Source organism: Periplaneta americana, chromosome 13 (assembly GCF_040183065.1).
Source record: "Periplaneta americana isolate PAMFEO1 chromosome 13, P.americana_PAMFEO1_priV1, whole genome shotgun sequence".
In the NCBI taxonomy this organism is placed as follows: Eukaryota; Metazoa; Arthropoda; class Insecta; order Blattodea; family Blattidae; genus Periplaneta; species Periplaneta americana.
In genome coordinates this window covers 16432507-16576685 of record NC_091129.1, presented here as the reverse complement: position 1 = coordinate 16576685, position 144179 = coordinate 16432507, and positions in this window count along the sequence as shown.

The following is a 144179-nucleotide window of genomic DNA, read 5'->3' as shown; positions in this document are numbered from 1 at the left end:
CTGGTTCAAGTGATTGACGCTTAGGCCAATCTTTCTTTTTATAATGAAGTGCTTTGGCGCGGCTATCCCAGAGGGACAGGAAGCAACAGAATTCGGTGTAGCCGTGTTGTAGCCCAAGTAATATGGCTATGACTTTCAGATCCCCGGAAATCTGCCATTTAAACTTGTCATAGTTCAATCGCAATAACAATTGTTTCATGTTATCATATGTTTCTTTCATGTAAGGTGCATACCCAATCGGAATTGATGGTAACACTTTGCCATAATGCAGCAGCACACACTTGAGATTTACTTTGGAGGAGTCGATGAACAACCTCCACTCATCACTTTTATAGTCAATGGCCATAGCTGCCATTAGTCCCTGTACATCACTACAAATTACAAAGTTCTTTTCACGTTGGAAAAATGGAAGGAATGGCATATGGAGGTTACGGAACGCAGTCAAATTTACTGTCTTATCAAGACAATTCCACTGTTGTAGTCTTGATGCCAACAGTTCAGCTTTACCTTTCGGCAATTCACGATCTCGCACTAGACCACTAAGTTCACACTGTGTTATTTTGTGAATCTCTGTACACTCATCGTTACAGACAAAATCAGCATCTTTCGAAGAACTGGCTTTTGAAGGTGATGGTGCAGCACTAGTTTCACTGCCGCCTCAACTCTATCACTATCACAATCAGGTGGGACAGGAACAGGCAGTCCGTCTCCGTGAGGCACCTCTCGCATGGCCGACGTTATGTTATATGCCAAGGAAGACTTTTTCTTCTTGGAGATGCCATGTGTTAATGGAGTTGTCATACAAAAGTAACAATCAGTCACATGGTTTGATGGTTCACGCCAGATCATGGATATAGCAAAACCCATGGAAGATCTTTTACGATTAAACCACGAATGAAGACTCGAGACAAAAGATATGCAACATACATGAGGAGCCCAGGGCTTGTCCTGGTCCCCAATTTCACAGCCAAAGTACAGTCTGTACGTCTCCTAATATATGGATTTTAAGGAAAAAGATGATAAACCGCACAGACTGAGTCAAGCGGAATTGAGTGATTTCTTTAGAGACCTGGACCTGTCAAAGGAGAAGGCAGAAATTGTAGGGTCTAAACTACAGCAATGGAATCTTCTCGAACGTGATGTCAGGGTCTCACAGTACAGACAACCTCACAGGGATCTGCTTCCCTTTTTTTTTTGAGAAGAAAAACAATCTCATTGTTTGCTGAGACATTAATGGCTTGATAAAATGTTTGAATTTGAACCATGATCCAACTGAATGGAGGCTATTCATAGACTGCTCCAAGCTTAGTTTGAAAGCTGTATTACTTCACAATGGCAACCGTCTTCCTTTATTCCTGTTGGTCATGCAGTTCACATGAAGGACACTTATGCAAATATGACAGCCCTCTTCGACTCAATCAATTATCATGAACACAAGTGGAAAATCTGTGGTGACCTAAAAGTCATTGTTGTACTCTTAGGAATACAACTGGGGTACACAAAATATTGCTGCTTTTTATGTATGTGGGACAGCAGGGATAGGAAATCACATTATATTCAAGCAGACTGGCCTGCAAGAAATCTTAACCCTAGCGAGAAAAATGTTGCCGAGCCTCTCGTGGACTCAAAAGATGTTCTTCTCCCACCCCTGCATATTAAGCTAGGTTTGATAAAAAAATTTTGTCACAGGTATAAACCAAGAAGGACAGGCCTTGAAGTATACCTTATTTTATTTCAAGGAGTGCAGTTCGATGTTCAAAGGAGCCACCGAACTGCACTCCTTGAAATAAAATAAGGTATACGTAAGAGAGAAATTTCCGAAATTAAGTGATGCCAAAGTTAAGGAAGGTATTTTTGTCGGGCGACAAATTCGAGAACTTGTAAAGGATCCTGCATTTGACCAAGTTTTGGAGGAGAAAGAAAAGGAAGCTTGGGAAGCATTCAAGGGAGTTATTCTTGGATTTTTGGGTAACAAAAGAAATGATAACTACACTCCGTTGGTGACAGTGCTCCTGCAAAAAACCATCAACTCGGATGCAACATGTTCCTTAAAATCCATTCCCACCTAGACTTTTTCCCGCCTAGTTGTGGAGCTGTCAGTGATGAACACGGAGAAAGATTCCATCAGAATATTTCTGTTATGGAACAAAGATATCAGGGCCATTGGAATGAAACAATGCTTGCGGATTACTGCTGGTCTTTGTGTAGGGATGCTCCGGAACTCACTCACAAGAGGCAAGCTAAAAGACGACGATCTCATGAAGCCACCACATGATTCTCTTCAGACCCAACCATCTGCCAGGTATTCTTCCATCAATTTAGAACTCTTAGAATGTAAGTGCCATTTTAAAACATTCAAATGCACTCTCAATGTTGTTGGTATATGTAATTAAAATGTATCGTTTTATCTTAATTCGTTAACTGAAATACTTCCACCTATCACAGAAACTAGAACTAAGAAAAATTTTTCATTCTCATATTCGTTTTTCTCAACCCAAAATTAGTACGAAGTGCAGTAAACATTAAAAAAAAAAATTTTGTTGGCCAGTGTTATAATTAAATATAATTAAATGCACCCCCCTTTAACTTGGAAACGAGAGCTAATTGGAGTTTTTGATTGTCGTTTTCGTTATCAGCGTGGTCAGTTTAGTTCACAAACATTTATTTCAACGCAGTTACATTTTCACTGTTGGCATTATACTTGTAAAATGTAGAATACCCTTCTTACCTTAATTTCACTGTTTTCACGATGATTAAGTTGCTTCTTTTCACCGCCTGTAACACTTTGAAGCACATCAAACATCGAATGTGGTCTTTCTCTTAAAAAAAATCGGTTTTTCCTTTCTCTGTGAAAATTAAATCATTTTGTCTTTCCGCTTGCGAAAGCTCCATAGAAAGAGACATTGCTACACTTTCACTTTTCTTCAGTCTTTGTATCACTAGGAACTTAGTTTTCGTCAAGTACGATTTCCTTTTCTTTTAATCGTGGTTGCGCTCAATATGAAACAGCCGACTACTACCAAGAGAGAACTGCACACGAATACCTCACCTTCGTTCACTCACTCCCCATTCCCTTCTGCCTTATAAGGAAAAGATAAACAAGACGTTTTCCCTGCCTATAATTGAGGCTCCAGTGTGTTATATATAAAAATAATTTTTCTCTTTTCTCTTATTTTATGATATACTACTTGTTTATTTAGCTTCTTCTACATTTTGATTTGAATATTTTGCAGTAAAAATTAAATACATTATAAAGATTGTACAATGTTGTACTATTACAAAATATATAACAAATAAATTTAAATCTGTATACAATAATTTTAAAATGCTAAAAGCGATTTCAAGACGAAAATAAGAATTCAAAATATAAAAAGAAACTCCTGAACATTGGATGTTAAGTAATCTGCATCCATTATTCATTTTCTGACCCTGTCATCTCCATTTTCTCTCGTAATTTCTTCAATTTCTGATCTTCTCTTTTATATTACCCCCTTGTTCTTTATTTCCTGTAGGTCGGTTATTTTCCGTCACTCCATTCTTCATTCTTGCCCCTCAGAGGATTATTTCTTGCCCCTTTGTTCTTAAAACTCTGCTGTTGGGTTCATTATATTCAGCCTTTCATTCCTCATTTTCTGAGCTTCTATTTATATTGCCCCTTTGTTCTTTATTTCCTGCCGGTCGGTTATTTTCCGTCACTCCATTCTTCACTCTTTGCCCCTCAGAGGTTTATTTCATGCCCCTTTGTTCTTCAATCTCTACTGTTGGGTTCATTATATTCAGCCTTTCATTCCTCATTTTCTGATCTTCTCTTTTATATTACCCCTCTGTTCTTTATTTCCTGTCGGTCGGTTATTTTCCGTCACTCCATTCTTCATTCTTTGCCCCTCAGAGGTTTATTTCATGCAACTTTGTTCTTCAATCTCTTCTGTTGGATTCATTATATTCAGCCTTCTATTCCTCATTTTCTTATCTTCTCTTTTATATTGCCCCTTTGTTCTTTATTTCCTGCCGGTTGGTTATTTTCCGTCACTCTATTCTTCACTCTTTGCCCCTCAGAGGTTTATTTCATGCCCCTTTGTTCTTCAATCTCTACTGTTGGGTTCATTATATTCAGCCTTTCATTCCTCATTTTCTGATCTTCTCTTTTATATTACCCCCTTTGTTTTTATTTCCTGTCGGTCGGTTATTTTCCGTCACTCCATTCTTCATTCTTTGCCCCTCAGAGGTTTATTTCATGCCCCTTTCTTCTTCTATCTCTTCTGTCGGGTTCATTATATTCAGCCTTCTATTCCTCATTTTCTGATCTTCTCTTTTATATTGCCCCTCTGTTCTTTATTTCCTGCCGGTTGGTTATTTTCCGTCACTCCATTCTTCACTCTTTGCCCCTCAGAGGTTTATTTCATGCCCCTTTGTTCTTCAATCTCTACTGTTGGGTTCATTATATTCAGCCTTCTATTCCTCATTTTCTGATCTTCTCTTTTATATTGCCCCTCTGTTCTTTATTTCCTGTCGGTCGGTTATTTTCCGTCACTTCATTCTTCATTCTTTACCCCTCAGAGGTTTATTTCTTGCCCCTTTGTTCTTCAATCTCTGCTGTTGGGTTCATTATATTCAGCATTCTATTCCATATTTTCTGATCTTCTCCTTTATATTACCCCTTTGTTCTTTATTTCCTGTAGGTCGGTTATTTTCCGTCACTTCATTCTTCATTCTTTGCCCCTCAGAGGTTTATTTCTTGCCCCTTTGTTCTTAAATCTCTGCTGTTGGGTTCATTATATTCAGCCTTTTATTCCTCATTTTCTGATCTTCTCCTTTATTTTGCCCCCTTGTTCTTTATTTCCTGTCGGTCGGTTATTTTCCGTCACTTCATTCTTCATTCTTTGCCCCTCAGCTGTTTATTTCCTGCCCCTTTGTTCTTAAATCTCTGCTGTTGGGTTCATTATATTCAGCCTTTTATTCCTCATTTTCTGATCTTCTCCTTTATATTGCCCCTCTGTTCTTTATTTCCTGCCGGTCGGTTATTTTCCGTCACTCCATTCTTCATTCTTTGTCCCTCAGAGGTTTATTTCTTGCCCCTTTGTTCTTAAATCTCTGCTTTTGGGTTCATTATATTCAGCCTTTTATTCCTCATTTTCTGATCTTCTCCTTTATATTGCCCCTCTGTTCTTTATTTCCTGCCGGTCGGTTATTTTCCGTCACTCCATTCTTCATTCTTTGTCCCTGAGAGATTTATTTCATGCCCCTTTGTTCTTAAATCTCTGCTGTTGGGTTCATTATATTCAGCCTTTTATTCCTCATTTTCTGATCTTCTCCTTTATATTGCCCCTCTGTTCTTTATTTCCTGCCGGTCGGTTATTTTCCGTCACTCCATTCTTCATTCTTTGTCCCTCAGAGGTTTATTTCATGCCCCTTTGTTCTTAAATCTCTGCTGTTGGGTTCATTATATTCAGCCTTCTATTCCTCATTTTCTGATCTTCTCCTTTATATTGCCCCTCTGTTCTTTATTTCCTGCCGGTCGGTTATTTTCCGTCACTCCATTCTTCATTCTTTGTCCCTCAGAGGTTTATTTCATGCCCCTTTGTTCTTAAATCTCTGCTGTTGGGTTCATTATATTCAGCCTTCTATTCCTCATTTTCTGATCTTCTCCTTTATATTGCCCCTCTGTTCTTTATTTCTTGTCGGTCGGTTATTTTCCGTCACTTCATTCTTCATTTTTTCCCCTCAGCTGTTCATTTCCTGCCCCTTTGTTCTTCAATCTCTGCTGTTGGGTTCATTACATTCAGCCGTTCATTCCTCATTTTCTGATCTTCTCCTTTATATTGCCCCTCTGTTCTTTATTTCCTGCCGGTTGGTTATTTTCCGTCACTTTATTCTTCATTTTTTGCTCCTCAGCTGTTTATTTTTTGCCCCTTATGTTCTTCAATCTCTGGTGCTGTATTCATTATATTCTGCCCTTTATTCTCCATTTTTTGATCTTTTGTCTGATATAGCTCTTATGTTCTCTATTTCCTGCCAGTCTGTTATTATCTGTCACTTCAGTATTTATTTTTGCCCCTCACTTGTTTATGTCCTACCCATATTTATTTCAATGTCAGCTGCTGGGTACATTGTATTGTGCCTTTTATTCTTTATTGTCTGAAGCTCGATACTTCATATTCCATTTCTCTCTCTATTGTTTGCCTCTCACTCCTTTACTTTCCATTCCTCCCTTTCTACTCTCAGCCCCTCCCTCCACCTTTTTCCTTACGTCACTTGTTAATTTTGTGGACTCTTCTTTATTTTCATTCGAATATTATTATTCCCTACCTCTCAATTAATTTCCATTCTTCTCTGTCTACTCTCTACCCCTCTCGTCTTCTTTTTCCTTACGTCACTTTTCAATTTTGTGGACTTTCTGTCCTTAATTTCATTCCAATCTTTTTATTCTCCACCTCTCCATTGTTTACTTTCCTTTCCTCTCTTTCTATTCTCTGCCCATCTCGTCCTCTTTTTGTGTACGTCACTTGTCAATTTTGAGGACTTTTCCTTTATTTCCATTCAACAATTTTTATTCTCCTCCTCTACATTGTTTACTTGCCATTCCTCTCTTTCTATTCTCTGCCCATCTCGTCCTCTTTTTGTGTACCTCACTTGTCAATTTTGAGGACTTTTCCTTCATTCTCAGTCAACAATTTTTATTCTTCTCCTCTATATTGTTTACTTGCCATTCCACTCTTTCTATTCTCTGTCCATCTCGTCCTCTTTTTGTGTACCTCAATTGTCAATTTTGAGGACTTTTCCTTTATTCTCAGTCAAAAATTTTTATTCTTCTCCTCTATATTGTTTACTTGCCATTCCACTCTTTCTATTCTCTGTCCATCTCGTCCTCTTTTTGTGTACCTCACTTGTCAATTTTGAGGACATTTCCTTTATTCTCAGTCAACAATTTTTATTCTTCTCCTCTATATTGTTTACTTGCCATTCCACTCTTTCTATTCTCTGTCCATCTCGTCCTCTTTTTGTGTACCTCACTTGTCAATTTCGAGGACGTTTCCTTTATTCCCATTCAACAATTTTTATTCTCCTCCTCTATATTGTTTACTTGCCATTCCACTCTTTCTATTCTCTGCCCCTCTATTTCTTATTTTCTGTACGTCACTTGTCGATTTTATGGGAATCGCTTCTTTATTTCCATTCGCATGCTTTAATTGGAATTCGCTTCTTTATTTGTATTCGCCTCTTTTAATTCTCTGTCCATCTTGTTTAGTTTCCATTCGTCTCTTTTTATCCTCTGCCCCTCTATTTTTTATTTTTCGTACGTCGTTTGTCGATTTTGTCCTCCAGTCTTCTTTATTTTCTACAGGTTACTTCTCGTGCACATGAGATTTCACCTGGAACTGATTTGAGTATCTTTTAATTTTTTCTAATGATAATTGCTCACAGAACATTATAAATCATTAATGTATTCATTTTGTTATATTTTATTAAACACTGAAATATAAAACAATAATTACTGAATGACTGTCAGAATACCTCGCTTAACTAATAATAATGTATGTGTCTAAAATTGGAGTCATAAAAATAACAAATAAAATTACGACTAGTTTTTTCTGCAAAATTAAAATCTTAAAAATGCCACTGCCGTTACCCCATATATGATATGATACATACATATCCCATTTTCTTGTTGGACACCAATAGGTAAAGTAAGATATTCACAAAATGCCGAATTTGTGGTTATAAGCAAGTTTCAACATGTACTAAACTCCAAGTTATCAATTGAATAGAAAGATGCAGAAGGGCACATCCAACAAAAGGTTATAGTTTCGTTTTTTCCCCGTTACATAATAGATCTTTAGGTCTATCAAACTGTGTAAAAAGAAACACAGATAACTGCACTAGAATCTGTCGAAGACGAATGTGAATATTCTTATAAGATGCAGAATGGCGAAATTTACTGTAGATCAGCGGTGACCAAAACTCGAGCTGCAGTGATTACATCGGATAGACCGCCTATGAAGTAAGGAGACGGAGGAAAGGTACTTGGCATGAAAACTACAGCCACGGGTGGTTCCTGTACTAACATCTTGATCAATCCCGCGGATAAAAATCTCAAACTTTGCTGTATCAGTAATATCACTGCTATCATCAAGAGCCAGTGAATAATATACGAATTTTCTTGCTTCTCTTTTTAAACTTCGTATTGAATATAATCAGGAATTTTCTAAATTTTTCTCTCGATAGTTGGTCGAGAAATTCGTAGTTTTTCAAAATTAAAAACTACTTATGAACAAGTTATTTAAGCTATTTTAATCATTACTCTTTTGAAAACTTCTGCTTTATTAAAAGGCTTTAGAGCACGAGATATTTCAAACCCCATTAGGTAGCTGACTTCCTTACATTTATTTATGTCATCTTTCTCTTCCTGGCTATGATTTAAGACATGCCAATTCCTGGCGTTTAACAGTTCGTTGGCACATAATATTGAATCAGTTTTTCTACAATATTATTATTAAATGTATAACTAATAAATAGTTACTCTCATCTAAAAATTAAGGAAATTAAAATTGACATAAAACCTAATAATTTTATCCTTTTAGGGAGAAGATCTAAAATCATGAATATTCATGCACGTACAGAAGAATTATATAAACACATACTTAGCGGTCACTAATAATAATAATGATAATAATAATACATTATTCAGCGTGGCAATTAATGTTTCTATATACTCCTAATTGAATCGTTGAGCAAAGTAAACATATTACATTTTCTACGACAGAACAATAAAAAAGTTCTTCTTCTCATTCTTTACGAAACCATCTCTTACTGCTTGTAGAGACAGAATTTGTAGAACGGCATGATACCGCCACTGCTTACCTTCAGTACGTTAATGAAACACATAGTAATGTACAGGAAACTCCTCGTGCCCTCTTGAATGTCTGTGATAACACTATATAATCACGACACCCGCTTTGGTCACCGCTGCTGTAGATATACACTTTGTGTAAAGTAGGGACGATTTCATAATGAAATCGTATCGTGATCATCATCGTCTTTTGAAGAACCACTTTCATTTCCGACGCTAATCAGCAACCTATCTGTTATTCTGTCCATTAACTTGTTCCTATCCCAATAAAAATCTTATCTCTTTCGTGCTTTATGTGAATTGGATGTGGGCGCCTCCTCAAGTTCAGTGATAATTAGAGTTATGCATAACAATGATCGAATTCTCAGAATTATTGGGAACCAGCTGTTCCCGGATCCATTTCGTAAACCTCGTCCTGTCCAGCTCCTCGTGCTAATCCTTAGTCGAATTCAGTGGCGGCTGGTGGTTTGAAAATATGGTGATGCACAATGGATATCGAAGAGGAGTTTAACATACTTTACTTTAAAGTTTAAAACCGTGTATACCTGAGGGCGTATACATATAAAGCTAATTTATATGCAATTAATAAGTAAAATGACTAAATACAAGCATACCTATTTATACAGAAAGTCCAAAAGTGGAAGGGGACTTGGGCGGAGCTCTCTATATTGCGATTTACCCTCATGAAAAACATTTGAGCACGGAATCGTCATCTGAATGCTACCAAGTACCAAGTGCAACGTTTTCGTTCATAAAATTCAAATGCAGCTTTTGTAGGCTGTCGGGAGATAGCAGCACTTATTGTCAGAACGACAACTCTTAGAACTTTAAAGCAAAATACAAGCTCCTTTATGTATTGTGCCGTTTGTGTGCATGCAGATTGAGAAAGTAATGTGCGAAATATGCGACTGTTCGTTGCACAAGCCGAATGAATACATTTTCCATGCTTATTACTTCGGACAAATGTCTAGTTGAAACAGATACTTTCCCAGTGAATTTATTTCCTTCTGCACTGACGTTGGTGTCCTCGTCAGGGAGTGCAACAAACCGTTCTCAATGAAGAAAGCAGTAGACCACGCCTCTAACCCCCCTGTCCCCGCACTAGCCGAACATTTCTATAAACTACCTTCCATAGGTTTTCAACATCTTTGCAAACCAAGAGCCTCGGAGGCTCCTGCAGACGTACAAAACAAGACGCCAGCTGCAGATAATCATGAATGAAAATTGTAAAATTAAATTATATTTTTATTAGTAAGAAAGCCGTGAGATTAGGAACATTACTGGGGGGTGTACAAACCTGCAACCCCCTTGAGAAGCCGCCACTGGTCGAATTTGATTTAAAAACAAAAACAAAAAAACAACAACAATAAAAAAACGCACGAGGTACAGATCATTTTTCGCTTCCTGCATGTGTCACAATCCTAGAACCTTTCCCGATTGGAAATTTAAAATATGTCTGAATAACGCATCCTTATCAAAATCGTTGATTTTCGTTTTTGGCCACTCTTGAAGTCGCCTTTTCTGCAGGACATTTCAACTCCCTGGATTCCATTTATTTAACTAGCTTAAATTACACGGCGTTTCCCGTGTTTTCAATTCTGCTACTATTTATAAATAAACTGTTTGTTAGAAAATGCTTGCCAAGGATTATTCATATTAAAAGTAGCTGAAGATAAGGCACTGAGAACAAGGCATTTCATAATGCGCCTTACGATCAACTGTCTTTGTTTGAATTATCTCTGCCTTCAAGAATCTCTCCAACTCTTCAATGTCGTAATTCCTCTCTCTCATGACTCCTGTGTAAACCAGGTCTGGGCCATTTCTATCTGGAGCTTGTACCCGGAGTTGAAGCTTTGTTTTACCTCTCATAGCCATGCACTTGTCTTCCAGAAGATTCAGGGCCTGGTTAAAGACGTCTGGTGGAAAGTTCAAATCCAGATTTGAGTGATCTCTACGGGCTTTCATAAGCACGTCTTCACTCATGATTTGCCTATATTTCTCACACAGACCATTCGGGTTTGAGGATTACATGTCGTAAGAATAATGGCAAAGCGACTTCTTATCTGATCTGGAAAACTCGTCACAGCTGCGTCTGAAAGATTAATATTCCAATGCTGATCGTTTTCAAGTAAACCCAGCTTTTGGCATGCTTCTCTGTAAGTCTGGCATATTTCTCCGTTCACAGTTTTCAAAGCCAAGAAAGATGTGGGTCCTCGAACAGTATGAAGTAACATTCTGAGAAAATAACACTCTACGTTGTTGGGATGAATCGTGTACATACGGCCCAACGCATCGCTTGTCACTGCATCGTATCCAGGAACCGGCACTCCTTGCTTTCTTTTGCAGAAGGCTTTTGTGAATGCATCCCAAGTATAAAACTTTGGAATCTGATGATAAAGCAATGTTTTCGCGAATGGATCTTGCTGATAAAGGAGGAAAAATGCCGTTAATGTTGTTTTTGGTGGTTCAGTAGCTACATTCTTGATGATGATGATTATGATGATGCTGATTTAGATAACGATGAGGTAACTGAAGCCGTGGCACAGAATAGCGATGAAATGTCCTCCCATACGTTCCAGACCGACTGATTAGATTATTTCGTTTCAGATTATATATTTGCTCACGATAGTAGTTTGTGATTCAATAGTTAACATAAAGTAATGAGGCAATGCAGAGAGTAACAGAAATTGAAAACACTCTTATTGAATTTAGGCAATATATAACCGCTATGGACAAGCTCCGTACTTTGCCGTAAGAAGTGATAGGCAATTTTATGCTCTCATGGAAGATAATGATGTATCTCAATGTAGAGGTGAATTAATGTACATGTTATGTCCTCCAGATGTTGTTATTTTTTCAGCCTCCTTGCAATCACATTGTTTAGCAGCTTTATTTTTGGAAAATCCCAGGAAGCGACGAAACTGGGTGACCAACGGCTAGTTGGACCACACAGGTCACCTGTATGGTACAGACCGTACCAGAAGAATTATTGGGTCTACAGCGTACTAGCTACCGTACGTATGACTAGAAGTTGTCGTAACCCGACCGTTTTATACATTTATTATCCAAGGAACAGGTATTATTAATGTATCTGGAAACTGCCATTTTTATTCTGATCAGTTTAAACGGTTTCTCCACGTTTTTGGAAATCTGCATCCAGTATATGAGCCTAACGATGTTATTGTTCCTGACATAACTTTTCAAATAGTTAATCCAAATCTAAATCTATCTGAACAACACGTCATTACTTTAAAGAAAATGCTTCCGAATATTAAAGATCTTAATAATCATTTATAATTCCTCCATGATTACAAGAGAAATCTAAAGTAGAAGAATCCCCCACACAAGAAAGTGCAAACCCCTGGCTAATTGTGTCTTGCTTGTATGCTACAGACGTACCGACAATGTCCATGTCTTCATGGTGTCTGGTTATATCAGCTCACCCGCAAATAACCAGAGACAGCAGAACCTTTACGAGAAGGCCAGAACGAGATGGAGCTTGGCCCAGTGTAAGAAACCAGAACTCCCATCGCTACTGCGAGGAAAGCAGATACTGTCCACACTTCACGAGATGATCTCTGCAATGGGGAATGGTCCTTGCGGGGTAAGAGACGAGGGTAAGGAAATGTACAATAACTCAGCGCGTCTGAAAGAGCAGGTAGATGAGGGTGGAGGCACTGACTGGCTGGGACAAACTCGACCTGAAAACGTTAGTTTTGCAAACTGTGCAAGCATTTTAGTTACTGATGAGATTTTATTGTATGATGTTGGTGTTGTGAATACTGTGGATAACAAGTGTAATTTATATTAAAACATTCTTAAGTCAGATTTTAATTTTTTTTAAGTTAACTTAAAGATCGTGCCATATTGGCTTTAATTAGGCAGTTATCTTAAATTAATAATGTAGTTAGACAATGAGTTACGAAGTTGTTTAGTCAGTGAAATATTTAGTTACGTAGTTTTAAAGCGAAGTAGAGTTCTGTTTGATTTCAATAGTGTCACATATCAGTTATCATAATGTTTACAAAGCGTAAAAATGGAAAAACTATACATAGTGAAGCACGACAAAGTATAGTGTAATAAAGATGTGTGATGAAGAAGCAAGGCAGAAGAGATTCTCGTGTCCTTTGATGAATGCTACAGAAAGGGCTGCTAAATACGCAGGTATTTATTTATTTTTTGTAACTTAATACTAATTTCATTTACACTGACTTAATGATATTCTCATAATGTCAACATTAAATTATTGATCTTACAATAACTTCAATTAACCACGGGCGTGACTTCGAGAGGGGAACAAATTTAAAATTTTAGTTAGCTCAGAGGTATATATGAAGCTTTAATATTCCATTTAAATAACATGCAGCATTATACTCGTAAAGATATTAATTCCTATATATTAAAAAAATCTTAATAAATTAAATAATTCAATTAATAAATTAAATTATTATTATTATTACTATTATTATTATTATTATTAGTATTATTATTAATTACTATATTGTAAACCAAAAATATAATATTTACATTGAGTGGTGTGGTATAACACTGTCACTGAATAATTGCTTTCCGTAATTAACTTAATTGTATATATTAAATGTATAACATGTAGCCTGTATGAATTAATAATCCGGATACAAAGTTAATGTTTTACTGAGGGACAATGTTTTCACTGTAGTTGATAGCGAAAGTTTAGAGCACACAAACCCGGTTCTGTCTCGATGTTTGGTTTGAGAGTGGGGGGAAAACCTTGTATTCCTTGCTCGGATCATCTCGTGAAATGTGGACAGTACACCAACCGATGTCTGCGCTGGCCCAGCTTCACCCAACACAGTCTTCTCCGGACCTAGATTTGAGAGGCTCACAACCAGAGTGGACCAAGTCCACCAGTGATCAGTTTGTGGATTAATACAATCTCGGATGAAAAAAAAAACTTAGATTTATTCATTGCCATAACAAACCAAGTCCATAATTCATTTGTTACTCCACAGAGGGTAGCATTTCCTATGGAAGGTGAAGGTTGCTAAGCGTGAGCCAGGAACTTTAAGACTCAATATCTCAGAACTATTCCAGATGAACTTGCTCCACTCTGGTTGTGAACCCCTCATTTGTCTCCAGGTCCTATGGTCTGTCCAAAACAACTTCCGACCTGACAAATGGCGCCTTTAGCATGTTACCATGGCAACCATTCAAATCAACCAATCACGAAAGACGCGTAACCATGGTAACGGGACTGTGTTGCCGTATCTATGTTTACAAGTTGCACGTGAATACCAGGGCCTAGTGGTGAAGACAGTGCCCGGAATGACTTTGAGTTGGCTGGTTAGCGCGTGCTTTGTGTGAATTAAAATATTATTTAGTTGTATTATTGTTTTAGTGTATCGATAATTATTGTGTTTAAATTATTTTACACGTTTTATCTTCGTTGTCATTGGTGGAGTGTGTGGCTAGTGTACATTTTCTAGTTTCTCCGAGAGTTTTTAACAGGTGACTTGTGCAATGTTGGAAGGAAGGAAAGGCAGGCGGAGAACAAAGAATATTGTACAAGGTGCCCCGTTAAAAAGTCAAGCGAGAGAGAGGGTGTGTGGTATGTAAGAGAGTATTTTGAGAGGGAGAAAGATAATGGCGGACCTCTTTTACGTTTGGCGCAAGTCGTAATGAGAACTGCTACTTGTGTTAAAATTAATAAGAGCATGTTATCGATATTGGAGAAGAAAAAAAGCCGTGCAGATCTTTAATCATAAATATTTTTATAGTTTACAATTTTTTCAACGTCTTTCTAAGAAGATTGCATTGAAGAATACTACTACTACTACTACTACTACTACTACTACTACTACTACTACTACTACTACTACTACTACTACTACTACTACTACTAATTATAATAAACCAATAAAAATAATAATATACACAAGTTTTAATGCCTAGTGTTCAACAAATCGGTTAGAAATGTATGTGTTCATGTCAGCCGTTCATTACTGCACTCTATCGGCAGCTCGCTCGCTTACACGAAAGATGGGCAACATGACAACACTGCTCCCCCTTCTCTGTAAACTGTCAAGTCGGAAGTAGTTTTGGTCAAGGTATAGATACTACTCTTCGTTATGCAACACGCACCTCTTCGCCTCAATGAACAAAATTTGTCTTGAAGAAGATTATTCTTTACTGATCATTTTTGTGAATGACATGAATATTCTTGTATGTAACATGCAAGTGCTAAGTCTCAGATGATGCTATACACATTCCATAACACGCTACTTCATAACGTTAAATCAGCATATCACTTAGCATGCAAAAATTCGTAAATGCTATCGAGTTAAATGACAGACACCCTGCTAAGTTATAGATAAAAAATATCCAAAAACTCATTTTATATTACATTATGCCTCGTTAGTAAATGGATTATTCATTTAATGCAGCGGTCGTCAGCACAGAGCATCCTAGGGCTAGCGTCCCTTACCCGCGGAGAACACAGTGCACCATAGTGCACTCGTAGCTGCTAGCGGGTATGCTCTCTACCTCTTCCTGCTGCACGACGGGGCACACGGGACGGCTCCGCTTACCCTTTGCACATTTCAGCGAGTCCTGATGACCACTGATTTAATGCATAGATATATCGGATTTATTAAAGAGCAGCAGCCCTACCGCCATTATGATATCAATGTCAGCAATTATATTAATTTCGATCTATTGCTTATGAAAGTCAAAATCTTTAGCACTTCGCCCCCCGTAAAGACTTTTCTTATAATTTGTAATGTGATTAGCTTACGAGACACAGACGATCCAAATCCTCAATAAGAATGAGTGATGGCCTCTGGAACGGATTAAAATCCTGCAAGCCTGAATGATTCTGAAGACCACTGGCGAGGGAACTATACCCCGTAAGCCTAACAGAAAAAGGTATACTAAGACTTGTGTGATAGTTACAGTGTTGCCAACTCAGAATTCCATGTACCGCTACACAAGCTTAAAAAACTCGCTAAACTGTAGTTTGAAAACTCCAGATTTTTCTTTATACATCACTTCCAAATTTGAAATAAAAACTATACAGTTTTAGGAACTAGAGAATTTTATATAAATATGGACTAAATTATGGAAAGTGTGTACCACTTTGTAGGCTCTATGTTCTATGCAAAATCGTCTTCATCCTCGTACAGAGATTTACGCGGCATATTTCTTCAAAATTGAATAAAGTATATATTAGAATATACTGGACACCAGTCGGTTCGAAATCTGATTTCACACTGAGCTGGAGACGTGCCTGCTAACAATGAGTCTGATTTTAAGTATGTCCGTGTTACATAAACTATAATGCGGAATGGTAAATTAAATAATAGGCCTATTGTAACATAAATGAAAATAATAATTCAGTTTATCTATTCTTTATGATTAAATACTATACATCAATTTAACTAAGTATATGATTATGTCTCGTGACCAGAATATTGTACGAAATGGAACTATAAAAATTGGAGATTTATCCTTCGAAGAGGTGGAAAATTAAAATATCTTGGATCAACAGTAACAAATATAAATTACACTCGGGAGGAAATTAAACACAGAATAAATATGGGAAATGCCTGTTATTATTCGGTTGAGAAGCTTTTGTCTTCTAGTCTGCTGTCAAAAAATCTGAAAGTTAGAATTTATAAAACAGTTATATTACCGGTTGTTCTTTATGGTTGTGAAACTTGGACTCTCAGTTTGGGAGAGGAACATAGGTTAAGGGTGTTTGAGAATAAGGTGCTTAGGAAAATATTTGGGGCTAAGAGGGAAGAAGTTACAGGAGAATGGAGAAAGTTACACAACGCAGAGCTGCACGCATTGTATACTTCACCTGACATAATTAGAAACATAAAATCCAGACGTTTGAGATGGGCAGGGCATGTAGCACGAATGGGCGAATCCAGAAATGCATATAGAGTGTTACTTGGGAGGCCGGAGGGAAAAAGACCTTTAGGGAGGCTGAGACGTAGATGGGAAGATAATATTAAAATGGAATTGAGGGAGGTGGGATATGATGGTAGAGACTGGATTAATCTTGCTCAGGATAGGGATCAATGGCGGGCTTATGTGAGGGCGGCAATGAACCTCCGGGTTCCTTAAAAGCCAGTTAGTAAGTAAGTATATCAATTTACTTACAAAAACAATACATACATTATATTAAAAGTTTAATGAATGCTGCATACATTATTTGTACAACAATGAATGAGGCAGGAAATGGACGTGCTTGCACCAAATCAAGTTAACATAAAACGTTGATATTTTATACTTGCACAATAAAAAAGGTGTGATAATATCATACTAAACTCTGGTTTATGATTAACTAACATTGTTGTCCGCAAGTACACACAAAAGCAATTATTGTAACATCTTTACAGAAAAAAAACTTAAAAATATCATCTCCCTCTGTCGGAATCATCAAAAAACTCCAAATAAATAGCTAGCCGCTGACGGTAAAATTCTGTAGCTGACCGTAGTCCTGAAAACACCAGATTTAGCTACAAAACCGCTGACTTGGCAACACTGGATAGTTATACTTCACAGAATCCGACATGCCTTGCCATTCATTTGATTGGGAGTAAAAGCACGTGTCGATTACGGCATCGTCTTTTAAAAAGAAGAGGGCATTGTTGTGTCCAAGGATTATGATAAGCAATCATGACTTTGTTATGACCAGGGAACGGATTTATATGGACTAAAAATATATGAAATATGTAAATATATATGTAGTTATTTTTACCAAAATATGGAATTAAATATGGATTTTTACCAAAATATGGAATTAAATATGGACTTAAAATTATAAAAAAATGACTATGTACGTTAAATATTGGTACATTTTAATCAAACTAAACAAAAAATATAATGGACGTACCTTATCTTCCAATGTAGTTTCAACAAAACACAATTTTTATTGTCTGTTACCATAACAATAGGTTACAAACATTTCTTTCAAGTGCTGAAAAGTGAATCTTCTTCTATTGTCTCTGAGGATAGATTTATACTGACTAAAAGAGCGTTCGACGTCACAAGAAGTAACTGGTACATAATTCAATTTCACAATGTCTGCTGGGGATAAGTCCAAGTTAATCTTCACTGTTGATTCACCACTCATCACAGCAACAACCTTTTGTAGTTCTTCATATCCAGGGTTTTTTGAAAGTACAGTGTCCACCTTAGCTCTTACTGCATCTGCAACTTTACCTCTACCACGATTCAGTTGTTCCACAGTACTATTTATAATTTCAAAACTTTCAGATAGTGAAAGGTGCCTATTTTGGAGACTTTTGAGCGTTTTTATGATGCATGAAAATGTATGCTGAATGTGAGCTAAGTCATTCTTCACACTTATGTCACAGGTAACTGTTTTCGCAGTATCAATTGAGACTGCATCTTCAGAGTCCAATGCAAGGAGAACATTGTTAATAGAGTCTATATGTTCGGCATAATATTCAACTGCTTCTAGCCATGTACCCCATCTAGTTAAAATTGGCTTTGGTGGCAATGGAATTTCAGGGTACATTTCTTTCAACACGTTAACTCTACTGGGAGCTTTGAGAAATACTTTTTTCACTGATGAAATCAACAAATCTACTTTAGGGAAATTGTCTCTGACCACTTCTGCCACACGATGAAATGCATGCGCCACACAAGTAAAATGAGTCAATTTAGGATATACAACAGATAATGCTTGTCCAGCTTTGACCATATAAGGGGCAGCATCGCTAATAAAGAATAACACATTATCGTACATAATACCCTTTGGCCACAGGATACCCATAGCTTCGTTGAACAGTTTAACTATAGTTTTGTTATTGCACTTTTCTAGAACATCACGATGTAAAAGAATTCGTTCAGAATATTGTTCACTTAACAAACCGATAACTACATTACCAACAAGTCTACCTTCTTTCTCGGGAGTCTCATCAATGGAAACCCAAATTGAACTATCTTTAATTTCATCTCTTATCTTCTGTATTGTCTCATCGTAGATGGATGGAGCATACGTCTTCCTAAGTGTTGACTCATCCGGGATTGTATGTTGAGTATATTTTTCAAGGAATTCCCTGAAGACCTTATTCTTTAGTTTGTAGAGAGGAATATCAGCAGAGATGAGAGAACGGCACAGGTCGATGTTAAACTCAGATCTTACATTCGATGTTGTTGGTTGTGTTAAAAACAATTGTCTCTGCTTGGAATTTAGTTGTTTGTTGGCCTGATGTTTACTAGTTGTAATGTGTTGTTGCACCAGGAACTTTTGTGTAGATGATACTGCACACTGACACAAATTACAAAATAATATTTTATTGTCAGTTGATAAACCATCTTCTTTAAATTCTGAAATGTAACTTGTTAGTTTTGATTTTAAATTGACTGAATGACGTACTTTTGGCATATTTACCGTCTTTATAGTATGATTTACAAAACTGAACCTATGTGTACTCTGACTGGCATTTAACTGTTGAGCTGCACAACTGAAGTCTGTTAAAAATTTTAAATTAAATTAATACAGTTTTGTAACTTACTTTCCCATTGTTGATAGGACTGCTAATTTTCAAATAACTCTGATGTTAAAGGGATTACTGAACATGTGTTTAAATCTCTATTGTTGAAATGTATTTTTAAAAGTTAATGGAATTTTGTTTTGTTTTATTGTTAAACCTGATATAATATGGACTGTTTTATATGAAATATGGAAAATATATGGAAATTAACGAAAATATGTACTAAACTCTAAAATATGGAAAAATATGGAAAATAAAAGTAGGATTTTTCAACCCTACACATTGTGAAACATAAAGATAATGCAAAATATAAATTATATTAGCTTTATAAGTAAATATGTATTTACATATAAATCCTTTCCCTGGTTATGACCATAAGCAATACATTTTCACTTTATTTGAAAGTAATGAAGTCGTACTTATTAAAACATTCAGTTTAATCATTGAAGACATGCTTATAACGTTATGACACGCGACAGAGTTTGCTTCCTTTTTCAACAGATTACAGAGTACAGGTTAACGAAGTCACCAAGAAGCAACGTCCAGTCCTTGAACAAGACAAATAATGTGTACGCTTGCATTTTAGCGCAAAGCCATTCTTACGGAACAGCTGATATACAGTGTTGCCAACTCAGAATTCCATTTACCGCTGCACAAGCTTAAAAAACCCGCTGAACTGTAGTTAAAAACTCCAGATTTTTCTTAACACATCATTTCCAAATTTGAAATACAAACTATATAGTTTTAGGAACTGGAGAATTTTAGGTTTCAAATTTAAAAAAGATTCTAATATTTATAATACCCTGGAAATTGAAATAACACTCACCTCTGCCCAGAAGCTTGTTGTGAATGGCAACAGTATGTTGTCGAACAACAGAAAAACACTCGCTACTCTTTTTGTGTGTATAATTATCAGCAAGGGTAATTAAATCTGAATATTTAGCATTCAATATCACCTTACACCATTTACACCAAGCTTTCGAACTATTACCGGCAACTTCTTCCACCCAATCTTTCAACACATTATGCTTTTTTTTTCACACATCTCTGAACTTTTGTACGTACTGTATGTAGTTTTACCCGGCATATTCAAAATTGAATGAAGTAGATCAAGAATATACTGGACACTTCGGAAATAATCACATTCACTGTCACACCATTCAGTTCGAAATCTGTTTTCAACTGAGCTGGAAACTAGAGATGGGTAAAAAATAACACAACAGTTATTTTGGAACTGTTCCGGTCTCGGAACTGTTGCAAAAATGAACAGTAGGTCGGAACCTCCTGTTCCGAAATAACAGTGTTCCGACTCCGAGCTGCTCACTTGCCCAGCTGTTGCGAGCTCGCAGTACCGCGTTGCACAAGGTATGTTCCGACTCCCTCGGAACTGTTGCAAAAATGAACAGTAGGTCGGAACCTCCTGTTCCGAAATAACAGTGTTCCGACTCCGAGCTGCTCACTTGCCCAGCTGTTGCGAGCTCGCAGTACCGCGTTGCACAAGGTATGTTCCGACTCCCTCGGAACTGTTGCAAAAATGAACAGTAGGTCGGAACCTCCTGTTCCGAAATAACAGTGTTCCGACTCCGAGCTGCTCACTTGCCCAGCTGTTGCGAGCTCGCAGTACCGCGTTGCACAAGGTATGTTCCGACTCCCTCGGAACTGTTGCAAAAATGAACAGTAGGTCGGAACCTCCTGTTCCGAAATAACAGTGTTCCGACTCCGAGCTGCTCACTTGCCCAGCTGTTGCGGGCTTGCAGTACCGCGTTGCACAAGGTATGTTCCGACTCCGAGATAATAGTCGGAACGTCGGAGCTTGTTCCGATGAACCAACGACAGCAGCAGTTACACTGTTCTCGTTGTTCTTTATGTTGTACTTGGAACTTCGTTGGATGAAGTTGGTATTTGAAACTCTCACGTGGTTGGAGGGGGGCGCATGGAAATTGAAATCCTTGCGGTGGCGCGAACTTTAATATCAACATGTGTAAGACTGGCCAATCATCTGTAATGTTATAGTAAGTATTTAATAATCTGTAATATTCATTCCCGCTTTATGGTTTATTTCACCATTAGTTGACTAATTCTGTTTTATAAACATTCTACAAAGTCATAAAGTACGCATACTATTATTAATTCATTGATCAGCTGATTCTATACAAAGGTTAAAGTCGTAAATGGTAATGAGTGGTTTAGTTACAATGTCTGTATGTCGTTTGTTGAGGTTAAGTCTGACAAGCACAAGTTTTTGTGCTATCTTCTCTGTTATCAAAGAACGACAAAAATGTTGTAGCATTATTTGTTGGAAACTACCCATATAAGTACTGATTTGGAGAGCGATGTTTAATGCGAAGTTTAAATTACACTTTGGTAAAGATGCGATTCCAACATTTTACTAACCCACTGCGGGGTTTCCAGGTTTCAGTACTGCCAATATATATCTTTTTTATTTATGAAATTGTAATATTTATTATTATTATTATTATTATTATTATTATTATTATTATAACTGTGCATTAAGAAAAGTAAAAATAAAAATTAATGATTTGTTTTTTTATTATTATGTAAGAGATAGAACAGAAATTACATACCATATGTTTTAAATGTTATGTTATTTTTTTTTAGTTGGCTACCATGTCTTTATAACTTTATGTACGAAAACAAAGTGTTGTATTCTGTCCTTGTAGTCAACAGCTGTGTAATTACTAACATTAAGCTTTTGAGTTCTGTCCGCATGCACAGCAATTTTCCAAAATCGATTCGAATGTGCATTGCAGTGCCATCTATAGATAAGAATGTGTACTATGTCATGCCTATGAGTGCTCCAGTGTGAGCAGCATGGTGAAGAGGGAGGGTACTGTACCGTTCGTTTGAACGACTCAACGACTCCGACTCATCACCACTGGTGACTGTTATTTCGGAACTGTTATTTGGAACATAGTATTTTTTCGGAACCGGAACCGTCGGAACTGTTCCGGGAAAAGAACAACTTCGCCCATCACTACTGGAAACGCGCCTGCCAACAATGAGTCTGGTTTTAAGTTTTAAGTATGTCTGTGTTGCATAAACTTTAATGCGGAATGATAAATTAAATATTATATATCACAAATGAAAATAATAATTCAATTCATTATCTATTCTTTATGATTAAATACATTAATTAATTTACAAAAACAATGCCTACATTAGATTAAGAGTTTAATGAATGCGGAATACCTTATTTATACAACAACAATGGATAAAGCAGGAAATGGATGTGGTTGCACCAAATAAAGTTCACATAAAACGTTGTTATTGTATACTTGCACAATGAAAAAGTGTGTTAATACCACACTAAACTCTGCTTTATGATTAACTATCATTGTCCGCAAGTACATATAAAAAATTATAACATCTTTATAGAAAAATAAACTTAAAAATATCACCTCTCTCTGCCTGGAATCATAAAAAACGCCAAATAAATAGCTAGCCGCTGACGGTAAAATTCTGTAGCTGACGATAGTCCTAAAAACACCAGATTTAGCTACAAAACCGCTGACTTGGCAACACTGCTGATATACCTATAACGAAATACACAGACTTTGCAGTAATCATTAACAATTCGCGTCTCTCGCGAGACTTCTAATTGGTGATCATTTTGAATTCCGATTTTCTATTGGTTCAATCAAAAACAGAGATTCAATCGTGAGAGTTCCTTAAATTTGTATTGTTCCAAGTGACAACAGGAAATGCCGATCAGAAATAATGGTTAAGAATCGAAATCGTGATATTTGGTCAATGCAATACCGTCTTTTCAGAAGATTCGCTGGCAAAATAGCGTCACTTTGTTACGTCACAAGGGCGCGGTTCGAGAACTTATAAAATGGACATGAAACGTCCAAATCGCGATCATTGGTTCATTAGTCATTGATCAAGACAGCGGTCGTAACTTCCCGATGTCTAGAAAAAAGGCAGAAAATGGCATCATCTTTGAATATTACCAGGGTTTTCCTACAATCAACTGTAAGTAAAATCAACAGTTGAATTCTTGTACCTAGATTTAACTAGTTCATTCTGATACTTTAAAATTAGCAGCATTTTAATACTTCATAAATAATCTTTCAATTTCAGTACTCTATATTTATCTGTTATAATTTGATATTTCGTGAATAAACTTAGTAATGGTAAATATCTAAACTTGTGATTATTTCGAAAGCCTGAGATCACATTCTAAATAGGAATCCCTCCTATCCTTAAGCAAGTACAGTATATAAATGTCAGAGAGTTAGGAAGTACAACGCAGTGTCTAATTAGTTTGTGTAGTCTTGATAAATTTGTTGCTATGCCAAAAAGGGCACGACAAAATATTTTGTTATCCGTAAGTGGGATATAACTCGCGATTTTCTCAAAGATAAGCCATCCGACCTTGTCGTGGGATGGGGCACGACATTACCAGAAAAATTTCGGTTACAGATTTATTATTAGTATAGATAATAATAATAATAATAATAATAATAATAATAATAATAATAATAATATACAGCATTTTAAATACCGATAATGTAAATTGTAAACAATTTTAATACTGCCTCCCCCTTGACAAAATTCTTCGTACGCCACTGTTTTCGTGAGATTTAAGGTTTAGACGTGAATTAATTTCTTGAGACTCTGCTGTTTCTCTTTTGTTTGTCTGTTTGTTTGTTTTTTTTTTCTTTTTTTGGCTCTTTATAAATCAAGTGTTATAATATAAGGCCCGGGGGTCTAGCCAAAAATTCGTCAAGTTAGACGTACACAAGGCATAGAATGCTGTCTTAAATTATGGTCACACGTCTCTACTTTTGCAGCGCTGCAGTACAAAAAAACTGCGCAACTCTCGTACTGCGACGTGTGAACAACGGTGCAACCCGAAAAGTAGCGGCTGCCGAACCTGCTGCTCGCTACTTTTCATGCTGCGCGCAGCTTAAAAGTAGCGACGTGTGAACAGGGTTCTCAGGGTTGCAGCCGCAGCATTTTTGATATCGGTTTTGTTGAAACTTTTGCTGCGGTTGCAACCAGTGTTACCACCCAAATGTGCCAATGATACTTTTATTGTTTGCATATATTTTAATGTTAAATGTGATGAAAATAAATTATTTGTAACAGTTATTACATACACAACACAGTCTGAGCATAATTGCTGACGATATAATTCATTTTTTAAATTTTCCGTAGCGTAGTTCCAAACAGGAGGGTTGCCAACATTGATTACGTGAATATACTTTAAGTATATAGGCGTTTTTAAAAGCATTATAGTAAAATTAATGTCAATTTCTGAATACTAGATAGAACAGTAAAGCAAATAATAGATAAGTAAGCTTTCGCATGAGTTTCTTAGGCCCGATTGTATAAACCATTTAATCTTAGATCAGAGGTTAAATTGATCCTTGTTTCAGCTGAACTTGGAATTTTGTGTTGTATAAAGTCTAATCTGAGATTAATTTGTCTCAAACTAAAGTCAACTTTGACTGAAGAAATTTCTCCGATTAAGTTAGATGATCCAAGTTCAGTTATTTCTTTTCTATTTGAAATATACGAGTGACAGATTGTGCAAATAAAATATCCATTATTATTAATATTAATAGATATGATAGGTACATTTATATATATTTCTTTCAATTTCTTGCCTTAATACACAAACAATCTTATATTTTATAAGGCTCTATCGTGTTCAGCAGTATCAAATAACATAACCTATAATTATATTATGTTTATAACAACCATTAATTATTAACGGATAAATTTTCAATTAACTGTATTACTAAACGAAAATTGTCGTTTTATAAAGCTTTATTATGTTTAGCAGTATCAAACACCATAACATGATAACAACTCGGAGAACAGTAACCTTCTTCTTATTGTCCGCCATTATTTACATTGCACAAAAAACCAGTGTCTCCAACAGAGTTTACGGAAAGTCGTCAAAAAGTAGTTGTAAAGTCGCTAGATTTCTCATTATCGACAAAGAAAGATTAAATTTTGTCAGTATGGGGTGCTAAAAAGGTCGCTAAATTCCTATTTAAGCAATATAAAAGTTAAAAGAAATTGTTGTTGAAAAAGAGTTGAAGTCGCTAGATTGGCAACACTGAACAAACCTGTCCGCGCATCACGTTTTTCACCTGTTTATGCGATGTTGCCAAATCCTTTTCACGTGAACTTAGATTTCATTTGAACCAAGGTAATTTGATCGCAGGAAAGTTTTATACAATAGAAGAAGTGTCTGAACTCGGTTCACTTTTCGATCTTCGATCAAAGTTGATCTTTAGTCAGGGAGATTTATACAATTGGGCCTTAATAATGCGAACATAACCACAAAATGTATATTGAGAAGTCAACACGGAGATGGAAACCTGCAGCATGACTCGGCTGCAAAAGTAGCTCCTTGTGTGTGAACAGACTCGCAACTTTTGCAGCACTCGGGTTGCGCAGCACGAAAATTAGCGTGCAGCGCGCTACTTTTGGCTTACGTGTGAACACGACACGCAACTTTTGCAGCTGCAGTACAAAAGTTGCGCAGCAAAAGTAGCGACGTGTGGCCGTACTTTTACGCTGCTTGTAGGTCATGTGGCATTGGGACGGTAAGCATGCAGGGAATACGCTCTGAGTGAAACCAAATCATGCATAGCGAGGACGTCCGAAAACTGTTAACAGATGCAATTATGGCTGATTATGGCAGCGAGTGTTTTTCCTCTGATAGTCGGAATATTGTTTGTAAGATGTGTGGAACAAGAATTAGAAGTGGCTACCATAAATGTAGAATAACATATCGTAACTAAGAAGCATAAAACATGTTGCATTATATAAACAAAAAGAGGGAGGAAAATATGCCTTGAACGTTTAACTTTATAATCCATGTTGAAACTTGCGTATTTAACACTTGATATAATTAATTGATTATCTCTTTCGATATCACCAACTTAAACACTAGTACAGTGAAACCTCTCATTTACGGACATCGAAGGGACGTAATTATCTGTCCGCATCTGGGAGATGTCCTTTATTGGGAGGGAGACTCCCCAATCTAACAGTAAATTTATAATATGCATTATGTATCCCTTCACGCTTTAAATAAAATGTATCGCTATACTGGAGAATTAGCACGGTCGCTTTGAACCGTGCCGTTACGTTTATCACCAAATTTAAGTAAATACACAATGTCACCAACATAAGAACATGACATTGGTTTGTGGCGTAGTTGGCGGGAGAAATTTTTTTCTCTCGCTGTCTACCTCCTTCGTTCTGAACATTATTGAGAGATAGCACCACTGTTAGCGACAATGTGTATTTGCGTAAATATTGCGAGTAAATTATGACGAGTGCCTTAGAGGAGAGGCTCGGGACGTGATCCTTACTTGAATTTATTTTTTCGTGTACATTGCAGATTAAATGATTGAGATCCCTTCTTGCTCCGGTTACAGGCCTTGCATTTACGAAGGTTATGTTAGGTTAGATTAGCTTAGGTTAGCTTCGGTTAGGTTAGCTTAGCTTAGCTTAGCTTAGCTTAGGTTAGGTTAGGTTAGGTTAGATTAGCTTTGGTTAGGTTAGGCTAGCTTTGGTTAGGTTAGGTTAGCTTTGGTTAGGTTAGGTTAGGTTAGGTTAGCTTTGGTTAGGTTAGGTTAGCTTTGGTTAGGTTAGGTTAGCTTTGGTTAGGTTAGGTTAGCTTTGGTTAGGTTAGCTTGATTTCATTCGTCCATGTAGTAGTTAAAATTATATAATATGACAGTTTTTGATTCGTAATATTGATAAAAAAAATAATAGGTCTATAATGAAAGCGGTGAATAATTTCATGGTCCCTAAATTTTTTTTTCGTAAAAGGCTAGGTATTTTTCTTTAGGCCAGAAATAAAACAGCAACGCCGTCATAATTACGTACTTTACGCTTTGGCGAACATTAACCGGAAATTTACTTTCCGTCATTTTAATGGTATTCCGTGAAACACACCTTTTTTCCTGTTAATTTCCTTGTGATAACCTAGTTTATGATCTTATTACATCTTCATTTTCTTTTAATGCATTCAAAAAACCGCCGTTGTACTACATAAAACCTTGAACTTGACTAATGGAGTGAATTATTTAAGAATATAGTCGCGAATTTGACTACCACCATTTCGATTATATTTTGTTTGATACGGCTCGGTACGGCCCGGTGACTAGTGGCCAGCGAGTAGGGTCGACTATCGATATTGGTCTGCCGTGGGTATTATCCAGTTGTTCCAAATGTATTACTGTAGTTTAATTCTAAATACAGTTTACAGTAGGTACTAGGGTAAATTCTTTGCAACTTTGAACTACAATAGATAAGACCGAAAAAGGAAAATACAGTACTGTGCCATGCAGTTTTATTCTCTTAGTTATGCAGTACTGTAATTTTCAGTTTTCAACTTAACTTTCACGTTATGTCGCTCGAAACAGAACTGATTGAAGTGAAGAGAATAATCCTACTAACCCCATCATGTGTCGAATACAATTTCACGATCGCGGAAATCTCGGACCCATCAGACAGGTTACGTTTTATGACTTTGTTTATCCACCCGCTCCCAGCTAACAAGGGGTAGCCGGCTGGGCTAGTGGTAGCCTACGAGACCCTTATCTTCTTTCATGTTAAGGAATTTCTGTACAGTTCTCAAAACTAAATTTTCTATTTTTCTAACACATTAGGGCCCAATTGTATAAATCTCCCTGACTAAAGATCAACTTTGATCGAAGATCGAAAAGTGAACCGAGTTCAGACACTTCTTCTATTGTATAAAACTTTCCTGCGATCAAATTACCTTGGTTCAAATGAAATCTAAGTTCACGTGAAAAGGATTTGGCAACATCGCATAAACAGGTGAAAAACGTGATGCGCGGACAGGTTTGTTCAGTGTTGCCAATCTAGCGACTTCAACTCTTTTTCAACAACAATTTCTTTTAACTTTTATATTGCTTAAATAGGAATTTAGCGACCTTTTTAGCACCCCATACTGACAAAATTTAATCTTTCTTTGTCGATAATGAGAAATCTAGCGACTTTACAACTACTTTTTGACGACTTTCCGTAAACTCTGTTGGAGACACTGGTTTTTTGTGCAATGTAAATAATGGCGGACAATAAGAAGAAGGTTACTGTTCTCCGAGTTGTTATCATGTTATGGTGTTTGATACTGCTAAACATAATAAAGCTTTATAAAACGACAATTTTCGTTTAGTAATACAGTTAATTGAAAATTTATGAATGTACCTATCATATCCGTTAATAATTAATGGTTGTTATAAACATAATATAATTATAGGTTATGTTATTTGATACTGCTGAACACGATAGAGCCTTATAAAATATAAGATTGTTTGTGTATTAAGGCAAGAAATTGAAAGAAATATATATAAATGTACCTATCATATCTATTAATATTAATAATGATGGATATTTTATTTGCACAATCTGTCACTCGTATATTTCAAACAGAAAAGAAATAACTGAACTTGAATCATCTAACTTAATCGGAGAAATTTCTTCAGTCAAAGTTGACTTTAGTTTGAGACAAATTAATCTCAGATTAGACTTTATACAACACAAAATTCCAAGTTCAGCAGAAACAAGGATCAATTTAACCTCTGATCTAAGATTAAATGGTTTATACAATCGGGCCTAGGTCTTGAAATCCAAGTTCTGTCAGCAGTCAGGAGGTAAAGCAAGCTTTAGGACTGTGAAACAGCTGTCCGTGTCCGTGTCTGAGAGTGTCCGTAAACGAGAGTTAAATTTACCATTATTTCTATATTATTTCAGTTGGAACATAAAAATCTGTCCGTATATGAGGAGTGTCCGTATCTTGGAGGTGTTCGTAAGGAGACGTTTCACTGTATACCAATACAGGACACATTACAAATACTAAAACAAATGCTCATAGATAACAACACACCACAAGAACACATCGAAGAAATCATCGAAATCACAGATATTATAACAAAGCAAAACTATTTCACACACAACAACAAATACTACACCCAAACAGAAGGATTGCCAATGGGATCACCCATATCCAGCATACTAGCAGAGATATTTTTACACAACATAGAACAAACATACATACTCAACAATGAACACAACAAATATGTAGACAACATAATATACTGGCACAGATACGTAGACGACATGCTCATACTATACAAAGGAAACAAAAGACAAATACACAAACTACACCAATACATAAACAAAATACACCCAAAACTTCAATACACACTAGAACTCGAAAACAACTACTCCATAAATTTCCTAGATATCACTATAACAAAAATCGACAACAAACACACCTTCAAAATATACAGAAAACCAACCACCACCACCCCACACATACACAACACATCTAACCACCCCATACAACGCAAACAAGTAAGTAAAATCAGATTATCTGTCTCTCTGTGTACAATAAAAATAAGGATTACTTCTTAACATAACCTACCAAATGTCAGCTTCAAAATGAGCTGCCGTTCAATGTTCTGCAGTAAATGGTTCTGCAGTTCTGAGCGCTGAAAGAGGCTTGTTTTTATAAAATACGCTAAATTTGTCGCTCAATAATACGAAAACCGTTTAACTTCCGATAGTATATTTTTTAAATTGCACTCTCCTCAGCACCTCGTATAAATAGGGAAAAATTAGAGTATTAAAAAAATGCGATGTTTTTTACTGATTGATTTCATATGGAATAGCCTGTATGGTATTAGTAATATTAAAGCATTTATTCAGGTAGGGGAAGTTTCTTTCCCCTGTTAGCAAAAATATTCATAAAGAGGGAATTCTCCGGCTATCCCTCTTCATTCCGATCACTGCCCACAATAATGTCAATCTAGTTTATCAAAAGGTTTAAACTATTGAGGTAGCAAGATACTTTGACGTTAAATGCTCGTGTGTTCCTCTCATCAATCGTTATACAATTTTACATAATCTGTTTAAAGTCATTGTATAATATGCGTGTATAATGTAGGTACTGGGTGTACAATTTACTCATTGGTGAACTGGGACGCATTTTACATCGCGTGGAGACGAGAACGGGCACTGCTCTCTCTCCATGCTTGAAATTGATTGAGTGTGAAGACTGTTGTAATTGGGGGGGGGGGATTAAACTGATCCCCTCTTGTTATTGTAACAAGTACAATGAACGCCGGATGATAACATTCTGGAAGAGTCCAGAACATCCAGTGATGAGTGCTGCAGTGAGAGGAAGATTGGCTAGGGTTTCGTAGTCGGTAAACGTATAGCCTAGGTCTGTTAAACTGTTTTGTAACAAACTCTGGAAATATGTTGGGTAAAATACTTGAATTTAAAGTCTGTTTTCTGAAAAGAATGTTCCATTATTTAAAGACTGACGTCATATAACTGCAAAAAGCATTTAACATTAAACATTTTTAAATTGTAAATATTGGAAAAGAAAGAAAGAAAGAGGGAAAGAGAGGAAGAAAGAAAGAAAGAAAAAAAGAGAAAGAGGGAAAGAAAGAAAGGAGGAAAGAAAGAAAGAGAAAAAGAGAGAAAGAAGGGGAAACAAAGAAAGAGAAAAAGAAAGGAAGAAAGAAAAAAGAGAGAGAAAGAGGGAAAGAAAAAAGAGAGGAGGAAAGAAAAAAAGGGAAGAAAGAAAGAAAGGAAGAAAGAGAAAGAAAGAAAGGAAGAAAGAGAAAGAAAGAAACAAAGAAAGAAAGAAGGAAAGAGAGAAAGAAAGAGAAAAAGAGAGAAAGAAAGAGAAACAAAGAAAGAGAAAAAGAAAGGAAGAAAGAAAAAAGAGAGAAAGAGGGAAAGAAAGGAGGAAAGAAACAAAGAGAAGGAAGAAAGAAACAAAGAAAGAAAGAGAAAGAAAGAGAAAAAGAGAGAAAGAAAGAGAAAAAGAAAGAAAAGAGAAAGAGAGAGAGAAAGGAGCGAAAAAAGAAAGAGAGAGAGGAAGAGGGAAAAAGAGACAAAGAAGGAAATAATAGAGAGAGAGAAAGAAAGAGAGAGAAAGAAGAAAGAGAGAGAGAAAGAACGAAAGAAAGAAGGAAAGAGAGAAAGAGAAAGAAAGGAATAAAGAGAGAAAGAGAAAGAAAGGAATAAAGAGATAAAGAGAAAGAAAGGAATAAAGAAAGAAAGAGAGAGAGAAAAAGAAAGGAAGAAAGAAAGAAAGAAAGAGAGAAAGAGGGAAAAGAGAAAGAAAGAAGGAAAGAGAGAGAGAGCAAGAAAGAAAAGAGAGAAAGAAAAAAGAAAGAAGGAAAGATAAAGAAAGAAAGGGAGGAAAAAGAAAGAGAAAAATAAAGAAAGAAAGAAAAAATAAAGGAATAAAGAAAGAGAGAGAGAGAGAGGGAAAGAGAGAAAGAAAGAAGAAAAGAAAGAGAAAAAAGAAAGGAATAAAGAGAGAAAGAAAGAGAAAGAGAAAGAAATTAAGAGAAAAAGAAAGGAGGAAAGAAAGAAAGGGGGAAAAGAGAAAGAAAGAAGGAAAGAGAGAGAGAAAGAAAGAAAAAGAGAGAAAGTAAGAAAGAAGGAAAGAGAAAGAAAGAAAGAAAGAGAGAAAAAAGAAAGAGAAAGAAAGAAAGAAAAAAGGAATAAAGAAAGAGAGAAATAAAGAAAGAGAGAAGAAAGAGAAAAAGAAAGAAAGTAAAATAAAGCGAGAAAGAGAGAAAGAGAAAAAGAAGGAAAGGGAGAAAAAAGAAAGAGAGAAGAAAGAGAAAAAGAAAGAAAGTAAGAGAGAGAGAAAGAAAGAAAGAAAAGGTATAAAAGAGTGTAGCTGTCAATATAGACTGTAAGACAAAATAGTAGTTTCAATTTTCTTCTTCTCCTTCTCCATCTTCTTCTTCCTCAACTATCTTTCCTTGATTAGGAACTTCTACATGTTCCCGTCCCTCAATCTTATTCTCGATCTTTCAACACTTGTTATTTATCTCAAGTAGAGATGGTCTTACTGCCGCTCTCTCTCGCTGTGTTCGTTGCATTTGTCGTTCTCGTGCGCTTCGAGTCTCGCTCATCATTCTCGAAATAGTATCACATTTTGGTCGGCGTGGAAAGATTTCGTAACTTTGAATAACATACATCATTGAAATAAATAACATTATAAATGTTTAAATGAGACAAAAAAAACAAAACAGAACAGTATCTTAGTTCTGGTTCTATGATATGATATTACGTATGGTTATATAAATAGAAAAGAACAATTCTCAAACAAATTTGCATTCTAAGAAACATAAAACATAACGTTAATATCTTTTTACTTGAGATTGCACACTTGACCTCAAACATATGAAAAGAAAATTCCTAGCCTTTTAATAAGGGCCTAGTAATTAAATAAAGACTGGGGAACGGATTATTGTACACTGAACGGTAGAGATGATGTTTCAAATAGGCTATTTGATTGTTTATACATATATAACAATTGCCAAAGTAGATAAAAGTTCAGTCAGGTATAAACAACTGTGGCGATTCAAGGCTGCTTGACGTCCAAGACTTCGGGAGTGATCAATCTGTCTTAGATTTCGACAGCAGAGTTTGCGCCAAGAAAGGCTGACAGCATTAGCAATTCTTTCAATTGAGAGTAAAATGGTGCGTTTGATTTCTAACTTCAACCAGCGAGTTATCGAACTATGTGTCCGAACTAAGGATCGAAGAACGGACTTCATCTATAAGTAGAAAGGTTAGTGTATAATGCATTCTTTATATTTACATTTTTACTATTGAAATATTCAGCAATTATTCAGTAGGGCAAGCCTATGTACTTGTAGTGAGGAACCTACGGGTTCAATTAATCGAATATTAGTGTTTTAAGTTGTGCCCCGCCAAATAATTTAGTCACGAGCCGCCACTGTTAGAAACCTATTATATCATCATCAACATCACGGGTTGAGCCTATAGGCCCGTTCCGCCCCCATTAGAATTGTTCTCTCCAACGAAACCTAGGACGACCAACACTTCTCCTTCCTCTTGGAGCATACTGGAAAGCTTTCTTGGGAATTCGGTGATCCTCCATCTTTTCTAGATATTCCATCCACCTATTACGTTGATTTGTTAACTTTTGTGTTATTCCCTCTGTCCCTAATTATTTTCTGATATCTTCATTCCTCTTGTGTTGTAATAAAGAATATCCCGCCACTGATCTTAGGAATTTCATTTCTGAGGCTTCTAGTTGTCTTTTATCTCTTTCTGTTAAGGTCCATGTCTCTGCTCCGTAAAGTAGTACTGGAAGGGCTACTGTTTTGTAGAGTTTTAACTGTGTTTCTTTCGTTGTTCTTTTTCCCAAGCTCCGTCTAATTGTTCCACATATACCTTGAAATCTATGTATCTTTTCTTCCATCTCTCTTTTTTCCACATAAGAAATGTTGCATCCTAAATATTTAAAATTACTAACTTGTTCAATAATTTTGGAGTCTGTAACTATTTTCGACCTTTTATGCCGGGTCCCTATGAAAGCCATTGTTTTTATTTTAGTGTGTGATATTTTTAAATTATAGCTTTTGGTTATTTGACTCAGTTTATAAGCTGCAATTTGGAGGTTGTATTCTGTATCAGCAATCACCACTTGGTCGTCTATTATATGAATTAGTATAATGTACCAATTCCTTTTTTTGAAATCAGAAAATAGATTTTCTGGTCAAATATAAACCGGTTCTAAGCGCTGTTGTGCAGCTCTCTGGTGTCCACCCTAGTCGTGTTGAGCGTGATGCCTAAAACAATTTATGAACGGGTGAGTCAGATATCTTGTACTGTACATATCAGCCAAAACCACAATTAGAGGAATACATCAGTAATATCCAAGGAAAATAGGGACCCAAAGACAACACTTGAAAATATCAGCTCTGTATTTTTTCTTGTTAGCTAACCATTTATTGATGCATTCGTTCCCCTGTGTCAGAAACGTTCTGAGGCTTTAGATTATATTGCCGCCGTATCGTTGCACGTGTGATATCAATTCGAACTGCATTTTTTTCACCAAGAATAAAGAAAATGTTGATAGAGTAAAGACGAGTAATTTGAATAATGGGGAAGTATGGATAATGCTAAGGTTTTGGGCAGCATTAAGACAAAACGTGCGATGACTGTGACGCCATGTTGAAAAGTGATAGGTAGTGAAAAGAAAGTAGTCTTTGTGAACCGTCTCTATATGTCAGGTACTTCAGGCTGAACTGAAAATCTATAGATATTTTTTTCTGCTGGAAGGTGTGTAGCAAAATCCCTGTCTAATGGCAGCTTATAATGTTTTACTTCATTTACTTAAGCTTTTATAAAATCTGTGATAATGTAATACACTTGTTTTAACCATTTTAAGCATTTCATGGATGTCTTGGCAGTTGGTAACTCGAGTTAAGACGCGTTCTAGTATATGAGCTACGTACAACGATCAAATTATGTTTTTATCTACGAGCGGGGAAATTTGAATAGTCTCCCACGGGGCAATTTTAATAACATTTTTTATAACACTACCTATTAGTAATTTATAATTAGGGAGAGGATTTTTATGTGCTAAAAATTTAAATATATTTATTTTTATGTGCTAAAAAGTACGAAAATTTTTGCTAAAAATAAAAAATACATATTTTTTTAATATGACAAAAATACCTTACTTAGCTAGAAAAAAAAAATGTTACTAGGTACTCACCAACCACACTTGAGTGCTAGTAGTTGGCCGAGAATTGCAGTGAACAACAAAGGTCATCGCCAAATTCTCCATCACAAATGCATGCCCATTATCTCTGAACAACGACGTATACTGTGAAAACGATCTTTCCATATCACAGAACGTCAGACGTGCCTATTTAAAGAGACGAATGTCACAAACACATACACCGTCAATTTCACCTACAGGCACACTCTCCAATACTTAGGCAACTTTACACATTTTTTTATATCCTCTGTTTTTCCCAAACACATTCTGGAATTTGTCCCTTAGTAATTGTGCTTCTGAACCTGGTAGCGAGTCTAGTTTAATTTTCACGGCACGCACCTCCCTGTTTCAGACAACAGGTTTTTGGATGTTTCGAGTTTTTTTATGGAGTCACACCAAAAGCTTAGATTTGCTAATAGGAAAGCCAAATCGTTTTTTAAATAACCATCTTTCAGTATATCTTGAAGGATATCGATTGACGAAGCCCGATAACAGGGAATCACAACAAGACGGTATTGCCTTACTTGATGGACATGGGCGAGAGGCGAGAGATTTGTTTAAATTAAATAATGTTCATACCCGAGCTCTTATCTGTTGTGTTTCACAAACAAAGCGTGGAATGAAATCTTCTTCAGCAACAATAAACATTCCTAATTATGTGTTGCAAATCTCTCCTCCTTGTCCATGTTAATTTATTCTCTAATAATAACACTGATATGCTGCCTAGCAGTTCTCAGAACTTGAGGCGATACTATTACAAAAATGGATCACGGATACACCACACAGCGCTTAGAAACACGAAGCAACCAAGAATTCTTAAAAAGATAACGTACTTCTCAGAGACATAATTGATTTAGTTTTAAAATGTTTAAAAGTTCTTGTAAAAAATTATTTAAGTAAAAAAACTCCAAGATTTATGTGTTTATAATAGATTTCCTAAAAATATGTATTTACATAATTTTTTTTTGTGAAAATATGTGTTTTTATGTGATATAAAATTCGGGTTTTATACTTGAAACTTCATGTTCGGAATTTTTAACTTTGTTAATTGTGTTTTATCACACGCAAAAATAATATTTAATTACATAGGAATCCGCTCCTTATTTTAAATCGGCTACCTATTTGTTACTCAGTCTTTATTTTCAAGACAGAATGAAACAAGACAAACTATGAATGTATAAAGAAGTAACTAAATTAATCTTTTGAGCAGTGTTATCAACGGTGCACTTCCTGCTTCCTTCTCATCCAAAAGACTACATCCTGTTTCCTCGGTTACAATTCTGAAAACCAAGTATGTTATCATCGCCTATCAGGAACCGAGTTTTAGACTAATTTAGTTTGAGCGTGTATTATGCATGAACTTCAGATACTTAGCTTGGTTAGACGATTAACAAATCTATGGTGCAGTTTTTCGTAACAAAACAAACAACGCAGCACATTGTTCTTTCCAGGAATAGAACACAGATTACATTAGTTTGCAACCGAGACTCTAGTGACCGAATTAGGGCGCGGGAAGTTAAATTAAAAAAGGCATAGGCCCAGTTTCTTCAACCTCTGTTGTGCACCTAACATAGCGTTAATTAACTCTAAGTTAAAAGTATAAATTGCTGTTAAAAATATTGCGTTTTTTTAACTTTACATTTCACATTTTGTCGGAAAGGAGAGTTATTGCGTAACAACAGGCATCATAGAGTCAGTGGAGCTATCGCCTGTCTTTTTCGGAACAAGGGTTAGGAAGTTCATGAAGAGGTCCACTGCATTTCTGAAGACGACTCTCACAAAAGAGAGGATATAATAGCAATAAACAGGCAACAACAAAAGTATATTATCATAGATCCAACTATACGCATGGAGAAAGATCTAAACCAAGCTCATCAGGTTGATCAGGAAAAGAGGGCCATTTATGAACCTTGTATTCCCTACCTTAGTGCCAAGTATAACATCCCTCTCTTCAATTGGCCAGTGACAGGTTTATTTTTTGGTGCTCGGAGTTCTTTACCAAAATTTACATATAATTTTTTAAAACAATTATCAATCTCATTTTTTGAAATTCAAAAAATCATCTCGCAAATTCTTAAAGATTCCCTGCAGATTATACAATTTCATTTATACCACTCAGAAGGCCTTAAGGATATGCTAATTTTAAATAAAATCTTTTATTTATAAGTATAAATTTAAAGTCCTCTTCCAAGATGTTATTTTATAATTGATAATCAATGGTGCTTAATTATTACATTTTATTTTTATAACAGTACTCGTATTTAATTAATTATGTTTTTATTTGTTATTAATTTCAGGATCCTCGTGGTCATCCTTAATTAAGGCCGGACGATTTATTTCTCTCTCTCTCTATTAACTCTCCGTTAGGGCCAGAGATTCTAGAGTTTAACCATAACCTGTAACCAAGTATAGGCTCAGTTCTGTTTTCTGAACTCTGAAAATTGCGATTATCGCTTGTTTCCGTTTTCAGAGAGGATAGAAGTCACAGGCAAAATTTATGCTTTTTTTCCTCGTCTGTATCACAATAGCGTGGAACGGCGTATTGGTAGTGCTGTTGTGAAATGGAAAACACTGGAACAAAAAGAAATCGTGGGACTAATTTCTCTTCGTTCGAGAGAAGCCTTCTGCTGGAAATAATTTCGCTGTATTATTGAGAATAAACAAACAAACGGATCTAGATTAAATTACATAAGTTAGGTCAGATACAACAGTGTTCATGAGTAGGATAATTATATATACAATAGAAGTGATTTAATACAGTTATATGAACACTTTTTAATGATTGAATAAAATTAATAAAATCGGTTAAAAGTCATACATGTTTCGGAGGAATGCTCCTCCATCTTCACTGGTAGTACCACTACGCTAGTACAGATGTTCGACCGCGTAACTTAGCATAAGTCTTCCTTAGCCTATAGGGTTTCTGTTCTATCAAATCACAGAAATCATCCGCTCTGTTTTGTATTCATGGATATCATTTTCTAAATAATCAAGATATAGAAGTTCAACATCTAACACACCAGCCATATTGAATAGTTCTATGTTAACAGAGAGTTAAATGATTTACGTATATGAAATTGAGTAGTTAAATTAACATGGGTTTTAACAGCCTGTTAGTACTAACAGTAGTTGAATAAATGCTTCAACTGTTAAGTTTACATGTTAAAATACAGAGCTATTCAAAAAGAAGGAGCAGATTTCAAATATTTATTTCTTCCAAACTACAAAAGATAGAAACACAATTCCAACTGGTATTTTAGAAATTAAGAGATGTTATTTCCACAACTCATTACGTACTAGAATGGAAACTGATTATACAAATAGAATTTCGCAGCAACACATTTTCGGACATGAACAACAATATTGTAAATTTATTTCAACTCAACAATAGGATTTTATTCTTCCAACAATAATTCCTTTCTACAATTCACCTTAAACGCTCTCGTCAACAATAGAATTTTCACTCAACACAGTATTCGTTATAGCACTCCACTGACGGCAATGACAATTTACTTGAACTATTACGAACAACAATGAACTGTTAATCTTAACTAATATTTACAAAGCACTATTTACAAATCAGAACTATCAGTTCTCGGTTCACAGTTCTTCTAGCCCAGTCACTCGAGTTCACAGTATCTCGAACCACAGACCTTCAGAGACAGTTCACTGTACTCGAACTCAGATCCCTCCAACTGCGGTCCACTGCACTCGAACTCAGGTCCCTCCAACTGCGGTCCACTGGACTCGAAATCAGGCCTTCGGATGCTGACACAGTTGCGGACGCACACTCGAGTCGAACTCTGGTACACAAGACTGGCTTGCTTGCTCTGGCTTACTCACTGACTGGCTGACTAATCAACTGAAACTGAAACTGCTCAAGTTCGCCCGCGTTTCTTCTTTTATAGCAAAATCATAGTTGCTAGAAATTTCTACGGTGTCCTCTCGAATTATCTGGCTATTTCCACTTCGGACGGACTTCTCTAGAAGATTCGGGAGGGTCCGTCCCCCCTTCACTCCGCGCACAGCAGTTGCGCGCGCACTCTCCCTCGCCGCGTAGGCCCTTTCCCCTCTCTTCTCTCCGCCGCGCGCTGTCCCTCGTGGAGCCGTGTCGGCTCACGCGCGATCTGCTCTAATGCGGGACGCTGGTCGTGAGTTCGAATCTCACGTCGTTGTCACAATATTTTGAGAGACGTATATTTTACATTATACAATGTTATTTTCAGGGCTTACGTACATTCACACACTACATTAGCAACACGACAAAAGTATCATTGAAGTACTTTTTGACATATGTAAAATCTTTTTTCCTCCACTCATTTCTATAAAATATAGTTGAGAATGTGAAAAACACGCAGTTTTTAAGTTAATGTCTGCAACTTTGAGCGTCTGTCCTTGAGCTTCATTTTAATAAATGGCCATTACAAATGCTAGTCTCACTGAAATTGTAGTTGCTTAAAATCGAAAGGCATTGGTGGGTACCATAGGAATACGTGGGATGAAAACATCTTTCGTTTTGCCAATTATTATTGTAACTTCTATTAGATTCTGAATGAGTTTTTTACGCCAATTCTTGTTCCATTGCATAATTTGGTGGGTCAATATTTCGCAATAGTACAGTTATTGGTGATTCAATATTAAGTATTAAATTATTTGGTAGCAATCCTTGTGGTTCGAATGAATTCAAGAATCTATATATATATAATTTGAACTGGTAATGGAAATTACGGGAAAACGGCTGATCGAATTTTAAAGAGTGACCCCTCATTTTCATGCCTGGCATCCAAAGTTTTTCGGAAAAGTAGTAGTTTTCAGTGAAATGTCAATTTTCCTACATAATTTTCCTATTTTCCAAAATCCATCTGTTGTCAGTTTTGAGAACTAATTTTATTCAATCACGGCCGACTTGATTGAATTTCTTAACAAAACACACACTACAATAAACAATAGGCTATTACACGATGGCCATGACCTGCAGGATTGCCGACATATTTAGAGCTCAATTCAATTTGTTATTAAAAACTGATTCTGCAGTGTATAATTTTCTGAGTACAGCTGTGTAGTGGATATTCAAATCTACGAAATTTGAGGTGGTTTGATGACATTATTACCATTAGAAATTAAATATTATTATAGTTAATATCATGATGCATCTATTTTTTCATTAATTGTACATAATATTGATGCTATATTGATGACATGAAAGTGAAACGTTTTGTGGTTATGTAAGTAAATGTAGAGAATATCTTAATTTAGATCTTCATTTCTATAATTTACTGAGTGGCTGCTATATATAACTACAAAACTTAAGTAAGATAATAATATTGTTATTAAAAATCAAATATTTTTATACTTATTAACCCAGTGGGGTTGGGTCTTTTTTATATACTTAATGGCGGTGTAGTGTAGATATTGATATGTGTCATTGTCTTCAGTATTGGCTCGAGAGAGCGCAAAAATTACAGTTCCTAAGGAAAGATCAAAAGGTATTACTTACTGATAAAATAAGAGGCCTAGAAAATTTTGTAGTCTCCAGATCATATCAACAAGATCTCTTAGTACGATAAAATGATTTTACGATCTACATTTCAAGTTCTAAATGCAACAGCTATACGAAAATGCTATTGTTCGAAAGCTTAGCAAACCTGACATTTTTTTTTTTAACTTTTGCCTACAATCCACAATGACCTGAAATAGCTACTGCTATCGTCCTGACATTGATACTTGCGTTTTCGCGTTGAACCTCAAAAACTGAAGTTGGATAGGTTCAAGAAAAAGTATTTGGCCTAAAAAAATCCATTCAGAGGGAGTATGTTTCATTATTATGGAAGCAAATATCTATCAAAAAGACAAGTATTCTTAATTGAAAATAAATCTGAAAAATTTTTATTTGAATGTCTACCGTATTAGTTTGCAGCAGTATATGCTGCACAAGCCACTAGTTCAGGTATAAAACACAGCCTGCTTAGTATCTACATGTGCATCGAGAAATTCATAATACGGTCCTGGACTGCGTAAAGATATTTATTGCATGAATTATCTGGTTTTAGCCTTCATGCTGTATCAATAATGTTATTTAATTTCGTGTTATTATTTCCATGGCCTCATGAAAGTCGATGTTGAATGCAACAGACAATAATAAAAAACAATTGGCTATAGAAGATTGCATTTTAGTATTATACATGAATGTTTGATCGTATTTATTTTTATTTTTTACTATTTTAATTAATCTAACTTCGTATTTGCACAATTTTAATGTAGCCTATGTTTTTCTCCCGGTTATGAAGGTTAAATGTGCAAACTTTGGCACATATCGGTCAAAGCGTGTAGATTTTGTATAGAGAACATACATACATACATACATACATGCCCACATTCACGTTTATATATTAAGATAAGCGATTATTTGACACTGATATTCCTTGCTGCTCAGTAAAAGCAATCACTGATTTTAAGCAGAATAAATGTTTATTTTACTGATCATTCATTCATTCATTCATTCATTCATTGCCCTGCCCAAGAGTAGATCTTTCACTACAAACCCAGCATTATCCAATCTTTCCTATTTTCCGCCTTCCTCTTTGTTTCCTCATATGATCCATATATCTTAGTGTTGTGCACTTCAGATTTGCTGCAACTGCCATGAACTGGACAAACCTGACTTCTTCCGAAGAAGTTATAATATGCAACGAGTTAGAAGAGAGATTGATAATATGATTTAAAGATAAACTTTACTCTTTTAGATACTAGATGTCCCGTGATCCGACTCTGCAAAAGACTATATAACATGCCTTTCCATCACGGAGTGTTCGCTCTCACCGCTACGCGGCAGCACTTGTCGCAGACTCTATCTCTTTTTCGAGAACGCCTATTGTTCGACTTCACTGCATTGCTGCAAAGTCGAATGGGCTGCTGCGTGTTATACTCCGACATCGTTAAAATATTATCAGAAGATCGAAAAAGCATTGCGAGAAAACATAAGAAATCCCTAAAAAAATTAATAAATAATTAAATGTGGTACCAAAACGGTTTGAAATGTTTCATCCACATTACTAACATCACCACCACTACCGATACCATGACATTATTATTATTATTATTATTATTATTATTATTATTATTATTATTATTATTATTATTATTATTATTATTGGAATTGAACGGGTTACATCAGCTGCTTATATATGCGGATGACATGAATATATTAGGAGAAAATCCACAAATGATTAGGGAAAACACGGGAATTTTACTTGAAGCAAGTAAAGAGATAGGTTTGGAAGTAAATCCCGAAAAGACAAAGTATATGATTATGTCTCATGACGAAATATTGTACGAAATGGAAATATAAAAATTTGAAATTTATCCTTTGAAAAGGTGGAAAAATTCAAATACCTGGGAGCAACAGTAACAAATATAAATTATACTCGGGAGGAAATTAAACACAGAATAAATATGATATTATTCGGTTGAGAAGCTTTTGTCATCTAGTGTGCTGTCAAAAAGTCTGAGAGTTAGAATTTATAAAAAAAAAGTTATATTACCGGTTGTTCTTTATGGTTGTGAAATTTGGACTCTCACTTTGAGAGAGGTACATAGGTTAAGGGTGTTTGAGAATAAGGTGCTTAGGAAAATATTTGGGGCTAAGATGGATGAAGTTAGAAGTGAATGAAGAAAGTTACATAACACAGAACTGCACGCATTGTATTCTTCACCTGACATAATTAGGAACATTAAATCCAGACGTTTTGAGTTGAACAGGGCATGTAGCACGTATGGGCAAATCCAGAAATGCATATAGAGTGTTAGTTGGGAGGCAGGAGGGAAAAAGACCTTTGGAGAGGCCGAGACGTAGGTGGGAAGATAATCTTAAATAGATTTGAGGGAGGTGGGATATGATGATAGAGAATGGATTACTCTTGCTCAGGATAGGGACCAATGGCTGGCTTATGTGAGGGTGGCAATGAACCTCCGGGTTTCTTAAAAGCCAGTAAGTATTATTATTATTATTGTTATTGTTATTATTATTATTATTATTATCATCATTAAAGATTTATAAGTTTATACTTGCTATTTGGGAAAAGGAATTTGTACCAGAACAATGGAAGGAGTATAATTGTACCAATTCTCAAGAAGGGGGACAAGACTAACTGTAGTACCTTTCGAGGAATATCACTTTTGTTGACGTCGTTCAAAATTTTGTCGAATATTCTTTTGAGAAGATTAACACCATATGTAGATGAAATTATTGAGTATCATCAATGTGGTTTTAGGCATAATAAATTGACTATTGATAAGATTTTCTGTATTCGACAGATATTGCAGAGAAAATGGTAGTATAATGTCAGAGTACATCAGTTATTCATAGATTTCAAAAAGGCATATGACTCGGTTAAGAGAGAAGTTTACTTTATAATAACTTATTGAATTTGGTATTCCCAAGAAACTAGTTCGATTAATTAAAATATGTCTCAGTGAAACGTACAGCAGAGTTCGTATAGGCCAGTTTCTGTCTGATAGTTTTTTAATTTACTGCAAGACTAAAGCAAGGAGAAGCTCTATCACATTTACTTTTTAACTTTGCTAAAAAATATCCAATTGGGAAAGTCCAGCATAACAGAGGGGGTGTGAAGTTGAACGGCTTACATCAGCTGCTTTTTCATGCGGATGACGTGAATATGGTAAGAGAAAGTCCAGAAACTATTAGGGAAAACATGAGAATTTTACTTGAAGCAAGTAAAGCGATAAGTTTGGAAGTAAATCCCGAAAAATCAAGGTATATGATTATGTCTCGTGAACAGAACATATCCTAGTACAAAATGGAAATATAAAAATTGGAAATTTATCGTTTGAAAAGGTGAAAAAATTCTAACATCTTGTACCAACAGTAACAAGTATAAATAACACTCAAGAGGAAATTAAACGTAAAATAAATAAAGGAAATACTTCTTATTATTCGGTTGAGAAGATTTTTTCATCCAGTCTGCTCTCAAAAAACTGAAAGTTAGGATTTATAAAACAGTTATATAACTGGTTGTTTTGTATGGTTGGGAAACTTGGACTCTGACTTTGAGAGAGGAACAGAGGTCAAGGGGTGTTCGAGAATAAGGTGATAGGAAAATATGGGGCTAAGAGAGATGAAGTTGCAGGAGAATGGAGAAAGTTACACAATGGATAACTGTATGCATTGTATTCTTCACCTGACATAATTTGGAACATTTAATCCAAAGTTTTGAGATGGGCATTGCTTGTAACATGAATGGGCGAATCCAGAAATGCATATAGAATGTTAGTTGGGAGGCCGGAGGGAAAAAGACCTTAGGGAAGGCAGAGACGTAGATGAGAGTATAATATTAAAATGGATTTGAGGGAGGTGGGATATGATTGTAGAGACTGGATTACTCTTGCAGAGGATAGGGACAGATGGCGGGCTTATGTGAGGGCGGCAATAAAGTTACGGGTTCTCTAAAAGCCAGTAAGTAAGTATTATTATTAAAGATAATTTTTTCCATGTAGAATCTTTCGTACACTACTTTTAACACTTGAATATAAATAATTGATTAAATGGCGACCTTACTCGTGTTAATTGTGCAAGCACTACGCCCAAACACAAGGATTGCCAATGGGATCACCCATATCTAGCATACTAGCAGAGATATTTTTACACAACATAGAACAAACATACATACTCAACAATGACCACAATAATTATGCAGACAACATAATATATTGGCACAGATACGTAGACGACATACTCATACTATACAAGGGAAACAAAAGACAAATACACAAATTACACCAATAAATAAACAAAATACACCCAAAACTCCAATACACACTGGAACTCAAAAACAATAACTCCATAAATTTCCTAGACATCACATAACAAAAGTTGACAACACACACCTTCAAAATATACAGAAAACCAACCACCATCACCACACACATACAAAACATATCTAATCACCCCACACAACACAAACATGCTGCATTCAGGACAATGGTACACAGATTACTCAACATACCCATGAGCCAACAACACTACAATGAAGAAGTGAACACAATCAAATACATAGCACAAGAAAATGGTTACAATCCAAACATAATAGACAACATCATAAGGAAGACAAAACAAAACCTCAACAAACACAAAAACACACAGAACACAAGAACACAAGAAATACATCACACTAACATACGAAAACAAAAACACACACAAGATCGCATCCTCATTCAGAAAACAGAAATACAACATAGCATAGAGAACAGAAAACACACTACAAAGACATCTCAACTCACAAACAAATAAATACAACCACACAGGCGTATACAAACTCGCATGCAATAGTTGCGACAGTTTCGACATTGGACAGACAGGCAGATCATTCCAAACTCGATACAAAGAACACATTAAAGCAATAACCAGAGGACACAATACATCTGCATATGCCGAACACATAACTAATGCTAACCACACATACAATAACATAAATACAGACATGGAAATCCTACACATACAATCCAAAAACTCAACACACTAGAATAATATGAAATATACAGACACACTGAAACACACCCTGATCAGATTCTCAACACACAGATCAATTTCAGAACACACACACTATTTGACACCACGTTTCAACACTTTTCAACAATCGAACGCACCTACACAACAGGCAGCGAAGTTAGAGATGACGCCGAGATCTAGTAGGTTCTGAGGATGGTGTGAAGAAGCACCGAAACAGCTGTAAGCCGCACATGCTTCCACATTTAACACGAGTAAGGTCGCCATTTAATCAATTATTGATAAATGTTTGTTATCATCGAAAGGATATCAATATATTTTTAAAGTTACAATATTTGTGACATTAAGATTAACAGCTAAACAATCTGTAAATGTATTTATAGAACAAAACAAATTAGAAATTAGATATATTACAGGTTTGTTAAATTGAAGTGTATGTAATTTACAAAGAAATTAACTAGTAGAAAACTACACAAGTAGAAAGCGATTGGATCAATAGTTCCCACAGTCTGAATATCAGATATAGGGAGTTGACCTGAAAAGGAGCCTCACTCTGTACACTGGATCTGTTCCAAAATTCCGATAGGCTTTAGCAGGGTTTAGCAAGAATACGTCCCAACAAATCTGCAGTACAGCTCCCAGAAGCCGTTAATAATTTAAAATCACTGATGTGCTCCAGACGTCTGTCCCAGTGATACTTATCTTAGAACAAAGCATTGTCTTTCCAATGCTACACTATGACAACATGCATATGCGGTAGAGAATCTAGGGTGTCTAGGATGGGAAAAAGAATCAAGAAGAAATATAAATCAGTTTAGCAGCGAATAATAACTAATTACATAACATACATGCATTTATTTAATACATTAGGCCATCACTACATTAGCTATTACAGCTCGAAAGATAAGTTTAGTTTAATTGTACAGAATATTTTACAATATTAAAGAATCAGTCAACGGAAAAATATTAATGTAATGTAAAATAAATGTACCACGTGATAATTAATACAGGGACATCATTTTATTTTTACTAACATCTTTAATATTAAAATGGCTATACCTTTAGAGAACCGGAAATACAGTTTGCTACCCCCTTCCATGACTGTAGTTCGATGATACCGGCATAAAACACAAACAAATCGCTCTACTAGGTATAGGAAGGAAAAAAAGTAGTTCATCCATTTACGTAAACTAGGAAATATCGCGATTTTGAGTTCGATAATTTTCATTAGGTTTTTGTTTAATCAAAATACAGTACAGTATTAAGAATAAGTGTTTTTACTCACGAACTGAGCTATCCATGTGGAAATATACATTATGCAGTTTATATTATACTGTCTACAGTACATTAGCGTACAATTATAGAGAAAGAAGTTAAATTGAAAAATAATCTTAATATGAATATTTAAACACATTTTTGAAAATGGTGGCCGTTAATTTCGATACAGGCATATTATCGCACTATAGACTATTGCATCTAATTCCAATTACCAGTTTCGTCCTTCGTACTAGTAACTCATGTTGAAATAATTCTGTACCTACTCTATAAAAGAGTACCTTACGTACTGTAAATTCAATCTTCACTTCTGCCCGACCCGCACAGATAAACTTACTCAGACATGCTATCTATTGTCCGTCCAAGTGGTTATGCCGCAGGATCGTAGAAAGGGGGGAAATCACGTGACAGTTAATTACTTAACAAGGCCCTTTTATTTAAGTTATTTTGTACAGCCGTATAATATTACGTTAACGTCCAATTTCTAACAGAAATTAATATTTTCAGAAAAGAGCTAAGACAGCCCAGCTTTTACAGAGGGGCCAACAGAAGCAGGTGGCGGAAATCTGGATGCGACGTAGGCAAACGGTCAGTACCTGTGCGAAAATATGATTCAATATTGAAAGCTCTTTCGTCACTGGAAAACACGAACATATTTCTGGAACGTACTATACTCACTAACTCAGTACTGCTTACTACTGTATATGCGGCCTTTGTTCTGTGTGGAGGACAGTTGGAACTTCATTAGTAGAAGGGGTGGGAGTGAAGTACATTCAAAAACTCAGGTACAATAAAAATTGAAGTAAAAATAAAATGATGTCCCTGTACAAAATAATGGAAACTGTACGAGTTAACCAATATACTTACCAACTCTAAATCATATAATTATTTCATGTCCTTCTTGAATACAGTATTCGTGAAACTGTAGAATATTAAATTATTCTGGGGGAAAAATCGTATTAGTTCTAATCAACTATTATGAAACTGTAAGTTTTCAATTTCGCATACTATTGTATTATTGGTTTTTATGTTTTTATTTATTTTTAAATTAGGTATATTTTGATTTCTACTTTTGAGCCATTTCTTGTAATACCTCCCTATTGCCAATTGTTGTTAGTAAATAATGCATTTAATTCATAAATTCCAAGTCATCTCTTAAAATAGCTATTTATTGCTTTTAAAATGTGTTTAATAACTATTTTATTTTTAATTATATATTTTTTCCTATAACCATTACAGGTTGCCATTGACAAAGAGTACCATGATACAATAAGTATAGAGAAATGCCTTGAGGCTTTATGAAACATATTTTTGTTGTTACAGTGAAAAATAACAAATTGAAATAGATTGAAACACAAAATAATATACGAAGTAACGTCAAGAATTACAGTCATGGTCCCTTTGAATGATGCCTGAAAATATCTGTTAATCCTTTGCGTGTTTGTTTTTTAAAATAATGTGTTTAATCTGTAACTACAGTCAATGTATTGTTATTAGTATCTCTTTGTTGCTATCTATTGCTTTAAAAAGAATGTGTTTAACTTGTAATTTTAAGTAAAGTTTTCTACGAGTACTATTCCTTTACTGTTTACATTTGTTTTTAAATCTTTTGTATTGCTCCTACTATTATATATTGCCCTTTTAAGAATTTCGTAATTTGTTAGTTGTAAGTCATTACTTGTCTTATTATTTTAATTATTGTACTTGTTCCTGAATCACGTATGTAACTTGTAACCGTAAATCAATGCTTGTAATATCTCTTTATTACTCTTAACTGTTCCATTGTTCATGAATTAAATATTAATTTGAAAGTGAAAGTCAAATTTTGTTATATTAGTTTACTATTGATTATCTTTTTAGGTCGTGTATTTACTCTGAAACGGTTAGACATTCTTGTATGTATTTTCCATTGATTATTCCTCAAACATCTCATTAATCTTTAACAGGATCCGTTCTTTCATTAAGGTGCATTCTTCTACATAATTCATGTGAATTGTAACTGTGACCACAATTTTATGTTATAACTTTACTATTGTTTATTGGTTATAAAATATGTATTTTCATGCCAACTATAACCCTAATATACCTCTGGGTAAAATAAGGTTAAATTGGATAATAAAAAAAATTCTACACATTCCTACGTAAAATTTATTGGAGATTCGGAATATGTGAACTTTAATATAAGATGCCATTAAAAAAATCAAATTTACTAACTTTTTTGGACGAATGGTATGATATTGTATGGTTAATCTCCAACATCTTTTGTGTAAAACTTTTTTTTTTTTGTAAAATTAAAATTTAAGAAGTTATTAGCAATATTCCATACTTATTGTTCACTATGTATATTGACAAATGGTGACCTTCACAGATACTTCTGTAGGACCAAAAAATTAATCCAAGCAAGGTGATTATCGACGAATATGTTTTAAAAAATTATGATCACGTGATGAATTCTGTTGCATGAATTAAAATATAACATCATGCGGACCTCATGAAATGGGTATCCCACTACGTACTTACTTACTTACTTACTGGCTTTTAAGGAACCCGAAGGTTAATTGCCGCCCTCACATAAGCCCGCCATTGGTCCCTATCCTGAGCAATATTAATCCATTCTCTATCATCATATCCCACCTCCCTCAAATCCATTTTAATATTATCTTCCCATCTACGTCTCGGCCTCCCTAAAAGTCTTTTTCTCTCCGGCGTCCCAACTAACACTCTATATGCATTTCTGGATTCGCCCATACGTGCTACATGCCCTGAACATCTCTAACGTCTGGATTTAATGTTCCTAATTACGTCAGGTGAAGAATGCAATGCGTGCAGTTCTGTGTTGTGTAACTTTCTCCATTCTCCTGTAACTTCAATCCTCTTTCCCCAAATATTTTCCTAAGAACCTTATTCTCAAACACCCTTAATCTCTGTTCCTCTCTCAAAGTGAGAGTCCAAGTTTCATAACCATACAGAACAACCGGTAATATAACTGTTTTATAAATTCTAACTTTCAGATTTTTCGACAGCAGACTGGATGATAAAAGTTTCTCAACCGAATAATAACATGCATTTCCCATATTTATTCTGTGTTTAATTTCCTCCCGAGTACCATTTATATTTGTTACTGTTGCCCCAAGATATTTGGACTTCTCCACCTCTTCAAAAGATAAATTTCCAATTTTTATATTTCCATTTCGTACAATATTCTCGTCACGAGACATAATCATATACTTTTTCTTTTCGGGATTTACTTCCAAACCTATCTCTTTACTTGCTTCCAGTAAAATTTCCGTGTTTTCCCTAATCGTTTGTGGATTTTCTCCTAACATATTCACGTCATCCGCATAGACAAGCAGCTGATGTAACCCGTTCAATTCCAAACCCTCTCTGTTATCCTGGACTTTCCTAAGCAAAGTTTAAAAGTAAAGGTGATAGTGCATCTCCTTGCTTTAGCCCACAGTGAATTGGAAACGCATCTGACAGAAACTGATCTATTCGGACTCTGTTGTAAGTTTCACTGAGACATATTTTAATTAATCGAACTAGTTTCTTGGGAATACCAAATTCAATAAGAATATCATATAAAACTTCTCTCTTAACCGAGTCATATGCCTTTTTGAAATCTATGAATAACTGATGCACTGTACCCTCCCACTACCTACACACATCAAATACATATATGAGCATTCAATTCAAAACATAGAAACAAAGTTAATTAAAAACGAGTTTATTAGCGTTGAATGTTAAATACCGTGGGTTATAGTGGTTTCTATGTTCCGATATGTTACTATGGAAACAAGAAATAGGTTTCAGTAAATATTTCACAGCCATCTATGCGACCTTTTTATGACATTTGTCCAAATAAAACTCATTTTGTTGATGTTAAGCGAGTAGCGTCCATGGAGCCGTGTTACATTGATGCCCCATCATTGTGCACATTGACCTATAAAATTCAGCTGTCATCCGTTCCCCAGATAACATATTTTGACATAAAACAACTGAGCGTCATTCATCTCGCCTCGACCTCTAATGCGAAGCCCACTGATATACATGTTATACATTGATTTCATTATACAGCTATGTAATGCAGTTGGTAATACGGATACTCTATGTAGAGTAGGCCTGTATCTCTTGAAGAGTCCTGGTATTATTATATTTATCTGACACAATTTTATATGGAGAAATTACGTAACTCCAGTAAAGTGGTATCAGTAAGACAAGGGGTCTCCACTTGAAACAACACAGCATGTCATATTGATACCTGTTTTGTAAAGGACGTACGATCAAAGACCCGTGCCCTAAACTTAAAAGTAAATTCTGTTAGTCTAATACAGGCATGTCAATTGATGCCCACAGGAGCAAGCGCGCGCTTTAGAGCCCAGGAGAGCCTGAGCGCTTTACAGCGGAAAGGAAAGAGACAGAAGAAAGAGGTGGTATATGCCGCTTGGTCGAGCTATATTCAGGGATGGCCAGCACTGATTCAGTACTCGTAGATAAAGAGAAGAGAACTTATTAAAACTGTATCCATGTTAATTTTTAGATTTGCCTGAGAAGTATAAGTGCATTATAAGAATGTAAGTTTAATTTTAATGCTCATTTTTCACAAGTTTGATATTTTTATTCAAAAGAAATATTTTCTCAACTTTTCGTATAGAAAAGTGAAATTTTCAGGTATAGGCCTATTTATTTAGTAGCCTTACAGAACGTTTTCCTAAATCTAATATACCGTATATACGCATTACTGAAGATAGTGTATTGAACATTTTGAAAATATTCGCATGGAAATTGTAGAATTAACAAAGCAACTACTGTTACATCATAAGAAAAAGATACGTGCCCATGTGTTGTAAAAATGTCAGCTCTATAGCTTCAGCACAATTCGAGAAAATAATTTATTATTCTGATGATAGGAAGTTGCTCACAAATATCATCTTAAAAGCATAATGTGATAAGAGTTTTGTTATGTAATATTAGTTACACTTAAAACAGATACAGCACCTAGGTAACTTTGCTTTGTACGGCAATATTGTTTTGATTAGTTTATTGATTACTTTTGTAAGGCTAAAGATACCATCAATATAAATTCCAACTCACCATGTCATACTCAATCTCTATCTTTGGAATATCACTTTCTTTATGAATGATGTGTTTCATCCACATAATACAGTATAATATTATACTACTATGGAATTTAAGTGAATATTCCTTCTTAACTCTCTGTTATGTTATTAAGATTTAAAACACAAGTGCAATATTAAGAAATCAGTGTTAGTACTTTTGTTTTGCAGACAATATAGATAATATTAAACAGAAAGAAGCCATATACAAATAACGACATACAATTTCACGTTCCGTTTGAAGTTTGTGCACCACTGTTTTCTTAATCCAACAGGCTGCTTATTCATATACACAACCCTTCCTCTTTCCATACTTAGCGCTTGCTGCCCGCGCACGACGTCAAGGTCAGAAGAATGCGCTTGCTTTGACATGACTGGTCTAATACATTTATACTTACAACTGTTGAATAAAAATAGTAAAAATAAAAACATTAGAGATTTATATAACGGCATAAAGGAATTCAATAATGGATATCTGGCAAGGGTAAACGTGATCAAGGATGAGAATGGTGACTTGCTTGCAGACTCTCATTAAATCCTGAACAGATGGAAAAAATATTTTGGGCAACTACTAAATATACATACGCCAAATAGAAATGATCGGGACGAAATTGAAATACAAACAGCTGAGCCATTTATACCCGAACCTAAACTTTCTGGAGTCGAAATTGCGATAGAAAATCTGAAAAATTATAAGTCTCCAGGTATCGATCAAATTGCAGCAGAATTAATACAAGAGGGTGGAACCGCATTATCTAAAGAAATTTATAAGCTTGTACTTGCTATTTGGGAAAAGGAAATTGTACCAGAACAATGGAATGGAGTCCATAATCGTACCTATCTTTAAGAAGGGGGACAAGACTAACTGTAGTAACTTTCGAGGAATATCACTTTTGTTGACGTACAAAATTTTGTCCAGTATTATTTTGAGAAGATCAACTCCATATCAAGCTGAAATTATTGGGGATCATCAGTGGTTTTAGGCGTAATAGATCAACTATTGATTAGATATTTTGTATTCGACAGATAATGGAGAAAAATGGGAGTATAAGGGTACAGTGGATCAGTTATTCATAGATTTAAAAAAAACATATGAATTGGTTAAGAGAGAAGTTTTATATGATATTCTTATTGAATTTGGCATTCCCAAGAAACTAGTTCCATCAATTAAAATGTATCTGAGTGAAACTTACAGCAGTGTTCGTATAGGTCACTTCCGTCAGATGCGTTTCCAATTCACTGTGGGCTAAAGCAAGGAGGTGCACTATCACCATTACTTTTTGACTTTGCTCTAGAGTATCCCATTAGGAAAGTCCAGGATAACAGAGAGGGTTTGGAATTGAACGGGTTACATCAGCTGCTTGTCTATGCGGTTGACGTGAATATGTTAGGAGAAAATCCACAAACGATTAGGGAAAACACGGGAATTTTACTGGAAGCAAGTAAAGACATAAATTTCAAAGTAAATCCTAAAAAGACAAAAGTATATGATTATGTCTCGTGACCAGAATATTGTACGAAATGGAAATAAAAAATTGGAAATTTATCTTTTGAAGAGGTGGAAAAATTCAAATACCTGGGAGCAACAGTAACAAATATAAATGATACTCGGGAGGAAATTAAACACAGTATAAATATGGGAAATGCCTGTTATTATTCGGTTGAGAAGCTTTTATCATCCAGTCTGCTGTGAAAAAATCTGAAAGTTAGAATTTATAAAACAATTACATTACCGGTTGATCTTTATGGTTGTGAATCTTGGACTCTCACTCTGAGAGAGGAACAGGGGTTAAGGGTGTTTGAGAATAAGGTGCTTAGGAAAATATTTGGGGCTAAGAGGGATGAAGTTACAGGAGAATGGTGAAAATTACACAACACAGAACTGCACGCATTGTATTCTTCACCTGACATAATTAGGAACATTAAATCCAGACGTTTGCGATGGGCAGGGCATGTAGCACGTATGGGCGAATCCAGAAATGCATATAGAGTGTTAGTTGGGAGGCCGGAGGGAAAAAGACCTTCAGGGAGGCCGAGACGTAGATGGGAAGATAATATTAAAATGGATATGAGGGAGGTGGGATATGATGATAGAGACTGGATTAATCTTGCTCAGGATAGGGACCGATGGGGGGCTTATGTGAGGGCGGCAATTAACCTCCGGGTTCCTTAAGAGCCAGTAAGTAAGTATATTTATGCATTTCATATCTACAATATGATGCAAAATCACTTCTCTATCTTTGATAGATTGTCTGATAAAAAATAAATTCATTTTAAGAAATGGTCAAATATCAGTATTTTCTTCTAACACAAAAAATATTATTTATTAAGGAATGTAACTGAAAGAGCATGATATTGTAAACATTAGTTTCAGCAATAAAATAAAAGAGAGAGAACATAAAAAAGTTAACAAGTTTATGAGTTATGAGGGAAACGCTTCATCACTGCACAGTGAACTGCTACCGTTTTGAATTTTGAAAAAAAAAAAAAAAAAAAAAAAAAAACATAAAAAATAAATAAATAAATAAGTACCATATTTTTTTAAATCGTAAAAATATTTTTTTTCAAATATCAGGACTGTGTTTTACACATACCAATTTTCATTATTGTACAAGATACAGTAATGGAGGAAAAACAAATTTTGAATATTTCCAAAAACTTTACTGCTGTAACCCCTTAAGACGGCACTAATTCCGTCGGATCCCGGCCACTTAGTCACTCTTAATGAGTGCACTTCTGCATATAGTGTGTTGGACATTGTGCCACTGTCACACATCTGTAACACAGTGCATAGGGGTTGGCCACTAAAGACAAACTAAGAGGTGGAGTTTAAACTGAGAGGAGAAGGATCGGTGGAGAGGAGAAAAATTCTCTCCGGCACCGCGATTCGAACCCGGGTTTTCAGCTCTACGTGCTGACGCTCTATCCACTAAGCCACACCGGATTCCAATTCCGATGCCGGATTGAATCCTCTCAGTTTAAGTTCCACCTCTTAGTTTCCATTTAGTGGTCAACCCCCATGCACTGTGTCACAGATGTGTAACAGTGGCACATTGTCTAACACACTATGTGCAGAGGTGCACTCATTACGAGTGACTAAGTGGCCGGGATCCGACGGAATGAGCGCCGTCTTAAATCACTAAGTGATTATATACGCATTTCATATTATAGCGATGTACTGAAGTTCATATGATATTTCCATGGAGGAATTCTGGGTTATCATATTATGATGAAGGATCGGTGAAGCGGAATTCGGTGTGGTTTAGTGGATAGAGAATCAGCACGTAGAGCTGAAAACCCGAGTTCGAGTCCCGGTGACGGAAAGAATTTTTCTCCGCTTCACCCATCCATCATTCTACAGCTAACTCATCTGCAGTGGCGTAGCGTCAATGTAAGCTGAAAAGCTCAGCTTCCCCAGTTAATAATAATTTCATAATAAACCTGCAGTGTATGGACAAAATTATTTATTAATTTTAATAGAATTTATATTTACGCGTTAGATATTGTGATGCGGCAGCTAAGGATGATTTGTGATGCAGCAGTAAACAAGAAGCCTGCACACACTAGCTTCCAAGCAGACTGGTTTCTTACACTCATTCTTCTGTGTAACCCACACCGCAGATTTTCCATATCTTTCTAACTAAACTATCCTGTTCGCAAGACTAGCAAGAAGCTAGCTTTTACATTGAAAATAAGTAGTTTCCGAGTTATCCCTTTTCGCCAGTTGTGTTCAGTTGAAGTGTTAGTGTGCATTGTGGCTGATATAATAAATAATGAGTGAAATAACAGTTCCTGACACCGATTTACTTGAATTTTTAGGACAATTCTATTATCAAGACTGACTTACGAACAAAAGTGTGATCTAAAAAACAAATGACCGACTCCCTTGCTGTCAATGAAGGACACAACCAAAAGACAGATGCATACTTACGTAATAATACTAATACTGTATCTATTGACCGTTAATATTGTGATTACTCTAACTATGACAGGGAGTGAGCTAATGTTATACGTATACGTGTCTATTTGTTAGAGATATGTGTAAACCGTGAAATCATATTTTACTACTTACCATTTGAGGTCATGTCTTATTGGTGTTACTTACGAGGTTCCATCCAATCTTCGACTGCTGACTTGACATTGACTACTATTTATTTTAAGACTATATTTTTGTAATACCTTTTCTCATATTGCATGAAAAACAACTTGAATTAGCTTCCCCTGCTCAAAATTTCATGCTACGCCACTGCTCATCTGGACGATTCCCTATCTCATATGAAGCTACATATTTCGTCCATGTGTTTAGTATTCTTGATTTGTCTGTTATTTCGTTTCCGAATTCGTCGTTTACCAACCACATGGATTTCCTGTTGTTATTTGTGAAGTCCAAACATTTTACTTCGCGGTACATGAAATAATCTTCCTCTTCTCTCTAGATCCTCTACTTATTTTCATTTCTCTTTCATCCAGTCTTCCTTCGCTTATCAGTTTCTCTTTTTAGCTCGTTAACATGATTAAAACGAAAGGTATTGCAGCAACATGACGCCAGCCACTCCATCTGTTATCGCACACACGAAGCTCTTCAATTGAAGGATCTCGTGAGGTTCAAGTGAAGGAAAGCATCGTCCACACACTCATTGTGATCAGGTTGCTCTGGTAACATTCTCGTTCATCCCAACCTTTACGATGATGGTTATAAACTAGAGCCTTCTTTAGTTACAAGCCGGAGCCATACGTCGGCAACACTGTAATTAACTGTCACCCGGAGGCCGACCGTACAGGACACATGTTTGTGCTAATGCCGATTTTCAATGTAAATTAAGGTTATAATATAAGTGTATGTCGATGGAATTATGTTCGCGGTCGTACTAAACGTTCATTGTTGATGTATTATAAACTAAGTGCGTGTTGGTGATAAAAAAAAACAAGACAATAAATGAAAATAAAATGGTTGCAGTCTTTGGCAATTTTTATGGTTATTGATGACAAAGTAATTGACTATTCTACTAAATATTAAATATTGTATAACTACATTTTTAAAGTCTTATTTGTGGTTTGTGTGTATCAGAATTCTAGTCAAATTGTTGGGTCTCGCCTGCTATATCAATAAAGGTACGCCGTTGGTTTTTAAATTCATTGTAAACAGCTGTTTTGTGATCCCGTAAATGTTTCAGTTTTGTTGAAGATTCGGAATGCCTGCTATACGTCAGAACTACCTATAATTTGTAGATTCATATAATCACTTTGTTGGTTTTCAAGGTTTGTTTATTAATATAATTTATTTTGTAATAAATTAGGTATAAACATGTTTCTTTTCACTTCGTATTTACAGGATTTAAAGTTCACTGAGTTTACGCTAATTGACACATACATGTACTTAATAGATAATGTTGCGTTTTGTTACGTATTATGTTGAAGATATGTTTTTTCATAGATTATTTTACTTGGCTTAAAGGGATGCGCTACTGAATTTCCTAATTTCTACATTTTAAGAGATAATGTATTGAAATTTTAACAGCATATTATGATCATGATTATGAATTAATCAGGAAAATTTCAATGATCTAAGTCAAGAAATAACTTTTTTAAAAATAAAATTTGAAAATAACACGTTTATTTTTGGAAACCGTTTTTTGGAATCTAAAACAAGAGTTTTCTATGTTTTTATAGTGCATATTATAGCTGAAACACAGGTTGTGGTAATGGAGCATTGGAATTTAGTATATGAAGAGGAAAATAAAAAAAAAAAAGATGACATTTCTTCAAAAACTGTCATTTTTCAGTAGCGCATCCCCTTAACTGTATTTACATCCTCATACTTTTATTATAATAGGTATGTCAATAGTTTCTTCTGTTTACATTTTATTTTAGGCCTATTTGCATAATTCACATTCTTAGCTTGTTTTCTGTAGTTATATTTATTTAAAATTATATTTTAAAAAGTTTATAACAAGTAATTTAGGATAACAGTATTGTTATGGTGACTGGCCAGGTTCAAACTAAAACTGGCTTCCTGGACATCTGAAATATTTATAGAAAAGCAGGACATAATCACATGAAATTAAAATGCATATGATATGCTACACCTTTCACGTCAGAGGTGAAACAACATTAAGCGGCAAAACATTGTCAATTTACTAGCCACAAATTTGTTAACTGAATGGAACTTAAGAATACTGCGTAGGAACTTACGTCTTTATTGCATTATTGATTTTATTATTTTCGGTGCAAGGAATATCTTTTTTATTTATTTATTTATTTATTTACCTTCGTACTATCAATAAAAACATGTTTTTTTGTAATTATTTTAAGTGCCAGCCTACTTACGCCGTATTCTGAAGTATAGCTAATTGATTGCAATAAAACACTATTTTCGAACCCGTAATAATTTACATCACTACTCTGAATCTTGATCTTACCTTTGTGCATGAAGTAATATTTAAAAAATACGCGTTACGTATAACGAAAGCAATGAGCAAACACAATCTCACTTTAAAATCTCCCGCCTCCACTCTGCGTTGCCAAATCTACCCATGTTCCGGCTTGTAACTAAAGAAGGCTCAGTTATAAACAGAATAACATACGCCTTCTAAATTCATCATGTCTTTATTCGTTCTCATAAATCCAGCGCGCTGAAAATCGTTATTTTCTGTACTTTCTGTTGTTTAGCTACAGAAAGTATATCTTATAATCCAGTCACGAATCTTCTATGGACCAGAAGTTGGTTAGTGTAGATAATTTCAAGCAGCTACCGACAGGTCCCTTGAGAAATCTTCCTTTTCTTTAATAATTGAGCATCTAGTTTATCTAGTTTGATATTCTTTCCATTCTAGGCACGTGTGGTAATCAATTCTTACTGCACGTTGGCATTCTCTTTTCTATTGATTTAATTTTTAGTTCATCTAATATGCCATCGCTTTCTTTTTAGTATCAAAAAATACAGGTGTCCAATTTATCTTGTGCACCTATTATACATTTTTGTTTAAATAGGTATTGGAATTTTTGTTTTTGAGAGTTATGTTAGAACGAGGAGCTAACATGGTGTAGGGATTTGGTGCATGTAACTACATTATGGTACAAGATACACGTGACGTCATCATTCATTCATTCATTCATTTATTTATTTTATTCCATAGATCTTACATGAGCAATGAAGCTTTAAGATGTGGAACATGTCAACATTTTACAATATTACAATTACAATTTTTATAGTTTTACAATTTAGTAATTTTCTACAAATTTTACAATTTTGTACAATTTTTTTACATTTTTTTTACATTTTGGCGAGATGTAGTGAGATGAGATGAGGTCCGAGAATTCGCCAAAATATTACCCGGCATTTGCCTTTTCGGTGGGGGAAACCTCGGAAAAACCCAACCAGGTAATCAAATCAAAGGGGTTGATGCCAAGGACTCGCCATAGACCATCCGGCTTCAGTCCCACGGCTGGGGAAAACCTCCGAAGAAACCAAAGTCCAAAGGGGGATCCAACCCAAGCCCGAACGCAGCTCCGGATCAGCAGCCCAGCGAGTCTGTCGACTGAGCAACATCGATGGCTCTACTAAAAGTATACAATACATAGCCAATCAGATTATTAAATTTACAAACGCAAACGATCATTCATAAGTTGAGCTATATTATAATACAAAACAATTTAATTAAATTTAAGGCATAAACAATTCAACCAGTTGTGATATACAGAAATTGATAATACATATCATGCAAACTACTTCAAATTACAAACACAAACAATTTATCAGTAGAGATATATAGATTACTATTCAATTTAAAGCATATACAATTCATCGGCCAAATCTATACAAATATATACAATACAAAGTAGCATACTTTCATTAAGCTATACAAATTTGTGCAATTAATATCAAGTAGATTAATTCAATTTATAATCATAAACAATTAATCAGTTGAGCTATACATATTACCATTCAATTTACAGTAGGTCTATATACAATACATCAGTAGAGCTACACAGACTAGTAATCATTTTAAGAACATATACAATTCATCAGCCAAACTATACAAACATATACAATCAAATTAGTATTTTCGTTAAGCTATACAATTCATATGAAGTAGATTATTTCAATTTATAAGCTTAAACAATTCATCAGTAGACCTATACAGTATACTATTCAATTTACAGTACATACAATTCATCAGTTATGCTAAACAAAAAATACAATTTTTAAAATAGCACTACATACTTTAATCATATTACATTGGTTACTGTTACTGCAGAAAAAGGCAGTTCGTATTATAACAATGTCACCACCCAGACTATCATGTAGATCTCTTCAAAAATGAAAAGATTATGACAGTCTACAATCTATATATTTTTGAACTTTTAATGTATGTAAACAAGAATATTACTAATTATACAAGTATAGTAGATCTGCATCGCTATGAAACAAGAAATAATGATCAATTAAACGTACCACATGTCAGGTTGCAAAAAACACAATCAAGCTATGTAATTACTGCATTAAAAGTATATAATAAGATACCTACAAATATAAAGGCACTTAATGAAACACAATTTAAATTTCAGATTAAGAGATGGCTACAAAATAATCCCTTTCATAATATGAATGAATTTTTTGAAAACGATGTAGTATTTTAGTTAAATTTTATTATTTTTTACTCTTTTAATATTTTACATATTGACACATTGTTTTCTATATTAAGGGAACTGTGCCTATTATCGCACATGCGCCTAATATCGCACCCCATGGTTTATGAGTTCAGAACAGGCATAAGACCCTGAATGGAATAGCAGCTTATTCAATTCAATTAAAAGGAGTGTTAGCGCCCGCAGATGGATTGCTGCGAGCTTCAATACATACTACACGCCTTGAGAAAGGAATAGGCAATGGGAAAATATTTGTAGTGTGTGATATTAGTGGTGTTTATACAACCAACGGTAAGGAGCAAAACTTTTATACACTGTTAGTTTGATTTGGTTAGTCGTGTAATATTTTTATTCAGTTAAAGAAATATTGTAAACGTTTTATTTTTACTGAAACAAATTATTTTGTTTCGTGTATGTTATTTGCCCAATATCGCACACTTGTTGTTTTCCTATTATCGCACAGTGCGATATTAGGACGATGTTACTGCAAACTAATATAATCGTACAATTAATCTGATAATTCCAAAATTATTAAAAAATTGTCAGCTGTGGAAAGAGAAGGTTATGAAGGCTGCAATCATATCAGTTAGGAACAAAGCCATGGGATTGCAACGTGCTTCCTATTCTTTATTGTTCCCAAGTATACTTTAAAAGATAAAGTCAATAACAAAGAGGAGGGTGTACTTCCATTTGAACTGGAAGATTCTTTGGTTTCATATTGCTTAGAAATGGAGTAGCGATTTTATGGTTTATCTGCAAAGGACTTAAAAACTATGGCTTTTCAGTTAGCATTTATGAATGGTCTGAACCACCCATTTTCGAAGAACGATGAAGCCGCAGGACGGAAATGGCTGCACACTTTCTTGAGAAGACACCAGGAATTGAGTCTGCGGAAACCACAAAGCACGACTATGGCAAGGATCAGAGGTTTCAATCAGGAGAACGTAATTAAGTTTTTTGACATTTATGAACCATTGATGAGCATTGTCAAGAATTCACCAAACAGACTGTACAACTGTGACGAGACAGACTTGACAGTGATTCAACACAAAGGCAACAAACTAGTTAGTCTGAAAGGTAAGAGGCAGGTTGGATCTGTATCTTCAGCAGAGAGGGGATCTTTAGTGACTGAAGTGACATAAATGAGTGCAGCTGACCATTTCCTGCCAACGTTTTTGGTTTTTCTAGGGTCAACATGAAAGCCGAACTTCTGGATGCAGCACCAAATGGTAGCTTAGCGGTCTGTCACAAATCTGGCTGGATTCAGAATGAAAGATTTGTTCAATGGTGTCATCACATTCTCAGCAATGTGAAGCCTACGAAAGATGACCCAGTAATTCTAGTGTTAGATGGGCATTATTCCCACACTAGAAATGTTGAACTCCTCGAACTAGCACGTGTTAATGGTGCTCATATTGTGTGCTTACCTCCACATTACACACATAAAATGCAACTCTTGGGTGTGGCATTCATGCTACCTTTCAAAACTTACTATGCTCAAGTAATTGAACAGTGGCTCAAACAAAATGCAGGCAGAGTAGTGACTCACTGCCAGGTTGGTGTGCTATTGGGAGAAGCTTTCAATAAAGCAGCAACTGTTGCTGTAGCTACAAATGGCTTCAGAAATACCGGTCTGTATCCTTGCAACCGCCATATCTTCAGCGACTTTGAATTTCAAGAAGTTTCTCCTAATACCCATGAATCAAGTGATCATTCATCTGAAGCTTTACCAAATAGATTGGATGATGCCAACACTTCCCAACCTCGGCCAGGCTCTATCAGTATCAACGGGCCAAAAACTCCACAAAATTAGTCGAGAGGCAAACTCTATCTTTTGTTACACCTGCTGACATTTCACCAATTCCTAAAATAACTTACAACAAAAAAGTCCAACTGATAGAGGACGTAAAAGTGGTTCTGCTGCTCTACTAAAAAGTTCACAATATAAAAACGAATTGGCTGATGATTTTAAGAGGAAATTACTCACAGATAAGGAGACATATGAACGAAAAAGCGTTCAGAAGAAGCAGACTGATAAAGTACCTACTCAAAGGAAGAGACAGAAAAAACAAAGTCAGGTATCTTCACATTCAGAAGACGAAGAGTTGGATGAGCCAGTGTACATCTCCATTGATAATGGAGATAGCGAAAATTATGCAGAATGTCCATATTGCAACGTGAAGTTTTCTTTTGACAAAAGGGGAGAAAAATGGATCGTATGCACTAAATGTGGAATTTGGTGCCATGAAGAGTGTTCTGGGGATGATGATTACAAAAATTGCATTGTGTTATTGTTTGGAAGGTTAGATTTAGTTCTCTAAATATCTTAATTATGTTTAATTAACAAACATTCTATACCTTGCAAATCAAGCTTTCAGGTATAACTCCCTGTAAAATTATTTGAATAATTTCGAGGGAAAAATTGTTCCAGGGCCGGGTATCGAACCCGGGACCTTTGATACGTTAAATCAAAGGTCCCGGGTTCGATACCCGGCTTCGGAACAATTTTTGCCTCGAAATTATTCATTCTATACCTTGATAGCTGAATATGTAGTTATTTACTGTCAAACACATTGCATCAGAAAAACTTATAATTTCCGTGTTGTATTTGTATGTTATTAAAAAAACATGTTTTGTGCCTAAATACAACAGATATATAATAAAATTTGTTTCTATACAATAAACTTAACATTTGTCCTATGTATTTTTCACAAAATGAGGGGTGCGATATTAGGAGCAGTATTTCTCCTAATACCGTTTTTGCAATTTTTCTTTTGTACTTGAAAAACAAATGTAAAATAAAAGTAAGTTTTAAATTTGACCTCACTGATATAAGTATAATAAACCCGTATTAAGATTCCGTATTTATTTCAAATTTATGTGATATATTAGTACTTGAAAAACTACTTTTTCAAAATGGGTGCGATATTAGGCACAGATCACATTGACGAAGCCTCTTGTATTCCTGTACCTTCAGGCAAATAAAGAATATGAATATATGAATATGATTACACACATTAAGACGAGTTCAAAAATGTATCACAATGTCACCTTCCCAATCAATAACAACAAAATGCAAAATTAATACCATCAGAATGTGTCGTTTGTTGTGGAGCCCCATTCATCTTGTGCATTAACTTACACAAAACGAAAGACGACTGACGTCCGTACATGTCGTGTGTTGTGTGTTTGCTGTCTAACATGTAAACAAACCACAACAACTGTCGACGCCACAATCCACGTACAGTGGCCTGCACGTTCTCCGGACCTGTCGCCACTAGACTTCTTCCTGTGGGGAACTGTGAAGGACAGTGTGTACCAGGACATTCTGACAACACCAGACGATATGCAGCAACGCATTCGACAGGCTTGTGTGTCCATTCAGCCACCAACATGCAGGGCAGTCATACGGTCTTTCGGAGAACGCCTTCGAATGTGCATTAATGTGAATGGTCACCATTTGGAACATCTTCTGTGACTCTCAAAGCATAACATTATCACATTGGAAGTACGTTTTTGTTTCGTTTTGTTGTTATTGATTAGGAAGGTGACATTGTGATAAATTTTTGAAAGGTCAAATAATTGAATTAGCATGAACAATTGCTCCAGCAGTAATTCTAGTTTTTATTGCAGTGCCATCTCTCGTCTTAATGTGTGTAATCAATGTAACATGATTAAACTATGTAGTGCTATTTGAAAAATTGATGACGTCACGTACATCTTGTACCATAATGTAGTTACTTGCACCAAATCTCCACACTCATGTTAGCCCCTCGTTCTAACATGACGCTCAAAAACAAAAAGTCCAATACCTATCCAAACAAAAAAGTTATAACAGGTGCACAAGATAAATGGGACACTCTGTATATACCCGGCAGTTCCTTTTACAAATCGTACTTCTGTAGATATTAGTTCACATATTTTTCTTTTTCGGAGAATACAAACCCATTTTGATAATCCATGTTGAATCTTTCGTGCACTACTTTTAACACATGAATATAAATAATTGATTAAATGGCGATCTTACTCGTGTTAATTATATAAGCATGTGTGGCTTACAGCTGTTTCGGTGCTACTTGACACCATCCTCAGAGCCTACTAGATCTCGGCGCTATCTCAACTTCGCTGCCTGTTGTGTGGGTGCGTTCGTGTGATGAAGAGTTGTGTCAAATAGTGTGTGTGTTCTGAAATTGATCTGTGTGTTGAGAATTTGATTAGGGTGTGTCTTAGTGTGTCTGTATATTTCATATCGTTCTAGTGTGTTGAGTGTTTGGTTTTTGAGTTGTATGTGAAGGATTTCCATGTCTGTATATATGTTATTGTATGTGTGGTTAGCATTAGTTATGTGTTCGGCATATGTAGATGTATTGTGTCCTTTGGTTATTGCTTTAATGTGTTCTTTGTATCGAGTTTGGAATGATCTGCCTGTCTGTCCAATGTAGAAACTGTCGCAACTATTGCATGTGAGTTTGCATACGCCTATGTGGTTGTATTTATTTGTTTGTGTTGTTTGTGTGTTGAGATGTCTTTGTAGTGTCAGGACAATGGTACTCAGATTACTCAATATACCCATGAGCCAACAACACTACAATGAAGAAGTGAATACAATCAAATGCAAAGGACAAGAAAATGGTTACAACCCAAACATAATAGACAACATCATAAGGAAGACAAAACAAAAACTCTACAAACACAAAAACACACAAACACAAGAAATGCATCACACTAAGATACGAAAACAAAAACACACACAAGATCGCATCCTCATTCATACAACATAACATACAGAACAGAAAACACACTACAAAGAAACTATGCTGGTAATTTACCTTAGTTAATGTCTAGCTTCCGCTTCATTTTGTTAGAAATCTGAAGATGGCCAGAATGAAACCGAAACTAGTAAGTAAAAAAATTAATCCGCCGTGCAATAACCCATTAATACTCTAAAATTTACTTTGCGGTAGAGAACATTTTTCTTCTATTATGTAAAGATGACAACTTTAGATTTAAAAAGTTTCATGATAATTGTCCTTGGCAAGAAGGAAATGAAAGTGGAAGGATAGCAAGAAATGGGAAGGAGGAGGAATGTAAAGAAGACAGACAGACAGAGAAAATGAAAAGAAGAGAGAAACAAGGAAAAAACAACAGAGAACAAGGAAGGAAAAAGTGGGAAAAGAAAAAGTAAAGAGAAGGACAAGAAAAATGATGTTTTGTACCTTATCGCATATCTAGAAGTGTAACGTGAGTCCCCTTTATGTCTACAGATGTGCAATGTAATAATCCTACAATCGAGGGCAACTGCAACACGCTATGAAAGCAACGCGCTGCAGCAAATCTCTTTTTCTTTTTTTCTTGCTGCCTTTTTAATTTCCCGGACCTGTGTTAACAGTCTGATGTTTTCCTCCATCTTTCCACGCCCTCATTACTCTTCATTATTTATCCTATCACTCGAGAGCGCAGCACATTCGTCTATCATCTCTGGCTCAGTTATTATCGCTACAGCGCCGCGGTGAGCACTTACAGAACTCCAAGCTTACCTCTGCATAACAAGAAACACGAAGGCTGTCATTCCCACTCCGTAATCGGCTTGTTACGTATCTTGTAATTTTATCTTCTTGAAGTGAAATTACATCCATTAACTCCTTGGCTCTCTTTTGAGAAATGTAGACAAAATAAAGTGATTAAATAAAACATTTATTGGCCAGCTTCATGGTCTAGTGATCAGAGCTTTTGGTTATAGTTTATCAGGTCCTGTGTTCGATTCCTGGCTAGAATACAGGTCTTGAATTTAGGTTAAGTTTAGATTTAAGACCTCTCTTGGCATGTCACCACGTATCGTTGGGGTAATGTAACTCCGCCATCCTGGCGCCCCCAACCTCAGAAGTGGGTTAAAACTAAGTCACTGCCAGGAGAGAAGACCAGAAATGTCGAAATACAAGTTGGTGGTATTGGAAAAAAAGAATAAAAATGCTAGTTTTGTGGGATTTAATCGATTAATCTAATAGATTAATCGATCAATTTCTGTTGTAAGATTAGTCGATCAAAAATATTTAACCGAATAATCGAGTCTATTAAAATTAATCGGTTGTAGTTGATATTAATTGTTATTTTGTTAATACAAATTCATACTAGAAATTCCGACAATATTTCTCTCTCGGAAATTGCTAACTTAAAAGCACAATAGTACTGTTATTTTCTAACTGTAAACCAGGTATCGTAAGGAAAATCTTTGCACAAACACTTCAGAAAGAGATGGAGATATAAGGACAGTGATCTAGTCTACTCCTATTGAAAGTTGAAACAATGCGAAATCCTTGTTAAGTTTTATTATTTTGCAAGAAAACTTCCACCTTGTTGTCAGCTCATCTTCCTAGCGTACGAGTGTGAAATACATACTTTTCTGGGATTTGTCCCCTCATCCCTTATAAAATAGCCATGTCTACATGATGTGCAAGTGAGAGCGTAACTACCTTCTTCTCTTCCTAAAATCTGGTAATTCGATTACAATAGGGGCCAGTCTTCTGTTTCGACAGCTGTAATTTTGCAGTTTCTGTATTGAGTTTGTATATGAAGGTTCTGTGTTTAGTTTGATAAAGAAAAAAAAAAATCAATTTTCTATGGTTTGTGAAAAGTGTAAACTCCGTTAGGTAAACTCGGTGAAACGTTTGGATTTAAATTGAACGAACGTGGAGAAGTGCTTGACAGAAAAAAAAAAGTTTTTTTTTTTTTTCGTATTTAGTGATGCAGGAAACATTGTTACTAAACGTAGAGCGGCACTTAATTTGGAGCATGTGAATGCACTCACATGTTTAAAATCATGGATGAAACAGTATTAACTGGGTGTTACTTATATTTGCCTCAAAAATTCCCGGAGTAACTGACACAAAAAATTATAAGAATCACATTGAATATGTTACTAAGTAATTAAAATAGTTGTATTGTAATATAACGATACAATATATTATACAGATATACAACATTTAATACTCATGCTTATCACCGAACACAAGTTAAATTTAACAATAATGTGTTACAGTATATTGAAACATTCTTTCGACTCGATCAAAACTCGGTTAATCTACCGATTAACCGACTAAATTCAAATAGTTAATCGATTAAATATTTTGATCGATCAACAGCACTATAAAATACTTATTTGTTTAATGCAGTGACATTTTTGACGAATGATTAGTCATACAATGAAGAATAGAATAAAACAAGTAAAATATTTATTATTATTAGGTTTATTATTGCAAGCAAAAATTACATATATTAACAAAGATTTTACAATGCTGTTGTAATACTCGTATATGAATATTCTTGAATATTCGAAATTGATTACCAATCTCATATTCAAATACATATTACAAATTGTTGTATAAATACAATTGTAGCTGGGTCACACCCGAAAAAGCAAGATGCTTGAGGTCGGGTGTGACCAATAATGAAAACTGGATAGAAGAAAACAAAAATAATAATCACAACTGTGATTAAACTGTTAACTGTAATTATACATACAATTTAAAAAGAATAAAAAAACAAAAACAAACGTTACATATACAGAAACATACAAAGATAAGAATACGAGATTGTTAAAGTGACAATAAATAAAGGCTATAAATTTACATGATTATAATTTTAGAAACAGTTCAAGCACTTCCTTTTTTAATAATGCATTGTTTAATCGTTTTAGTTTAGGATTCCTCTTTATAAAGTCATTATTCAATCTTGGACCGTAATTAGAACCGTGTCTGCAAATAATAGGCAGCTAGATCGTATTGTTTCCCTTAAATCATCAATAAATAATAATTGGGTAGGCCCCAACGTAGATCCTTGGGGAACTCCACATAGACTATTATAAGGTACCGAGAGAGAATTACCTAGTCGAGCACAAGTTTGTCTATGTGTTAAATAATTTTCAAACCAATTTATGTAGTTAATGGAGAGACCAAAATTATTCAATTTGTTTAATAATTTCCATAGAAATAAAGACGAGAAAAAATTTCGGACTGAAAGAGATATCACTATGCTTGTATTAAATACAGAGTCCAGACTTAAGAGATACTTTCTGAAAAACAGGAATATTTGCCGCATGGATATATTTTTTTTCTTCTGTGTATAACTACTGAACTTTCTTTGTTATGTGAAATGTTGTTTACGTTTCTGGACACACAGTAAGTATGTGTTATAATCTATACCTTGTAATAGTTTATGTGGAGTTCCCCAAGGATCTACGTTGGGGCCTCTCCTATTTTTATTAATTATTGATGATTTAAGTAAAAGAATAAGTTATAGCTGCCTATTATTTGCAGATGATCTCAAAATCTTTCGAAAAATTAAGACTTTTTTGTTTTATTTTGTAAATCATCTCGCATCTCCCTCAGCTCTTTGCACGACCCCTACTTTGGAAACCACTGCACTACTGAATTGTTGTGATGGTTACAGTTAATCTCCTTTTGATAGCCCCTTTAATATGTTCTTATGATAATTTGTAGTTTGTTTTTATGTTGATTTTAGTTCCTTTCTTATTCTAGGAATGAAATAAATAAGATTTATCTACAACATCTTAAATTAGAACAATCTTCATGTTATTTCATTTAATCAGTTTTCTTTTACGTGCACATACAAAACATTATAATTTTCTATAATACTCTTCTTCGTTAGTTATAATGTTCAAGTAAGCAGACAATGCTTTCAGTTTACATATTTTATGAGGATTAAAATATACATCAAACAACGAGAAGCAAAATTGTGGTAAAAATTCCCCGTGGGACTTCATGGACGAAATCTCCCTCATTATCGCTGGACGGGTTCGCATATTTAACGAGGGATTCGAAAGCTGCATGTAGTACGATGAATTTCATACTTGGTATCCAGCAAAGGGATTTTGTGTTTTATTTCCATTAGTGTCTGTAGTAAGGACATTTAATAAATAGAAGAGTTTTAATCAGGTATCAATAGAAATTGAATAGAAATATGACAAAAACTTGTTTAATTTTATATAAAGTATATTTGCATGTTAAAGAGAGAATTTCTCAATATAGAAACATTTCGTGAATATTTACTTTCCTCCTGTCACTGAAAGCGAAAACATAGTTTCATATTATTTATATTATCTCACTTCTCCGTTAATAACGAATTATCTGCATCTCATATATGAGAAATATTAGATACGGCATGCCGAAATGGAGATTAGCTTAGTGAGCTACTTATTAAATTACGTTCTCATCGTGATAGTAATGAAAATTTATAGAAATCTTACCCCTGGAAAAAGTCGTGGCTGCCCAAGAAAGCTTTTCCATTACAGCAAGTATGAGGTCGAAACAAAGACAATCCAGAGAATTACAATCTGTATACAAAGAAGTTTACTACCTGTAACTACTGTACAAAGTTTTATAAAAATCTGTTAAATAGGAGAAAAGTTACTAATTTTGTCTAATTGTGCCCCCTATAAGGGGTAGTTCCCCTTATACCAACGTAACGAGAGCTTGTATACAAAACATATATGCTACTTGTAACTGCTTTGTAAAATTTCATAAAAATCTGTTAAAAAGGATAAAAGTTACTAATTTTGTCTAATTGCGTCCCCCTACAAGGGGTAGTTCCCCTTATACCAACGTAACGAGAGCTTGTATACAAAACATATACAGTATGTTATCTGTAACTACTGTGTAAAATTTCATAAAAATGTGTAAAATTTCATAAAAATCTGTTAAATAGGAGAAAAGTGACTTATTTTGTCTAATTTTGCACCCTACAAGGGGTAGTTCCCCTTATACCAACATAACGAGAGCTTGTATACAAAACATATACAGTATGTTATCTGTAACTACTGTGTATAATTTCATAAAAATCTGTTAAATAGGAGAAAAGTTACTTATTTTGTCTAATTTTGCCCCCTATAAGAGGTAGTTCCCCTTATACCAACGTAATGAGAGCTCGTATACAAAACATATACAGTATGCTATCTGTAACTACTGTGTAAAATTTCATAAAAATCTGTTAAATAGGAGAAAAGTTACTTATTTTGTCTAATTTTGCCCCCTATAAGAGGTAGTTCCCCTTATACCAACGTAACGAGAGCTTGTATACAAAACATATACAGTTTGTTATCTGTAACTACTGTGTAAAATTTCATAAAAATCTGTTAAATAGGAGAAAAGTTACTTATTTTGTCTAATTTTGCCCCCTATAAGAGGTAGTTCCCCTTATACCAACGTAACGAGAGCTTGTATACAAAACATACAGTTTGTTATCTGTAACTACTGTGTAAAATTTCATAAAAATCTGTTAAATAGGAGAAAAGTTACTTATTTTGTCTAATTTTGCCCCCTATAAGAGGTAGTTCCCCTTATACCAACGTAATGAGAGCTTGTATAGCTTGTATATAAAACATATACAGTATGTTATCTGTAACTACTGTGTAAAATTTCATAAAAATCTGTTAAAAAAGGATAAAAGTTACTAATTTTGTCTAATTGCGCCCCCCTATAAGGGGTAGTTCCCCTTATACTAACGTAATCAGAGCTTGTATACAAAACATATTTGCTACTTGTAACTGTTTTGTAAAATTTCAAACAAATCTATCAGATAGAGGAAAAGTTACTAATTTTGTCTAAATGCGCCCCCTATAAGGGACAGTTCCCCTTATACCAATGTAACCAGAGCTTGCATACATAACATATATGCTACCTGTAACTACTGTGTAAAATTTCATAAACATCTGTTAGGTAGTTGAAAAGTTATTAATATGTCCCGCTAAATTTACATTCTAGACCACTGTGCGGCAGTTAGCCTCTTACTAAACCCGGGTTCTACAGTGTGTCCGCAGAAACATTCCGGGGTTATAAACTGCTATATCGTCGCTGTCAGTTACCGGATTTAAACGAAATTGGTATCATTAGAAAGAGAAACTCAAAAAGTTTTGTACCTACCTCAAAGACACTCGATGTGTGCTCCTCGTGTCACGCTGCAGACATCAAGGCGATATTCCCTCTCCGCCATTAGTGTCAATAAATTTTCACAGAAAACACGTCGTTTGGCATGGTCATTAGATTTAAACTTGTGCACTAATTGCAGTTTGTACGGGTGAAATCGCAGACGAGAACATAGGACCTTGGAAACGGTGGATTTAGAAATATTTAACTGCAGGCTAGCTCTACGCACAGACTTTCGAGGACTATGTACAGTACAAACGCCTCCCGCACCTGTTCTACAGTTTCTGCACTGACAGGCCGTGTCCCTGAATGGGCTTTCCTTTTATCACAGACGCATCCATGCTCTACAAAATCTCTACACCACTTCAGAATCGTTTTGTCGGTAGGTGCCTCATGATGAAAATACCGCCTGAAAGCACGCTGTACTCTTACTACACTCCGAGTACTAAGGTATTCCAATACACACCAACAACGTTCATGTGGATTCGCCATAACCTATAGTCTCGACGCTGTTATTCCCGGCGTGACTCCTCCTCTTTCCTTACGTCTTAGGAAGTGAAGGCTCTATAAAGTCTAGGTAGGTAGTATCGTTCGCCCTTTTTTGTTCTTTCGTTGCCGAGCTACCATACGAGGAATCTGTTTGTCACACCGTTTAACATCATTATGTCGTAGCTCCTATGATAATAAATCAAACGCACTGTAGTTCAGCAAATAATTGAGCGGCAAATAACGTCTTCGTGTGTTTTCTGCGAACGCCAACGAAAGAGCTAAAATGGCGGACGATTATATTAAGTATTTATCGAGCCTTAAGAAATGAATAACGTCTTCCTCAGCGAATCACAAGACGCACACGTTTAAATGTAGCCGACCTGCAACTCGATTGGCTGCCGGAAATTAGAGCGACGGGACTATAAATAACCCTCTAAATGCTGCAGAATTCACACAGACTTGAATATTTAACTTTCAGATCATTTAACACAATTTGCTTATATCCAACAATGCTTAATGACAAGCGAAATAACGGAAACGGCGTTTTTTTTCTTCTTGTGCTGCCATCTGCTGTTGCGGTCAACAATAATTATTACTTACGCTTTTCCTGAAATTCTTTGAGCTGTTCTTTCTAATGACACCGGTCTGAATTTCGTAAAACATATAGTGATAGAATTATAGCAGTTTATAACCCCGGAATGCTTCTGCGGTCACGGACACATTATATTGTTGGGCCAATTCAGAGTCCGTGGAATATCCACGGACTCTGGGCCAATTTATATCCTGAGACCCCTAGCGAGTCTAAAACCATCCACATCTTGATACCAATTTCTTTCTCTTATCCTTTGTGTCGGTAGCTCCCACTGTCACATCCTCTTAGATAATAGCGTTATATCCGCCCATATATTAGTATGCGCAGATTTCTTTGAAGTACGGGGGAAGGAAGGGAGGACTCTGTACGAAAGCCCGAGAACACTTTAACTGCTGTACTTTACATAAATGACATCACCTTATTTTTCATATAATACGCATGGAAATTGCTTAACACAAATAGTTGAAAACTACGGACTTTATTCACTAAAATACTTTGTTCACCTTTCGTCGATCCTTGCAGCGATGCTGAACATGAGTTATATTCCGGATCAGCTTACTTCATGCCCAAAGTGTGAAACCTAACCATTTTCCCCCTATTACTACATATTATGCTAGTGGATTATAGTGATTTTCTAGCTCTCAGGTTGAATTTGTTTTACCAACTTTGTTTCGAATTTCCGGTCCTGACAAATACTACAACTGGCAGTTATTTTCAGTCTGTTATATTACCAGCAATAATTTCGGTTTACGGTAAAGGAAACTGATGAAAATGCAAGTACCCAAACTTGTGAATTAATAATTAAATTAGTAATACCGGTATTAATATTAATATCAACACATAATTCAGTTGTGTTGCGTTGTGATTCCAATTCAACTCTATATTCGGGTAAGTATCATTAAATAAGAAATATCTTATAAATCTACTAGGTATGAAACATGCACGTGGCTAATGGACAGATATATATATTTCACATTTTAATGAATTTCTTTCGTTTTTAGATTTTTATTAATATATCCTAGAGAGGAAATAGCATGGTAGCGACTTCTCCAAGAAAGAAAGTGCTTGTAAGTATTGTAAGTAGGCTATACATTTCAAAGTGACATTCTGTTTTCGGAATTCATAATCAAACAAAATACATTTTTAGGTTAGGTCTCGTGAATCGTAAACTGTTTAGGCAAAACAATGAATTTCATGTTGTCGGACAAAATATATTTTAAAATTAGATCATATTAATCTACTAATAAATTACCAACAATGTACGAGAGGTCGAAGACGATAATATACTCTTTGACAAATTATTGAATCATTTAGAAAACGCCTCCCAACATAAAGATGAGATGTGGTAAATTAGTAATAAGCATGACAATGTTATTGTTATTATTATTATTATTATTATTATTATTATTATTATTATTATTATTATTATAGTACATATTATTGTGATTCTCACTATAATAGTTTTACTGCCACTGCTACAACTCAATTTATAATAATTCTGTACCCGTTCATTGCACTCTTATTTTTCTCAGTTTTCTTTATTAAGAAATTTATCCATTATGTCAGTATATAAATCGCAGTCACTGACCACCCCATGACAACGATCATCACAAGGAAGGATAATTAAAACTGAATGTTGATAATGTTTACTTTTGAATTTCCTAACAGTGTAATTGTTTATAAAAATATTTACCATTAGTCATGATTCGTTAATTGATGCATACATACATACATACATACATACATACATACATACATACATACATACATACATACATACATACATACATACGTGTTCCGCCCAAGGGCAGGTCTTTCACTGCAACCCAACATTCTCCAATGTTTCCCATCTTCTGCCTTCCTCTTAGTCTCCGTATATGATCCACATGCTGTATCTTAATGTCGTCTATCATCTGATATCTTATTCTGCCACGAACTCTTCTCCCGTTCACCATCTCTTCCAATTCATCCTTCAGTTTCTTCTCAGCCAGTGACCCAGTCAATTCCTTTTCCTCTTCTTGATCAGTTTCGGCATCATTCTTTCTTCACCCACTCTCTTCAACACAGTTTCATTTCTTATTTGGTCTGTCCACCTCACACACGCTGCATTCTTCTCCATATTCACATTTAAAATGCTTCTATTCGCTTCTCTTTGCTTCGTCGTAATGTCTATGTTTCTGCCCCACACAATACCACACTCCACACAAAGCACTTCACTAGTCTCTTGCTTAGTTTTTTTTTTCAGAAGCCCGCAGAAGATGCTCCTGTTTCTATTAAAAGTTTCCTTTGGCATTACTTCCCTCCTCTTGACTTCCTGGCAGCAGCGCTCCAAGTATTTGAAGCTGTCCACTTGCTCTACTGCTTTATTTAGGATTCGTAAGTTTACCTTCTTTACTTTTCTTCCTATGACCATGGTCTTCGTCTTGTTTGCATTTATCTTCATCCCATACTGCTCACAGCTGTCACTTAGCTCCAGTAGCACATTTCTTAATAATGTGTACTATCTCCTCTTCTACTAACAATGCTATATCATCAGAAAGTCTTATGCAGTTAATTATTGTTTCTCCTACTATCACTCCTCCCATGTTCTGAAAATAGTTCTTCGCTAAACCTCCAAGTAGATGTTGAACAGCGTCGGTGATAAAGGGCATCCTTGACGCACTCTTCTCTTTATAGCAGCCGCGGCGAAAATGCGACTCACGAGCACATTGTGGCTCGCAGTGCTTTTCTCTCGCTTCCTACCTACAACCCCCACCCTCTCACTCACTGGAGGCAAACTCCGCTCTATTTGTATTTGTCTCTGACCTGCGAGTGGCGTATCGTCGCAATATCTCTCTCGAAACCATGTACCTCTATAAAAAACGAAAGTTTCAAGTAGGATGGGAGGGTGCATTCTTTTGCTTACAATATGATGAAAATATTAAATGTATGATTTGTTCACAAATATTACTAGGAAAACGGTTGTATAACATAAAACGGCATTATAAGTTACTACATGTTACTGATGAAACATTAAAAGGTTAAGTGTTATTATTATTATTATTATTATTATTATTATTATTATTATTATTATTATTATTATTATTATTATTATCATTATCATTATCATTATCATCTCTGTACGTCGATTCTTTTACAGCAGATGTACGAATAATGCGGTTAGATTTTCAATTTAAACTCACAGATTTACATTGTGATGTTAAATGAAAGCTAGATGTAAGGACTTGACGGATATTGAACTTTTCAAATCTTTGGAAAAAAATAAATATTTGAAGCGTCGTTCTTTCGCTTGCTCTGTTGAAGCCATGTTCGCTGTAACTTACGTTTGTGAAAAATTATTTTCAAACAATGAAAATAGTAAAAATCAAATTTAGATCACGACTGACAGACAAATACCTTCGTGATCAACTACGATTGACAGTAAGTGACATAATTCCTGATTTTGAAACTCTGTCGCAGAGACATTCTGAAGACAGTTAATTTTAGGTTGTGATAATGTATCCTATTTTTTCTTGTTCATTTCTTTCTTCGTTACACGTCCTAAACATTAACTTCCCCTTCGGTTGTCCGCCTCCCTCCATAGGTGCTATGCACGTTGCAGCTTACACAGTGGCTCGGCGCACCATGGCCTTTTCGCCACATCTGCTTTATGGAATGTGTGCCACTGTATTTATTTTTCTTTTATTTATTTTTTTGATTCTTATTTTTATTGTGTAATAATGTAAATCGTGTTCATTTATCACTTAACACCAGTATGTATTCCACTGTGTTGGTTTTTTATTAATCTATTTTTTTTGTGTACATTTTATTCAATTTTCGGTTTCTGGTTTAATTATGTCAATCCTACTTAATTGTAATCTAAACCTAATATGTATACTAATGTGTTTATTTTTATTTCTATTGTGTACATTTTTTATTGAATTATCGGCTTCTGTTTTTATGTGATTCGTATTTGATTCTAACAACATTAATATGTATTCCAGTATGTTTATTTTTATTTTATGAGGTAAATTTTTATGTAACTACCTCTTTTGATCTCATTATGTACCGTAAAGTGGGGATATTTCGGACGCAGGGGTAACATCAGACGGTAATTCAATTTATCATATTTCATGTTGGTAACACCAGTTCTTACCTCGCCCCTGAAAAAGTAGAACTCGTGCTCAGGGGCGGATTCCTGAATTGAAATTAAGAAGTATATAATATAAATTTTCTTATGTCTGCAAGCAATAAGAATATATAAATTTAAATATAAACTTTTTCCATTATTTATAAAATTCGTACATAACTATTTAAATTTAATAAGAGAACTATTAGAATTCATAAGATTAGGATATTTAAATATAAATTTGTTATATATTCTTGGGTCTAAATTACTACTATGATTAAATACTGTAGCAGTGTTGCATTTGGTTCAAATAATCGTAAATAATTCATACTTTTTTTTAATAACTATGAGAAAGTAATTCAAAATTATTGCTTTCTGTTTACATATTGACGTATTTAATTACTATTTATTTATTTGTTTATTTGCTTATTTACTTATTTATTTGTTTATTTACTTAATTATTTTCTATCTATTTATTTAATTATTTATTTATTCTTTATTTATCTATTTACTTAATTACTTACTTGTTATTTACCTACAGTATTTACTTATCAACTTACTATTTATTTATCTATCTATTAGTTTATTTATTTGTATATTTACAAACTTAATTGCTTATTTATTTACCTATTTATTTATTTACGTATTTATTTATTTACGCAATTTATTTATTTACGTATATACTTATTGTATCAGTATGTAATGACTTAATTCCGATCCAGTTGTATGTTCAACTATGTAAGCAAGTTTTAATCCTGGTTGAGTGTAAGAGAAGGCCTTACGGCCTTAACTCTGCCAGGTTAAATAAAGCCACCATTATTATTATTATTATTATTATTATTATTATTATTATTATTATTATTATTATTATATCACTTCCTTCTGACATTTCTTCTTCTATCCTGACTTTGACTCGTTTCGGATAAAGATTACTGAACAGTCTCCTCTCTTCCCAATCCATACCAATTTTCTTTGGATCTCCAATCAGTTTATTTCAATCGACTCTGCGAAACGCCTTTTAATAATGGGGAAAATTTGTCTGTTGCTCGTTGTGGTGGATAACTGGGGGTGGCGATATATGGGAAGGGGCTGTATCGGGGGTGACTATACTACGAAAGTCTAGTCCAAGACTAACCTGTCTGCAAGGACGACTTGTACACTATTTCTCCAGTGTCCGATAGCTTGCAGCTCACTTGAAGTTGCTAAGTTACCGTCCCACGAGTCGTAATGCGCTTATGTGCTTGGAGAGCTCTTGAGATTTTGTAGGACATTCAGAGTCCCGCCAAATGCCTTTATTTGGACGCGCTACTGACTTCCATATGAGTGTAGCTTTGAGAAATGCTGTACATAGGTGCTGAGAACATGTACTATACTACAGGGACATCATTTTATTTTTACTTCAATTTTTATTGTACCTGAATTTTTAAATGTACTTCACGCCCACTCCTTCTACTAGTAAACTTCCACACGTCCTCTCCACAGAATCAAGGCTGCATATGCAAAGTCGCCTTAAGGTCACAGTAAACAGTACTGAGTTAGTGAGTATAGTACGTTCCAGAAATATGTTGGCGTTTTCCAGTGACGAAAGAGATTTCAATATTGAATCATGTTTTCGCACAGGTACTGTCGTCTGTTTGCCTACGTCGCATCTCGGTTTCCCCCACCCGCTTCTGCTCGCCCCTCTGTAAAGGCTAGTGACTGGGCTGTCTTAGCTCTTCCTGAAAACATTAATTTCTGTTAGGAATTGGACGTCTACATAATATTATACAACTGTTTAAAATAACTTAAATGAAAGGGCCTCGTTAAGTAATTAACTGTCACGTGATTTTCCCCTTTCTACGACAGACGAATAACTAAAGAATTTTCAACATTTGCTATAGAGGTTAGTAATCTCCCAAAGGTACTCTACATTTGAGGTATAACAAATTGTGGCTAGCATCATTCGTTTTGAAATAAAGAAAGAAAGAAATGTGTTAGTTCTATTATAAATTACTCTGTATATAAAGTAATTTAGATCCTATATAAATGATTTGTGCGGAATGGATAACGAATATGTCAGTGTCATCATACAAATTCTTCACACATGAAGATGAGGACGAGAAGCATAGATTTCGTAAATTTAAAGGATGTTCCTCTTGCACTAAAAAGAAGATTCTTTACCTCCCATGCACTACTTGCAATGTTGTGTCTCTCACTTAAGTAAGGAATAGATGGGCTGTACATGGACTTCTTTTCGTCATTGACTAGATTGGCCTACTGCTGATATTTTCAAAGCGTATAGTCGATCTAAAATAATACTCCGTTGATTGCGTCGATCGATTGCCACAATGTCCGTTTCTCTTTTGACCCTTCCTCTGTTAATCAATGAACCTCTTCGTACAATTCCATCTCTGCCTTACTAAGACTGGTTGCAATAAAACTTTGAAACCTATGGTGACGCGTATTCAGTAATAATTTCCATTTTGGAAAGTAGCCCAACACCTGACTGTATTCATGGTCACGGCAATTTCAATAATTGAATCACTAACTAATGCTATTAGAGTGAAATTTATATAGCATCTGCTGTCCACCACTTTGGAGTAGCGATTAGCATATCTGATCGTAGAACGAGTGTCCCGGGTTCAATTTCTAGTTGGGACAAATTACTTGGTTGAGGTTTTTCCGAGGTTTTCCCTTAACCAATTGAAGTAGTATTAAATTATATTTGTGTGGTTTCAGTCTATAACTTATCGATCTAAATTAATACAGAATTAATTTTCTGTTTTATTACATTGGAAAGTTATATTTCCACAAATATTTCCGACTTATTTAAAAAAAGTCATCTTCAGGTGAAGAACACAATAAATGGCATATTGAACACAAGTGATATATAGTGAGAAAACATTTGTGCATATTATAAAATTAAACATGTATAAAAACATTATAAAATTATATGTGAGTACTAGAAAGGTTCTAAGTCATTTTGGCATGCAATAAAACTTTTAATATGTTAAAATTAGTCTTATAATGATAACCACACTTTCATTGAGTAGCTATTTCCAATCACTCGTAGTGATGAGTTGTAATAGACATCTGAAATTAACCGAAGAGATGTTTTGTAAAGGGTGCGTCAGAAAGAACGGATGGATTTAAAACTATCGATACGCAACGAGGAGAGAGATATAGTGAGGAGGACCACGACTGTTGGTGTCAGCCAGAGAATGCAGTTTCAGTTGAGAACATGGTGTTGGTCTGGTGTACAACGTGCTTTCATCGTAGAGACATTTTTGAAAAATGAAGAGTCTGTGATCGCCACTCAGGACTCATTTCGACATCGGATGTCACGCTAGGATTCCAACTCGGAATACAATTTTGCGGTGGGAGGCTTCATTTCGTATCACAGGTTCAACATTAAAGAAGAAATCACCTGGACGAAATTCTATTGCACTGAGATTGTCCGAGGCTACGGTAAGATCTCGCGCCCTGCGACTTCTTTCTTTGGGACCATTTGAAGGCGTAAGTTTGTAAACATCGATCACATACACTGGACGAACTGAAGACAGCGATTCGTGAAGAAATCGTAGCAATTGCACCAGCTATGACTGTGAAAGTGATGGCGAACATCAGAAAAAGCCTCGATGCCTGTGTTGAAAGTCAAGGACATCATATGAATAATGTTGTTTTACATAAATGAACTGCATGTATTGGGGAATATGTTGATAACAATAAATTTTTGATTTGATGAATCTTTACCATTTTCTTGCCATGTGAAATCCATCCGTTCTTTCTGACGCACCCTGTATATAAATTCCAAACTTATGTTTTATGTTTTTTTATCTGGCTCCACATTCTTCATCTTAAATACTGTATCAACAGAAGCATTATTCATGCTCTTTTCCAAATTATTGTTTATAAACAACATCTCTTTGAATTGCTTCAAGTAAAATTCCCGTGTTTTCCCTAACAGTTTGTGAATTTTTTTCTACCATATTTACATCATCCGCTTAGCCGTTAATCTACTAATTATCAATATAATGTGCAAGAGGTCCAGGAGAAAAATATACTCTTTCACAAATTTATTGAACAATTTAGGAAACACCTCCCAACATAATGACGAAATGTGGTAAATAAGTGATTAAGCAAGGCAATGTTATTGTTAATATTGTATTATTATTATTATTATTATTATTATTATTATTATTATTATTATTATTATTATTATTATTATTATTATTATTATTATTATTATTATTATTTCAGTACATGGCATTGTGATTTGCCCTCTTTGGTGATATCTGGTATTTGTTGGCAACACTGAAGAGACGGCAAATTAGCCTTTTAGGAACTACTCTTATGTGTTCCTCTATAATGTCAGGAAAGCACGATTTAGAGTTGGTTAAATATTAATGAAGGGGAAAATCGTGCAAAATATGAAAATAATATTAAGATATTTTATGAAATGTGTAGATTTTACCAGCAAGTAAAGCGATAGGTTTGGAAGTAAATCCCTAAAAGACAAAGTATATTATTATGTCTCGTGGCCAGAATATTGTACGAAATGGAAATATAAAAATTGGAGATTTATCCTTCGAAGAGGTGGAAAAATTCAAATATCTTGGAGCAACAGTAACAAATATAAATGACACTCGGAAGGAAATTAAACACAGAATAAATATGGGAAATGCCTGTTATTATTCGGTTGAGAAGCTTTTGTCATCTAGTCTGCTGTCAAAAAATTTGAAAGTTAGAATTTATAAAAACAGTTATATTACCGGTTATTCTGTATGATTGTGAAACTTGGACTCTCACTTTGAGAGATGAACAGAGAATAAAGGTGTTTGAGAATAAGGTTCTTAGGAAAATATTTGGGGCTAAGAGGGATGAAGTTACAGGAGAATGGAGAAAGTTACACAACGCAGAACTGCACGCATTGTACTCTTCACCTGATATAATTAGGAACATTAAATCCAGACGTTTGAGATGGGCAGGGCATGTAGCACGTATGGGCGAATCCGGAAATGCATATAAAGTGTTAGTTGGGAGGCCGGAGGGAAAAAGACCTTTGAGAAGGCCGAGACTTAGATGGGAGGATAATATTAAAATAGATTTGAGGGAGGTGGGATATGATGATAGAGATTGGATTAATCTTGCACAGGATAGGGCCCGATGGCGGGGTTATGTGAGGGCGGCAATGAACCAGTGGGTTCCTTAAAAGCCATTTATAAGTAAGTTATTAAGTAAGTAGATTTTACCAAAACATTATTAAATATGAAATTTTTTAGTTAAGTTACATTCTGCACATCGTAAATGGTGAACATCATTGTTGCCATACCGCTAACAGGCATTTAGAATATGAAATGTAATATTTTGCCTATCTCTAGTCGTCAGAAAACTGGGGAACATTTCGATGAGCTCAAGCATGTTGTCGTTACTAAATCATTAATTTTCTTACATCAAAGATTTAAGTGTTGGTAACAGGAATGATGTACCTCAATGGAGTTTTCAGAACTTCATTATTTATTTCGGTCACTTCATTATAAACACTCGGTACTTCAAACTCTTGTCATTTTCTTACGTCGTAAAATTTATTTTGTGACATCCTGTATTGTTTCCGTCAGCTATTTCTCAATTTCACTGCTAGACGTCACCTTTATCCACGCGGTTCCAAACTCATTTAATTTTCTTTTCTGAAGCATTCATTTTTCTTCCATGCCCTGTGTTGGTAAGTTATTTAAAAATCTGTTTTGTTTAGTGTTCTCTGTGTACCTCTCTTTCATATACGGTGGGATAACCTGAAAAACGACCGCAGTACATTTATACTACTCATCTCGGTCACGTCTGAATGGATCCCTTGCTTGTGTTTACTCAAATTATCTCAGAGTTCTAAAGGTTTTGTGGTTTGACCCTCGATGTGTTTTGAGAGATTTGTTGTCAATAATAGATTATTTCAGCTTTTGTCCGTTAGGCCTAATAGTATCTCATCATCATACTTCAACAGATCGCGAGTATTGTTTATTAAGAACAAGAACATTTTCAAGTACAAAATTTTTTCTTGACCTGTATAAATTAGGTTCTATTTTTAGTTGGTTACTTAACGGCACTGTATCAACTACACTGTTCAGTCGATACAGGAGAAAGCCAATGGCTACATACTTAGATAATATAACACACAGAGCAAGTCCCCTGCAATCGGCAAACATCATGTTTAGGTATAGTATGAAAATCCAGTAATATTATGGAAAATAAATATCGATCATACGGAAATGGATATTTGAGAATAAGTGTTAATTCATTATAAAAATGAATTTGGTACACGTTAATAAAAGTTAACTGTATTTTGTAGAATATATTCATCTATAAAATACAGTAATAAATAAATAAATAAATAAATAAATAAATAAATAAGTAACTAAGTAAGTAAATAAGTAAATAAATAAATAAATAAATAAATAAATAAATAAATAAATAAATAAATAAATAAATAAATAAATAAATAAGTAAATAAATAAATACTAAATAAATAAGCAATTAAGTAAGTAAATATTCAAATAAATAAATAAATAGATAAATAAAGAATAAGTAAATAAATAAATAGGTAAATAAATGAATAGTTAAGTAAATAAATATATAAATAAATAAGTAAATAAACAAGTAAACAAATAAGGAAATAAGCAAATAAATACATAAGTAAATAAACAAATAAATAAATATGTAAACAAAAAGCAATAATTTTTAATTACCTTCTCATTACCTTATGAAGCAAAAGCTATGAATTCTTTAAGATTGTTTGAGCCAAAATGCAACACTGCTACAGTATTTAATCATAGTAGTAATTTAGAAAAGAATATACTGTATAACAAATTTATATTTAAATATCCTAATCTTGTCAATTCTAATGGTTCTGGTATAATTTAAATTTATATATTCTTATTGCGTAGTAGACATAAGAAAAATTATATTACATACTTCTTAATATCAATTCAGGAATCCATCCTAGCACGATTGTACTCTTTCAGGGGTGAACTAAAGTTTTTTCTGTTTATATTATAGTTTATGTTACAATTATTATCAAAATAAATAAATAAATAAATAAATAATAAAACAATAAGTAAATATGTAAATAAACAAGTAATTAAGTAAATATATAAATGAACAAACAAATAACTAAATAGATCAAGGAAGTAGTAAATAAATAAAGGAATAAGTAAATAAATAAATAATAAAGAAAGAAAGAAAGAAAGGAAGAAAGAAAAAAGTATCTTAAAATCCCTAGCAATATCACAGTCTACTATATACAGTCGCGAAGCTTGAGGTGATTTTTTGCAAATCTCGTGATAAAGCGCTCCAAGCGATTAGCAACTAGAAACAATAGACTGTCCACGGTCGACTTTGGATAGTGTCGTATTTCCATCGAGTGCTAGCTCGTTGCGTATTTCACATTGATGCTTTTGAAATGTTCGTTATTGGTTGTAAAGAAAATTTTAATGGCTAAAATACAATAATTGGAATAATAATATTTTACTAGAGACGTAGAAATATTAAGTTTGTTTTAATGAAATTTATTGATCACGTTTTATTTTCAATTCTGGTGGGATTATTATTGCTTAGGCCTACTTTTTTTTAAAAAAGGATATGTTTTTAATTATAGCTGTTAATTTTGTTGTTATTTTTATTTGTTACTTTACAAGAGACGTAGAAAAAGTCTGTTACAATAAAATTTATTGATCACGTTTTATTTCCAATTCTGGTGTGATTATTATTGCTTAACCTCATCCCACTTTGTTAACTACGTAAGCCTACACTACAAGTACCGGTACACGTAAGTTACTCCATTAATTCATATTTCCATTATTATTGTTGTAAAGGGAAATGTAAATTAATATTTATTGGTTTCATAGTTAATTATTGCTATAATCTTGAATGAGTGAAGTGATTATAGTAAATTTCAGTTTGTTTTGCACAAAACAAAAATAATATTAACCTATTTCTTGCAGATATCTTCGAGTTTATGGTGGAATTTAATATACTTCATTAAAATAATAAATTAACTTTATGCATTTAATATTTCAATAATGGAAGGAAGGTGTTAATTTTTCCAAAAGAACACGACAACGAAAGTGTAACATATTTTGTCGTCTACTAGGAGAGAGATCTGCGATGATGAAGCGATAGTAGCGATCCTAGTGGTGGGCAACTACCCATGTTTGCATTTTTACTACATGTTGAGTTTCGCGACTGTATATAGTAGACTGTGGCAATATCCTAAATATTTTCACCGTTTTCAAGACGTTTAATAATATTTACTTTGTGAGAATACTCAGACGTGAACGTGTTTGTGACATGATGTCTTACCGGTATGCGGGGTTTTTGATTCTCGTCACAACAGACCACGTTGTATTGTTTTGCTGCTTTCTTGAGACTCAAACACATTCTACTAAATCGGTGGAGCAGAGCACTGGGTTATTTAACGTCCTGCCATCTATCCGCAATATGCTTCCCAATTAAAGTGAATTGGGTTGGCATTGGATACACACATAGGCCTAATAGTTGTAACGATTGCGATATTGCTGTTGATACATAATGGAGAAAATGAACTTAATAAATCAATGGATATGAATAAGATACACTGCATTTGTTTAAATATGTGTCAATTTAAAATAATTATTGTGTAATTTTTTTAGACCTACAATGTTTTTACATGTTTCAATAAATATACTGGGTGATTACAGTAGTTCAGTCATAAAAAATATGTTGAATTCACAGAACCATTTTTTCAGTGCCTACTTCGTGGTATTCCGTTTCCTGAAACTTGTTCTGTCGCAATGAATCTTGGCTGAAGCGATCGATTTGTTGGGAAACAGTTGAAGGTCAGCTCTCCCTCGCCACGTGCTGCGTCATAATTCCGTTATTCAGCTGTCACAAGAAGACGAGTCGTGTCAGCCTCGACTTCGTAAGGCTTTTGCATGGCCAAGTGTGCTGCTTAAAATCAGACATCCTATCTTTAGCAGATATAATAATTGGAAACAATTATTATAGGGCATTCGGTACGTAATGGCAACAATGCTGCAAATCAGTGCTCCTAGCGGTGACCATTGAAATCTTGTACTACGTAATAGAAGAACGATTGTTTTATAAATTTGCAATAATGCAAGTCTCGAAGTAGCCATTTTTTGTAAATACAGTGGCTGTTTCTGATTTTTAGTAAACAATACATACCTAAAAGTACGATTTCAGAATTACTGGTTTGCAATGAAAGACTTGCCAAAATCAGGAATGAATACTAACTACATAATAATCAGGTCTTTCTCAAATATTTAATATTTTTCCGACTTCCTTTTAGTTTCTTCATATGATCACTATACCTCAATGTCGTCTATAATCTATTAATGACATGATGGCTGTATTCTTTGGTTTCTTCCTAATATTTTCAATTCAGTTTTGTTCAAGAAAGTCTGACATTAAAATACTTAAAAGATTTTACAGCTGCTAGAGGACACGAGTTACTTGTCATTATTTTACAATATTACCGACTTAAAAAGAAAATCTTCTTGACAGAATTCACCACCACCACCACCACCACCACCACCACCACCACTACCATACCACGTATGGAATAGCTTAAAATTTGCTATAAAAACTTCTAACAGGTCTGTATAAAAGCTAATTCAAATATTGATATACTGCATAATAATAATAATAATAATAATAATAATAATAATAATAATAATAATACTTACTTACTGGCTTTTAAGGAACCCGGAGGTTCATTGCCGCCCTCACATAAGCCCGCCATTGGTCCCTATCCTGAGCAAGATTAATCCATTCTCTATCATCATATCCCACCTCCCTCAAATCCATTTTAATATTATCCTCCCATCTACGTCTCGGCCTTCCTAAAGGTCTTTTTCCCTCCGGCCTCCCAACTAACACTCTATATGCATTTCTGGATTCGCCCATACGTGCTACATGCCCTGCCCATCTCAAACGTCTGGATTTAATGTTCCTAATTATGTCAGGTGAAGAATACAATGCGTGCAGTACTGTGTTGTGTAACTTTCTCCATTCTCCTGTAACTTCATCCCTCTTAGCCCCAAATATTTTCCTAAGCACCTTATTCTCAAACACCCTTAACCTATGTTCCTCTCTCAAAGTGAGAGTCCAAGTTTCACAACCATACAGAACAACCGGTAATATAACTGTTTTATAAATTCTAACTTTCAGATTTTTTGACAGCAGACTGGATGATAAAAGCTTCTCAACCGAATAATAACAGGCATTTCCCATATTTATTCTGTATTTAAATTTCCTCCCGAATACCATTTATATTTGTTACTGTTGCTCCAAGATATTTGAACTTCTCCACATCTTCAAAAGATAAATTTCCAATTTTTATATTTCCATTTCGTACAATATTCTGGTCACGAGACATAATCATATACTTTGTATTTTCGGGATTTACTTCCAAACCTATCTCTTCACTTGCTTCCAGTAAAATTCCCGTGTTTTCCCTAATTGTTTTTGGATTTTCTCCTAACATATTCACGTCATCCGCATAGAAAAGCAGCTGATGTAACCCGTTCAATTCCAAGCCCTCTTTGTTATCCTGGACTTTCCTAATGACATACTCTAGAGCAAAGTTAAAAAGTAAAGGTGATAGTGCATCTCCTTGCTTTAGCCCACAGTGAATTGGAAACACATCTGACAGAAACTGACCTATACGAACTCTGCTGTACGTTTCACTGAGACACGTTTTAATTAATCGAACTAGTTTCTTGGGAATACCAAATTCAATAAGAATATCATATAAAACTTCTCTCTTAACCGAGTCATATGCCTTTTTTAAATCTATGAATAACTGATGCACGGTACCCTTATACTCCCATTTTTTCTCCGTTATCTGTTGAATACAAAATATCTAATCAATAGTTGATCTATTACGCCTAAAACCACACTGATGATCCCCAATAATTTCATCTACATATGGAGTTAATCTTCTCAAAAGAATATTGAACAAATTTTTGTACGAAGTCAACAAAAGTGATATTCCTTGAAAGTTACTACAGTTAGTCTTGTCCCCCTTCTTAAAGATTTAGACTATTATTATTATTATTATTATTATTATTATTATTATTATTATTATTATTATTATTATTATTATTATTATTATTATTGCTTCAGTAATTTTTTTCCTATCCTCTAAAACTTCTCCAGTTGGATTTGGTTCGTTTTGGAATCAAGCTTCACGTATGGCTCTCGCTGATTTCATAGCTGTTATTGTTAAGTGTTCAACATTCATAAGTATATTTCTCTCTATACTGATCCTCTGTGCCCGATCTAATAACAAAGAAAAACGCACAATTTTAAAATGTGAGTTTATGTTAGTGGAAGACTGACTGTTGTAGGAATATTGTTTTATAAAATTACTATCCAATGTCGTGAGTACGGCTGGAATAAAGTACTACTATCGACTTCGTATATATTCATAAAGTTTACCGGCATTTGAATGCCATCACACTTTTCATGCACATGAATACTGTAAGCGGCAGTTAATAAATTTTCCACGCTGTATCGGATGAGCAATTTAAATAAAATTTGTAAATAAATACAGTACTAAATTTTCTAATGTAATTTGCACATCTGAATGGCTGTTCAAAAATAGGAGGATATACGGATCCCATGTTGAAAGTAATTTTATTTCGTTTGCACGTTTGGTACACTAGGCCTGCGTTAGATTTTCACAAACATCCCTTCTCACGAAATAAAATGCCACATTAACACTTGTCCTGCAGTAGCAGGGGATTTATAATCGGAGAAGATTGCAGGAACAAGCGAAATGTTTGACGGAAAGTCAAGAAACGCCTGAAGGATATAGACAGGCAAATAACAGAAGTGGAATGTAGGGATAAGACTGCTCTGGAGATCCAAACGATAATCAAAACAAATTTGGGAACCGAGTTATACCTCTATGGAGGAAGCAGAGAAGGCAGACTGGGCTTAACCTGGTTTCGTCTAGGAGCTTGGAGGGCACTTAAAATCTTCAACGAAGGGTGGGGGGGGGCGAGAATACGTCCTCTTTGCGGTAGAGGCGAGACATCACACCATATTTTATCGGAGTGTGAAGCCACAGAAGCTCTGAGGAAACGATTCCTGCCGAAGTCCTTCATTACATTTGATAACATATGATATATTAAATAACTCTAAATTCTGTGAGAGAGTGGGAAAATTTATGGCAAATGTTCGACAGCTGAGAACGGAACTGCCAGAGGGGTAGGCTGAGGAAATAAGGGGAAGAGTTATTTATTAGTGTTGTAATGAGTAGTATTAACAATGAGCGAATAAGGTAATTAGGGGATAATGTTCTTTTTGTATTTATTTTGTGCTTTATTATATTTGGTTTTTTATTCTGTGTGTATGTTTTTTTATGTCTTACCTTTATATTTATTATTTGGATTATTTAATGCAATTTTAATAAGGAATTGAATTGTTATATATTGTATATGTTTCACTTTGTTTTTTTCTTTCATATCTTACATTTATTCTATTTTTATTATTTTTGTGAAATTTGGTATGAAGTTAGATAAGCTGTAATTGTAATAATTAGACTTCGTTGAATTGCCACACGCAGCATGCAATCAGGTTGCAGATGTACGGTAGTATAGATGAGGTGAGCGACCGCCCGGTCTCGTAGTATCAGCAGTTCATGTTAAGAGTTGTGACCGGTCCAAACAGATAGAGCAGCTACAGCTAATGTATACCTATGTAAGCACTTGTTTTTGCATTACTGTGGTTGGAATAGTCAAAGGTTAACATTTGTTCAGTGCAGACAAGAATTCAATCAAACATACTAAATGAGAGTGTTGCTGTTCCAAATAATTGCCCCTGGAATACCCTTACCCCCGCAGCCAGTCTTGACCCGTTGGGGAACGTGGTTGGATGCTGTTAATTATTATGCAGAACATTACAGCAAAATAATGGAGGTAATTGATGAATTGGATAGCACAGACAGTTCCACTGTTGCAGCTATAAAACCATTGCCTTCTGAACAGCTATTGGAAGATATTCTGTTCATTGATTCTAATTTTAAATTCGTGTCCAAAAGTATAATCGTGTTAGAATCGTCTAAACTACAACTCTCATAAGCTCTTAATTAAGTATCACAAACCGTTATCCAAAATAACAATTCGCTAATTTCAGAAAAAGTGAAATGTAAGTTGAGAAACATTATTGCTAAAAATTCTGCCTATTTACAACTTCGTATTATAAATGATGTACCATCAGGTCACGACAAGACATCTGAAGTTGGTGTACTAAAAAGTAGTGATTTCCGTTCTTCAAATATGTACGTATTACATCGTGTGATGTTGAACGTACATTTTCCCAAAATAAAAACTGTTCAAGTGACCATCGGAGGAGGTTACTTTGCAGTCGCTCAAAATGTACGTAACTCTTCACTGCAATGCACATATTCAAGGATGATGTGAGTATCTTACATTAAATTTTAAGAGTTAATATATCTCACTATAAAATAATTGTGTATTTACATGTTTAGACATTTCCTACTTCAATGATCATTCATTATATTTCTTGAATGCAGGATACAGGTTTTATTGTAACCGCAGTATACTGCTCAGTGTTTACATTAGAGGCATACTCCATTCTTTGCACGCCCCATTCTCATACAGTCTATACTGCGTGCGCAGTAAACCTTGCGATTCTCGTGGCAATTCCACGAAGTCTAGTAATAATTAATGATAACAGTATTAATAATAACAATAATTGTTATTTTACTATTTTATTATTAGTAGTAGTAGAATTTATAAAACAGTTACATTACCGGTTGTTCTTTGTGGTTGTGAAACTTGGACTCTCACTTTGAGAGAGGAACATAGGTTAAGGGTGTTTGAGAATAAGGTTCTTAGGAAAATATTTGGGGCTAAGAGGGATGAAGTTACAGGAGAATGGAGAAAGTTACACAACACAGAACTGCACGCATTGTATTCTTCACCTGACATAATTAGGAACATTAAATCCAGACGTTTGAGATAGGCAGGGCATGTAGCACGTATGGCAGAATCCAGACATGCATATAGAGTGTTAGTTGGAAGGCCGGAGGGAAAAAGACCTTTAGGGAGGCCGAGACGTAGATGGGAAGATAATATTAAAAGAGATTTGAGGAAGGTGGGATATGATGATAGAGACTGGATTAATCTTGCTCAGGATAGGGATCTATGGCGGGCTTATGTGAGGGCGGCAATGAACCTCCGGGTCCCTTAAAAGCCAGTAAATAAGTATTATTTTTGTTTCCTTTGAAGATTCAAACTGTGAATAGTTATAGCACGAATGGCCGTACGGGTTCGTGTGAAGGATCTTGTGTACATGAGTTTGTATAATTGTGTATCAATAAATGCACGTCATTCAATCATTCATTCATTCAACTATTTTCTGTTTGTAAGAAGAGCCTAAATGCACTTTTTTAAGTCTCTAGTGTGCAGTGGGATCTTAGTGACTTTAATTTTTTTTTCAGGCAGCGGACACCAACTGCACTGGAAATGCACACTGACCCAGATGAATCACATACAAAGGTAGGTTAACGGTTTTGTTACTTTCAACATATTTTTGTAGGTTAATAACTAAGAAAGCAGCGTTTTTCATTGTGAATTTACACATGATAAAACTAGCAGTAGAGTTTTTTTTTTCTCGAATTTGGGAAACGCAATTTTTTTATTGTTGTGGTCGATTATAATCACTTTCTGGACTAACCTCACTTTTCCAAGTGAAATTCTAGGACGTTGCCTCGACACGTGCTCTTCTCTTTCACCAAATTAATAACAGTTTTATAGTCGATGACAGAACATGACGACGACCTTCTGCCATACCACTCCATTACACCCTCATCGATGATTTCACTCGCGATTTACTTCGACGTACAGTGTGTGAGTACTATAAGAAGGGAGTGTCGCCCACAGGGAAACTCTTACAAAATAATGTAGGGATGGGTAGTTTATTTATGACCTTCCTTCCAGAAGAGAAGTATATCAGTGTAGACCTACTAATTTTGAATAATGCTTGTAGTTGTAGTCGTCTTAAACAAGACATTGTTCCACACCTGAGGAGTAACGGTTAGTGCGTCTGGCCGCGAAACCAGGTGGCCCGGGTTCGATTCCCGGTCGGGGCAAGTTACCTGGTTGAGGTTTTTTTCGGGGTTTTCCCTCAACCCAATATGAGCAAATGCTGGGTAACTTTCGGTGCTGGACCCCGGACTCATTTCACCGGCATTACCACCTTCATCTCATTTAGACGCTAAATAACCTAAGCTGTTGATAAAGCGTCGTAAAATAACCTTCTAAAATAAAATAAAAAAACAAGACATTCATGGCACTTAATTTTGATAAAACCAATACAATCAAATTTAGTACCGGTACACATAATAGTGTTCAATTTTCCTACAGTATTAGATTAATTGGAACTGATCTCAAACAGTCATTAAGCACAAAGTTTCTTGGTTCGGAATGTGTTAATCACTTGAACTGGATAAATAACCGGTGTGCATAAAAACAGATCATGTGGAAAGATTTAAAAAATGTAGAAACATTGGTCTTGCGTTGTAAGTGTATTCTGTTCCTGATGATATTTTATATTGAAATCAAGGTATAGGGTAAACCTAGGGATACTAAAGATTTGTTATGGAAAATATCACACTTGGTTAACATGAATATTGTTTTAATGTGCTCACATACATACTATTTGACCATTCTAAAGTCTAAGTCCCATGTACAGTACCTTATTTCGTGATAGCCTACCTAATTTCGTGATAGTGTATACCTATTTCCGTGTTAGTCAATTTTCCATCCGCAATATTTATTCTCTGTCACTGCCACATTCTTCTTCTTCTCTTGCCCACTCATCTAAAACATTTATTAGTTGTCACTGTCACTTTTTTCCTCACTTTTTCACTCACCGCACATAAATACAGTGGGTGGAGTCCTTCAATCTACAGATTGTTAGTTTCCATGGTACCAGTGAAGAGAAAAGCAACATTGAATCCACAATCATTTGTTTTTATTCACTGCCGTATTTCTCTCTGCATGTACAGCTGTCAAAAGAAAAAGTGGCCGCTCTCCTGAAACAAAGTTCCCTTCGGGTATCTTCGCTACAATTCGGAGACAGGCGATGTTACATGTTGTTGGACCAAGTCGCCTGATATCTACAGTTATAATTGAAGTATACTGTGTGTTATTCGATAGCATAATGGTAGCGTTCAGGCGTCTTATTCATGAGGTCCTGCGTTCGACTACAACCTCGTGCTTTTTATATTCTTTTTTGTTCTGTTTTAGAGAGAGACAAACTATACATAATGGTTCTTTTCTCTTTTACGATTATTTTAGTAATTAACATCAGGTTCATTAATATATTATTCCATGACTTTATCATTATGATATTGTGGCTGCAAATGGACAGAAAAAAGATTTTATTCTCAAAAAAATATCTTTCGTGGCATAAACAAAACAAATTTACTGGCGTCGGCCTTAAAACATTCAAACAATTAAGCGTTCAAAAAACAAAGAAAAAGCCACAATTCAATATTTAGTCTATCTTCCTCTTATCTCGATCATCTTGCCGTCGAGTGGGCATGGAATTGACTAGTCTTTGCAAATAGCGACTGTTCTTAGACACGATATTCCAGGCATTTTGAACATACATACATAAGTGTTCTGTCCATGGGCAGGTCTTTCATTGCAAACCTAGCAATCTCCAATCTTTCCTATTTTCTGCCTTCCTCTTAGTATCCGCATATGATCCACATATCCTAATGTCATCTATTATTCTTTTCAACCAGAGACCCAACAAATTCCTTTTTCTCTTTCTAATCAGTTTCAGCATAATTCTTTCTTCACTCACTTTTTCAAACACAATTTTATTTCTTATTCTGTCTGTCCACTTCACACGCACCGTTCTTCTCCACATCCACATTTCAAATGCTTCAATTCGTTTCTCTTCATTTCGTCGTAATGTCCATGTTCCTTCCCCATACAATGCCACACTCCACACAAAGCACTTCACTAGTCTCTTCCTTAGTTATTTTTGCAGAGGTCCGCACAAAATCCTTCTTCTTCTATTAAAAGCTTCCTTTGTTCATGTTTGCAGTTTTTCTTGGGAAGGATAGGCCTAAATGCTGTAACATCCCGTTGCTTTCCGCACACCACTATCTCTTTCGCATCTTATTAAATTCCAGGGGGCCCAAGCGTGGAGATGAGGAGAGTGGATTTGACTAATTGGGCCCTCCGGACTTCACCGAAAGTCACGGCAAGGGTTAAATATTAATTCTATCAGGATGTTTGACCCGATCAGAGACCGGGAAATCTCAATTAGCCTTTGCCCCCCGCATCCTGGACTAGCTTCTACAAATCATCAGAAAATCTTAGAGTATGATTGGGCCAATTTTTCCGAAAATGTTTCCACACTTTTGCCCTCGTAGCTCAGCGGACGAACGTCGGAATTTAGATGTCAACGTCTCAGGTTCAATTCCTCGTTACTCCTTTTCATTTTATTGTGGTTCAAGATAATATAATGTAATAATACAAAAAGAAAAACTAATACCAGTATTATGCAACTGGATTTTTCCAAACCTAATATTAAATTTATGTTATTTATATCGCTAAAGAACGATTACAATATAATTAACTTGAATATTATTTATACAGTATCACTAAAGAACGATAACAATATAAATGATAAATATCGGTTTGTTTAATTAATATAAGATATTATATAATACGTACTGCACGCATTGTATTCTTCACCTGACATAATTAGGAACATTAAATCCAGACGTTTGAGATGGGCAGGGCATGTAGCACGTATGGGCGAATCCAGAAATGCATATAGAATGGCAGTTGGGAGACCGGAGGGAAAAAGACCTTTAGGGAGGCCGAGACGTAGATGGGAGGATAATATTAAAATGGATTTGAGGGAGGTGGGGTATGATGATAGAGACTGGATTAATCTTGCACAGGATAGGGACCGCTGGCGGGCTTATGTGAGGGCGGCAATGAACCTTCGGGTTCCTTAAAAGCCATTTGTAAGTAAGTAAGTATTGTATAATACGTATTTAATCATCTAAATAAAATAACCTATTTTACAAAGAAAGATGGTTATTTGTATTATAGTAATTACTTACATAAAATACAGATTAGGCTATTTATATTGCGAAAGAACAATAACAATATAAATAACTTGAATATTGTTTTATAATGCTAATGAAGGAAAACAGAATATAAATGATAACTTGAATATTATTTATATCACTAAAGAACGATAACAATATAAAAAACGTGAATATTATTCATATCGGAATTTCACAGATTTATTACAGATGTATTTAGGAAATTGTAGAAGAATAGTAATTAGTAACAGTGTCCTATTTATTCTTCTTGAAGCCAAATTTGTAACTTTTAAAAGTGTGGTTACTATGTTGAAGTGTATGTGTTGCAACGGATACTTGATTTGTTATGTATGTGAGTCAGTTATGGGATGCTTGATGTCGTCGCAATTATAGTTTGATTGTGTTTTTGTGACTATTGTGTATTAATTTATGATTTATGGTCCGGAAAGCTGCATATTTGTGTTATAGAAGTGTTACGTATGTGTGTTGTTAATGTTTTTGTATGTTTCAAATTGATACCTGATATTTGTTTTGCAATCGCAATGCCTAATTTACGGATTGTTTATGTTTTGTTTACATCGCGTAAGCTAATTTAATTTTTTTTTTTCCATTTCTCTTTATGCTTATGTTTTTTGTGTATAAAACTATAGCCCTAACATACATAATTATGTAAAATAGGATTAACCCCAATTGGAGATACAATAATAATTATTATTATTCATATCGTTATAGAACGATAACAGAATACAAATGATGACTTGAATGTTATTCATATCTCTAAAGAACGATAACAAAATATAATAACGTGATATCCATAAAGAACGATAACTGGATATAAATGATAATTTGAATATCATTTACATCGCTAAAGAACGATTAAAAAATAAAATGAAAACTTGAAGAAGGCCCGAACCCACGACCTTTCAATCATTAAACAAGCACTCTACCGCTGATCTACGAGGCGCAGATATGGAACACGTTCATAGTTTCGGAACTGCTTGTACAAGCACATGCATCGTGTAACATCGCCGAGACCCGAAGTGGACTTTGAAAATATTCGCTGTTCACGAGTGCAGCCACTTTTTTTTTTTGACAGCTGTACAACAGATTCATTCCTCATGTTTTCTTCTTTACAATTTTACTTTTTAATGCTTCAGACCACTTGATTTGATTTCTGAAGATATCTTGTCGTTTCCAAAAGATCTTCCTATTTTCCCAGTAGGTACTGTTTGAGTTTCGTTCCCACTACATTTCACATAGTCCTCCAGTGTGACCAAATTTTTTGACAGCATTATACATAGACCACTTTTCCACTAACATCTTCAGGCTTTGGGTGTTGCAATTTTGTCTTCTTTGGCAACAGAGCCATCAACGTTACTACTATATTCGGATGATTTGTTCTTATGTGGAGCCATTTTATTTGCAGATATTTATAAAATCGTAAGAAATGCATTCATTTTCGTAACTTTTCTATTCTTCATTGCACTTAACAAACGGCTATGAAATATGATGGATTTGTACCTTCGTATAGGATTAGTTTGAAACTAGAAAAAATATAAAATATTTATTATAATAAGATAATGACCTTTCTTTGGGAAAGGTGTAGCAGCACAACCATATCACAGTACTTTCTACTCATAATACCAAACAAAGGTGAGTCAAACCTTGAAACTTTTCACAGAGTTCAAGCATTTGATACTATGTGTGCAGTACACTTGAGAAAGTTTCAATGTGGTAAAGTATTTTTTACTTCGTGATAGAACTTACTTCACATATCATGAAATAAGATATGTCACTGAATTGCATAAGTTTACCCTATTTAGTATTAATTCTTTCTGACCTGAATTGATTTTTGTGGGCGAAACAATTTTTTCTTTGCATATTTCTTGTATGTTGATCTAAGACCATGGAGAAACAAACAAAACAAAACAAAACAATGCTGTTCCAGATAACAGTTGGCCAAAGAACTGGCAGGTGCTGTACTCTATTGGTAAAACACGAAACTACTTCTGAGGATACCAAATGGAATTATCGGACAAATCTTATGAGTCAGAGATTACAGAAATGTCATTGATTCCAAATGGACTAATTCGAGCGAAAGAGATACTGAAAACATTAATACCTACTTTGAATGAATGGCCAAATCATATCTCCATCTAACTCTGTTAGTCTCAGCTGTTATAAAAATAAGAGTTCACTACTCATGTTTGTTTTATATATTTATTGAACTGTCTGATAAATCTTAAAATCTTTAATGAGCAAGAGAAAATTTTCAGAACAGAATACTAACAAAATTTATTCACATTCATACCTTCTACTCAACTAACAAATTAATTATTTATGATCATTAGACTTCGGGAAATTGCCACGAGAATCGCAAGGTTTACTGCGCACGCGGTATAGACTGTATGAGAAGGGAGCATGCAAAGGATGGAGTATGCCTCTAATGTAAACACTGAGCAGTATACTCCGGTTACAATAAAACCTGTATCCTGCATTCAAGAAATATAATGAATGATCTTTGAAGTAGGAAATGTCTAAACATGTAAATACACAATTATTTTACAGTGTGTATATTAACTCTTAAAATTTAATGAAAGATAGGCCTACATCATTCTTGAATATGTACATTACAGTGAAGAGTTACGTACATTTTGAGCGACTGCAAAGTAACCTCCTCCGATGGTCACTTAAACAGTTTTTATTTTGCGAAAACGTAAGTTCAACATCACGCGATGTAATACGTACATGTTTGAAAAACGGAAATCACTACTTTTTAGTACACCAACTTCAGATGTCTTATCGTGACCTGAAGGTAAATCATTTATAATACGAAGTTGTGAATAGGCAGAATTTTTAGCAATAATGTTTCTCAACTTACATTTCACTTTTTCTGAAATTAGTGAATTGTTATTTTGGATAACGGTTTGTGATACTTTATCCACTATATTAAGAGCTTATGAGAGTTGTAGTTTAGACGATGCTAACAGGATGATGCTTTTGGACACGATTTTAAAATTAGAATCAATGAACAGAATATCTTCCAATAGCTGTTCAGAAGGCAATGATTTTATAGCTGCAAAAGTGGAACTGTCTGTCCTATCCAATGCATGAATTACCTCCATTATTTTGCCGTAATGTTCTGCATAATAATTAACAGCATCCAACCACGTTCCCCAATGGGTCAAGACTGGCTGCGGGGGTAAGGGTATTCCAGTGGCAATTACTTGGAACAGCAACACTCTCATTTAGTATGTTTGATTGAATTCTTGTCTGCACTGAACAAATGTTAACCTTTGACTATTCCAACCACAGTAATGCAAAAACAAGTCCTTACATAGGTATAGATTAGCTGTAGCTGCTCTATCTATTTGGACCGGTCGCAACTCTTAACATGAACTGCTTATACTACGAGACCGGGCGGTCGCTCACCTCCTCTATACTACCGTACATCGGCAACCTGATTGCATGCTGCGTGTGGCAATTCAACGAAGTCTAATGATCATACAATATTTTGTGTAGCTTTTGACTTTTTCCAAAACTCAAAACTACAATGGTTCTATGATATACCTACAATAAATTAAAGTCCACATCTGTGGAATAACGGTTAGCGAGTCTGACCGCGAAACCAGGTGGCCCGGGTTCGAATCCCGGTCGGAGCACATTACCTTGGGTTTTTACCGAGATTTTCCCTCACCCTAATATGAGCAAATGCTGTGTACACATCGGTGCTGGACCTCGGACTCATTTCACCGGTATTATCACCTTCATTCCATTCAGACGCTAAATAACCTAGATGTTGATACTGAGTTGTAAAATAACTCACTAAAAATGAATTAATAAAAATTAGATAATGACATTTAAAGTTCTTTGTTAAATTGTCTGTATTGTTTGAAATGAATTATGTTCGTTGCGTTGGTCAATTTATATCAGTCTTACATTCCTTCAGTCTACAAAACATTTGTGATGACGTCATGGTTTAGAAATTTCTTGATTGCTATAAAGAAAGTTGTAATTTCCATAGCAATCTAATAAATGTAGTATGCACAAAGACTACTAAGAGACAAAGAAATCATATAGCAAAAATGTATCCATGATAGAACAGTAGGGATAGTGAATAGAGGAAAATAAAATTGCACATCGCATCTCGTCTTGCACAACAGAAAGCTGCAAAGCTTGCACTTTGGTCCGTACTTGACCTATGCTCTTATCGTACACCTCCACCGCCTTACAAAATTCAGAGGGTAACTTATATTGAATTGGCTACGACATAGAAACGCGATATTTCAATGAAATATTTATGAAGTTTGAAGGTTTGAAAAGTACGTAGATCTGAGGACACTACATACTCAGTTTTTAGGCGTAAACAGTCAGTTGTTTTTTTAAAGATCGCAGGAGATTAGCTGAATCCTTATAGCTGCATGTAACAATTATGTGGTTGGTGAATGTGTGATTATATGGATAAATTTTTTTGCTACGTTATATTTATCGACGCTGTATCAATTATTGGGTTATTTAGCGTTGATGAAATTGGTGATAAAGAGATGATATTGTATTGTATTTTATTTATTTACATTCCAGGGTATTCGTACATCGCTTACAGCTAGATTATGGAACAAGTAAAAACAAATAGAAAATCTTAATAGTAGGTCTCCTATAAAGTCTTAATTATAGTCACAGTCTAGTTGAAATATATACAGAAGACTTTTACAATATAGTTTACTAGTACAGGGACATCATTTTATTTTTAACTCTACTTTTATTGTCCCTGAGCTTTTGAATGTACTTCACTTCCACCCCTTCTACTAACGAAGTTCCAACTGTCCTCCACACAGAACCAAGGTCGCAGTTCTGAGTTAGTGATTATAGTACGTTTCAGAAATATGTTCGCGTTCTCCAGTGACGAAAACTTCCAATATTGAATCATATTTTCGCACAGGTACTGTCGTCCGTTTGTCTACGTCGCATCCCGATTTCCCCCACCTGCTTCTGCACGTTCCACTGTAAAGACTAGTGGCTGGGCTTTCTTAGCTCTTTTCTAGAAACATTAATTTCTGTTAGAAATTAATTGGACGTCTACGTAATATTATGCAACTGTTTAAAATAACTTAAATAAAAGGGCCTCGTTAAGTAATTAACTATCACGTGATTTCCCCCCCTTTCTACGATCCTGCGACATAACCACTTGGACTGACAGTAGATAGCATGACTGAGTAATTTTATCTGTGCGAGTCGGGCAGAAGTGAAAACTGAATTTACAGTACGTAAGGTACTCTTTTACAGAGTAGGTACAGAATTATTTCAACATGAGTTACTAAGTATGAAGAACGAAACTGGTAATTGGAATTAGATGCAATAGTATATAGTGTGATAATATGCACAAAAGAACTGAAGCCTGTATCGAAATGAACGGCCACCATTTTCAAAAATGTGTTTAAATATCCATGTTATGATTATTTTTCATTTTAGCTTCGTTCTCTAAATCGTACGCTAATGTGCTGTAGACAGTATAATATACACTGCATAATGAATACGTTCGCATGGATAACTCACTTCGTGAGTAAAAACACTTATTGTTAATACAGTACTGTATTTTGATTAAACAAAACCTAATGAAAATTATCACACTCAAAATCGCGATATTTCCTAGTTTACGTAAATGGATGAACTACTTTTCTTCCCTCCTGTATCTAGTAAAGTGATTTGTTTGTATTTTACGCCAGTATCATCGAACTCCAGTCGTGGAAGGAGGTAGCAAACGGTGTTTCCGGGTTTCAATCATTAATACAAAAGTATAGCCAGGTTAATATTAAAAATGTTAGTAAAAATAATATGATGTCCCTGTATAACACAAAGGTTTAGTATCAATACTTAATACAAGACAGAAATATTCATGAAGCGTTGTTGAATGTCATAAAATTGTGCAAATCAAGCTTTTAGGTATAACTCCCTGTAAAGTTGATTTGAATAATTTTGAGGGAAGAATTGTTCCGGGGCCGGGCAAAGAATCCGGGACCTTGGTTAAACGTACCAACGCTCTACCAACTGAGCTACCCGGTAACTCTACCAGACACCGATAAAATTTTTCCCTCTATATCCACAGACCTCAGAGTGGGCTGACAACAGTCAAGCAACCAACACTGAGTGCACACTAACTCTGTGTGACTTAAATTGTGGTTTTCTTTTAACGAACAGTGACGTGTATTATCCCGGGTTCGATGCCCGGCCCCGGAACAATTTTTCCCTAGAAATTATTCAAATCAACTTTACAGGGAGTTATACCTGAAAGCTTGATTTGCATAATACACGTCACTGTTAGTTTTTGCCTCGAAATTATTCAGTCATAAATTTACTTACAGAATAGAAGACGTGCGAAATTAGTTACTTCTTTAGTTTGGCTCCAAATAATCTTAGGTTTTGTTTCATTTTTTATATCCATAGGGAGACTATTAACATTTTTACTGCCATATAACGCACTCCTCTTTGATAGCACGATAGACTTGCCGATGGAGTATGAAAGCCAATTTTGACGCGTATTTATGGTATGAACTGTTAGATTAGTTACAAAATTTTCACGATTACATACGAGGAAGTGTGTGTGTGTGTGTCTAATGCCTACCCACTTCATTTTGCGTGATTCGGGTTCCGCATACTGCGGATAGATGGCAGGACTGTGACCCATTTTCAAATTGTACACAAATTCGACGGGCCACGTTATGCATGATGTGTATCTGTGAAGAGTTATGTCGTGTACGGCATTAGGGTGAGTGTATGTTAAATGTTCGTGTAAATATAGTGTAGGGAATAGGTGAGGATGATGAGGAAGGGAGAAGGGGAAACCCGGTGCCTGCACGTAGCCTACTCCTGTCGAATAGCACCAAGGGGACCGCCAGGCTTAACGTCCCCATCCGACGGACGAATCACTATCAACAGTGACATATGCCTTCCCTTCATTTGTACTGCGGAGAGATTTTGGATTTAACCCAGGCATATTGGTGAACAATTTAGTGATTAGAAGTTGTGCACAGCCATCTCTCCTAGTTCCGAGGTAAAAAATTTATATGAGTCAAAATTTTACATGAAAACTCCTGGACCCGCCGGGAATCGAACCCTAGCCGGCTAGCCTGGAGGCAGATGAGCTACCACAGACCTAACTCGACGGATTTCTTGTCTACATAACAAGGGACTTCTTTCATTCTTCCTCATGTCCATTGTACTAGTAATTCTCAAACGATTTTTTTTTCAAACATAATGGTTCCACTGAAATATTTAAATAACACTGCATTTACTTATTAATGGAAAAATTCGTTACGACACCAGGAATCGAACCCAGTACCTCTCAGCTCTGCGCTCTGAGCGCTCTTCCCATCTGTGCTATACCGGGACCTGATTCACGGTGTCCGACGAACTCTCCTTCTTCGTATCATGAATGGTCGGGTCCCGGTATAGCTCACATGGAAAGAGCGCTCAGCGCGCAGAGTTGAGAGGTCCTGGGTTTGATTCCCGGTGCCGGAACGAATTTTTCTCCAAGAATAGGTATCTACAGTATGATTACTCATAGTCATTGATTATTCAATGAGGGCGACGAGGCCTCATATATGAATATAAGAACATAAGGCTGCATTTGGTAATACGCCCTTCTGGTATAAAATAAACATACCTGATCATGATTACTTCAGACGGACGCTAGGGGCTCTTCATCACTCCATCAGTCCCATCGCTATCGCCATTATCATACATCACTGCATGCGTCCTCTGTCCTTCAGATCGACGTACTATATAATCTGTTGTAAAATATAGTCCCATCCTGTCTCTTTTACCCTGAGAGGCCAGGGAGCCGAAGTTCATTGTTAACCGAATTCCACGAACTTCCTGCCGTTAACGGTGTTTTGGGGTTGAGTTTACAGTTCATCGGGGAAGTATTTGTCACATGCAGGCAGTTGTCAATAGTGTGTGCCTGTGCGCGGTACTGTAGAAATTTGACGAAGAAACAAAAAAATAATGCCCTTACATGTCCGTTATAACAGGCAACAAGATCAGCGTCATTCTATGTAATTTGTCGGAAATGAGAACGTAAAGAAAATAAATAAAGAACATAAAATTATCCAAATGACCCATGGCCCACTCCTGGATAGGTACGAGAGATTAAACCTGATGTGCTGACATTATCTATGTGTCTGAGTATAGCTTCAAGAAAGTATGCTTGTAAATTGAATTAATCTGCTTACTTTGTATTGTATATGTTTGTATAATTTTGGCTGATGAATTATACAGGGACATCATTTTATTTTTACTTCAATTTTTATTGTACCTGAGTTTTTGAATGTACTTCACTCCCATCCCCTCTACTAATGAAGTTCAACCGACCTCCACACAGAACCAAGGCCGCATATGCAGTCATAGTAGCCTTACGGTCATAGTAAACAGTACCTTCCAAAAATATGTTCGCGTTTTCCAGTGACGAAAGAGCTTTCAATATCAGCGTATTCCGAATCTCACCGGGCCGGTGGACAACAGTGAAGTCACGTTGCAGCGAAATAGGAACAAAACTGCTGGAAGGATCGATGGCTGTCATGGCGACTGTATAAGTTGTTGTCTGTGCTACGCTAGAAACTTTTTGCGAAATTTCCATAGTGCCATCTCGTTCAAAGAAAAGAGATCATAAACAATTTATTTGTTGAACCGGTAGTAATAACTGGTCCGTTGACATGTTCGCTCATAAGCCATTAACATATTGTTTTTACGTTGTGCTCATTACAAACAATACAGCAGAACACACCGCCATGACACAACAGTGCACGATGTCATTCGTCTGCTAATCCACCCTCCCCCCCCACATACAAGAACCATTCAGATTCACTGATGGCGGCTGATGGAAACTGCCACCACCTCTGCAAGATGATGGCACCGGTGCGACACCGGTGGAGCATCAGTGACGCCATCGGTAAAATTCGGAACACCGTGATGCCATCAGATTGCTCGGCGCTGAGATTCGGAATACGCTCATATTGCATCATTTTCGCACAGGTACTGTCGTCCATTTGCCTACGTCACATCCCGGTTTCCTCCACCTGCTTCTATTCGCCTCTCTGTAAAGGCTAGTGGCTGGGCTTTCTTAGCTCTTTTCTGAGAACATTAATTTCTGTTAGGAATTGGACGTCTACGTAATATTATACCCATACAATTGTTTAAAATAACTTAAATAAAAGGGCCTCGTTAAGTAATTAACTGTCACGTGATTTCCCCCCTTTCTACGACCCTGCGACATAACCACTTGGACGGACAGTAGATAGCATGTCTGCGTAATTTTATCTTTTCGGATCGGGCAGAAGTGAAGATTGAATTTACAGTACGTAAGGTATTCTTTTATAGAGTAGGCACAGAATTATTTCAACATGAGTTACTAGTACGAACGACGAAATTGGTAATTGGAATTACCCGTACCGAAATAAACGGCCACCATTTTCAAAAAATATGTTTAAATATCCATATTATGATTTTTTTTTCAATTTAACTTAATTCTCTATATTGTACGCTAATGTGCTGTAGACAGTATAACATACACTGCATAATGAATATGTCCGCATGGACAGCTTAGTTCGTGAGTAAAAACACTCATTGTTAATACTGTACTGTATTTTGATTAAACAAAAACCTAATAAAAATTATCAAACTCAAAAGCGTGATATTTCCTAGTTTACGTAAATGGATAAACTACTTTTCTTCCCTCATATATCTAATAAAGTGATCTGTTTGTATATTATGCCAGTATCATCGAACTCCAGCCGTGAAAGTGGTAGCAAACTGTTATCAACCGTTGATCCAAAGGTATAGCCAAGTTAATATTAGAAATATTAGTAAAAATAAAATGATGTCCCTGTATATGTTTGTATAGTTTTGGCTGATGAATTGTATATGCTTTAAATTGAATAGTAGTCTGTATAGCTCTATTGATGAATTGCTTGTGTTTGTAATTTGAAGTAGTTTGCATGATATGTATTATTAATTTCTGTATATCACAACTGATTGAATTGTTTATGCCTTAAATTGAATTAACTTACTTGTTTTGTATTAGTTCAACTGATGAATAATCATTTGTGTTGTAAATTTAATAATCTGATTGGCTATGTATTCTATATTTCTAGTAGAGCCATCGATGTAGCTCAGTCGGCAGACTCGCTGGGCTGCTGATCCGGAGCTGCGTTCGGGCTTGAACTGGATACCACATTTGGTCTAATTGAATGGTTTCTTCCGAGGTTTTCCCCAGCCGTGGGACTGAAGCCGGATGGTCTATGGCGAGTCCTCAGCCTCACTTCATTTCACCCCCTTTGGTCTGATTACCTGGTTGGGTTTTTTCCGAGGTTTTCCCTAACCATAAGGCAAATGCCGGGTAATCTTCTGGCGAATCCTCGGCCTCAACTCATCTCACTACATTTCGCCAAAATATTGTAAAAAATTGTAGAAAATTACAAAATTGTAAAACTGTAAAAATTATAAAAGTTGTAACATATTGTAAAAGTTGTAAAAATTTGTAAACATTGTAATTGTAATATTGCAAAATTTTGACTTGTTTCACATCTTAAAGCTCCATTGCTCAAGTAAGATCTATGGAATATAATAAATGAAATGAAATGAAATGAAAATATGAGTGTTGAAGGCATTCTAAACATAACGTGCTTGTTTCGGAAAGCGATTAGCACACTTCGAGACTTGCGACCCGATACAATAAGTTTACTGTGCATGCACTATAGGTTGTTGATTCGCTGCAGGTAGATAGAGATGTGTTGAGGTAACAACTTTGCTATTTAGAGTAGAGTACGGTAGTATGGGGAAACACACATATGTACATTGTGAAAGTAAATATACATTACATAATGACAATGTCAAGAGAATGTGAATAGTAATATACGTTACAAGAGCGGTATGTTGACGTTTTCATGTTCGAGGAAAAGATTGAAAAAGCGAAACGTAGTTGAGCTTTTTTAATTTCCGAGAACATGAAAACAAACATACCGCTCGTGTACCGCACATTATTTTGTGCGAAGATCGTTTATTACATAGCTGAAAGACGAATTTCTAATTAGTTGCAATGAAATCTCCATCTTGGTTTCTCTTTAATGACGGCAACTTCGGAACACCAAAATATCTTTCTTCAACATTGTTGCTGCAAAATGTTATCTGTGTTTACTATACTCCAGCAGGCCGTGATATACGACTGTCTTTTTTTTTTCCCCCAGTCTATAAATTCGAACTTAAAACAAACGATAAGTTTATGTAATGATTTATTTTTCATTTTAATATTTTAACAATATTATTTATATAACATATTGCAGTAATAACATCGGCATCTGGAATCTTGTTGATTTTTTCACGGCTTCCTTAATGTTACTTGTATCAGGAATGCAATAAGTTTCGTGGAGTAGTAGACTTTACTTAATTTTTGCAAATATTTAAAACAATAATTAACATTGCAATTTAGGTGAAATTGCACTGGTAAGTTTCCAGTTTATAATTATTACTATGTTAAACGTTTCTAAAAATAATATGTTAAAAGCCTAAAGCAGTAAAATGAATGTCGCGCTTAAGCGGTAAGAAGAGGGAAATTGTTATGTGTGTTAGGTTGGGAATACTGAATGTGGTATTTCACACTTACCGCGTATTGGTTCTGTGGGGAAAACAAGCAAATACGGACGATCTCGCACAAAAGCATTTATTCTCCTGTCTTTTATAAGTATTTGTGTTTAATTATACACAGTGTTAATGGTGGAAATAAACATGTAGCAATTTTAATTTCTTCATTTATCTTATTGGTCGTCTTTAGGAAGTGCAGTTACAGTACCGAATCGCAATTTACTACAAGATACATTCGCAGTGTCTCAAACGTAAATCTTTTTCGGTTATCTGCCATAGTTTGTACTGTAGAAAGCTGCGCTCTACGTCGCATGACGTGACAGGAGCAAAACGGAAAAACCTAACATCATTGCAGTCTATAAGAGACAGTCCTTTATTCTCGGGTGACTCTATGTCCACTAATTTGCTGTTTATGTTACACAATGCTCCATATCCGTTATTTTTACATAAAATTGATTTCCACTTCAGTAACCGGTGTACTTGGTGTCTCATTAATTCTCTGTGTCATTTCCTTAACTAATTTGAGGGTTTCCGGCATCTCTTGCTCTGACTTTTCTAACCGTGTAATAGTTTCAGACACAGTTTGTATGAAAACCAAATTATTCGTCAGAACCTTCAAATCCAGAGCGTTTTCCTTTGCGTATTTGTTGACAATCATTCTACAGTACCCCTACCCACTGTACGCTTTACCACTATACTCAGTACGCCGTTATGCGGATTTCCCACTGAACTGCTCTATTGGGTCCGAAGTCTCGAAGCCTGGCGATTGCTTGAACATTTCGCTATAACTCGTTTATTTAGAGAACAGTTTGACCTAAAGTTATGGTTCTTTTCCGGGTGTACTTAAAAAATTAATTATTTTCAGAAGCTCTTTAAACTTACAGCAGAGTCCGTATAGGTCAGTTTCTGTAGGATGCTTTTCCAATTCACTGTGGATTAAAGTAATGAGATGCACTATCACCTTTACTTTTTAACTTCGCTCTAGAATATGCCATTAGGAAAGTCCAGGATAACAGAGAGGGTTTAGAATTGAACGTGTTACATCAGCTGCTTGTCTATGCGGATGACGTGAATATGTTAGGAGAAAATCCACAAACGGTTAGGGAAAACACGGGAATTTTACATGAAGCAAGTAAAGAGTTTATTGAATGCAAAGTTGTTAATATATGTTGGAGTAATGTGAATTGCTTACGAAGATGTTGTTCGTCCATTGCTTCAAAATTACGACTAAGCTGTACAAAATATGCATTGCGTTTCGAGGTTTACCAGGCTGTATTACTCAAATTCAAATTCAAATTTATTCACAATTTACATTTGAAATGGTACATATGAATAGATACCCGAAATGAGCATATGCTCGTGCTCGGGTACAGTCCAGTAGAGTCTACATGAATTTTACAGACATTCGGCTTAACCAATGACATATGCTGTTGTAAAATTGACAATTAATATGTAATGTATTTATTATTATTATTATTATTATTATTATTATTATTATTATTATTATTATTATTATTATCAGTTATCACTATCATCATTGCTATCTCTGTTTTCTTTCTTTTTTTTTCTTGTATTAGCTCGATGAGAGCTCTATAATGTACTTTTGACTCTGTTGACCCTCTATAGGGCTTTAATTTAATTTGTATTATTTTCATCAGCGTCTGTATTTCTTTTTTTGTATTTATATGTGCTATCTGGTGGTATGGAAGAGAAGGCCTTATGGCCTTAATCCTGTTAGATTAAATAAATAAATAAATAAATAAATAAATAAATAAATAAATAAATAAATAAATACATAAATAAATAAATACATAAATAAATACATAAATAAATAAATACATAAATAATAATAATAATGTTGATGATAAAAATAATAATACTAATAATAATAATAATAATAATAATAATAATAATAATAACAGAATAACAGTGACGGAGATAATACAAAGATAGTAATACAAATTAATTAATTAATAATAATAAAACATAAATATTAACAATAATAAAAATATAACTAAGACTGATAAAATAAAATATAAACCCACTTAGCGAGAGTTAACATAACTTATATAAGCATAATCGGGGGGGGGGATAATAATAAGGAACTCGAAAATGAACAAAAAAAGTTCGTTGTATCGCAGACGACAGCAACCGCCGTATTGACATGCATTATTGGTAGTAGGGGGAGCCGAAGGTCTACATCCTGACGTTCTCTTCGAATCTTCTCATACAATCATGGGAAGTTAATGCTGAAAAACAAAGTGTCTACCAGTCAAACTGTTCATTATTACCAGGATAAATACAAATAACACTGAAATATATTAATCAAGTTTCAGTTTTTGATCTCCCCTCGATCATCTGACGGACGTTAATCAATGTGTATGTGGTACAGGGGGTTTGCAAGATTGGGTAATTGTTCATTGATTAACTTTACATTATTATTATTATTATTATTATATTTGGCAATGAACAATTCTTCAGCAGTGTTGATATATGTATAATAATAATAATAATAATAATAATAATAATAATAATAATAATAATAATTATTATTATTATTATTATTATTATTATTATTATTAACAGATTAAAAATTTTCCATAGCATTGTGTATGGTTGTTAATTCATGATTATTTAGTTTGTATGTTCACAAACTTTTCAGAGCAAACAAATTTGTATTCTACTTCTTCGCGGAAATTTTTGCATTGGGAACCCACCAGTACAAGAAATCAACAGTCATAAATGTTCTTTTTTCGCGTTACGTAAACTACACCTGTGTGCTTTGGTTGTAACTATGCCTATCTTTATGAGCGTTTCAGCCAGCAGTAGAAAATAATACCTCGTATTGCACACCTAAGATTTGCTCATTCTATGTATGAACTCCTTTAGTTTGTTATATAGGGACATCATTTTATTTTTACTAACATTTTTAATATTAATTTGACTATACCTCTGGATCAACGCCGTTTGCTACCTCCGTCCACGACTGGAGTACGATGGTACTGGCGTAATATACAAACAAATCACTTTATTAGGTATAGGAGGGAAGAAAAGTAGCTCATCTATTTACGTAAACTAGGAAATATGGCGCTCTTGAGTTTGATAATTTTCGTTAGGTTTTTGTTTAATCAAAATTCAGTACAGTATTAACAATGAGTGTTTTTACTACGAACTGAGCTGTCCATTCGGACGTATTCATTATCCGGTGTATATTATACTGTCTACAACACATTAGCGTACACTATAGAGAATGAAGTTAAATTGAAAAATAATCATAATATGGATATTTAAACACATTTTTTAAAATGGTGGCCGTTCATTTCGATACAGATTCAGTTCTAATGTGCATATTATCGCATTATAGATTATTGTATCTACTTCCAATTACCAGTTTCGTTCTTCGTACTAGTAACTCATGGTAAAATAATTCTGTACCTACTCTATAAAAGAGTACCTTACGTACTGTAAATTCAATCTTCACTTCTGCCCGATCAGAAAACATAAAATTATTCAGACATGCTATCTACTGTCCGTCCAAGTGGGTATGTCGTAGGGTCGTAGAAAGGGAGGAAATCACGTGACAGTTAATTACTTAAAGAGGCCCTTTTATTTAAGTTATTTTAAACAATTGTATGGGTATAATATTACGTAGACGTCCAATTCCTAACAGAAATTAATGTTCCCAGAAAAGAGCTAAGACAGCCCAGCCACTAGCCTTTACAGAGAGGCGAATAGAAGCAGGTGGGGGAAACCGGGATGCGACGTAGGCAAATAGAAAATGATGCAATATTGAAAGCTCTTTCGACACTGGAAAACGCGAACATATTTTTGGAACGTACTCTTTAACATGACCGTAAGGCTCTATGACTGTATATGCGGTCTTGGTTCTGTGTGGAGGACGGTTGAACTGCATTAGTAGAAGGGGTGGGAGTGAAGTACATTAAAAAACTCAAGTACAATAAAAATTGAAGTTAAAAATAAAATGATGTCCCTGTATTTGCTTTTGAACATGCCTTGTCATTCATTCTGTGCTTCATAATCACGATTGAACTGACTGGTAATCTGTTTCGACTAGATTTTTGAATGGCTATAAGCGCCATAGAAACAAATGAAGAGAGAGATGCTACCATGTAGAGTTGGGATCGATCCCCGGGCTGCTAAAAGCAGAGCCTGGAAAATGCCTCCCATTCGACCTACTTGGAAGCAAAGATTCCATGTTTAACTCTGTTCACGGATTGTTGTATCTGGTATGTCCCTCCCAACAGGCTTAATAACCTGTGAAATTAACACGTCTGACTTAATTAACAGAATAAATAAGAAAATAACTCCCTGCTACATTCATTTGAAGCGCTTTGCCATTCCCGACCGTCAACTGTCTCGATTTAACACTAACAGCAGCCGCGAAGAATGTCTTTCTCATTTCGTTGCTAGGAAACGACACCAGGACATGATACTGATGGCATTTCCGTAATCTTTACTAATGATAAATCTGTAGCCGAAATTTTTCTGGTAATTTTCGATTTTCCAAAAATAATTGATTCTAACATATATAATTAACCACCCTGAAACAGAAAATAGCTTTTTTGAAATTTTTGTTTGTATGTCTGTCTGTCTGTATGTTTGTTACCTTTTCACGCGATAATGGCTGAACGGATTTCGATGAAAATTGGAATATAAATTAAGTTCGTTGTAACTTAGATTATAGGCTATATGGCATTCAAAATACATTATTTAAAAGGGGGGGAGTTATAAGGGGGCCTGAATTAAATAAATCGAAATATCTCGCTTATTATTGATTTTTATGAAAAATGTTACATAACAAAAATTTCTTTAAAAATCATTTCCGATAAGTTTTATTCCTTGAAAACTTTTGATAGGACTGATATTTAATGAGATAAATGAGTTTTAAAATTAAAATAACTGCCATCTAAGGCCGTGTAATGAATTAAAAAACAAATGACTTCGTCTATAAGGGGCCTTGGTCAACAACAATCAAAAGCTATGAATCATAGCCTACAGAAAATGTTTCTGTCTTTGTATGAAGCAATATCGAAAGCTAAATTAACCGATTTGTATAATAAATTATTATTTCACCATTGGAAAGTGTAGTTTCTCTAGATGGACATAATGCTATAATGTTATTACAGTAACTTCTGAGTAAATTGAGGACAGGTAAGATTAAAATAGCTTCTTATGCACAGAAAACTTGATAGGCTATTCTGTGTATTCGTTTCCTGTATTTCTTAAAATAATGTTTATCTCAGAGAATTAACGAACAACGAGAGTGTATTGATTTAGTACGCAGTAATAATATGTTAGCTTAGCATTTCATTATTTTATAATCCAAATTTTAACTATGCTCAATTGAATGGAGTTAAAATACATAAAATACATATGCATTAAATGCAATGCAAAAAATTTGGGTAATGAGCCAAGCAGATTATGTTGCCCTGTTGTAAAATAAAATTTGTTCCTCCTGAGATTCAAGAGCCCCCATAACAAATTGAAAACTTACTTATCGGGGTACATCCGTTATCAACACACTTTTTATATAATATAATATAATATAATATAATATAATATAATATAATATAATATAATATAATATAATATAATATAATATATAATATGTAATATGTAATATAATATAATATAATATGTAATATAATATAATATAATATGCAATATTATATAATATAATTTAAGTTATTTGAAGGCTTCAGAACCATAGTGGGCCAAGCGCCATTTACTGAATACGTAGAAAACAAGGGTTAAAATTAAGTTATTACCATAATTCAATGGAAACCTATAACAAGTAAAATAAAATATACACATTAAATGTAAATGATGTCAATGTTCATTGAACTATGGATGCATGTAATAAAAATTAAGAAAATGTTAAAGGAATTGTCATTGCACCAGTGAGTGTCTCTGAAGCAAAATGATTCCATTTTAATTATTCGGATGCAATTTAAATAAAGTAACATATTAAACGATTTATCCTTCTATCAAACACGAATGTTCCCTGGATCAAATGTCCTATTTTAATTATGTAATTACTTTATATTTATTTCTAACGGGTGCAGCGGAGCGCACAGGTACGGCTAGTACGAAATATATAGGCATATCATTTCAGGTTATTCTTACATACACATTATTATGCACGTGTATTGTCCAATGCTGTGAAATAACTTTTTTTTTTAATTTCATTTATCCCATATGTCTTATATTACCATTGAAGCTGTAAGATGTGGAACAAGCCAAAATTTCACAAAATTACAATTTTTTGGCGAGATGAAATAAGGAGGCTGAGAATTCGCCATAGATTACCTGGCTGTAGTATTTATTAGGTATTGTAAATTATCTTTATTCTTTACACTCTTTGGAAGTTGATTTATTATTGCTAGGATTGTCCAATATTCTTTTGAGAAGATTAACTCCATATGTAGATGAAATTATTGGAGATTATGAGTGTGGTTGACCAGATATTTTGTATTCGACAGATAATTGGGAGAAAATGGGAGTATAAGGGTATTGTACATCAGTTATTCATAGATTTCAAAAAGGCATATGACTCGGTTAAGAGAGAAGTTTTATATGCTATTCTTATTGAATTTGGTATTCCCAAGAAAATACTTCGATTAATTAAAATGTGTCTCAGTGAAACCTACAGCAGAGTTTGTATAGGTCAGTTTCTGTCAGATGCGTTTCCAATTCACTGTGGGCTAAAGCAAGGAGATGCACTATCACCTTTACTTTTTAACTTTGCTCTAGAGTAAGACATAAGGAAAGTTCAGGATAACAGAGAGGGTCTGGAATTGAACGGGTTACATCAGCTGCTTGTCTATGCGGATGACGTGAATATGTTAGGAGAAAATCCACAAACGATTAGGAAAAACACGGGAATTTTACTGGAAGTAAATAAAGAGATAGGTTTGGAAGTAAATCGCGAAAAGACAAAGTATATGATTATGTCTCGTGACCAGAATATTGTACGAAATGGAAATATAAGGATTGGAAATTTATCTTTCGAAGAGGTGGAGAAGTTTGAAATATCTTGGAGCAACAATAACAAATATAAATGATAATCGGGAGGAAATTAAACACAGAATAAATATGGGAAATGCCTGTTATTATTCGGTTGAGAAGCTTTTATCATCCAGTCTGCTGTCAAAAAATCTGAAAGCTAGAATTTATAAAACAGTTATATTACCGGTTGTTCTTTATGGTTGTGAAACTTGGACTCTCATTTTGAGAGAGGAACATAGGTTCAGGGTGTTTGAGAATAAGGTGCTTAGGAAAATATTTGTGGCTAAGAGGGATGAAGTTACAGGAGAATGGAGAAAGTTACACAACACAGAACTGCACGCATTGTATTCTTCACATGACATAATTAGGAACATCAACTCCATACGTTTGAGATGGGCAGGGCATGTAGCACGAATGGGCAAATCCAGAAATACATATAGAGTGTTAGTTGGGAGGCCGGAATGAAAAAGACCTTTAGGGAGGCCGAGACGTAGATGGAAGGATAATATTAAAATGGATTTGAGGGAGGTGGGATATGATAATAGAGACTGGAATAATCTTGCTCAGGATAGGGACCGATGGCGGGCTTATGTGAGGGCGGCAATGAACCTCCGGGTTTCTTAAAAGCCAGTAAGCAAGTAAGTATAAATCAGGTTATAACGTCACATTATTTTCCCACATTTTGTCAATAATTCAAAGGAAATTTCATAATTAAAAAGTGATAAAATTAAAAGTTTGTGCCGTATTAATTACTTGAAATACATAAAACGAACGAAATCAGTAAGTTGTATTACAAACTGAATTAATTTAGGTGTGTAGTCACGTTAAGTTGTCATCACATGTCCAGGATTCCTGACAAGTAGTGCTGTAGTTGGAAATAAATTGTAGGGGGTACTGTTGAAATCTCTTTGATTAGATAAGACTGTATGGACTCGTACTGCACTTCTTTTCCAAAGTTACTTCTTTGTCATGCAATGCCCTCTGCAGAACTCCTTCCAAATCGCAGCCACGATTGCACATAAAGACAAGAAATTAAATGCTGACACTGGTGGCCCAACACTTTTTAGAAACAAAAGCCTAGTAGCTCTTTTACTAGAAGAGTATTCCTCCAGTTTCTAAAGACTTTTCAATTGCATCATTCTTAATAATAATTTATGTTAACAAAGCCGCCCTAAATAAGGGTTCGATAGATCGGCCTACTAATCAGTCCATAAAGAATAATCATTAAAAACAATTGTGTGACAATTTCAAACAAAAAAAAAAACATTAAGATAAATGATACGAAAATATAGGAATCTTATATTGTATGAGCAGCAGTGATTTTATGATTAATGTACTCGTATATTCATCCTCAAAAGATATGATAATTTTTCCTTAACCCTTAAATTGGCAAAACTTCATTTCTCACACTAGTTTATTAAACGGTGTCGGACTGTAAAGAAAACAACTATCACAATGTCCATATTTTATATTACGTTGTATATATTATATTATTACTTACTTACTTACTGGCTTTTAAGGAAACCGGAGGTTCATTGCCGCCCTCACATAAGCCCACCATTGGTCCCTATCCTGAGCAAGATTAATCCAGTCTCTATCATCATATTCCACCTCCCTCAAATCCATTTTAATATCATCCTCCCACCTACGTCTCTGCCTCCCCAAATGTCTTATTCCCTCCGGCCTCCCAACTAACACTCTATATGCATTTCTGGATTTGCCCATTCGTGCTACATGCTCTGCCCATCTCAAACATCTGGATTTAATGTTCCTAATTATGTCATGTGAAGAATACAATGCGTGCAGTTCTGTGTTGTGTAACTTTCTTTATTCTCCTGTAACTTCATCCCTCATAGCCCCAGATATTTCCTATGAACCTTATTCTCAAACACCCTTAATCTCTGTTCCTCTCTCAAAGTGAGAGTCTAAGTTTCACAACCATATAGAACAACCGGTAATATAACTGTTTTATATATTCTAACTTTCAGATTTTTTGACAGCAGACTGGATGATAAAAGCTTCACAACCGAATAATAACATGCATTTCCCATATTTATTTTCTGTGTTTAATTTCCTCCCGAGTATCATTTATACAGTATTTGTTACTGTTGCTCCAAGATATTTGAACTTCTCCACCTCTTCAAAAGATAAATTTCCAATTTTTATATTTCTTTTTCGTACAATATTCTCGTCACGAGACATAATCATATACTTTGTCTTTTCGGGATTTACTTCCAAAACTATTTCTTTACTTACTTCAAGTAAAATTTCCGTGTTTTCCCTAATCGTTTGTGGATTTTCTCCTAACATATTCACGTTATCCGCATAGACAAGCAACTGATGTAGCCCATTCCATTCCAAACCCTCTCTGTTATCCTGGACTTTCCTAATGGCATATTCTAGAGCAAAGTTAAAAAGTAAAGGTGATAGTGCATCTCCTTGCTTTAGCCCACAGTGAATTGGAAACGCATCTGATAGAAACTGGCCTATACGGACTCTGCTGTACGTTTCACTGAGACACATTTTTAATTAATCGAACTAGTTTCTTGGGAATACCAAATTCAATAAGAATATCATATAAAACTTCTCTCTTAACCGAGTCATATGCCTTTTTGAAATCTATGAATAACTGATGCACTGTACTCCCATTTTTTCTCCATTATCTGTCGAATAGAAAATATGTGATCAATAGTCGATCTATTTCGCCTAAAACCACACTGATGATGCCCAATAATTTCATCTACATATGGAGTTAATCTTCTCAAAAGAATATTGGACAAAATTTTGTACGACGTCAACAAAAATGATATTCCTCGAAAGTTACTACAGTTAGTACAATATTATAGTATTGTAAAATTTTAATTTTCCTTACAATTTGTTTTTCTATTGTTCTATTAAAATTATAGCATATAGCCTATTAACCTGTTGTATCCTACAGGATATTTTGCGAATTTAAGGGTTAATGTTTCCGAAATATTTAATGTCACAATTGATCCACTCTTTGACTGATTTTAAGCAAGTGCCTTGGGATGAACTTAATCCCAGCTTACAAACTAGAAAACACGTAGAACAACCAAATTTTTCCATGTTTTAGTACCAACCTGTTTTTTCTTTCCTAAAATAGACTAATCGTACTGACCTTGTGACCAACATTCTGAAAAATCTGTTGGTAGAACTTTTGAATTTTCACTTACTTCTTCTGACTCCAAAACAGCTTCTAAACAGCCAGTCATCCTCCAAATCTAAGTCTCGTTGTGTTCTGGGATATTTTATACATCTGATATCTGTCACTATCATTTTTTTCATCGTGAACACTACGTTTTGTTCCTTTTTTGAATATTCAAGGGTCATGAATGCACGAAAATTAATATCTCACCTCTAGAAAACTGGTAGCATTACGTCTGAGCGAGTTTTAAAATTATCGAATCATCGCAGCAGAATTCTTGAGGCGCCACATTTTAAGATTAGTCTTATGCGAAGGCATCTAAGCAAGTTTTGAAATTAGCAAATCAGTGTAGCAGAAATTCTTGAGGCACCATGCCATAAAGTTAATGTTAATTATTTGTAGAAATACCGCAGCAGTATGCAAGCCGAAATTAACGAATCACAACTACTCCTGAAGTGTCAGACCATGGTTTTCGGTAAAACGAGTGGACAAACGTTTAAGCAAAGGATATGAGATGCCCGCCATTACTTTTATGCCATATATCAAAAACAAAATGTTTTTCAAATAGCTAACATCTCCATTTCAAAGTATATTAAAGACTACACCTTTCCAGTTGTATTTCAGAAAATATCAAATGTATTTCAGGTTTGTCAATTCAATTTCAGATAGTGTCGATTGTATTTCAGATGGTATCAAATGTATTTCAGAAAATAAGCAATGCATTTAAGATTACACAGTCATTTTTATTTCACAAAATAACAAATGTAGGCCTACGTACTTGAGATTTTAACATATATTTAAAGAAAATTGAAAATGGATTTTAAAAATCCTCAACTTTATTGCATTTTAGCGTCCGATAGGCATATTCACCATAGCTAAAGCTGCAGCTTGATTAACTGTACTGTATTGTACTGCATGAGCACAATCACCACTAACAATATTGTGTGTGTTGCTTCATCAATTTGACTCTCTACAGTAGGTAAATTGGCCTACAACACCAGGAGCCATGACGTCAGGAATTCCAAGATGGGTTTTTACGTACGTCTTCACTTTTACACCAAATGATCTCGATTGGGTTTAACATTGGAGAATTAAGTGCCAACCGTAACTTCTGAAATACAAACGATAGTTTCTGGAATGCAATTGACAAATTTGAAATACAATTGATATTTTCTGAAATACAATTGATACTATCTGAAATTGAATTGACTAATCTGAAATACAAATGATACTATCTGATATTGAATTGGCTAATCTGAAATACAAATGATACTATCTGAAATTAAATTGACAAATCTGAAATACAAATGATACTATCTGAAATTAAATTGACAAATCCGAAATACAATTAATATTTTCTGAAATACAAATGATACTATCTGAAATTAAATTGACAAATCTGAAATACAATTAATATTTTCTGAAATACAATTGATACTATCTGAAATTGAATTGACTAATTTGAAATACAATTGATACTATTTGAAATTTAATTGACTAATCTGAAATACAATTGATATTTTCTGAAATACAATTGAAGAGTCCACTGCAAGAATGATGGATGTCACTTTCTTGTCGAAAATGAACCAAGACTGTCAATGCATAGCTTAAGACATATAGAATGTACATAGAGAGTTACATGGCATTAACACTGATAGTCATTGTTCAGTAATGATCGGAAAATCACAGTTAAGCTTTGAGGGCTAAGCATTTCAAACTTTCAATTGCTTCTCCTGCAAAATGTATTCCAAATGACATCCCTCATTCTTGCAGTGGACTCTTCAATTGATACTATCTGAAATTGAATTGACTAATCTGAAATACAAATGATATTTTCTGAAATACAATTGATACTATCTGAAATTGATTTGACTAATCTGAAATACAATTGATATTTTCTGAAATACAATTGATACTATCTGAAATTGAATTGACTGATCTGAAATACAAATGATACTGTCTGAAATTAAATTGACAAATCTGAAATACAATTGATATTTTCTAAAACACAATAATTGAGTATCTGAAATTTAATTGACTAATGTGAAATACAAATGATACTGTCTGAAATTAAATTGACAAATCTGAAATACAATAATATTTTCTGAAATACAACTGGAAACATTCCGTACCGTCTAAAATACAGCGCTGCTGACGAGAGAATCTGGAAACCCTGGTTTTTTCTCAACCCAATATGAGTATATGCTGGGTAACTATCGGTGCTGGATCCCGGACTCATTTCACCGGCATTATCACCTTCATTTCATTCAGATACTAAATAACCTGAGAAGCGTCGTAAAATAACCCACTAAAAGTAAAAATACATTTACTAAGTTCTAAAAAAGTAATATTAACTATAATTTGTAATGATTAGCTCAAGAGAGAAATTACCACCCCTCTGGCAATTAATTAAATTCGATTCCAGATCTGAAAATTGCTGATGGTCATCACACCTTTGTTGAAACGTGGAATGGGGTGACAGCCACGTTAGCATAAGTGTTTTTATTCCCTCCCCCCGCGCAATGCGTACTCTCTGCGTAGTACAGAGGGTGAATACACTTCGTGTAACGGCGTCTCGGCTGTTCCACAGAGCGGACGCCTCCCCGCGTCGTAGTGTTGTCGGAGTTCAGTTGTTGGCCGTCCGCTCAGCTGACGGGACGCAAAGTGTAGTGGAAGTGGGCGTGTGAGTATGTAGTGAGTGTGTGAGTGAATCTAGCAAGAGTCATGCCGGTCCGTAGGGGACACGTAGCTCCGAGAACAACGATCATCGAGACCATCATCCGCAAGTTCGACACACACAGTGAGTTCAGGCGCTTCCAATCCAACTTATTATGCTAAAGCGTATAAAACGAGCATTTGTGACGCTTACCGTGTAACACGTCAACAGTTACGCCTTTTCCAGCGAGTAGGAAATGTTAAAATATGTCACTCTTTGAAACTTGGAACCGATAGGTTGTTGAAATTTGTAGTAAAGAATCAGTATTGTATTGTACTTATTAACATTCCATAGTATTCATACATTGCTTACAGCTAGAATATGGAACAAGTCAAAAAACTTAATACTATTATAAAGTCTTAATTTATAGTCACAGTCTAGATGAAATACAGGGACATCATTTTATTTTTACTTCAATTTTTATTGTACCTGAGTTTCTGAATGTACTTCACTCCCGCCCCTTCAACCGTCTTCCACACAGTACATATATAGTCATAGTAGCCACAGTACGTTCCAAAAATATGTTCGCATTTTCCAGTGACGAAAGAGCTTTCAATATTGAATCATTTTCGCACAGGTACTGTCGTCCATTTGCCTACGTCGTATCCCGGTTTCAACAACCAGCTTTTATTCGCCAGCTAGTGGCTAGGCTGTCTTAGCTCTTTTCTGAGAACATTAATTTCTGTTAGGAATTGGACGTCTACGTAATATTATACAACTGTTTAAAATAACTTAAATAAAAGGGCCTCGTTAAGTAATTAACTGTCACGTGATTTCCCTCCTGTCTACGACCCTGCGATATAACCACTTGGACGGACAGTAGATAGTATTCTGAGTAATTTTATCTTTTTGGGCAGAAGTGAAGATTAATTTACAGTACGTAAGGTACTCTTTTATAGAGCAGGTACAGAATTGTTTCAACAAGAGTTACTAGTACGAAGAACTGGTAATTGGAATTAAGTACAAAATGCTATAGTGCGATAATATGCACATTACAACTGAAGCCTGTATCGAAATGTGTTTAGATATCCATATTATGATTATTTTTCAATTTAACTTCATTCTCTATATTGTACGCTAATGTGTTGTAGACAGTATAATACATCCACATGGACAGCTCAGTTCGTGAGTAAAAACACTCATTGTTAGTACTGTATTTTGATTAAACAAAAACCTAATGAAAATATTTCCTAGTTTACATAAATGGATGAACTACTTTTCTTCCCTCCTCTACCTAGTAAAGTGATTTGTTTGTATATTACGTCATTATCATCGAACTCCAGTCGTGGAAGGGGATAGCAAACGGCGTTGATCCAGAGGTATAGGCAAGTTAATATTAAAAATGTTCGTAAAAATAAAATGATGTCCCTGTATATACAGAAGAAGTTTACAATATAGTCTATTGGTACAACACAAAGTTTTAGTATCAATTTCATGAAGTGTTATTGAATGTCATGAATTCACCTATCGAATAGAAGGCGTGAGAAATTAGGTACTTCTTTAATTTGGCCCTAAATAATCTTATGTTTTGAGTTTCATTTTTATATCCATAGGGAGGCTATTAAAAATTTTTACAGCCATATAACGCACTCCTTTTTGATAGCACGATAGACTTGCCGATAGAGTTTGAAAGTAATTTTTTACGCGTATTTATGCTATAAACTGTTACGCATTTATTAATAATTGTATGTTTGATATACTTTGTTCTTCAGGGCAACCCCTATTTTAGGGGAAGTTTGTTTAAACTAAAATTAAATGAAGTAGTTACAAAGTTTTCATGATTAATTACGTACGAGGAAGATTATTAATGAAAAAATATATACTGACAAGCCATGGGCATTTTTTTATAATTTTTTTAAATAGTCCTACACGATTCCCTAGATTTGGTACCTACTATTATTCCAATTACTCTTTTTTGTAATAGAAATATATTGTTACTATCTGTGGAATTTTCCCAGAATATTATTCCAAAACTCATTACCGAGTGGAAATATGCAAAGTATATTGTTTTTAAGGTATTGATATTTACTATCTTTTGCATAGATCTAATAGTAAAACATGCTGAATTTAGTTTGGGGGTAATTTCTTTAATATGATTGTTCCAATATAACACATTATCGACTTTTTAAGCCTAGAAATTTGGTTGTTGTTGTTTCTAATAGGGATCTATTGTTAATTATTGCGCATGAAATTTGCGTGGTTGAATATTGTGAATAGCAAAACAACGCATTTTTATTCGAATATTTCTTCAAATGGCGAAGAAATTGTTAACTATTTATAAAACATTAGAATATTTCAATAGGACATTATAAGTAGAGTTGCCAGATTTTATATCGACGAAGGAATGACATCCTTTTTCCATAATATACAGTACCCGATACTTACATTTCGTCTTAAAGAATGAGTGATGTAAATATGGGGAGAGTTGACGTTTTAATGGTTGGACAAAAAAAAATAGCTCTTTATATGTAGTTGAACAAACTAGCATGAATCTCAGAATTGCAATTAAAACAAAACAAGAAAAAATTGTAGATACATGTTCCCAAATACAAAACGTGGTTAAGTTTTATTAATGCACTGCCGGTATAGGAAATTAAAAACAAACACTGAAAATACCTTAGTTTTGTAGTGTGGAGTAGTAGAAACTCGATGTGATCACTGAGAGAGCTGTGGTCCCATCCCACCCGCCCTGCCCTAAATAGGTTCCTTACTTATATAGGAAAATCGTCGTACTTGAAGGAAGAAGGCGGCCATATTCCGTCGTTGTGACGTTGAGGTGGAGTGGGAGAATGATTACAGTGTCGCCAACTGTGGTAATCATTCATATTATCTTACACACCAAACAAAAACCTAAGCTAACCTAACCTAACCTAACCTGCTACATTCCTAACGTTTAGCACACCTGTTGTAACATTCCTCACAGTTTCATTTCGTTTGCCGATATTGGCATCCCTGCTACACCTGTACCATATCGTCTCCTAGAATTCTGAGTCATCTAGTGGAAGTGAAGTGAAACTGCGACTCTGTTAATTACGTTTCCGGAGTTGTTTCTGTGTTACCTGCAAGAATTAGTGTGTCCTTGTAGTGAACATTGCATTTATATTGTACAATAAAAATTGAAATGTGTCGTGGCTGAGATAAAAATGTTCTAAATTGATTTCCAGCGCCACAATCCCAGTGATAAACGTGTGAATATTCGTTAGGAGTCCGTTGGCAGTGGCCGTAGGATACTAAAGCTTGACCCAAAACATTATTCATCTGGCTGTAAATTACATCACGTTTCTTTGGCGTCTTTCTGAACGACTTGTGACAATAATAAGCCTATGTTATGCCAAATTATTAACTTAATGATTTAATAATAGTTGTATCTCATAGATTTCCTCAGCTATTTACTATTAATTGTTGTTGTTTAGTCATCTATCTGTAGACAGGTTTGAACCTCACAAGTGATACCAACAAGACACCACTTATGAGGCAACTAGTCTAGGAGATAAGGGGGTATGGTGACCAGTTCCTTTCCCCCTCCATTGCATACATCGCCGATTAGCTACATAATACATGTTAAGCACAAATTGAGGGCTTTGCCGGAAGAAAGGCGGATAGACCTCTACGCCCTTCTTCGGGAAAACGGTTTAAAATGTAGTGAATAATTATAGTAGCGAAATTTTGTTTTGATTGTACTGTACATACCTGCAGGACAAGGCTGCGTGCGTGTATAACATTTTATTCAGGTGCGTTTTAAAATCTTAGATTGCATGTATCTCAATTCGCCATATTGACGTATACGCCTTTTTTTCCGGCAAACCCCTCAATTGCAGAATATGGCATCACGTGACAAAATTTAAATTTCAGTGTTTATTAATTAAGATATAAAATTTGTTGATAGGCCTACCTAAATCCATATTTATTTTGTGAATTAGCATATTACTGCTCCAAACCCATCACTTAATATGCAGTGTAAATTTTCAGAGCTTAAGTACATATTATCACTGGACTTCAACATTTTCAACAAGCTTTTCTCCATTGTGCCATGCATTTCTGATGTTTAAATGTTTAGTAATATCATATTCACCTTTGAATTCGCGATCACAAACCTTACACTTGCCAGAACATTCTTTTTTTTCCATTGTGCAAACCTACACTGTTAAGAAACTTAATTTAAATTCAGTGTAATTATTTAGGCCTAGAAGAAAATAGTTCCTAGGTAACGTTAAAATTATACAAGCAATGTCAGTCTTATAAAGGAAAGACTTTTTGCGTCCCGCCTCGAATCGAAGTGGGACTCGGGATTTTTAAATGAAAATAGGGACATGTTCCGCCAAATCTGGACATCTGGCAACCCTGATTATAAGCCATGATGCTTGTATTTTCTTATCACGAAGTTTTTCATACATGAAAATAATATTAGAGACGTGTAGCCCAAGTTTTATTCGTCAGAATACGAACTGAAAAGTCATGTGACTAACCAAATTAAGGTCGAAGGGAGGGAGTGCGTTTTAATTTTTAAACTTGTTTAATAATTCAAGCAATTGACATTGTAAACATCAGTTTAAAAAAACCTTATCAATTTGGAAAGTGACAAAAATTGTGGATTATTTGTAAAATACATATAAGTATTGAATTGGTGCATAAGTTCGTAGCTTAAATAAATACTTGGTTGCTATGGTAACATGGAAAGCAGATGAATGAAAGAAGAGAAAAACGCTACACGCACCAATCCAATATTTTGGTTTTTCTATAGAACGCGAATCTGAAACTTCCAACTTAACCTCTGTCATACACATATTCGATCAATAATAATACGATTGATCAAGAATGGCAATAATGACGTATGCATGTAATCATTTCAGTGCGTTGTCCCGTTTTGTCAGTCACTCAATTCCTGAAACTTGCGTTCTTGTTACTTTTTTCCTTTGTAATACTTTAGTAAACTTTTGACCTGACTTAATGAACAGGAGTGAAAATTATACAGGGACATCATTTTATTTTTACTTCAATTTTTATTGTACCCGAGTTTTTGAATGTACTTCACTCCCACCCCTTCTACTAATGAAGTTCCAACTGTTTTCCAGACAGAATCAAGGCCGCTTATAGTAAACAGCACTGAGTTACTGAGTATAGTACGTTCCAGAAATATGTTCGCGTTTTCCAGTAACGAAAGAACTTTTCATATTGAATCATATTTTCGCACAGGTACTGTCCGTTTGCCTACGTCACATCCCGATTTCCCCCACCTGCTTCTGCACGGCCCTCTGTAAAAGCAGGGCTGTCTTAGCTCTTTTCTGAAAACATTAATTTCTGTTAGGAATTGGTCGTTTACGTAATATTATACAACTGTTTAAAATAACTTAAATAAAAGGGCCTCGTTAAGTAATTAACTGTCACGTGATTTCCCTCCTTTCTACGATCCTGCGGCATAACCAATTGGACGGAGAGTAGATAGCATGTCTGAGTAATTTTATCTTTGCGGGTCGGGCAGAAGTGAAGATTGAATTTACATTACCTAAGGTACTCTTTTATAGAGTAGGTACAGAATTATTTCAACATGAGTTACTAGTACGAAGGACGAAACTGGTAATTGGAATTAGATGCAATAGTCTATAATGCGATAATATGCACAAAAGAACTGAAGCCTGTAGGCTATCAAAATGAATGGCTACCATCTTCAAAAATGTGTTTAAATATCCATTTTATGATTATTTTTCAATTGAACTTCATTATTCTCTATATCGTACGCTAATGTGCTGTAGACAGTATAATATACATTACATAATGAACACTTTCGCATGGATAGCTCAGTTCGTGAGTAAAAACACTCATTCTTAATACAGTACTGCATTTTGATTACATAAAAATCCTAATGAAAATTATCGAACTCAAAATCGCGATATTTCCTAGTTTACGTAAATGGATGAAGTACTTTTCTTCCCTCCTATACCTAGTAAAGTGAAGTGTGTGTGTGTTTTACGCCAGTATCATCGAACTCCAGATGTGGAAGGGGGTAGCGAACGGGTTTTCCGGTTCTCTAAAGGTATAGCCAGGTTAATATTAAAAATGTTAGTAAAAATAAAATGATGTCCCTGTATATTTTACTCCGAAAATGGTGTATGAAGCTGTATTTACTGTAATTGTTAATTTGAAACCATAAATATAACAAGTGGTTGAGAATGTCTAATTTCAAGTGTTGTATCAAAAACATTCGTCGATAACTCAAAGGAAATTAGAGCTCTGGTATTTTTTTTCCCAGTCACAAGTAGTAACTCTTGAAATTTGAATTAACATACCGAAATATATGCAACCTTCGAAATCAGATGTACCACGGTTACACTTCATAATGCATTGTAGATATTTTAGGTAAATATCTCCGTTTACTGTTGTCATTTTATTAAATATGTAATAATTGTATCTATTCAGTTCATAAAATTGAAATAGTGGCTATTAACCGGAAGTAAGATGGGAAAGTAATTAATGGTCGATAAATTTCTACATTAAGAAAGAAGAGTTAACTTTAGAGAATATGAATGCGAGTGAGTTAAAGTATAGCGCGAGTGTATCCAGGTTTAACGTTGATGAAGGATCGTGAAGAAGGAACAAAGTTACTAAGAAGAAAAAAAAATTGTAATAGTGAAAAGCTATTGTAATGAAACATTAGGGTAGCTCATGAAGAAGGATAGATTTAAATACGTAGGACGGCCGAGAAATGTAAGGTAGATAGTATTGGTTAGATCTGTAGGTTATAATTAGCTGATGTGGATTTTAAAGTAGTTGTTTAGGAATAAATGTAGTATGAAGAGTTGTTATATTAGCAATTAGAAGTGTGAAACAAAGTTAGTGTGGTAAATAGATGAGCCATTTACGAAAACTATTCAACTTGCAGGATGAATTTGCGATATTGACGAATAACGTTTCATAACCGCCTTAAAATCAATCAATCACAGTTGTGTTTATTGATGAGATGTCTCGTACAATACTGGACATGCAATCCTATTAGTATGCAGTGATTACGTCATCACTCTCTGTTAGCAGCAAATTCAAACATGCGCTTCCAATAACTGTACTTCAAGTAATAAATAAATGTCTGTAAAAACCTTTCGTGTTTTTATTCTGTTAATGTAACATTTCAGCTTATATTACTTTTGAGGTTAATATTGTTCTTTCGTATTTCCGCTCTGAGTAGTTGGCAATATTATTAGTATGCCGTGACAGATAGTAGTTTGTTTTTTTTAACTTCATTACAAGGAAATAATAATAATAATAATAATAATAATAATAATAATAATAATAATAATATACCACCTCTGTGGTGTAGGGGCCAGCATGCTAGCACAGTCTAGTATATGCAGTCACGAAGCTTGAGTTGTGAAGGTGCTAGGAACAATAGACTGTGCCGGTACTATTTCGCATTGTCTGTAATGAGGCGATATTAGCGATCCTGGTGGTTAGCAACTATTTGTGGATGCATATTCACTACGTATTGAGCTTCGTGACTGTCTATACTACACTCTGATGCTGGTCTCTTACTCAGAGGGCCCGGGTTCGATTCCCGGTCGGGTTGAATTTCCTGGTTGATGTTTTTCAGGTTTTTTTCTCAACCGTAAGGCAAATTCCAGGAAATTCGGGCCACAACATCCCTGAATATCACCGACCTCATTCATCACCGAAATCATATTTATAACAAATCAGTAATACATATACAGTCGCCATCTTGTTCAGAACAATAGAACCAGTCTCAACAATAGTACACAGGCCTTCGGAATTCGACCAAAGATTAAATCGCGATATGGCCAAAGATGTTAAAACGAGTATAAATAACAGCGAGAATAATAATAATAATAATAATAATAATAATAATAATAATAATAATAATAATAGTAATAATAGTAATCTATAGTAATAATAAATCTGTAGCCGAAAATTTTCTGGTAATTTTCGATTTTCCAAAATAATTGGTCCTAACATATATAATTAACCACCCTGAAACCGAAAATCGCTTTTTTGAAATTTTTGTTTGTATGTCTGTCTGTCTGCCTGTCTGTATGTTTGTTACCTTTTGACGCGATAATGGCTGAACGGATTTCGATGAAAATTGGAATATAAATTAAGTTCGTTGTAACTTAGATTTAGGCTATATGGCATTCAAAATACATTATTTAAATGGGGGGTTATAAGGGGGCCTGAATTAAATAAATCGAAATATCTCGCTTATTATTGATTTTTGTGAAAAATGTTACATAACAAAAGTTTCTTTAAAAACAATTTGCGATAAGTTTTATTCCTTGAAAAAGTTTGATAGGACTAATATTTAATGAGATAAATGAGTTTTAAAATTAAAATAACTGCCATCTAAGGCCGTGTAATGAATTAAAAAACAAATGACTTCGTCTATAAGGGGCCTTGGACAGCAACAACGAAAGCTATGAAAGCGTACAGATAATGTTTCTGCGTTTCTATGAAGTAATATCGGAAGCTAAATTAACCTATTTGTATAATTAATTATTATTTCACCATTGGAAAGTGTAGTTTCTCTAGATGGACATAATGCTATAATGTTATCACAGTAACTCCTGAGTGAATCGAGGACAGGTAAGATTAAAATAGCTTCTTATGCACAGAAAACTTGATAGGCTATTCTGTATATTCGTTTCCTGTATTTCCTAAACTAATTTTTATGACCAAATGAGTGGTCTCTGGATCAAAATGATCGCATTTTAATTTTTTAATTCAATTTAAATTAAGTAACATAATAAACTATTTATCCTTCTATCAAACACGAATGATCCTAACGGGTGCAGCGGAGCGCACGGGTACGGCTAGTAAATAATAGTAATAATGTCTTATTCCTGTGTTTTAGAATAAAATTATCATTTACGGAAGTAATTGGGTTTTGCAAGTTATTTAATTTTATTCGCTGAATAATCTTATTAAATTGCACTCGTCCAATTACTACAGATAAGACATTACAAAGACAAATGAAGGGACTGACACAATTATATGTGAATATTGACGATGACTACAAAGCCTCACTACACAGTTCAATTTTCCATGCACGTACACATACAGCCTGGAAGTATATTGAAAGAATGAAGTTTAAAACGCGCGTTCACTTAAGATTCATGAAGATTTTGTGTCTACATGGTGCGCCGTTTTGAATGTCACCTTCACTACGTATATACAGTATATTACTTACTTACTTACAAACATTTCTTTTAAGGAACCCGAAGGTTCATTGCCGCCCTCACATAAGCCCTCCAGCGGTACCTATCCTGTGCAAGATTAACCCAGTCTCTATCATCATACCCCACCTCCCTCAAATCCATTTTAATTATTATCTTCCCATCTACGTCTCGGCCTCCCTAAAGGTCTTTTTCCCTCCGGTCTCCCAACTAATACTCTATATGCATTTCTGGTTTCGCCCATACGTGCTACATGCCCTGCCCATCTCAAACGTCTGGATTTAATGTTCCTAATTATGTCAGGTGAAGAATACAATGCGTGCAGTTCTATGTTGTGTAACTTTCTCCATTCTCCTGTAACTTCATCCCGCTTAGCCCCAAATATTTTCCTAAGCACCTTATTCTCAAACACCCTGAACCTATCTTCCTCTCTCAGAGTGAGAGTCCAAGTTTCACAACCATACAGAACAACCGGTAATATAACTGTTTTATAAATTCTAACTTTCAGATTTTTTGACAGCAGACTGGATGATAAGATCTTCTCAACCGAATAATAACACGCATTTCCCATATTTATTTTGCGTTTAATTTCCTCCCGAGTGTCGTTTATATTTGTTACTGTTGCTCCAAGATATTTGAATTTTTCCACCTCTTCGAAGGATGAATTTCCAATTTTTATATTTCCATTTCGTACAATATTCTGGTCACGAGACATAATCATATACTTAGTCTTTTCGGGATTTACTTCCAAACCGATCGATCTACTTGCTTCAAGTAAAATTTCCGTGTTTTCCCTAATCGTTTGTGTATTTTCTCCTAACATATTCACGTCATCTGCATAGACAAGAAGCTGAGGTAACCCGTTCAATTCCAAACCCTGCCTGTTATCCTGAACTTTCCTAATGGCATATTCTAGCGCGAAGTTAAAAAGTAAAGGTGATAGTGCATCTCCCTGCTTTAGCCCGCAGTGAAGTATATTAATATTAAATATCAATATTGCATGCATTGCTTGAATGTGTAAAGTTGAAAGAAAAGTTGAACCGTGTAGATGCACCTTAAGAGCGTATGTGTGGTGCAAGAGGATAGAAGTGTACTAAAATAAATGTAAAATAAGGATATAGTAAAAAAAAAATTAGTAGTGATGGTACCGAATACGGAAGTGTTCAGGAACACCTCAAGTTTTATATGGGTTGATGACAATATAGTCGGACTGGGTGGCGCAGTCAGTAGAGTGCTGGCCTTCTGTGACCTTTGCGGGTTCGATCCCGGCCGAGGTCGATGGCATTTAAGTTTCATGTCAGTAGATTTACTGGAATGTAAAAGAACTCCAGCGGGACAAAATTCTGGCACACCTGCGACGCTGATACAATCTCGGAAGGGTCATGCCATGAGGAGTGGGACAATTCATAAAATTTTTAAATTTAAGAGACAAGACGGGATTTTTAATTTGGCCATTGCCTATAGTGTGTACTTCCTATATACAAGGATATTTTTAAGGGAAACTGATTTACTTATGAAACTTAAATTTCAAGACATCATCATTAGTTGCTACTACATTTTTCATTCAAATTTCAGTGATTTTAAGGTTATTTTCTTATCCTACACCGTTGTATGTGAACTCTTTTAAGATTTGGTTTCTCCAAAACCCTGAGTTATACAATATAATCGGTAACTTTTTACTAAGACAGGCATTATACTTCTTAAAATACTAGAAATTTTATGATTTTCTTCTTTGCATTTCATTTTATAATGTAGTGTATTTCAGAATCTAGGTTGTTGCATGTATTTAACAATGCACTTTCTTCATTCACATCTTTACTTTTTTCCATCTAATTTCGGAGCTATGACGAACAGGGTGAGAGGTTCCTTCAGGAAATGCCAACATAAGGTGAAAAAAAAGTCTCGAGTACTTTTAACAGAGTTTTAAATGCTTACTACATATTGTAAATGTATATCTTCTTATAAATCTATTTAAAATAATATAATATAACTATTTGCAAAGAATATTAAACTAAGCTCAATTTATATCTCTGACTTTACGGTACAGGTATATACTGAATAGTAAGATTTAGAATTAATGTTACAGTCCCATAACTCAAAAACCTGACGTGCTATGATAAATCCGATCATAGATCTGAAATCAGCGCATCAATTTCAGTATAAAACACTTGAAATTTCCTCAATAGCAGACAGAAAGGTTTTTTTTTTTTTTAGACCAATGTTATATGATTTATTGATATTAGTTCACAAAAGTACAAACTTAATAATTTAAAAATGATATACAAAGAGTAATTGTACGTAATAAATATACAATTTCCTAAACTAATTAATCTCAGTAATTTATTGGTTAAAACCTGCACTTACGTCTGGTTTTAGTGCAAGTTTAACCAATCACGATAACCATTAACACTTTAAAACTTATTTATCTGCTCGTTTTGACAAATTTCTACCATAAACTTTTTTAATCAATGTTAATATTTTACTTTAATCATCTAAATCTATTCTATAACTTTCATATTAAATTATGTTTAGTTATAGGTTTACTTATGAATGTTAACTAATTATTTCGTACGATGAAAGTGTAATGGAACGGAGAAAAATTCCCTCCGGCGCCGGGATTTGAACCCGGGTTTTCAGCTCTACGTGGTGATGCTTTATCCACTAAGCCACACCGGATACAACCCCGGCGTCGGACAGAATTGTCTCTGATTGAGTTCCAAATCTCTAGTGGCCGCCCTCTGCATTACGTCATAGATGTCTATGAACATAGGACCGAAGTCCACACATGTGCTGAGGTGCACTCGTTATGAGTGACTAGTTGGCCGGGATCCGACGGAATAAGCGCCGTCTTAAATCACGAAGTGATTTACGCATATCATATATATTATTTCAATGTACCGAAGTACATATGATATTTCCATGCAGATACTCTGCGTCATCATACGATGAAAGAGTAATGGAACGGAATATCTGCATGGAAATATCATATGTACTTCGGTACATTGAAATAATATATAATTATTTCGTGTCATCATACCGCATCCAGGTTAGCAGTTGTTGACATATATCCAGCACACTGCAATAACTGAATCGGTATACCAATGCTGTATGATGAATAGAGACCGTATTTTAAAGGGAACATTTTTCATCAAAAAAGGACAAAAAGAAGGAAAGTTATAGCCAAAAAAGGACTTGGAAAAAGGACTATATTACTCCCCAAAAGACACTTCAGCTCATTCATGGATATACATGGCACACACAATCTTACATTTATCTCTGCACGACATAAGGAAAGTGTTGTATTTGATATAGTAAAAAAAGGACTTCAAAAAGGACTATGTTACTCCCTCAAAGGGGTGCTATTTTAATTGAAAACACACTTCAGCACATTCATGGATACACATAGCACACACAAGCTTATATATATCGCTTCACAATATAAAGAAAGTGTTGTATTTGATCACATTCAACATTTCAATATGTTTCAATATGATTCTGTCTCTTTGAATGCAGAATGTCTACATAAGCAGAAAATGACCGCTCAACATCAACTGAAACCAGAGGTGAACATTTTATTTTTTATCCTGAACTCTAAATCAGCAAACTTTATTAGTTTTTCAATGTCTGGAATCGAAAGAAGTAGGATATTTATTTTCGCTTGCTTAGGAAGTTATAGGCCTATCGGAAAAAAAAGGATAATTACCTAATGTTTGGGATATTATGTCAAAAAGGACCAAAATAAGAGACGTTAAAAAAAAGAGGAAGAAAGGGAATGTGGACTAACAATGGGGGGAAAAAAAGGGAAGTCAAAATCACATAATTTGGTCGATGGAAGACACTTTTGAACGTCGTAATTAATTATTTCATGTTTCATGTTGAAATAAAAAAGGGATTCCCTTTAAAATCCGGTCTCTAATGATGAATGTTGTTGTTCAAGAGATGCATTAAAATGTGCAGTCTTTATAGAAAGTAATGGGTTTTAGTGCTCACTTGTGTAAAATCAAACCGTGTTAATGTTCTAAATTTGGAAAAACCGTGTTAATGTTGTACATTTGGAAAAACTGTCTAGTTTTGTTCCAAGCATACCAAGTAGTAATGCTCATACAAAGAGGGTGTTTCATCTCATGAACAATAATTGGAGAGATGTTCGAAACATTGAGCACGACACATTTGATCAAATCAGAGATGAAAATTGCAGTCTACTTCAACTATTACGCAAGATAAAATCTGCCTCCAAATACTCTTAATTTAACCCTAGCAGCTGACATATAGAATAAAGTTGTTTTTTAGTAACTGAATCGAATAATTTGTGTATTTTATATATGAAATTCGATCGATTCCTTAGTCTCCCATATTATCAACAGTAATCTCACTAGAGGTTTTGAGTTATCTAGAGAAAATCAAAACTAGAGTGGGATTTAATTGACTATTACACGGTTAGAAGAAAGTGTATGAAGATTAGAAGTAACGAAGTACTCCAATACAATAAAATATTAATTTACTTACGAAAATACAACTGGCTTCAAATGTATTATTGTACCATCTCAACATTACAAATATTACGCTACATCTAGCGCAGCAGTATGTTATGATCAGTTGTTTTCTTGTTATCGGTTATGCCAACTATGAAATCTTCATTGAACTCTGTAGACTCTAGTCAAGAACGCTTTGTTGATTCAATTTCATTTTTATTACAACAGTTGCATTCCACTTCAATTATATCGATCCCAGTCCTAATCAATATCACTTGACAGATGATTTTCAATAAATCTTAGTATTAAACAATCTCTGATACGTAACTATCCATAATATCATATAGCAGAAACTGTAACATAACCTAAACAATATAAACAAGTGTTAGAAAAGTTTTAATTAGGGATGATGAAATAAACAAGACAAGTTTTTAATTAAGGACGATGAAATAAGAAATAAACATGAATAATTTTAAAAGGAACAATTATTGAAAGTACAATTTTCAAATTTGAATGTTTTAGTGGTTGGTGGTTCAGTTAATGTTATATTAGACCTGTACGTAAAAGAAGTGAACTCGTTGATGTACAGTTACCCTTAAAAAGAATGAGACGATTCTTGGTCGTCGGAAGTTAAAGTTCTACAGCGCGGTTCACTCGATATCGACGTAACGATACATAACATGAGAAATAGTACAAGAATTGTTACAAGGACCACAACAAGGACAAGGACCAGAATAAGGATCACGAAGAAGACTGCCATTTAAGGCCAGGATTTCACAACATAGCTCGAGTCACAAAATATCATTGCTTCACTGTACCGAATGGCAAATGCCTGCTAAGGGATCTACATTCTGGACTGCTGCTGTCACTGTCTTGTCTCGGTAGCTCATATAGTAGCGTGTTGGTTCCGCTATATAACCGAAACGTCTCGTGTTCGATTCAGGGTAAAACTTTTTTTATTGAGGTGTAATTAATTTGTTCAGAGTTCCTCGACTGTCTAATTTGTCGAAAAATATGGAATAATTTATGCCCAATTTCTGGGTTTTACAAGTTGGCTGAACCTCGTCAAAAAAATAAAACTTACTTGGAAGTTAAAAGTATTCTTCCTCAAACAAAAATCATAAGAAACAAAAAGAGACCTGTTAACTTAAAATCTTGTCCACATGCCATCAGCTTCTATTACAGATCTAAGTCGATCCGGCATGGATGTCACGAGATTGTGAAATAAGTTCTGATCCCCGGCGAGATCTTCTCAGATGTCAACAACTTGATCCCACAATTCGTCTCGATTTCGAGGGCGTCGGTGGGCATAGGGACTATCCTTCTCTTTTTCAATTCCACCCATAAATTTTCGATGGCATTCAAATCAGGTGACTTAGGAGGCCAATTAATGATTTCGATCTCGGGTCTCCTTTGAAACCATCTTTGAATGTTTGCAGCATAGTGCACGGGATGGCTATCCTGCTGGAAGAGCAATGTTCCTTCGGGAAAACGTTCTCGGGCGGAGGGAAGGAATATATTTTCCAGAATGTGCTCGTAAGTTCCCGCATTAAACCGGCCATAGATGCTTCTATAACGCCAGGTCCATCGTAAGACATCCACCCCCAACACGATATGCTAAAGCGCCCCGATCTTTCACGTCGGTGCACATAGCGCTGGTTATGTCGGAGACCATCCTCACGATAGACACGGACAGGACCTTCGTAATCACTCGAGATGGTTGTTTCGTCGGAGAAAATTACATTTTTCCAATCGAAATCCACTCGATTGGTAGCGAAGGCAAGACGGTAGACAGCTTGTGCTTCCCCCAATATTTCCATTTGCGCAGCCCTCCGGCTCCTAATACCGCGGTTCCTCAACCTGCTGATCACAGTCTGTGAAGAGCCGGGAAAGTTAGATACTGCTCTTATTTCGTTAGCAGTCAGAAAGGGGTCCTGTCGAACTGTCTCGAATAAGAGAGCATCCTCTTCCAATGAAGAAATCCGCGGACGCCCAGGAATAGGGCGATTTTCGACCTCCCCTAAATTTTGGTAACGATAACCCACCTCGCGGCTGTACTTCCAGGAACACCGACCAAACGGCCAGCAGATCTAGCCCCATATCCAGCCTCAACTAGAGCTATAACTCGCTGTCTCATGTCACGTCGGTTCGCCATTACGATGAGAAATGAGGGATGACGATAATACTTTAGTGTAGAAAATGACTATTTAAAGTGATATAGAATTATTGAAATAAGAGGCATCTTGCATAGTAAGAGTTAATAAATCAACCCTAAATTAAATATCTAAATAACAGAATATAACAGGAAGTCCAACTGTTGCGAAACTAATCAAATTAAATCTAAGCTGAAGTAGCACAGCCATTGATAAATGTTTTGTACACAGAATTAGACTGAATTCCTATTCGACAGAACCTATAATCAATGGCTTGTCTGAACATGATAAACAAATCCTAAGTGTTTCCAATGTCACTGAACAATTTCAAAATATTAATTTAAAAACTAAGAAAGGATCCTAAATGTTGTATCTAATGATTATTTACATTTATGTCTACAAAATTAATCTTGGAAAAACGTATATGATACTGGTACTACTGATATTAAGAGTTAATGTATTGCATTTTTCACTTAATTTCATAATCACTTCAGTGGATTTTCTCCACTCAATGTTGTGAAAAAATTCAAAAGTAAAAACATGCAGATAACGCAGGGACTTCAAAATATCATGTATTAAAAAGAAGAATCTATATGTAATGAGTTGCAATGTAATGATCCTCATGTTCTTAAATACTGCAAGGAGTACAGTGTAATTTATAAAAAATTATGAAAGAGGGAAATAGAATATATTTGAATAGAAAAGTACAAAATTCAGATAATGCAATTAAATCTATTCGGAATATTATTAAATTTAAACTTGTAGATATCCTAAGAAAGAAAATATTTTTTCACTAAAACCAATGATTATAAAGTAGAGGATCCCAAATCTATTGCAAATTCTTTTAACGTATTATAGTATATAGTACAGAAATATTATTGACAACTTAAACATTCAAGATTTTGCAAAAGATACTGCAATTGGTTACTTAACAGATGCATTTAATAATTAGTATTAATATGTGTAATTAGTCAATAACTGCAACAGTGCTTTTCCATTCAATCATAACATGAATAAAATGGAATGCATACTAAATTAAACACTATTGCAAACACGTAGATAAAATAGTTAAAATTAACTGAAGGGGTGAGAATGAAATAACCTAAAGCCATACTTTTAACAAAAATTGTTTTGTGCGAGTGCATTTCTTACACATATGGGAAAGCTATTAATAAAATATTGTAATAATTACTCAACAAATTACATAGCCTAAGGACTCTAAACCTTTGTAAAAGTTTGTGTATTATTATATATATTTTTATAATTTCACTTTAATTGTTAGTTTTTAATATATATGCATTTACATTGTATATGTGTGTGTATAAATGCATTCATTAGATTAACGTTTATAATATTATAACTTTTAATTTTGTATTGTTTGCGATCATTAACACTTAATCTCAGGACTTTGTAAAACTCTATTTCAACGTTACTTAGCTATTTCAACGTTATTTAGACAAAAAAAAATCGTTGTATAGACTAAGAATCGAACTCGCACTCTTCTACACAACACGCAGAAGTCTTACCGTCTGAGCTATTGAAACGACATGAAAGCTTTCCTTTCTGTGTGGAGTGTCGATCTAGTCATGAAGGTCCATTGTCGATTTAACTACACGATTTATGTATATATTTATCTTTCATTTACGTAATATTATCATATTTTTTTGCAGTTTTTGAAGTGAATTTCGGAACGATGCTAGTAACAAACCAAATAGTCTGAATTTAAGTAACTCAATATTCGTTATCTTGTGTATCGGTGCTCTGGTCTCCGATCATGCGCAGTGTCTCACATCTGAGACTTAGGAATATTCAATCGTCTCATCCTTTTTCAGGGAAACTATACATGGTGTATTCCTAAACTTATTCAGGATTTTCGAATGGTGCTCTTCATTTGTTTGTAAATAGGGTTTCAGGGAAGATGCATAGCTATGACCAGTGATCTTTATTAATTCTTGTTCTTGAATGCCAATGCGAGTCATATTTGAAAGTGCTGTGCATCGACTGGAGTGGTTTGTAATTTTTTGTTGTTTGACGTCCAGACCAGTGTAGTTTGAAATGTTGGCAAACAAAGAAACAAATGCTAGAGTATTGATAAAAATAAACAAATCCTAGGGACGCGATAAGATTAAACAAATGCTAGGGACGCGATAAGATTAAACAAATGCTAGGGACGCGATAAGATTAAACAAATGCTAGGGACGCGATAAAATTGTGCGATAAGCAGCCATGATTGGTTGAAAGACATCCTTTCGAACCGTTTTATTGGTCAAAAATAGTGTGACGTAGTAAAAGTGTAATATTTAAGGAGCGGATTCCTATGTAATTAAATATTATTTTTGCGTGTGATAAAACACATTTAACAAAGTTAAAAATTCCGAACATGAAGTTTCAAATTTACAACCCGAATTTTATTTCACATAAAAACACATATTTTTACAAAAAAATTATGTAAATACATATTTTCAGGAAATCTATTATAAACACATAAATCTTAGAGTTTTTTTACTTAAATAATTTTTTTAGAAGAACTTTTAAATGTATTATATCACTCAGAAGTACGTTATCGTTTTTAGGAATTCTTGGTTGCTTCGTGTATCTAAGTGCTGTGTGGTGTACCCGTGATCCATTTTCGTAATAGTATCGCCACAGGTTCTGAGAACTGCTAGGCAGCATATCAGTGTTATTATTAGAGAATAAATTAACATGGACAAGGAGGAGAAATCTTGCAACACATAATTTGGAATGTTTATTGTTGCTGAAGATGATTTCATTCCACGCTTTGTTTGTGAAACAGAACAGATAAGAGTTCGGGTATGAACATTATTTAATTTAAACAAATCTCTCGCCTCTCGCTCATGTCTATCAAGTAAGGCAATATATCTTGTTGTGATTCCCTGTTATAGGGCTTCGTCAATCGATATCCTTCAAGATATACTGAAAGATGGTTGTTTAAAAAACGATTTGGCTTTCCTATTGGCACATTTAAGCTTTTTGTGTGACACCATAAAAAAACTCGAAACATCCAAAAACCAGTTGTCTGAAACAGAGAGCTGCGTGCCGTGGAAATTAAACTAGACTCGCTACCAGGTTCAGAAGTACAAGTACTAAGGGACAAATTCCAGAATGTGTTTGGGAAAAACAGTGGATATAAAAAGATGTGTAAAGTTGCCTAAGTATTGGAGGATGTGCCTGTAGGTGAAATTGACGGTGTTTGTGTTTGTGACATTCCTCTCTTTAAATATGCACGTCTGACGTCCTGTAATGTGGAAAGATCGTTTTCACAGTATAAGTCGTTGTTCAGAGATAATCGGCATGCATTTGTGATGAAGAATTTGGAGATGACCTTTGTTGTTCACTGCAATTCTCGGCCAACTACTAGCACTCAAGTGTGGTTGGTGAGTACCTAGTAACATTTTTTTTTTCAAGCTAAGTAAGATATTTTTGTCATATTTAAAATAAATATTTTTTTTTATTTTTTAGCAAATATTTTCGTACTTTTTAGCACATAAAAATAAATATATTTAAATTTTTTAGCACATAAAAATCCTCTCCCTAGTAATAGTCTTCAAAAAAAGTTGGCAACCCTACTTAAAAGGGATGGGAAGCTTTTGAAGAATTTATCTAAGAAGACAATTGCATAGTCATATAAATGACATCGACAGTACTATCACAGTCTACTATATACAGTCGCGAAGCTCAATTTGTAGTAAAAATGCAAACATGGGGAGTTGCCCACCACTAGGATCGCTACTATCGCCTCATCATCGCAGATCTCTCTCCTAGTAGACGACAAAATGTTACACTTTCGTTGTGTTCTTTTAGAGAAATTAACACCTTCCTTCCATTATTGAAATATTAAATGCATAAAGTTAATTTATTATTTTAATGAAGTATATTAAATTCCACTATAAACTCGAAGATACCTGCAAGAAATAGGTTAATATTATTTTTGTTTGTGCAATACGAACTGAATTTTAGTATAATCGCTTCACTCATTCACGATTATAGCTATGAAATTAATTAACTATGAAACCAATAAATATTAATTTTCATTTCCCTTTACAACAATAATAATGGAAATATGAATTAATGGAGTAACTTACGTGTACCGGTACTTACAGTGTAGGCTTACGTAGTTAACAAAGTGGGATGAGGTTAAGCAATAATAATCACACCAGAATTGGAAATAAAACGTGATCAATAAATTTTATTGTAACAGACTTTTTGTACATCTCTAGTAAAGTAACAAATAAAAATAACAACAAAATTAACAGCTATAATTAAAAACATATCCTTCGAAAAAAAATCGTAGGCCTAAGCAATAATAATCCCACCAGAATTGAAAATAAAACGTGATCAATAAATTTCATTAAAACAAACTTAATATTTCTACGTCTCTAGTAAAATATTATTATTCCAATTATTGTATTTTAGCCATTAACATTTTCATTACAACCAATAACGAACATTTCACAAGCATCAATGTGAAATACGCAACGAGCTAGCACTCGATGGAAATACGACACAGTCCAAAGTCGACCGTGGACAGTCTATTGTTTCTAGTTGCTAACCGCTTGGAGCGCTTTATCACGAGATTTGCAAAAAATCACCTCAAGATTCGCGACTGTATATAGTAGACTGTGGTACTATATTAAAAAAAGTTATTAAAATTAGGTAGGCTACAGTCATTTAATTTAGAACTAAATAGTCGTAATATTCAGCTACATTGGGTTGTAAGGAACACGTTAGTGAAGTTTTCTGAGCTCTGTATCGTGTGACGGCTTGAAGAAAGATTGGTACAATTTAGAGAAGCATGCTAGTCTGGTAGGTCTCAAGTTGGTACGCGTCGAATTGATGTTATGTGTAACTCGTGTTGAGAGATTCTATATTGAATTGCCCTGGTCAGCGTGGCAAGTCTGCTCGCTTCGTTTTCGAATGCCAGGATGTCATTTTACTGTAAGCAAGTACGGTAGAGGGGGATATATACAACACGAGGGCGGTGCGTCATGTATATCTGCTGCTTTACTCAAGGAATTTCGTCCTAGACGTGTTTATAGCGCGTTGTGGGTTTGTTTACTACAGTTACATGGATTTTTGTGTAGGGAGATATTGTAAAGTTCTATATAAATATAGCTATGGCGGATGGGTGGACGAAGTGCGTTAACTTCGAAAAGTGATTTTCAAAGTTTGAATACTTACTTACTCACTGGCTTTTAAGGAACCCGGAGGTTCATTGCCCGCCATCGGTCTCTATCCTGAGCAAGATTAATCCATTCTCTATCATCATATCCCACCTCCCTCAAATCAATTTTAATATTATCTTCCCATCTACGTCTCGGCCTCCCTAAAGGTCTTTTTCCCTCCGGCCTCCCAACTAACATTCTATATGCATTTCTGGATTCGCCCATACGTGCTACATGCCCTGCCCAAATCAAACGTCCGGATTTAATGTTTCTAATTATGTCAGGTGAAAAATACAATGCGTGTAGTTCTGTGTTGTGTAACTTTCTCCATTCTCCTGTAACTTCATCCCTCTTAGCCCCAAATATTTTCCTAAGAACCTTATTCTCAAACACCCTTAATCTCTGCTCCTCTCTCAAAGTGAGAGTCCAAGTTTCACAACCATAAAGAAAAACCGGTAATATAACTGGTTTATAAATTGTAACTTTAAGATTTTTTGACAGCAGACTTGATGACAAAAGCTTCTCAACCGAATAATAACAGGCATTTCCCATATTTATTCTGTGTTTAATTTCCTTCCGAGTATCATTTATATTTGTTACTGTTGCTCCAAGATATTTGAACTTCTCCACCTCTTCAAAAGATAAATCTCCAATTTTTACATTTCCATTTCGTACAATATTCTCGTCACGAGACATAATCATTTACTTTGTCTTTTCGGGATTTACTTCCAAACCTATCGCTTTACTTGCTGGTAAAATCTACACATTTCATAAAATAATCCTAATATTATTTTCATATTTTGCACGATTTTCCCCTTCATTAATATTTAACCAACTCTAAATCGTGCTTTCCTGACATTATAAAGAGCATTACGTAAGAGTAGTTCCTAAACGGACGACGAGGTTCTCTGATAAGAATAAGTAATACATTATACCGACGTTAAATTGCTTTTTTTTTTTAGTTGGTTATTTAACGACGCTGTATCAACTACTAGGTTATTTAGCGTCGATGAGATTGGTGATAGCGAGATGGTATTTGGCGAGATGAAGCCGAGGATTGGCCATAGATTACCTGACATTCACCTTACGGTTGGGAAAAACCTCGGAAAAACACAACCACGTAATCAGCCCAAGCGGGAATCGAACCCGCGCCCGAGCGCAACTTCAGACCGGTAGGCAAGCGCCTTAACCGACTGAGCCACGCCGGTGGCTCTTTAAATTGTTAACAGCTAAACAAAAGTGGAGTGTTGCTTTTTTTAACTTGACATTTTTCTTTATTGCATTGAAGGTACTGTATACCAACTTTCGGAACAGTGTGTGCAGGTTGAACACAGCGAGGGCAACGAATCGAGTCTCAAAACAGAAGAAAAAAACTTCTGACTGATCATGGCGTTTGTTGTAAATAATTGAATAAATATGGGACGAAGCTATGTTACTATTTTGTTCGTAGGAGAAGAGATGCAGGACTTGAAGTAGGGCAATCTGTGTTTTCACAAAGTGTAGTCTAGTGTGTTACGTACTGTTTTTTGTATTCTCAGAAGAGGGCCAGAATACTTCAACATTACGCTAGCAGGTTCGGAATATTAGAGCAGATTTTATAGGATTCGAACACTGTTTCGAGTATGTTGAAAGGAATGAGATACTTTCTAAATGCTGGATGGAAACTGAATGCTTTTAATTAAATTTGTATATTATCGGGGTTTAAAAGTACCATTGAATATATAGGCTTCTTCTTAGAGCACCTCCCGTCATTGTAATGTAACTAAAGTAAGTTATTTACTGTACATATTTTCTAATGTATATAAAAGAACAGATTTACATATAAATACTGTACAAAGCAATGCTTCAAATATAAACATTTTATACTGCTTATAAATCTATACTAATGATAAATCTGTACCCAAATTTTTCTGGTAGGTAATTTTCGATTTTCCAAAAATAATTGGTGTTAACATGTATAATTAAACATCCTGAAACCGAAAATCGCTTTTTTGAAATTTTTGTTTGTATGTCTGTCTGTCTAGATGTTTGTTACCTTTTCACGCGATAATGGCTGAACCGATTTATATGAAAATTGGAATATAAATGAAGTTCGTTGTAACTTAGAATTTAGGCTATATGGCATTCAAAATATTTTATTTAAAGGGGGGTTATAAGGGGGCTTAAATTAAATAAATCAAAATATCTCCCTTATTATTAATTTTCATGAATAATTATTACATAACAAAAGTCTCTTTAAAAGTTTGTTCTATGCAAAATTTTGATGGACCGATATTTAATGAGATAAATGAGTCAAATTTACAATAACAACGCCATCTAAGGCGGTGTAAAGAAATAAAAAACAAATGACGTCATCTATAAGGGGTCTTGGAGAACACTAATCGAAAGCTATGAAACATAGCCTACAGAGAATGTTTCTGTGTTTGTATGAAGTAATGTCGGAAGCTAAATTAACCGATTTGTATAATTAATTATTAATTCGCCATTGGAAAGTGTCGTTTGTCTAGATGGACATAATGCTATAATGTTATTACAGTAACTTCTGAGTGAATCGAGGACAGGTAAGATTAAAATACTAACTTGAAATTATTCATAAGTATTCATGTTATTCGTATCTGACTGGGAAGCGGAACTGACCTTGTGCAATATCTCGTAAATTGTGAGATGTGCGCAGACGCGAAAGTATTGATTTTTTCCGAGAAACAAATGTCATTGACCTTGATATAATCTGTAGCTTCTTATGCACAGAAAACTTGATAGGCTATTCTGTACATTGAAAGGAGTGAAATACTTTCTGAATGCTGGTTGCAAACTGAATGCATTTAATTAAATTTGTATACAGCTTTCGGGGCTTAAAAGTACCATTGAATATATAGGCTTCTTCTTAGAGCACCTCCCCTCATTGTAATGTAACTAAAGTAAGTTATTTATTGTACGTATTTTCTAACGTATATAAAAGAACAGAGGTACATATAAATACTGAACAAAAAATTGATTCAAATATAAATGTTTATACGACTTATAAATAAATAAATGGAACAACTGGATAATACCCACGGCAGAGCAATGTCGATAGTCGATGTTACTCGCTGGCCACTAGTCACCAGGCCGTACGGAGCCGTGCCAAACAAAACACAATCGAAATGGTGGTAGTAAAATTCGCGACTATATTCTTAAATAATTCACTGCATTAGTCAAGTGCAAGACTTCTGGCTTCTGTTGCATTCAAACAATTATAAAATACGATAATTTGGTCCAGGGAGCATCCGTTTTTGATGCAAAGATAATTTGTTTGGCTTGTTTCTTAAATAAAATTACGAAATGGCGTTCCTGTGCTTAACATTTAATACAAAAAAGAAATATAGCAAAACTGTTTTGTCTCGTAATAGGTCACGTAATCTACTTCAGTATATTTGCGCAAATATATCTTGTAGCTAACAGTGGTGCTGTCTCTCTGTAATGTTCAGAACGAAGGAGGTAGAGAGAGAAAAGAAACAAATTTCTCCCTCCAACGACGCCACACACCAACATCGTGTTCTTATGTTGGCAAGATTGTGTATTTACTTAAATTTGGTGCTAAACGCAACGGCACGGGTCAAAGATACCGTGGGAATTCTCCAGTTTAGCGAAATAAATAAATAAATAAATAAATAAATAAATAAATATACATACAGTATTTTAGTATTGACTGGGTCACTGGCTAAGGAAAAAACTGCCTTCTGAAGGATTCACAGAAGGAATGCGAATGGTGGACGGAAGAAAAGTTCGGGGCAGAAAAATTGTCTGATGACAGACAATATTAAGATATATGCGAAGGGTAAGAGGAAGGAGAAAAGATTGGAGAATGCTGGGTTTGCAGCGAAAGATCAGCCCT